The sequence below is a fragment of the Choloepus didactylus genome, chromosome 9, assembly GCF_015220235.1.
Source record: "Choloepus didactylus isolate mChoDid1 chromosome 9, mChoDid1.pri, whole genome shotgun sequence".
NCBI classification, from domain to species: Eukaryota; Metazoa; Chordata; class Mammalia; order Pilosa; family Megalonychidae; genus Choloepus; species Choloepus didactylus.
In genome coordinates this window covers 99,761,461-99,884,263 of record NC_051315.1, presented here as the reverse complement: position 1 = coordinate 99,884,263, position 122,803 = coordinate 99,761,461, and the positions used below count along the sequence as shown (strand labels likewise).

Below are 122,803 nucleotides of genomic sequence, written 5' to 3'. Positions count from 1 at the left end.
ATGATTAAGGAGAACATGATTCTTTCACTATGGGAGACTGACGTTTCTCCATCTTTGAATAAGTGCCGAATTCTACAATCACTCCAAAAGTAGAAATTCAGCTCACAGCGCATTTTGGGGAAGCTTGAACACCACTAACCATTTAAGGTCAAGCAAACAATTAGTCAACGCTAACAACGTGTGTTGTGCAGAGTTTTCATCTCAGAGATAACAGGTTCTTTATCTCCCTATCTCCACATCCCAGCTCTACAGCACAATCCTGTTCCTGGGCTCACTAATCATAGCTCTGCACAGACACCATCGCCCGCCTTTGAAGGACAAGTGGCGATACCACCTGGTGAGCCTCACGTCAAAGCCCGTAGGCGCGCCCCAGCCTGGGACCTGCGTCTACCCGGGGTCCCTCTATTCTCGTTAACACACTCAAGCTAAATGCTGCCTTTCAATCAACTCGAGTCTGCCAGGCCGCCTCTTCTCCCGTTCGGGGTCAGAGGGCAAAAAGGGGTGGGCGGCAGCGGCGACGCGCACGTGGCGACTCGCGGATCCGGGCGGGCACAGCACGCAGCGCGCGGCGGGGCGGCGCACCACGCTATCTCCGCGCAGCTCCCCTTTGTTCTAGTCCATTGTGTGACAGTTCCTCCTTCCTTCTCTGCACCCTGGCAGCCTGAGGGGAACTTGTAAAGGGGCTTTTTTGGTGCCTTTTTTCCCTTTTATTTTTGAGTAAGCGATGACCTCCTTTGCTTTGCCTTTCTCTCGCGGTTCTTCGCCTCCGTGCCTAGGAGGGAGGCGGAGCGCAGCGTCATCTCCCCTCCCCCGCCCCCCGACGGCTTCTGCGCGACTCTCTCCACCCCGCTCCTCCTGCAGGAGGCAGCCTAAACCCAGTTCTCGGGACTTTCACCTGCCGGCTGCCCGCGTCAATGCCAGAAGGGCGACACGCGGCCGCCTCAGTTGCGGGGCGCAGGCCGGGCCCCCGGGGGCTCCTCAGGCGACCAGGGTGAGGAGGGTTCGGAGGCCGGTCCGTGGCCCGGAGGCCGCGGACGCCGCCTCAGCGTCCCGGGAGCCGGCGTTACTGTCGCCGCTACCCACCCTGTCCCTAGCACTCGCGCTCCCAGGCCGCGGAGCGACAGCCTCAGCGCCTTTATATAGTCCTCTAAAAATAGCTTGCCTTGCACCGCCTTGTAAGGCAGCAGGGAGATGCGCAGCACACCAATCCGCGCTCGCTGCCACGGCTAAGCCCCGCCCCGGGTCCCGCTTCGCGCTCCCTATTGGTCCTCAGTGACTTCATGAGCCCTCTGTTTACCTTACATGGTCACACGCGGCCTAATGGACGCCCTCCTCCGAGATCCCACGGCTGCGCCGAGAGCCGGGCGGAGGGAGGGCGTTTGGGGAGGGGGAAGAGCAGGAGGAGGAGAAAAGGGGAGGGGGGGACGACTACAAACTAGCAAGGATGGGGTAGGGGGTGGGGAGGGAAGGGAAGGGGGGTTGGGGGGAGAAGCGATCGCGAGAGAAAAAAAATGCAACCTCCCAAAATAAAGAGCAAAGATTGCCTTAGGAGCGAACAGCGCTGCAGAAATAGATGGCAGCTCCGTGTCAGTGAGTTTGCATCCCCCTTCCTGATCCACGCGGTGGAGTGATTAGAGCCCTGGAAGGGAATTGTTACTCCCGTGGAGAAGTCCCCTTTTCCTGGCAGTCTTCTGCACTGTACACGCTGGATGCCTCTCTCCATCCACTCCGCTCACTCTCTCCTCTCACCTCCTCTCTCCCTCTCTCCTGCATTGATTTTTTTTTTTTTTTTTTTCCTTTTTAGTTGACTGAAACAAAACAAAACAAAAGGGCCACTGGATGTCTGCCTTCTTGGGGGGTGAGCCAGACAGACTGACAAACAGACAGACCCAACTGAGTTCGGGGGAGGGTTTCTCCTCCGGTTTTGCCCGGCAGCAGCAGCATGGACGTGTTGGCTAGTTATAGTATATTCCAGGAGCTACAACTTGTCCACGACACCGGCTACTTCTCAGCTTTGCCATCCCTGGAGGAGACCTGGCAGCAGGTGAATTATTTAAATTACTTGTGTAAATCGTGTGGTGGTGGCGGAGAAGCAGGGGCTGCGTTGGTGTGGGCTTTGGGTTTTTTTTTTTTCCTTCCTAGTTTTAATTTTTTTTTTTTTTTTTTTTTTGGCTGTTTGTTGTTTAAAATGTTTTCTGAAACAGTCGTATGCGCTTACCTCTCCACCCACCCCCTAACCCCTTAGTGTGCCGAGCTGAGCAGCCGGTCTGAGCTGCCTGCGTTCAGTCACCAACACACATCCTTGCGCACACATTGTCGGGCGCACTGTCCCCCCACCAGAGACCTGTCTAACTTCTGGGGTTCGGAGGAGCCGGGTGGGAAGGTGGTTTAGGGGTTTCCGAGCGATCGCTGACAGAGGACCACGTCCCTCCATCCAGGTGCTCTACCTACTTGGTACCTTAAATCAGGTTCATCCCTTTTAACTAGTGCTGACTGCCACCGTCAGATGAGGGTGAGGCAGGAGCAAAGCGGAGTGTTTTCCCAGTAATTAGCTTGTCAATAAAGAATAGGATCTTGATTTTGAGATCGGAAGGTGGGCAGAAGGGAGAGGAGCCCAGTGACAAAAGATACCCAAAGAAATCTACAAGGGGGACCTGAAGATGTATCTAGCTTAGGCTGACAATGCATTTCAGATTTCCCTAGTCAAATGCACCCAGAAAGAAAACACTCTTTGTGTGTGCCCTTATTTCTTTTTGTTTGGGGTCCGTATTCAGTGAGACAGCACAATCTCTGGCAGAGGGTGATGTGTGTTTCAGTGCCCCCGACTTTGTGTTAAAGCACTAGTTAAGAAACTCCTAGGATGCTGAAGGGCATCTATGCCAAGTTGGCTCGGCATCCCTGCAAGGGTGAAGCAGGGCTGGTGACAAGTTCACTGTGCTTTGTGAAGTGGAATAAAGAAAGTGCTGGGTCTACTGTGGAAACAGTGGTTTTCTCAGCAGCGATTAGGAGCTGCCGAGGGGGCATTCTGCAGGAAAGAGGGTGGGGGTGGAGGGACATGGGCGCTCTTTAAAAATTCTACAGTGTGCACCATGGAAAGCCCAAGAACAGTCTGGCTTTGCACATCGGAAGTGTGAACTTGTGCATTTCGTCCTGGAGAAACCCGCTTGCCCGTGGGGAGGGCTGAGAGCGTCTCGGTGTGTGGCTGCTCCTGTAACTTTGCTTCACTCCCTGACAGCAGCTTGTTAAGGCTAATGAACGGCTGGATTTCCTCTGCCAGGATCCAAAGCAGGATTTGCCAGCTTGAGGCTGGGATGTGACAGTTGCTGCTTTAGTGAGGAGGTTTGGGTTTTGGTACAGGGAGCTGAGTGGCAAAGCAGATCCTCTGACTGTACCATTGTTACCAGTTGTTGTTCTCTTCTGATTAGAGTTGTGAGTTTCTTCAAGGACTTGGCCTCTGAAGTCTGTGTGTTCCATACGTGCGTTCCTGTCAGTGAATGCTAGCAGATGCTCTCTGTAAATGCACACACAGTGCATACATTGTTAGCATAAAGCATTTCTTCAATGCATCTTTCCCTTCATCCTTAATAAGACTATCTCATTAGATGTTCTTCCTCCTTTTTTCCCACATGGTAATTAAACCAAAATGTTGCCACAATTTCATTTTCTAACCTTCTTCGCACACTATCAGCCTTTTGGTGTGGAATCAGTTGCATATTAAAAACCGTCTAGACAGGTTAGGGAAGGGAATCTGTTGATTTAGTCAGCCTGCCCAAGGCAGCCCCTGTTTGTGACTAACTGTTAGAGCAGTATTGGAGGGAAGAAAGTTGGCTTTATTTGTGACAACGTTCTCTCCTGATGAATCACGCAACTTTGTTTTGGTTCAAGTTTTCACAGTAGTAAAGCCTGCTTGGGGGAAGGCCTCTCCAGAGGAAACCTGCTTTTCTAGATCTGGCCAGCACATCCAGGAGAAACTCTAGATCTGCAAAAAAACATCGCTGGTTTGACAATTAGAGGATGTGTTAAATCTATTGTTTCCTTAAGGTCCTCCTCTGCTTTTTTTCCTCCCCCTACCTACCCCATCTAATCCCCTTCAAGGAACCTTTAGCTTAGTTTCTATCTGCAAGCAATGGACTTTCTCCCCCCACCCCACTCCTTTCCTCTTACCTTAACTCTCCCCAGCTGCCAGCCCCCTCACCTTACACCCCTTTGCCAAGTTATTTGAGAGGCGTGCTCATACTCCATAGAGAAACATAACTTGTGGGAAAATGCTTATAAATAAGATATCATTCCACAGAGCTTTGTGCTCTGGCCTCAGGTCACAACTGCTCTGTATAAAGGAGACTACAACCCTAGGTCATGCTGATGACAAAGCCTCCAGCCTCTTTTGCTTTCTTTTTTCCTACTGCCTCTCCTGCCTTGTTGCTGCTTCTGAGTGTAACAAGGGTAAGGGGGATAGGGGGATGGGATGGTGTGGTGGTTCTATGCAATTGCTGGTTCCGAGTAAACCATCATATGGTGAAATGTTGAGACTAGTTTGCTCAAAACAGCTCAAGAACATTGCTACAATGAACCCCAGGCAGGAGGAACTTTCCTTATGGTCTGCGGTAATCAGATATTAGAGGTCAAATGGGGAGGAGTATTAGGTGTTCTTCTTGAAGTGAACAAGGTACATGGCCTTAAAGAGATGAGTGAAATAAGGAGATTCCAAGAATCTGATTTGGTGTCTAGAGAAAGAGGGACTTGGATGATAAACGCAAAGAACATATATGCATTTGAAAATTGAGGATGGACTCTAATATATGGGGATTTTATTTGAAACTTGTGGCATGGGATAATTGAGCCTGTGATGGCATGGGGATCATCATTCTGACATTGGGTTTTCAGGCAGTGATATCTTAGCCACATGCAGCTCCGACTCTGAAAATCATTGCCTGTGTAATTTAAAATCCAGATGGACATCCCACATGAACAGCTCTCCATTCCTGGGCTCTGACTGCATACTTAAGCACTTGGCCCAAGTAACATCATCTCTGCCTGTCATATAGCTGTAAATTACATTGTGCTTATGCGGTCTATTATTTTACGGAATTCAGCTGACGCACAACTCTTAAGGCTATCAGCCTTAACTCTTTGGAAACTTGCAGGAAAATCTCCAAGAGCTGTCTTAGTCAAAGGAAGAAAAAGTCAAGGGAAGGGCAGAAGCTGGAATAGCTTATGGGGTACCACTTGATGGTGGATAAAGGGAGACCCATTCATGACCTTAGTTGCCAGTAGAAATCACAACTTTTCTGAATCCACCACTTACTTAGAAAATAAAAATTATTTGATACAGTCTGCTTAGATATCTTTCCAAAAGATAACTTCTGAAAGATGCTACAAAGATTTTTAGAATTTTGGTACTTGCTGTATACTTGGTCTGTTTCACAAATGCAGGACAGGTAATGATGTCCTAAGTCATGTGTGGATTTAGCTTTGCTTCATGCCATTGAGGGGCACGGTATGTTTACTTGAAAGTTCTTATGAAATTAAGTTTGTTGTTAATGCTGATTCATAATTGGCAGACGGGGTCGGTTTCAGGCCTCCTTTTTGCTTGGAGAAAATTTTCCACTGCTACTGGAAACAAATAAATAAATCATAGAGCATTCCGCCCTCCTCCCCCATTCCCCCATTGTTTTAAACTAATGGCATACTTGGCTACTGTAATGACTACAGCGTCCCCATAACACTGCAATTCCATCTTGATTTTAGGCACCCTGAACCACTTTTAACAAGGGGCTCTGTTACAAAGCAACTCTAGGGGACAGCCTACAGAAATGGTTGCCTTCCAAAAACAGCCTCATGGTACAAGGGATGCCATTTGGCCTGCAAGCCACATGCTTCTTTCTCTGCATGGTGAGCTTGCCTCTGCACTGCCTTCTCCAGTCTGAGCAGCCAGGTGCTGTCTCAGTCAGAAAAAGACAAAGCAAACTGTAGGGTCGGTCCATCCGCAGGTTCGCCTCTGTCCCCAATTTGCAGAAAACCTAGTCGTGAATTAGAATTTCTTGGCAGCAGCACCACCCAGGGAAATCTGTAGACACAAAGGAGCCTTGCTAACCACACTGAAAGAATAAAATAGCTGGCTTTTTTTTTTTTTTTTTTTTTTTTTTGGTATGTGATTTTGTGTGCTCTTCAGTTACTATAAATCTGTTTCTTGATAGATAATTAAAAAATTAGAACTACCCCTGTTTAGCTTTTTCTTTATAAAGATACAATCACTAAATAAATATATCTTTAAAAATGAAAGCACATGGGAGCACAGTCACACACTTAGCCTTTCTTTAACAGATTCATTTCCACCTTCTTTTAATAGACACATCTTTGTGTAGATTTTGGAGCTCTCAAACATTATCATTCAGTGTACCTGTTTGCAGTTTGGTATTTTAAAGTGAGCGAGTGTTACAGTGCAGATACTCTGACTACATTTGTCCTTAGTGTGGGGGGGGGGAAGGAAGTCACCATTCTTTGTTCTCCCTCTTCTGAGGAGAATGTGATGTTGGGGTCCAGTCCATTTAAAGGGCAGAGCAGAAGATGCAGTGTGACAGCCCTACCCTGAAATGATTTATGTATGGGGATGTCTGGGACCCTAAGCATTCAGGTGTGGGCTCTTACTTTCTCACAGCCTGTTCTAAATATAAATGCCAATGGGGACGCTTTGCCTCTCTATTTGTGTAGGTCTAGTTTAAAGAGGGTCTTGCTGGGGCTTTTAGAAGCACCATTCTCTTACGAAGCTTTCCATCCCTCTCTGTTGAGATAATTCTGTATTTTAACTTTTCGAGTATAAGAAGGCATTGCAGTCTTCCTTTAGTCACTCTTTGTTCCTATTGGGGAAAGAAGAATATAGTTTGCTCTGGCTAGTGTCAGCTGGCTCATGCTGATACGATAGCTGCTTTGCTATTAGATTGGTTGGTAGATGTGCCCTATGTCTGCAGTTTGTTGTGGCATGCAGGCGCTTTTATCACCTTTCCCAGTGGGGAATGTAGAGAAAGCCTCTAGTAATTCTGGTTCACTCGGTATGTCAGTTAGCGTGTATGTTGGAATTGGGATTTGCTGAAAGTTTAGGACAGCTCCCCAAGTTAGTGAGTGGTGCCAGAGGGGAGAGGGGGAGAGATTTAGTCTCTACAAATTCCTTTGTTCTCCCAAATCAGCTGAGCACTTGCTTAGCATAAACAGGTGGAAATATTTTAATCCCAAATGCCAGTTTTACCAAGTACAGTGATTAGAAAGCTCTGCAACTACTAATGGTGTTAAAATTGATAGAACAAGTTCCAGTATGTAATCATTAATGTTACATGTAACATTAACAAGTTAAAAAACACTCTCCCCTCCTCCTGAATTACATTCTTAGAACACCCACATGAGAAACCGTCCTTATTCAGTTTGGTTTCTGTGCTCCTGAAATAAACAAAGTACTGCCATTGCTAGGACAGGCTTTTACCCAAGACTGGGTATGATCTTGCTCTTCCCTCCACCTCATCTGTATTTTCTGCTGCTAATTTGCAGAATTATTTCTACTTCCTAGAGGCCTGTTTATTTTCCTCACTTGGTGTTTTGGCGTGACCCTAAAAACTTGGTCCTGCTAATGCCTACTCCACTGTCTGTTAGAGCAACTCCCAGCTCCATTTACCACTGCTTGAGTGACAGCAGCAGTCTTGGGATGTGGGTCTAGTGTTGGCTTGCTTGAGGTCTGAGTGACTTTTCATTTCCTGGGGACACCTTTCCTGATTGAGTTGATAGATGGATCCATTCACACCATGTGGGCTTTTCTTTTTTCATTTTAAAACATAGAAGATACGTTGCAGTCAATACTTGACTCGTGATGTGCAAAATACTGTGTTTTAGGTCATGCAGATTTGAATTGGATATAGATTCAGCCTTCTCAGATCTTGTTCTCTTGTAGAGGAGAGAAGGAATTGTCAAAGTTAAGTAATATGGGGCAGAACACATTTGCCAAAAAAGAGGTCGTAATGTTCTCTGAGTATTTGCTTTTGAGCACTGACCTGTGCCTTTCTGTGTTTACCTACTTTGTCACAACCTTGCTTATAAAATATGCTCTAGGTTTACTAAACTTTATTATGGACATGCTTTTAGTTAATGGCTTGGATGCTGGGGGCTGGATCTTTGAAGGCAGATGAACATACAGGGTGAATCCTCATGTCCATAATGGCCAGGAAACAGCATCCATGTCTCTGTCGTTTGGAAATGATTAGAGGTAATTAAAATAATTAATGTAGAGCTGTACGTGACACCTATTTCTAAATATGGGTTATGGACATTTCCTGAGGGTCATATTGAATGTCAGGCCCAGGACCTTGAAACAAAGCTAAAGGTGTAAAATCTTAGAATTTTAAATCTTGAATGGGCCTTAGCTTGCTCATCTAAGACTCTAGGTTTGGACCAGGTGATTGTTGAAACCAGACAAAGTGTTGAACCCTCCAAGAAGCTTATTGATAGCGCTGATGGTTCTGGGCCCAGGACTCTTCTGGATGCCCAAACCAGGTAGCTTACTTTCCATCACACTGTGTGAATATGCTTTGAGTCAGTTTTCATTTGCCTCTTTTTTTTTTTTTTCCTTGAAGGGAGGCAAGAAAATCCCCTTTTGACTTTGAAGAGCACAAAAATATGGAATTCTGGAATTGTCTGGGCCCTAATCCAAGATGTTGAATACTGTAGAGAAGGCTTATTTGTGTAATTTAAACCCTTTTCCACTTTTAATTATGTGGTAACCTGGAAAATGTATGCTGTACTGAAAAAAACAAAACCAAACAAAAGCCCCAAATTGCAATTTATAATTACAACTTACCATTAAAGTACTGCCACTTAAATAATAACAAGCATGATGCATTGAAGTATAGATAGTAGGAGATTGGGTGGAAGATAGAACTGGTGTTTTATGGAGAAGGCGTCAAGCGTGAAATGGCTTTGTCTCTGACATCTTGCCAACAAAGGGACTGCATGAAACTTCAACAACTATCCACGTGAATTCAGAAGCCATTCATGAAAATCTTTTTTGAAGTGCTTAAAAATTCTTGGGAGGATTGAAAAGGGCAGTGAAGTTGTAATGTTTTATAAGTTTAAACAGAAAAAATATTGCATAATATGATAAGCAGTTGGGAAGAAACTCAAGCTCTGTGAGGTTTAAATAAAAAATCTTTTGGGGCTGGAGGATGAGGCAAGCCTAATTTTCACAGTTGTCCCTGATGAGGAAAGAAGAGGGTAGAGCTCTATTCACTCCTTTGCCCTTCTCTGCCTCTCCCTTCCCCAACCTCTGATAGTTGTAATGGTGAAACATCTCTTTTGGAGCTCATCTCCCAGATCCGTTTCACCTCTAGGATCTTGGAAACTGAAAGTTCCTTCCCAAATGGAGACGTCTCTGTTCCTCAAAGCTATAATTTACATGGCCAACTCCAGATATATTGCTGAGTTTCAGACTCACATTTTCGAGTTGGAAGTATGGGACAGTAAAAGCCATTTGGGCTACCCCATCATCACCTCAGCTAAATTTATGGCTCAAACCCTAAACTCATCTTCTTGCATCAACAACTCCTCCTCTTACTGGCTTCTGTGTTTCTTTTATTAACATGACCATCCCTCCAATGATCTAGGTTTGAAACTGCAGCTATCTTTGGCTTCTCTCTTTCCCTTGAATATAATAAGTTGAAAAATCCCATTGATTTGGCTCCTGCAGTGCTTTGGAATCAGTCTTTAATTTTCTGCTCCCTCTACCTTTGCCCTAGTTCAGCCCCATTACCTCCCTGGACATGTCTTTCTACCTCCCTCACCGGGTGTGGCTCTTGCTTACAGATTGTCTGTGGCTCCCTATTACATGTAGGTAAGACTCAGGGTGTCCCAAGACTGGGTCTGGTTAATAGTCTTAAGTTTCTCCCCCTTTCAAGTGTAAATGCTATCCAAATTGGGTGACTCACTCTACAGATGTTTTTCCTGCTTTTGTCTATTTATGCTGTTTCCTTCAGCCTTTTCCCTCTTCCTCCCCTCCCTCTTCAGTTCTCTTTGTCCAAATTGTACTCATCCTTTAAATTCTGGATAGTTGCCACAACTTCAGGAAATTTCCCTCCCTTTCCCTCTGCCAGCAGTAATTGCTACAAGTTCTACATTTTTGTGGTCCTTTTTACTTCCTCATGACACTTTTCAGTTTTGTCTTGTATTACAGCTTTTTTTTTTTTTTTTTTTAATTTTTATCCCAGTTGTCTTTTTCTACCAGAGGTATGAGATTTAGAGCAGGGCCCATGCCTTGGTTATAATTTTGGTAATGCATTTTTAATGTGTAACCCCTCAGCTTCTAAGAAAGCCTTGCACATAGCAGGCATTTAATAGCTATTTGGAGACTGGATTAAGATTTGCTTGTGTCTGTAGCAGTGGTTCCCAACCTTGGCTATGCCCCAGACCCATTAAATCAGTATACCTATGGCTAAGTTTTCAAGTTTTAAAGCACAGGTGCTTCCAATGTGCAACCAAAGCTGAGCCATCAGTCTATATAAGGGTTAGTGGTATGTCACAGTTGCCAGTGCGTACTCCTTATATTGAAATAGTTCATTTCTTGTATAACTTGAAGTTTCAGTATAACAGAGGTTTATAATAAAACAGAATACTGCCGGTAGATGTACTTCATCCAGCTCACTGATGAAGGGCAGCTGTGCAAGTGTTATTTCATTCTTTGGGTTTTGCTTTCCCTCACCCTGAAGTGTGTAGGACATTTCCTGTGACCTATCAGAGGTTTGTTTAACCTGGTCAGTTTCTGTTGCTGGTACCTGTGGTGTTGGGCATTAAACTCCAGCCATGCTGTGTTTCAAATAATTCATTCTCTAAAAGCCTTCAGACACAATTTTCCATTTCCCTCAGTCTGCCCTGTGGTTTTAAAGGGATGGGTGCATGCATGTACATCTGTTGGAGGATGCCATGTAGGCATTAGGTGTAGCAGATTTCCATATTTCTTCCTGACCTCATTATTTGGAAGTAGACTGTGTTTATAAAGAATTTCAAAAGGAACCGTCTTTCTAGTAAGAGGAACAAAAATAAATTGTGGAAAAATTGCCTCTGGGGGCATTCAGGCGAGGAGACAGTCTCCACGTCGATAGGAGGCTTAACGCCTGTGGTAATGACTGTGAGCGTGTGGCGATCTTTGCAAAGAAGCCTTAGAAATGCCTCTTTCTCAAACTGTGATGTCTGCAAAACTGTATGTTCCATAGCTACATCCTTTCATGTATAAACTGTCTCTGATGGGGGTATGGTTGGCAAGAGAGAACATCATGAGAGAAGTGCAGAGCTCCGGGTTGAAGGATGCCTTTTGGAAAGCTCAACCCAACTGTGAAAATGGCAGTTAGCATGGAGCAGTTGCCTTGCAAGAGGGCACCCATGTGCTCCTGACCTGGCTCCAGTGTGCAGGGATCTCACACTCACATCCACAGCTGAGTTAGTAGGAATTTGATGGAGTTATCATGGTATAGGCACTTATTTTTGGAGAGGTGGCAAATTTACTCAGCATACAGAGGAGTAGGATTGAATTGCCTCCCACCCTTAACTCCTACCTTTTGAGCTTTTAGTGTTTGTTCATATGATCACTAAAAGCCCTGTGAATAGAGCCTAATTCCTGCCTATGGTGTTGAAGGATGTCTTCTATGAGGAAGTCCCTATGCAGAACTGATTCTCTTGTGAGCTGCTTGAGATGCTTCTCAGGATCAAACCTGAGTTGCTGACATCACTTCTGCCTTCTAAGGTTGCTCAGCCCCAACTTGTGCATTTTCCTCTTTGTATCAAGGTTCTTGTTTTCCTTAATATGGACCAAAAGATGCTTTCTTTGTGTTGGGGGTTTTCATGTTGGTTTATGAGAGTCTGACGAACATCCTTATTGAGCTTTTGTTCTTGAAGGGCTCAAGGTGTTTTGCTCATGATCTCTGGTTATTGGCACATATTCTTTCTATGATAGAGAGCGGGAAGATATTACAGAATTTCTCACTCCAAGGTGAGAAGATTGGAGCAGAGGAAGAATAAGAAGTTGTCTTTCGAAGGCTGCAAAGGAAATGAGGTGCAAAATCTGTGGTGAAACACACTTTCCTCTTCTATCTTCCCTCTTTCCACTTGGCCATTCTTCCTATCATCATAACAAGCTTCATAGTAATATCTGATGTATCTTAATTACCTCCTAGGGTTATCTCATTTGAGCATCTTTATGCATCATTTCATTTAATCCTTGCAACACCTCTGTGGGATACATATTCTGCTTATCCCTATTTTACAGATGGAGAAATTGAGGTTAGAGGTATTGAGTGGCTTGCCCAAAGTCCCATGACTTGGAAGTGGTTGAGCCAGGATGCAAACCCAACACCCTTAAGCTTTACCTTTATATTATCTCTTGTTTAGGTGGGAGGGACCTGGGCAGAGGTCAGAGGGCATGTCTTGGCAATCAGTGGACCTGTGTAGATTTGAACAGCTTTGTAGTTTGCTTTTCTTCTTTCTGGGCATACTTAATGCTCCTTAAAGCTACAGTGTATTATTGTAGACGGATTACATGGAGGCCTTGAAATCAGGCAGAGCTGGATTTGAGCTCCTATTCTTACTAGCTGGGTGACCTTGAAAATGACACATACCACCTCTGAGTCTCATTCCATCTTCTGTCAACCCTCAGAGGGTTGTCGTGAAAATTAAATAAAGTCAGACATATTGGCACTCTGACCCAGTGTCTGGCACATAGCATCCATGCAACAAATATCCTTTCCTTCCCTATTTTCAAGCTTTCTCCCTCCCCTCAATAGGAGTGCAAAGTAGCACCACAGTTTTTTTCTAAATAGTCTCACTGGTCTTGCTAAGATCCCAGTGAGTCTGGAGTGTCTAAGAGAAGGTGAATGATGGAGAGCAAGGGAGGGGTGAGTGCTGGGGGTTGGAGATGGTATTCCTTTTTCCATCCCACAGAAGGTCTCATTATATGACGCATACTTAGAACTGAGGAAAGGCTAGCAATACTAGCCTTTGGAACCTGGGCTGGTTTGCCATTCTTGGAATTTGCTTAGCTTGCTTGTGCAAATGCCCAACCTGTTCCCCTTTCTTTCTCTCCATTCTTACTTATGACTTACTTCTCCTAAGTTTTTCCAGCATGAAAGTAATGCTTTTTGTTTCTCTGTCTTTTTTAGGAGCCAGAATTAAGCATATATAATATAATACAGTGCTGGCTACTACACCTGCCATGTCTGCCTTACCTGATGACTGAGCTTACAGCAGCTTATGAGAGTGAATCAGGTTTTATGAGATCTATAAATATCTCAGATAGGATTTTTATTTCATTTTCCCCTTTCAAATAAGACATAATGGAAGCACTCACATACACAAGGAAAATTCTTTCTGTGATAAAGTAGGGCATTTTTGAATTGGCCTCTGAAAAGCAGTAATTTGATGTGGTGGTTCGTGTTGGGAGTTTTATGGGGGAGGGAGGGAAGGATCATGCACATATGCTATAAAACTTGAGATTATTTCCTTGTATTTAAGGTTTAGCCCAGCACGTATGGAGAGATTTATTTCAGAGATGCCAGCTCTGTGAGAAACTGCATTCCCTCCTCCAGTGGGTTGTGTATTGGTGTTTTCTTGGATACACAGAAACCAGGCAAGGAAAGTCCTGTTGGCTGGCAGGAGATGGGTTCCCTGAAAGGACCTGCTCAGTTCTTTGTTTTACCGTCAGCTGTCCAAGGAGAAGTTGTTTTCATCATTCTCCACGCTTCATGGAGTTACCTGGGAAGATTTCCTACCACTTCATACATCTCAATGAGATTTTTTTTTCCCCTGGAATTTCACTTTTCCTTAAAAGGATACTTAAGCTTAACCATTTCTTAATGTACATTAACCGATACCAGGAATGGAGAGTAGTTTTCTTCCCTTGCTTTTAGAGGGGTACCTAGAAGGAACCTTGAAAACAGAACTTTAAAAGAAAAACTCGTACATTTTTGAAAACAAACTGCGAGGATTCTAAATGCCTTGTTTTTGCCACACATAAAGTGGAAGTCATGGGTTCTGTTTGCTATATCTTATTCAGGACCATTGTGAGCAATTTAACTGCAGATTTAACAGCTGTTTTTGAAAAACTGAATATCTGATTCTCCTGACTATTTAGGTTTTGTGTTTTTTTTAAGCACAGCATCCCCCCATGTTCTTCCCAAGTCGTCGGTAGGTTTGTGTTTCGCTAGATGATCATTTGATTTGTTCTCTAAAAGAACAAACTGTGAACTAGTACAACTGAACCCAAGGTGTGCAGAGGACTTTGCCTTCACGTCATTTAATTTTTTTTCTGTTTAACATCATCTCAGTGTATAACATAAACCTTGGCTCTGCTACATACACCCACTATCTTGTGTTTATCATCAAATGAGGTAACTTCAGTTTCCTCAGTGTGCACTGTGGGGTTAGAGTTAGGAACAGTTAGAACATCAGAGATACAAATGGGACGTTCCTAGGCTGAACTGGCTTGAAGATGAGTTTTATTTGGCCAGTACACGTATTTCAATTTTTTTTTTTTTAATTTGGATGCTTTTAGATCATGCACTCTTCAATTAACCTTGTCCCCTGTTTCCTCTTGGCTTCATCTCTCACTCTTCAGGGATGGGTGAGCATTTGGGTTTGTAACCCCCAGACCAGCAGCTCCCTAAGGCACCTTCTCCTCCAAAATGCTCTGACTTTGTTTTGACACCAGCCTCACGGTGGCTTGCCTCCTGCTGTTACCCAGCATCCATTGCTTTTTAGATTGCTCTGCCTTGTTAAATACCTTTGTTTGGGATTCTATTTTATAAAGCAGCTTCCAAATTGCATCTCACTTTTTCCTAGTCATCCAGGTTCTGTTCTAGATCATCGAAATCTGGGATGGTAAAGACCATCTGGTTCACCCCTCCCCTGCCTGGGCTGAGCAGTTGCTTTGGAGCATGTTCATTCTTTATTGGTATTTGCAACATTTTCCAATTTGGAAACTGACTCCGAGCATGCTTTACTTGGTCTAAGTGGGAGTAAAATGGGACAATAACAAACAGTTTTTTCCATCAGATATTCCTCATTAATAAAAAAGGCTGCTATTGCCACGGCTTCTATCGCCAGTCACAGAGACCCCACTGAACAGTGGTGGGGAAAAGCTAACTCCTTTCTGCAGAAGAAAAACATGAAATCGGTTCTGAGTTTTCTTAGTCTGATATACTTTACAAGCATGTTGTACAGAATTTCATTAACTGCTTTCCTACCTGGGCATATGCTTATTTTTTGAGCAAGTATATTTTATGTGACCCATTCCACTGAGGAAGTGATGCTTTTTGTGTGAAGAACTCCAGTGCATTACAATAAAGTAGTTTCCTGAGAATCAAGTAATTTGCTTTTCTTCCTACCCTTGGCATTCAAATACTGCCAGCATTGCACTTGGTCTTCATTTTCTAATGCTTTCAGGATGCTATTCTACATTAAAGCTATTTGAAAAAATATATTATTTTACATTGGCTCTCTTGTATTAGTAAGAATGTCATTTAGGTTGACCATATGGCGATTTTCAGGGTCATTCTTTTCCTGCTATAAAAGTCATTCCTTTGAATTCCCTTGGTGCTTGGATATTCCTCCTTCTTTTTCCACTCACCAACTTCTCTTTACTTTTTTCTTTTTAAAAATTTCTGAGTACTATGTAAAGCTCTAGAGTCATTTTCTTAGTGTGTGTATGTATATATATATTATGTATGTATATATATATACACACAATTATATTTATAATATCATTATATAGATATTTTAAAAAACCAATAGCTGTTTATCTTACCTTGTGAATTAGCTACTAGTAAAATATTTCTAAAATATATTTCAAGAAAGTAAGAGGTAAGAAAGAAAGAAAAGAGAAAGAAGGAAAAAGAAAGAACATTATGTGGACATAAGATGTCCTTGCACAAATAGTTTTCTCTCTGAAAGGGAAGCAGAATGCAAACCATTTGTCCTCCTACCCAAGATATGTCTGCCTACTTTTTCCTCCAGTGTTTGCGTCCATACTCTCTTTTTTCCCTTTGGTCCCCATCCATAGATACTGGGATTTTACAAATACCAGAAGGTGAGGAACACTAGACCTCTTATTCCAGGCTCTTCCCCCTCATTTTGCAGATAACTTGCCTAAGCTTTAGAGATCATTATTTAAGTCCTAGTTAGATTAGAACCTTCAAGAATTTTGAGCCCCTTTCCAGAGTTTTAAATGCAGAGGCAGGTTAACACAGTGCTTGATGTGTGTGGAGTTTTGCAATGCTATTCAAATACACTCCAAGAGGGCTTCATGAGCACTGCATTAAATATACCAGAATCACCTTGGGAGACAATTTTATTTTTCCTTTTCAGTTTTCTTTCAGTTCTTCTGATGAACTCAAGGAGAAAGTCTCAGCTTTGTGGTGGTTTGTTTTTAACACCTCTTTAAGGCTTATTAATCTCTCCTTTTTTTTTTTTTTTTTAAACAAGGAAAGACAGGTCTCAGACCTAGGGCTTTTTTTTTTTTTTTGATTATTTTCATCAAATTTATTCATTTGGGGGCAGCACTGACATTTCCATGCTTTTTTTAAAATTCATTTTTATTGAGATATAGTCACATACCATGTAGTCATACAGTGTACATTCAGTTGTTCACAGTACCATTGTATAGTTGTACATTCATCACCAAAATTAATTTTTGAACATTTTCATTACCATACACACAAAAATAATAAGAATAAAAATTAAAGTGAAAAAGAACAATTAAAGTAAAAAAGAATACTGGGTGCCCCCCCCCCCCATTTTTCTGCTCATCCATCCATACACTGGACAAAGGGGACTATGGTCCATATGGCTTTCCCAATCACATTGTCACCCCTCATAAGCTACATTTTTATGCAATTGTCTTCGAGATTCAAGGCTTCTGGGTTGTAGTTTGATAGTTTCAGGTATTTACTGCTAGCTATTCCAATTCATTTCCTTTCCCATCTCCCTTTTGGTCAAGAAGATGTTCCCCATCCCATGATGCCAGGTCTAGATTCCTCCCTGGGAGTCATACTCCACATTGCCAGGGGGATTCACTCCCTGGGATATCAGATCCCACATAGGGGGGAGAGCAGTGATTTCAGCTTCCAAGTTGGCTTAGCTAGAGAGAGAGGGCCGCATCTGAGCAACAAAGAGGCATTCAGGTGGAGACTCTTAGGTACAATTATAGGCAGGCCTAGCCTCTCCTTTGCAGCAATAGTCTTGACAAGGGCAAGTCCCTTGGTAGAGGGCTCAGCCCATCAAACCACCAGTCCCCTATGACAGACTTAGAGCTTTTGACGGCCAAGGCATCCAGCTGAAAGTTAATAATGTCATTTTGGTTTCCTTGTTTTTAATTTTATGATTATCTTCTGATGGCCATTTATGGGAAAAATATTTTAAAATATGTGGAGCCTTAATACATACTGCCTTAGTGAGACAATTTAAAAATGAAAATAGTAAGGAAGTAATATGCAGGCAGAATGCTGTTTTGGTAAAAGTGCATGAAGGATGGAATGAAAATGAAGTTTGAAAAATACTGGTTGTGGTGAAAAATATAAGGAATTTGGAGTCAGAAATCTTGGAATTTAGTCCTGACTTTGTAAGTATGAATCAGGACAAACTATAAGCTGCATTGTCCCATCTGCAATGTGGAGATTATGATAATAAGATTGTTAAATCAAGTGATATATGGATGTGAAAGTGCTTTGTAAACTGTCACAAGCTATGCAGTGTTAGTTGTTTCTCTTTTGTGGTAGGGGAGGCTTTTGTTTTGGGCCTTACAGAATTACTTCTTGTTGGCTTTCTTTCACCTTATGATGTCCACTCAGGTTTGCTGAGCAGGAACTTAGAAGCTTCTTCTTTGTTCAAATGTGGCTGTTTTGTGCCTTAAATAAGGCACTTTGAAATATTTCCTACTGCTGTCTGCAAATGGAGACTTAGAACTTTCTAGTTTCCTTTTTTTTGTGTGTTAGGTTTTAAACTAAATTTTGAGAAAGTAAGCAACCTTCATGTGTATGGTATGTCAGATGAAAACTTCTGGATAAGAAAAATACACAAGAAGTTTTTATAGTTTACCACCCTCACAAAATATTTGTGTGCATTTGTGTGTGTGTGTGTTGTAGTACCCTGGGGTAGGAGGAAGTTTGGGTTTTGTGTGGAAATGGGAACCCTAGGGACAGTGTGCTTCTGAAAGTGGAAATCTGTGTGGCTAATATGACTCATTAACAGTGCAGTATGACATGTTGGTTGATGATTAGAAGATGGAACTTATCTGGATAGTCTTGGACTTACTTGGATCTCTAATCCTGACTTCCAGGGGAACCCTCCTGCTATGCCACACAGGGGCTGGGGTGACAGAGCAGCATGTGTGCTCTCTGGGACACGCACTCTTATCCCCATCCAGGATAATCTGAGTAGGAGGTAACTGCAGATAAGAAGGGAGGTTGAACTCAGAAATGAGGACCATATTGACTGTGTGGGTCAAGTCCTCTAAAACATGCCCCCTCCCCCACACTTTTTTTTCAAATTTATTTTTAAATTCTTTCAAACTTACAGGAGAGTTGCAAAAATAACACAAAATCCATGCAGAACTTCAACGTATCCCCCACCCTCATGTTCAGATCACCAGTGTTTAACATTTTGCCACATTTGCCATATCCTTCTTCCTATCATCTATCTATCTATCTATCTATCCATTTTCTAAACATTTGAGAATAGGTTGTACACTTCCATGTACATTTCTGAAGTACAAGATAGTCACATATGCAATAACCTTAAATGCAGTTATCATGTTCAAGACTTTTAACATTGATATAAAGCTTACAGTCTGTATTCCAATTTTTTCATATGTCCCAGTAGTATCCTTTTGAGCCTTTTTTCTATTAGATCCAGTCCAGGATCATTGTATTTAATTGCATTGTCTCCTTAGTCACTCTTTTAAAATTGTGGGAACATGTATACAACATAAACTTTCCCATCTCAACCACTCCCAAGCATTCAGTGTTGTGCTACCCTTGCCACCATCCATTACTAGGACTTCCTCATCACCCCCCAAAACCCTGCACCCATTATGCCTCCATGAACTCTGTAACTGAGGATGCTCAGATTCACGTGCAACTTAAGACAGGAACCCTACTGACAAGGATTTAGGAGCACTGGGTGTCAGGTACAAAGGTCCACTCACATACTGCCTCCCCCAGAGCAGTGGTTGAAGTTAGGGCACATCTGGATCTCTGTGTGTGAGAGGCCCTTGGGATCTCTTTCTGCCACCAGTAACTGTGGCATGAGGACTCTATCCCCCGTGGACAGCAGCACCCCTGAGCTGCAGGTGAGCACAGTGTCAGCCGGGACAAACTGGCAACTACTTGGGCCACTGTCAGTGTTTCTGGTAGAGCAGATGTGGGCAAGCCTGGGGTACAGACCCAGGAGGCCCCTTCCCCTGTGTTAGTCTGGCACCCCTGCTGAACCTTAGCTGTGATAAGGGCTGGAAAAATATACAGCTGGCCTGGAAGACAGAAGCAGAGCCTGCTGGAGAGAAGCAACAGTTCTGAGTGGGGGTGTTGCATTTAACATATTTTTCATTATTTTTCTTCCCTGAAAATTATTGAAGACCCATCCCAGAAAGGAAAACACACCAATTTCTTGCTCTTGACTAAGAAATCAGCATAACTGGATGGCAGTGGGGAAAAGACATTGCTTTATCAGTTTCTGAGCACTGGATGGAAACCACGTTTTAGGTAAAACGAATTGGGGGTTAAGGAAACATTTCTTTTTTTCTTATGGTCTTGAACAAAAGGAAGGACATTGGAGGGCACGGGTAATGACTAGGTATTTTTGTATGGTGCGTTAAGGGCACCAAGAATTTAGAGAATGGGGAACGAGGTGTGTGTGTGTGTGTGTGGCGGGGGGAGGGGGGCGGATAGGAGATCCCTGTATCCCCAAAGCAGTCACTGAAAAAAGGAAAATTCTGAGAGCAGGAGTGACAAAGGGCCCACTGGGAAACAGGCTGATAGTGACACTGAATGAGGCAGGCAGGGCATAAGACAATCGAGAGTGGTGGGACTGTGACAAGGTAGAAGGTATAGATCCTGTCTAAAGGTGGAGCTGCCATTTAGCTCAAGCCAGATGTTGCTGTATAAGGATGCAGAACCTGTTGCCAGATACTGTTTTGTTTTGTTTTTTTTCAAGAGAATCAACAAATCTGAATTTTTACTTCATGTTCCCTGAATTTTTAAAAAACCCGACAAAATAAAAATATAGCACATTTTGAAAACCCCTATAGCCTGGATCTGACCACCGAGCCCTGGAGTATGGGCCCACCTCCATCCTTTTGAGTCATGGGAAGTCTGCATCCCGGATGGGCCTGAGAGACAGTGCTGCACAGCTCTTTGACGGGGGCCTTCCTTGCTCTGTCTGCCTGGGTCAGATCTCTCCCCTCACTCTAGCTAGAGTTTGGCCTGGCTCTAGCTTTCCCATGGGAAGCGGAGGTGGAGTGGGACAGGAATGTCAGCCTCTTGACTCATATCTGTAAGGATTTGTTGGGACACACCTTTGGCTCAATCTCTCGCATGAGAAATTTGATTCTGGGGTCAGGAATGTGACAGACCCTTGAGTATACAGTTGTGTTTTTGCCATCGACGCGATTTGCTGGCAAGTAGGTCCATAATACGCTTGAGGTCATGAATTGTACGGACTCCCCATCTGAAGGGCTATACCTTTTTCTGCAAGCTTAAATATTTATATACTTTTAAGGTTTAGTTCTAATTTTTTAAAAAGAGGATAGAAACTCACTGTTTCAAAAAACACACACAGAATGCTTTGGATCGAGTAATACTCCGAGTTCCCAACAAATAGCTTTATTGGAAAACATTGTTTTGTTCTTTAAGGAAAATCGAACATATCCCCAAACATTTCAAGAACTGGCTGATGTTACAGCCCTGGCCAGTGGGAGCCTGTGGAAGCAAAAGGGGCCAGGGGCTGAGGTTAGTGCCCTGTACATTGTATCTTACTTTTCTTATTTTTGGGTTCCTCCATGTTGGCTTTCCCATCAAGCACAGACTTATTGAATTAACAAAAAAAAACCGAAAAACTTTTAATTTTGAAATAATTATAGACACACAGTAAGTAGCAGAAATCATACAAAGAGTCCCATGTACCCTTTACCCATTTTAGTCCAGTGTTGCTTTCTAATATAGCTGTGGAATGACTTACTTCACTTTAAGGCACTTGCTATAAGGAAGCTGGTTGGGTTAGGAAGGAAGGAATGGCAAGAAAGGTGGGGTGAAGCCTTTATGGGACAAGGGGAGCTGGGGTGCATAACTGTGGGCAGGCGGGAAAGGGATGGGAGGGAAGAAGGCATTTAACCCCCTCTCACACCCCCTCCCCAGCACCACTCCAGCCTCCCTGCACCTGGAGCTTTCAGCTGTTAAAATGAAAAGCCAATTATCATCTATGTAAATGCAAAAAAAGAAGGAATAAAAATGTCTAATATATGCTGGGATGCATAAAATTTAAAATAAAAGGATATATAAAAACCTGTTGACATTTTGGGGGAGAAGGGAGAGAGAATGCGGGGGGTAAGAAAGGGGAGGATTTTACTTTTTATACATTTGAATGTTTTTGACCTTTATATATGTTCATTATTTTAATTTTTTGAGAGCAGTCTGGGCAATGGGATTATGAACTGCTTATATTTTCTTCATTTTATGTTATATATATATTTTAAACTTTATATGTTAAATTTAAAATATCAAACTTATTGAGAGGACAAATAATTCAGGTTGTTAACCATTGTCTATAATTACAGTACAATTGCTATTTTTCAAGTGGAGTCAATAAATTCACTCCACTTCTCCCCTCCCTAACCTATTTTATATACAGGAATCGGATAAATAGCAGTCAAATACCAGTTTTATTATTGATGCATCTGGTTGTAGACCTGGTTGGGAAGTGCAGCCTCAGTCTGGCTCCCCAATATTTATTCAGTCCCCACCCTGCTGCTAGCTCATGGGCTGACCCACCCCAGGGAAAGTGTGTGTCCCTTAGACCAGCAAGCAGCTGGAATCCCCGCCTCCCACCTGGCCTCAGTGGGGCCGGCTGTTTCCTGGCCCCACATTGCTTCCCCCAGAAAAGGGGGCAGATTGGGGCCTCCCAGGGAGAGGTCAGGGGCACAGGAGCTGGACTGAGTGCTGCAATCTGCTTTTCCTTCCAGTGTCACCAAGCGGGCATGACGTTCTTCCTCTCTCGGGCAGGAGTGCGTGAAGGGGCTAAAAGGAAGCGTGGACGCTCCTTCAATGGTGTTTACTTCTGGGAGGGGAGGTTCTTGAGGCCAGGACAAGGGAGCAGCCTTTCCTGACTAGAAGGAAGACTGAGAGGGGAGAAACGCTGCAGATGCTGGATATCCAAGGAGGTGGAGGGAAGCAAGAGAAGGGGGCTGGAGTGCTAGAAAGAAGATGGGAAGCCAAAGGGACAGTTTTGCATTGGTCTGACTCAGAGCAAGGGGTCCAGGCTATGTTGTCCCAGGTCCTGGTACTGAAGGAACACTGGCCAGAATGTGCCTGGGTGTGGTCAAGGAAGGAGAGTGATCCAGGGATTGTTTTGTTCCATTGTGTCTTGAATTCTTCCAACTTCACCTGCAAGTATAAATGAAGAAGTTTGAGGAATGTAGAGTGTAGTCTTAATGGAAGGGTGGTATGCAAGTGGAGGAATCAGAGCAGAAGAATCCCAGAAAACACTTTGGCCGTGAAGACTCTTTGTCCTATACTTGCCCACTTGTCACTTGCCTGCCCTGGGTCACTTTGCATCCAAACAATAACTCACTCCTCACTCTGAAGTCGACTGACCCTTGCTAAATCAGAGCACATCGTCCATCAGCGAGGGTCGGAGACACTAGAATGATCATACTCGTTCATAATCAACCATTGGGATTATTGTAAAGGGAGTAGGAATGCTTAATTTGTGGCTGTACTTTATCTTCTATGGTTTTTTGTTTTCTTTAGGTCATGCATATGATTCCTTTCTCCTTCTTCCCTTCTTCCATGCCTCCCTCCCTACCTGCCTTGCTCCCTCCTTTTTTTTTCTGGAGGACTTTTCAGTGTATCACAGTCTGTGCATGGTGCTGAGGATGCAATGGTGAAGCAAACAGACATTGTCCCTGCTCTCATGTTACTTAGAGTCTAGAGATGGACCCAGAAGATAAACAAATAAATATGGAAGTATAGCTTGGGATTGGGATATAAGGAAAAGAACAGGGCACCAGGAAGAAACACTCTTCATTGACTTCCCCAACCACATCTGAAATAGTTAAGGAATTTTTCTATTCATCTCGTGGCTCTTTAAATACTTCCTTAAAATATTCTTCTCAGAATTTTTCTTGGAAGTTTACAGTTATCACTCAAACGGAATCTAAAATGGAACAGATATTTAAGGACACTTAAAACCCTTAGACACAAGCCAACTTGAAAGGTGAAATCACTGCCCTCCCCCCTACGTGGGATCAGACACCCAGGGAAGTGAATCTCCCTGGCAACGTGGAATATGACTCCCGGGGAGGAATGTAGACCCGGCATCGTGGGATGGAGAACATCTTCTTGACCAAAAGGGGGATGTGAAAGGAAATGAAATAAGCTTCAGTGGCAGAGAGATTCCAAAACGAGCCGAGAGATCACTCTGGTGGGCACTCTTACGCACACTTTAGACAACCTTTTGTAGGTTCTAAAGAATTGGGGTAGCTGGTGGTGGATACCTGAAACTATTAAACTACAACCCAGAACCCATGAATCTCGAAGACAGTTGTATAAAAATGTAGCTTATGAGGGGTGACAGTGGGATTGGGAATGCCATAAGGACCAAACTCCACTTTGTCTAGTTTATGGATCGATGTGTAGAAAAGTAGGGGAAGCAAACAAACAGACAAAGGTACCTAGTGTTCTTTTTTACTTCAATTGCTCTTTTTTCACTCTAATTATTATTCTTGTTATTTTTGTGTGTGTGCTAATGAAGGTGTCAGGGATTGATTTAGGTGATGAATGTACAACTATGTAATGGTACTGTAAACAATCGAAAGTACAATTTGTTTTGTATGACTGCGTGGTATGTGAATATATCTCAATAAAATGATGATAAAAAAAAAAAAAAAAAAAAAAAAAAAAAAAAAACCTTAGACACTAAGGGTGTCATTTACTGCTGGTGTTTTCTCGTATTTTATAATCTCTCTTCTGTTTATCTAGCTAGAGTTTTAATCTTGCTAAGCAAAGAACTTGTCACATTACATATTCTGTGTATATAATAGGACCTTGTTTTGTGTGACCAGTATGTTCCAAGACCCTTTGTGTAAGTCGAAAATCATGCGTAATAGCAAATCCTGTTATTTAATAAGTATTTCTTATATGAACATACCTGTCACATTTTTTATAAATAAGGCAAATAAACACTCTAGTACCAATAAGTAAATAAAATTAATCATAAATAATTTTTTAAAATTGTAATTCTCTCTTTCTGCCTTTAGTTTTTTTGATTGCCTATCATGTAATACCTGAATTTGCATGTGTTGAGGTCATGTAAAATGAGATCTTACTCTTTTGTTAGTATTGAGTAAATGTGTTATTGTTCAAAGGCTTTAAAAAAATTACCAGAAATACTTTTCTTTTTTTTTTTTTTGTAGATTTATGTTAATTTTTCTACTGGAAAAGAATGTGGGAACTAAGGAAAATAAAAAGTTAATGGATCTTTCCAGGTTTCGTATCAAATCATGTCAGGCAAGAGATTTTGATGGCGTATATCAGTTAAGGCTTTAATGATATGTGATTGCACAGTTCTTTCTAACAAAGTTGGCATATGTAAAAGCAGTAGGTAGTTTATGGGCATCGGTGGTGATATATTTTTTTTTAAATATAGGTATGATGAGAGTTCCATTTCTTAAGCACTGCCCCTGGACTGATTGTCAATTTGCCATTGTTCCTTATTGACAGTTTTGAATAATACCATCAACAGTGTATTGGGTCATATTTGTTTGATTTTGGCTTGGAACAGCAAATGGATTGAATTGATGTAAGTCTGATTTGTAACAGGGGTTGCTTAACCTTCCATCTAGAATCAAATGCCAGAATGAGAGAAGCTGAAGACAACCAAGAATTTACAAAGATTAGATATTGCTTGATCTGCATGACTGAATGAAAGATTTGGGGATTAATATGTAGCGGAAAACTCTGTTTAGTTTTAATGTCAAGATGTTTGTAGCCTTGCAATGATGGTTAGTGGCACTGCTGGGGGCATAGTGGCAGGACAGTGGACATGAAGTGAAAGATTAAATGAACCCCTGTTAATTGGGCATACATGAGGTTTGTTGGTGATAATGACGTGGTGATCGGGGCAGTTGGGTTGGGTCGTATGACTCCTGAGAAGGAAGCAGTGACCCAGCTTCCATCCAGAGCACACCCAATGCACTGGCTCCTGTGCTGGCTGGGAGTCCTAGGGAAATCAGAGGCAACAGAATAGGGTTGGCGGCTTCATTTCCCTGTAGGTTTAACAGTAGGTTTGTATTTTCTTCTGGTGAAAAAAGTTGAAAGTGATCCTTTTGGTGTTTAAAGGTGACACAAGGAAACAGAGTGAGAAAATAGTGACAGTGGGATGCTTTGAAATACATGATTGCAAATTAAGGAGTGCCACTGTGTGTGACGTATTAAAAGTATTTGCCTTAACGGTGGTCCCCCAGAGGACTTTCTACTCACTGGCATTTTGGAAGTGTGTGCCAAACAACTCTTTGCCATCCTGACCTTGCTTGCCCTAGCTGTACTGTTTTCCATGACGACAACTCCCAGACCAGGGGCAAGATTTATATGGGAGGCTACCAAAATGGAGTTCATCTGCTGAGCTCCCATAGCAGTTGTCTCTACAGAGTTAAGTCTTTAATGAAACATCATTTCCCTTGGAGCCAGCCTGCCCCTCCCCCATCTTCTTTCCCTCCACCAAGGCAGAGAGTGAAGCCCTCTCTTATGATATTGCAGAGTTAATAATGCTGCTGTATTGATTTTGTGAACCTCTCTGTCACAGGGGAACGGGTGGGGGATGGGCCCAACTCTTGCAGTGTGCATCCTCCATCTCCCTTTCCAGCCCTGGAGCTTTTGTTTTGAATCTGGAAGCTTCAGAGCTGGGCTGGATTTCCAAAGGTCAAATGTGCCTGCACATTTTGTCCTTAATGAGTTAGCTCTGCCCTAAAGCCCTTACCGAACTTGCCAACTTCCAACCTGAGCAGCAGCAGCGCTTCTTAACCAGATCCAATTGCTTGACACCCTGCCCTTGAGAAGTGCCTCAAGGAGCCGCTGAGGGTTATTGGCCAGGAGAATGTGGTCGTAAATGCATGGCTACAGGAATGGGTGAGGTTTCCTCTTTGCTTAGAAAGCCAGAAAAACATCAACAGAGAGGCTACGAAGGAGAAAAACATACTCAGGCACTGAAGCCTTGGGTCCCCTCACCAACTAAACGTTTGATGGATTTTAATGAGGGAATTTATCCTTTTTTGGTGGGGAGGGATTTTTTCATCATTTAATTTCCTCCTTTTGTTCTTCTCCTTCTTTTCCATTTGTTTCTTGTCTTCCTTTTCCTTTTGCTTTAGATCTGGTGTGCAAAGGTCAGTTGACCTCTGAGAAACCAACATTTCTTTTATTTGATTGTGAAAATTTCTTAACTCCTTGTTGATCTTTTTACTTCTGCTACCAGGCAACTCATGGCTGAATTCTTTGCTCAGTTCAGTAGCTTTTTTTTTTTAATAGCTGAGATTTTCTGCAGTCTTCATCTCTCTAGATATTTTGTTCACATTTTAAGGTTTGTTATGTGTGTGTTCTTTACATTAGGCGTATAAATCTAAAAAATAAAACCTTCAGATGATTTTTTTTAAACATTTAGGCTTAGGAATATTACTTTGGCAACATTATTATAACCATTGAGCCTCACTGGGATCTTATAAGCCCTTAATCTTTCCCTGAATTCTCACTGACGGTCTGAGAAACTGCCACTGCTATTTAGTAAGCACACCAGTAAAGCTAAGCTTAGAAAAAGACAGCAATGTAATCATCAGCCAAAAGTATTTGGCATTTTCTAGGTCCCAGGGATGCATTTCTTGTTGTTCTTAAACATGTACACCATCATCAGAACCCCTAGACTGCTCATCCTTCTGCAAATGCACAATGGGCTTTCGTGCCTTGCACCATTGCTTGTGTTGTGTGCTCTTTCTAGAGTGCCATTATTTGCTTCCTATACTTGGCAAAAGCTCTGGGTCTAGCTCAAATGTGCCTTTCTCACATGGCCTTCTTGGACCTCTCCAGAAGAGTGAGTCAGTTCCTTCTCCACGTTACCCTAGCACTCTCTTCACCCTAGTTATTACTCGCACACCTGCCCTGTTGTCTTTGTGTGTATTTCTATCCCTCTGCCCCTACTAGACCATGAGCACCTTTAGACAGGTATTTAATCCTAGTATCTCCCAAAGTCTCTAGCACAGTGTCTGATATAAAATGGATACTCAGTTAAAAAAAAAAAAAAAAAAAAAAGGTTGAATTAATTTAAAAGAAGTACAAGATCCAGTCCTTGCTGCTAGAAAGCTAACAGAATTCAAAAGGGCCTAACTCTCTTATTCTAGCAGAGAGTTTTTTCTCCCCAATCATTATCCTTTTGGACAGATCTACTAATTGGGATCTGAGTCATCCCAGAGAAGAACATACAAAGAGAGTAGTGGCCCAGAATCACAACTTAAAAAAAAATTCATTAAAGAAGTATTGATTGAGCAGCTGATAAGCCAAACACTGTGCTTAGCCCAAGAGAAGTCTAAAGCCTGGCCCTAGACCTCAAGGTTCTCCAATTTATCCTAGTTCTTCAGTCTTCCTGATTGACATTTCACAGTGCCGTCTCTGCAGACCCCTCATGATTGTGTGGAGATTCTTTTTGAGAGCAGGGATTCAAACTGGGTGGTGCTAGGGCAAGTGTAACTGAGCTGAGGGCTAATGGTTGTGCTGCTTATTCAGTAAGTTTCCTCCAAGTGGGTCTCTCCTCAAATGAAGCATTTCATGGGAAAGCTTTGTGGGCAGTGGGGCTTAAGCTCCCCCCACTGGTAGCTAACCTAAGAGAGAAAGTTTGATAGAGATCTTACACTGTGATTTGAGTCCACGGCAAGGAAAGAACTGCGCAAATCTGCCTCTGTTCTTTCACTTTCCCTCTCCCTTCATTTGGAACACAGTTCTCAAACTGGTAGCCATGAGCAACTTGCTTGGCTCACACACTGTTGCTAAATTTTAATATTAGCTATCAACATCTAAAAAATGTAGGCAGGGTCACATAAACCCTATTGATTTTTGGTTTCTCTTTAAAAATTTGCTGACACTGGACCTCCATTTTTTCCTACATGCTATCAGTGAGCTGGAGCTATGTAGCATCTCCCCCTTTAGACAGGTTGTACTATCCAGTTTACCACAGTCTCTACCACTCCTTACTACATTATTCCTTGACCGTTTTACTAATGGATATTAACTTCTTGGCCCCTGTAGGTATTTGAGTTGGTGAATCCTAATCTAGATTTATCAGGAGGGGCATTGCTAACTTTTAGAGGAGTGTATCCTTCGAAACGAACCTGTTTACTCCAGCATCCTAAGGACAGTGATGTGGCTTTATATCATGGGACTTTGTCTAGGACACTGGGCAGAAAATGCAGTCTGGAATTTGAAACTGAGAGACTGGAGACTGGAGACTATGTGATACTTCTATAAGCAGAGAGATCAGAGTAGTAAAATCCATCTTCCTTATGTTACTTCCCTTAGACAATTAAGATTTGGTCATAAGAAGTCAGAGGACTTTCATATTTTTGAGGGTATAGTGTGTATGTATGTATGTATGTATGTAAATATGTATGTTTTACTAACACCTTTAGTTTTCTGGTAAAGAAATCAAGGCCCAAAGAGGAGGTGACTTGAAGAAGGCCACAGAGCTAATTCTGTAGGCTGAGCCGGTAAAAGTTCTCCTGATTTTGTTCTGTGCTCTCTCCATGAAGTCACACTGCCTTTGATTTTACATACCTATCAAAATGTCCCAAAGTTGAAGGGTTCTGATATCCAGGTTTTATTAGGCGCCGCTTTCCAATTAGATGCTAAATTACCTGATTTTTAACAAAGATGGTCTTCCACCACCACGCATTTGAAATCATGATGTTTGTCTTCACCCATTGGCCATCATTTTCTTAGTTTGTTACTGACAGACCATTATAAACAAAACCATTGTAAAATTAATTTTCAGGTTCCATATAGGGAACATAGCCAGTTGTAAATTTTGTCCTTGAGCTGACTTGCTGCCCAAAGTTCGATGGATCCCCTTGGTTAGAGATGTGTTACCTAATAAGAAACAGCCATTGGCTTTCAAGATCTTTACACAGGAAAGAGAGGCTTGCTGTTGGTCTATTTTCCATTTTTTCCTTTTCTTCTTACTGCTTCTACTTTTTGCATATCCTTTTTCTAGATGCAGTTTCTATCTGAATCTTTTAACAAAAGGAATGGGTGATTGATAATACTTCAGAACTACTATTCTGAGGGGCACTTGGGGGGGGGGAAGAGTTGAATCTGGTTTAGATGAATTTGCATTTTAATGTTTATTAAAATTAAGAAATGTTTAAGCAAATGTTGGATAGCAGGTCCAAAGTCACCCTTTAAAAAACTGTATCAAGTTAAGTTTCCGTGTATTTGACATTTGTCAAATAAACAAATAAAATAAGGTCTTCAGTAAGTTGTGTTTGTAAGCTTTCTTAGTTCAGATTTTAGAAAGTGTTACTAGTTCCGTTTCCTTCCCTCTCAACCATTCCACTCGATGCTGACAGGTTGAAATAGCCAAGATCCCATTCCTTTTAACAATCCAGCCAAGATAGAGAACGTCCAGGAAAAGCTCAGAAATTTCGTAATAAGGTTGTTGACAAAACTGAAACCAGTCACCTCAGTAACACCAGAAGTGGCAAAGGCAGAGAAATTACACGGAGCAAATGTAGTTTAAAAGCTTGGGTAATGAAGTTTGGGATCTAATAGTGTGTTTCCAACTTGGATATGTGTTTGTGAAATCCCCAACTTAGTCAGGAATCCTTATTCCACCAAGGTTGCTAAGGGTTGATGGTCTGTTGAATTTTTAGAATGTTTTGAAATCCTTTGCAGAAGATTGAGCATTGGGACTAATTGTTAGTAACCAAAAAAACGTTTTGTTCTGTTCCTGGTCTTATTTGGTTGTATGGTTACAGGATTGTGGAAAACCAAATTTCCTCTGCGAGGTTCAGTTCCCATAACATAGGATGGGGATTTTAATTCTTGCTGCCTATTTTGCCCCATTGGATGACTCCAAGGTTAGATGATGAGTGTTAATAACCACTTTCAGATGATTTTCACAAAAGATTTCTTTGTAAAAACAGGCATCTGTCATTTTGCCTGATGGATTGAAAAAGTCCCAGTTTCACCTGGGTGCTACACTTAGGACTTGTTCCTGTTTCTGACGCCAGAGAAAATGGACAGTTTCTACCAGCTCTCTGATTCAGTGAATTGAGGCACAGGGCAGATAGAGCATCCTCTCCCTCAGCGGAAGAGATCCTTTCAATCGCATAGTCTTTAACAATCCCTGAGAGTTTGGATATCATTTTTCTTTTGCCAAAAAGCACACACAAAGAACTCAAGTTACTGGAGATCAAGCCACACACGACCAAATTTCATGGCGATCACATAGACATAGACATCAGAATCTCTCTTTAATTAAGGCAGTGACTCTGCTGGGCCCCACATTCCAGGATTCTCGTTAGAAGAAAACATGTTTTCTTTATAGAGGAGTTTTATTAGCAGCAATGTTCCGGTATGTGGTTCAGGTTAATTAATGATGCAGTCACGCTGGTGTCTTGCCATGAGTTTTATTCCAGTAAGTAGGGCTCTGGGAAATCACACTGGCATAGGCTGTCATGCCAAAAAGGAATCCTTAATTTGAACCATTAAAATACATCTCCATGAAGTCTGTCAACAAAGTAGTTTAAAAATGCTTTGTACAGAAACTGCCTTGGACTGAGAATTCATTCACCATAAGCCGTAAGTAGAAAATGCAGGGGCTTCAATGAATAGTTGCTGTTCTAAAATATTTCATTGGCTGGGATGATTGAGACCTCAAAGACCCAGACCACACACAAGCTGTGGTAGAGTTGACCTTCGCCGTGTGAGGAGATTTGTACCCAGAACCACCCTTTCCCCGTGAGAGTTTTTATTAATTTTAAATCACAGTGCTGTTTTAAAACTTAATTTACATTGTGTGTATGTGGCAACCTTCCTTGGAGGTTGAAACAACAAAGCAACTGGATTGGAAATGAGATTTCCCCCCTTATGCTGCTAATGTAGTTGCTGCTCCATTGGGATTTCCCCTTTGCATGGGCTGATGATTTCTTTGAAACTGTATGGAAATTGGTTCAGACAGGAACAAAGGGGAGAAGGGATGGCAGTGATGATTCAAATTAGTGTCTCTTCTTCAGTGAGCCTGGTGTGCCCGAAAGTGTATGTCATCCAATATCAGCTGAGCCACCTAAGGTTAAGTGAGGTGCCAGAGCTACTGGAATCCAAACTTCAGGGCCTCAGTGCTTGATTCTTCTCTGTCAGGTTGAGTTGAATTGTCAGTTTGAAATCTGCAGCATTGTAACATGGTTCAGGAATGCACCAAGCACAATTTTCGTCTTCTTTACATGATAGAAAACCATCTCTTCCTTTCCCAGTCAGCCTGTGAAAGACTCCTGTTGCCTAACATAATGAGCAAGGAAGGGGATGGCTTTGTGATTTTTGGGAACAATGACAGGTTTAGAGAAAGGCATCTGAAATGCTTTAAAAAGAATCTACATTTCATTGTCAGTGGTTAGACACACATACACAGATACATACACTCATACACTCTTGAAAACCCTGTACAGCTTATATTCAATATTTTCACCCTTAGCTCTTGCCAAGTTCAAACGCCATACCCTCTTAATTGGATTTTGGCTCACTTCCAGGTTCAGTGTTTGAGGGCTCTGTATCTGTGAAATAATGATCTTGAAATAAATAGCACCTCTCAGTAGAGATAGCCTTTTATGTAAAATTCTTAAAGGGAATGGAGAGGAATGAAATGCTTCTGTGTTTAGGAATTTAAGGAAAAGTCTCTAGTATGGGTCAAAAGAGGAATTTTGAAGGACCATGCCAGTGTAAGTGGAGAGGGAGGCTTTTTTAGGATGACTCCGAAAACAAGAGTCCTTGGTAATTGCCAGATTTGAATGGACCCTTTCATTTGAGGATTACATGGGGATGCTGACATAGGGAACCAAATTGCTGTGACTCTCAAGTGCTTTGCAGACCAATGGCCAGAGTGGTCTTTTCAGGGAGATCCTTTAGGCGACAGAAATGGGAATAAATAATAGAAAGTGGGTTGAACCTCTATCTTTAATCTGTTCCCTCAGGACACCAGCTAATAAACACCTGGCATGGAGGCCGGGAAAGGGGTGGGTTTTGTTCATCTGAGTGACTCTCGGAGCACATGATGCAATACAGACAGCTGAGAAGAAATGCCCTCTTTGCATCTGTTTGAACTGGGGAGAGGTGAGGACCCAAGACTAAACTCTTTGTCTGGAGAAGAGGCTCCATCTTACTCCTTCCTAATGAGTGTGAATCAACCAGTGCCTCCTTAGTGTTAATACTTGAAATGAAAAGAAAAGATGTTGAAACTTTTTGACCTAATAAGGTAGGCAGTTTAGGATAGATTTTCCTGGCAGGAGAGACCAGCTCAAGTCTTCCCTGGAATTTCAGGATTTGATTAATGGCTTCATTGATTCATGTATTATTCATCCAATTAATGTGTTTCTGGATGTTTTTTCCATGCACAGTGCTGGGCACTGGTAATTCATTTGTGCATAAGATGAAGTCCCTGCTGTCCTGGAACTTAAGTTCTAGTAGGGAAGGTAGACTATAGACATGCAAACAAATGAATTATTTAGAGCTCTCCAGGGCTTGGTAAGGACTGAAAAGCATCTAAAAGAAGTAGTGTAATGGAGAATGAATGGGGTGTTTGGGCTAGTTTATCTAGGCAGGTATGTGGTGACCTGGGGGACCTGCCCTGTGGGATGTGGGAATGGCAGATACTGGGGCACTGAGAATGGCATGAGCTTGGTGTGTCTGGGGACAGCAAGAAGGCTCCTGTGAGGAGTGTAGTGGCCAAAGAAGAGAGGGGTAGGAGTTGAGGAAAGCAAGGCCAGATCATGTAGGATCTGGTTTGCATGGTAAGGAGTAGGAGTGAAGGCAAGCCATTGAAGGATTTGAGCAGGATAGTTTTTGAGTACAGTTCACTCATTTTGCAGGTTCAGTCATTTAGTGAGGAGGGGAGGGGAGGTGGCTGGGAGAGGTGTAGTGAACCTGATCCCAGACCAGGGTTCTTTTCACCAGTAAAAAATGTCATTTGAAAATAGCATCTTTTCCATTTGTCTTTATTCCTTCTTTTCTTGGTGGTTTTGGAGGCTGAAGGAGATAAGAGGAAGTGGCAGAAGGGAGAGAGACATTCTCTGAGGCCAGGAAATGACTGTGACTTCCAACACAGGTGCAGATTCTCAGGGCTGCCCTGTGACCTTTTAAAAAAATAAAATAAATAAAATAAACCTTTTATTTTAGAATAGTTTTAGATTTACAGAAAGAATGTAAAGATAGTGCAAGAGAGTTCCCATATAACCCCAATTTCCCCTGTTGAGATCATACATTGATTTGATACATATGTCTGCCCTGTGGCCTTTTATGAACCTAAATTGGCCTGTCAGTTTGGAATACTTGATCTGTCCCAGACAGTAAGCATTTTTCTCCACATGAAAAACACTGAAGAGAGAAATAAATATAACCTATAGTTAAATCTTAAAATAGGGGTGTATCCTTCCAGAAATGTTGTAATAAGCATACACACACAGTTTCTAACTGCACTTTTGAAGAAGAAGGAAGACTTTTTGGCTTTCATTATACATGTGGACCCCTGCTTGCTCAGGGTTGTGATAGCTGTTGCCTTTTCAGTTAGATTTTTTTGGGGGGAATTGCTTCATTCATTCATTCACTCATTTATTCATTTGACAAATACTTGAGGCAGGCCACATGTCATGCCCAGGTCCAGGTGTGTGTGAGGCACCTACATGGTAGAGAAGCTTACAGCTTAGATCCAATGAGGCTGATATCTGTGGTGAACCAGAAATTAAAGTTTAATAGCCTCCTGTCAACTCAGATTATTGAGTATCTAAGGCCTCATAATAAAGACGTGCAGCCCAAGTGGAGATGAAGGTTCAAAGACCATCTTCTAGGCTCTCCAAACTCCCCTCCTTTTACCAACCAAGTGGACAGCAGAGCAAAGTGTCAGTTCCTGTGAACCTGTCCGGAATGAACATGTATGGCTCTTCTGTCTTGATCCTTCTACTGCTACCACTTCATGGCATCACAGAATTTCAGACTAGTAGGTCCCTTAGAAATCCAGCCCCTTCACCTGGCAGATAAGAAATTGAGCCCAGAGAGGTGGAAGTCGCTTGGCAACTTGGTTGGGGCCGATCTTCATGGCCTGGGGTACCCTGCTTCCTTAACCTTATATACCCAGCAGGTTGACTTTCCCTTGATATTTGTTTGGTATATTTGGTTTTCTATTTCCATGCCTGTGATACATTTGTTTATATTTGCTGTCTGTTTGGAAGTATAAAGACAATAACTCCAGTTATGTAATAGCTACCACTTACATAACGTGTGCCCAGCCCTGTTCTAAGCACTTGATAGGTGTCAAGTGATGGAACCCTCACACACTCCTTTGTGGTAAGTACCACTGCCATATTGTTTTACAGATGGGGAGACTGAGGACAGGGAGAGTAAGTAACTTGCTCAAGTGTCATGCAACCTAGTAAGTAGTGCAACCTGATTTTGGACCCAGGCAGTCTTGATCCATGCCAGTGCTCTTAAAACCCTTCCCCCTGCACTGTTCTGTTTCTTAATAAACACTGCTAGTCTAGCTCCTTAACTGGGGGGCACCACACATGGCACACCCACGCAGCCACCTTAAATATTTTGGCAAAATGATTCCAAGTGCCTCAAAAGAAGTAAAAGCACAACCAGCCACATCAGGAAAAGCACCTTCAAGTTTGGTTTGTTATGTTTTTGGTTGCATCTTAAACATGGTCTGAGGAGTAGAACACGCATTCCTTCCGCACCCCCACATTGTCTTTAACATTCCACATGGAAGTTCCTGAAAGCTCTTGGTTTTGCAAGTATCCTCTGTGATCACCAGCTACTAAGTTGCATCTGCCACTGAGGACCCCAATGGGATTTGGACCTGTTGTTCTTGGGAAATTCAAGCTGTAAGTGTGTGTGTGTGTGTGTGTGTGTGTGTGTGTGTGTGTACACGTGTATACATATGCAGCTGTACTTTGAAGGAAAAGAAGTATATGTGCATGTATTTTTAATAGGTGTGTAGGGATGGGATATATTTTATTAACCCAACTGAGAAGGATTAAGAATATTCTAGGAGGGTGTCAATCAAATGAGCTTGCCTTAAAAAAAAAAAAAAAAAAAAAAAAAATCCCAATTGCCTGAGTCAGCCTATGCAAGGGATTTGGGAGAGGAAGGGGAGGTGATGTAATGGGTTCGGCATGTTCCCAGTCTAGGCCACTAAGTGCAGAGGGGCCCGGGGAGTTTGGGGAGGGTGTGTGAGTGCCTGCGTAAGTTTAGAGGAGTGGGTGGGATGGGAGTAAAAGCCGGTTGTAAAACGGAATTAATAACCCCTTGTCAGACTTTTCTCTGTTACTGTGTTTTTCAGTCATTTGGATTTGAATGAAGGCTCTCTGGCCTATTAATGTTTATTTATTTCCTTTGGCAACCCTCCTTGGGGAAAGGGATGAGATTGGTGAGTTTAAATTTATTGTTTTGTTTTCCTGTTTTGGTGGAAGAGGCGAGTAATGTGAGTTTGGGTTTCCAGTGAATGCGCCCAACCCCCCCTTCCCGCCCCTTTAAGAGGCAGGAGGCAAGCCATGGCCAGCTGGTGCCTTGAACTGACACAGGTGCAGAGGCTGTGGGGGGTGGGGAGCCAAGAATAATTACAGGTTTCTGAAGCATCAGACCCTGCCTGACACAAGTGCCCATCGAGAAAATGGCTCTTTATGGAAAATTAATGGTGACGCTGAAAAAAAACATCAGGGCCATTGTCCTGGGCAAAACCATCACTTCTCAGGAGAGAGACTTGCCCTGAAGTCCTGGGGCTCCTTCCCAAGAAGGGACCAGGCTGCGTTGTCATGGGTCACATGGGTTTTTCCTTTAGGAGTTTCTCTTCTGCACTTCTTCCTTTTTAAACTTTGTTCCCAGCCAAGATTTAGGCCTTTGGTCTCACTTGTGATATGTGTAGGATTATAATATTACCATATAAGACTACTGAGGTATGAGAAACATAGGGGATCTAAGCTTCTTAAACAATCCAACTGTGCATGAGCATTGGTATCTCTTGACCACTCAGAATTTGGAATTTGGTTACAGTCCAGTGGCCAAGTGATAGCGAGTGACTCTTCTTAAGGATGAATGGAGCAGCTTCAGGAATCAAGGTAGAGGGTAGACCAGTGGACTTCAGATTGGTACATCCTGAAAAGTTGTATCTGGAAAAGCAACACTGAACAATTTAGGAAGGCTTCTCAGTGCACAGGCCATCTTGTCCCTTGGGATCACTGTTAAGTTTGAAGTTCGCAGACATTATGAACGAGGAAAATTCATTTCCAAGTTGTCGAATGTGTGGGGGACCCTGGGCACTTCTTTCCAAGGGGCGTAAAACCTGGGCCACAGCTCACAGCTCTGCCCAGTTTAAGTGACTTGAAAACTTGCTTTAACGTTGAATTCAGATTTAAGTTATTTTGGGGATTTCTTTTATAAGTTGCAACTAAGGAATCCTTGGGAGATGAAAGGGGTATTTGCAGCTGCTTTGCATCATGTGCTGGGTGAAAGTACTTTCAAAGACATCACCTTCTCCCCGGGCCTTTAATCTTGTCGCCTTCCTCCCTCACCTCCTAAAGCAAAAATATTCAAACAGATATTTTCTTTGTATGTTGAAAATAATTTGGGGAGGAGAACCGCTGAACAGATTTCAATAGAAATTTCCCAACTTTGATGTTTGGTTAGAATTAGATTAATTTCTGCAGCATTGTCTCTTAGAATTTACAAATTACTAGAGGGAAATATTTAATTTGGTTTCAGCTCCAGCAACCAGGTGATGTGAAAAACAGTTCAAAAGAATGTGATCTTACATTGTTTGCAGTACCATGGTAATTTTGTGGACTTCAGCAGTTCTGACAGTATGTGTAATACTAGTGTACCTCTGGGGTATGCTACTGATGGGGGATTTTATTTTTAAACCTAATAGCTAAAAATATGCAGAAAGAGATTTTCACTTGTATTCTATACTGAACATTTTCTATACAATGTTCTTTCCTAACCTTCCACCCTAGTATTTTGTGGGAATGAAAGTCAAGAGAAAGTGAACATTTGTTTAAAATCTCCTTAGGAATCCCTGCCTAGGTCTTACGAGGTTGATTCTGGTCACTGATTCATAAATGCCGCCTGCCATGAGATAGGTTTAGTGTTACAGTCCTCTTCCTCAACCCTGCGTTAAAATGTTGAAACCCAGGAAGGCAGGCAAAAAAAGTTCAAGTGTTTGGTGTCTAAAGTTTTCCCATTGGGCTCACTGAGCTTGTTAATCACAGTGTCTTTTCTCGTCCTCCACTCCCTGGGAAGAAAATGGTACCAGAACTCTCTGGCCATACTATTCACTTCCTTTCTTATCTTCCCACTCTGACCTAATTTTAAAAGGCTAGAAATGTGTTAGAGCTATGACATCACATCATCCTTTGAAGGGCAAAAAAATCACCAAGTTCTCATAAATATCAGTCTTTGCAATTCTACAAATTTTTTTTTCAAATTAGTTTCAGGAATGTGAGAAATAATGATTTTGCTTAGAAGGGCAAAGTGTAAATATATGTGATAATAAGTCAGAAAAGAATGAGCATTTTAGAAGATCTCTTTAATAAGGGAGCTCCAAATTACCATACTTTCAGTAGCTTGTTTTGTGTCACTTTGAACTTTCCATTCTGGGATGTGTGTGAAGATTTCAGAGTGCAAAAAAAGTAATTAAGCAGTGGGACACTCTCAGGAGAAAGGTAAGGGATTCGTTTCCCTGTTTCTGTATTTCAGATTCTTTGGGGACTGTGGCACCATGGTTAATAGCACGTGACAAAACCACACATAGTAAATGCCAGGAAGGGACTCCCATGGGCAGCCAGTACAGTTCACCTGTGCATGCAGTTACCTGGATGAACATTCTTTCTGGGAACCAGAGTTCACACCTTCCTCACCAGAAGCAGCATCCTCATCATTGGGGCAAGGTCTGATCTCAGAAGTCTGACTTTGCGAGTTTCCATGAAATGGAGAGCTGCATTTCTCATATTTTTGCATCTACCTTCTTTCCCCAGTTTGTTTCATCTCTTTGTAGTTTTAACTCTTGGCTCTCTTAGGTGAAATGGATGGAACTGTTGGGATGAAGGAAAGCTGGCTAAAGGGACCACAAATGACTGATAATTGATTATAAAAGATTGGGTAGCTTTTTATTCCATGGACACTGCATTATTCTAGAAAAATTCACTAGCAAAGTACAATTCTTTGGATTTTTTTCTTTGATTCACCAACTTACTTGGGCATACATGGGTCAGAAGACTTCAGTTAATTACCCATATGGCACAGTTATTAGTGGTGGCAAAAATATTGAACAAATGGCTTTTTCTTCTGTCCAAATTACAAGACAGAAAAAAAAATGAGAAATTTCTGTGTTCTAAGTACTCGTTTGTAAAGAGGTGGCATCAAGGAGCCTGCATTAGTGTCTGCCCCAGCTGAACATGGTTGTGGTTAAGAGTGGTGGTAATGGGTGGGGCCTCTGAGGTGAATCCAGCTCATTTTATCAGAAAGTCCTAATCTTACACCTCTACACCACTTCAGACATGTAGACATCTCTTCAGATAACAAAGGTAGAGATTTAGCTTCAAATGATTAGTTTTACTGCCTAAGAACCTGTATGGTACAAAGAAAAGGATCATCACTTTTAAGGAAATCATAATCCTAATAAACCAGACAACCCATTGATATATGGAATCTTAGGTACATTTTTGAGATACTGTCTGATTGTCCAAGGTTGTGTGTGGGGGGGTGGGGTGGGGTGTGGGGGTGTCTATAAACCCTTGGGAGTTAGCATGTATTCTCTTTACTCCATTTTTTCTAGATCAGGTTTCCTAAAGAAGATCGACTTTATGTTGAACTTTTAGTGAAAGATAATTTCAAGCATATAGGCATATGCTTGAAAGGAAAGTGGAGAGAGTAAAAGAGATAAAGGAAACCCTTTAGTAGATTGTCAAGGTTGTAGGCGAAGTGACAATAGTGATAGGAGATATTTTGTAATCCTGACTGGCAAGTTTCATGTAATTTTTGGAAAGATAAGGACAGGTTGAAGGAAGGCCGTTTTGGTAACCTGGGCTCCACCATACCTATACATGACTGAGTTTCTTACTTTTTTCTTGATTCCACGGAAGTAACTACCTCTTGCCGGCAGCAGGGAGATTTTGGTAAACTTAGTTTGTGCTGCAAGATTGAGGTTATCCTGTTCTCTTTCAAATTCTACATGGCATGGCAGTAATAGGTTTGGATATTTTTAAATTTTTAACTAGGCCTTGGATTAGCACTTTTAATAAGCAGGTTTCAACAAATAATACAGCCATGAAAACAATGGAGAGAGTATTAAAAAAGATTACAGGGTGATCATTTCAAAACCAATATTGGGTGGTAATTATTAAGAAACAAGGTGAAGTAGCAAAGTTGGGATATCAGAAAGTATTCACAAAGCTCATCTGTGGCTCATAAATATATCAGGAAATCACTTTGGACTTGGTAACATTTCCTTTCTGTTGTTAACTGCAGTAGATTTTTGATGGGGTGGGAGTTGCTCCAATGGCTTAAGCCTTGAATTATATTGTCAAGTCAGGCCAAGGAAAGCCTCATATCTTCAAGGTGAGATAACAGACAGGCATAATTTATGTAATTAAATTGATATCTGCTGACTCAGATTTGGCATTTACTGGCTAGAGTGTCATTGGGATAGAGTACATCTCTGATTCTGGTGGAGGAGACAAACATTTGAATTCTGTATCCAAATTTGAAATCTATAGACACCTATGATTTCTTTCTTTTTGAAAAAATAGTTTTAGATTTATGGAAGGGTTGCAAAAATAGTCTATAGAGTTCCATATACACTTTGGCCGGCTTCCCTTAACGTTACATCACCATGGTACAATTATTAGAACCTGGAAATTATCATTGTTAACAATGCCATTAACTAATTTATAGATTGCATTTGAATTACATTATTCACCATGTCCAGGATCCAGGCTAGGGCCCATTGTGTTTACTTGTCACATTTCCTAGTCTCCTCCAATCTGTGACATCTTCTTTTGTTTTTCAAGACCTTGACACTTTTAAAGCGCATTGGCATTATTTTGTAGAACGCTTCTCAATTTGGATTTGTCTGATGTTTGCTCATGAGTGGAATGAGGTTATGGCAGGAATACCACCAAATAATGTTGTACCCTTTTCAGTGTATCATATCAGGAGGATGTAAATATGTGTTTTTATTGGTGATGTTAACTTTGATCACCTGGTAAAAGTGATGACTGCCAGTTTTCTCCACTATAAAATTATTATTTTGATCTTCGTAATTAACAATTATCTTGAGGGGAATATTTTGGGGCTATGCACATATCTTGTTTCTCATCATGCTTTTATCTACTAATCTTAGTATCTAATGGTGACTCTTGCCTGCAGTCTGTATTACTTTGTTACCTAATGTTGATTTTCTATTTTCATCGTTCCTTCTATGTCTATTAACTATGTGCACTATAAAGAAGAGCTGACACTAATCCTCCATTTGTTTTATTTATTCACTTATTTATTCATGTCTGTTTTGATTCATAGATATTTATTTTATTCTACAGGTTATAATCCGTTACTACCATTACTCCTTTTTGTTGTTCAGATTGTCCAGACAGGGCCATTGAGAGCTCCTTGAAGTTAGCTCCTGAGTCTTTTCAGCATACCCCTGTCACTTTATGAGCACTTCCTTACCTCTTGCACCACAAGATATTCCAGGATCGTTTTTTATTTTCTCTTCCTTAAACCTTGAATCAAATGTTTCTCCAAGGATGTCAAGTTCCTTTTGTTGGAGAATGGTATTACAAACCAAGATGTGTGTGTCAGTTGTGTTCCTTGATACTGGGGTCTCTGCTTGTAGGCCCTCTCAGTGCACAGAACTAGGAGATGTATGCATACTGTCATGTACACACACACGTTTATTTCTGTACATACCTCTGTGTGTGTGTGTGTGTGTGTGTGTATGTGTGTGTGTATTTAAAATCCGTGGTTAAATACTGCTACCTCAAATTCCACTTTAAGTATTAGGTATTTCTTAAGGGAGTTCTCTTAATCATTTTTTTAAACATTAGAGTTAAACTTTCTCTTTGGGTTGGAAATAAGCTAATATCAAGGTCCTCCCCGATGAGCAAATCCTTACACCTCTCACCCAGTTTCCAGTTGACAACGTCTTCTCTACTCTCCCAGGCTTCATCTTCAGTAGATATTACAAAAGTGGATTTTTCAGGTCAAAAATAATTCCATAATAATGTCACAGAACTATCCAGCACATCCTAGTGGGTACGTATGCTTCTCTAATGCTCAGACAGAATAAGAAAGTCCTGTATCAGAATCACAAGTGTTAGCCTCCCCAACATGGTCCAGATTTTCAACTTTTTAGGGATGGGATGCCTCTCCTTTCTTAGATCATATGTGTGCCCCATGTGCTTCTGGAATTTGAACCAGGGCCTAATGGATAGGTTATTTTTTTAGTCTTCCGAGAAGAGAGTGTAAATGTGTTTAGAACATCTCAGCTCATTAGAATTCTGAATATGAAGAGATCTGACAATTATCATCAAATTCTTAGTGACTTTCAAATCTTTGGGCTAGAAAGTATATAAGAGGTCCTAGTATACCAAAGCTCTCTCCACAGACAGTGGTGACAGCGTATGTGAAAGAGTTCTTGTGTGTGAGGAGGGAACTACATCAAGGCATCTTTTAACCCATGATTCAGGTTATCATTAACGGAGATATATCTGCTTTTTGAAGATCTGGTTCTGGTCTTTAGGCAGAGCTTGAGAAGCATGACACTTATATTCTTGAAGACATATATTGGTGGCTATTTCTAAGGTTACTAGCCTCAGCACTGTCCAGAATAGGATGTCAGCTGATGGCTTTTGAAGAATGAAGGAGGTGGGGTGATCAAAATCCTAGTATAGAGTTGATTTTGCCTTTGTCTGGCAGATATTATATACCTTTTGGATGCCAGGCACTGTGCTTGGTAGGTGATGGTTTAAAAAGGGAAGGGAGGTTTCGGGAGTAAAATCTTATAATCCAGAGGTGAATTGACTGGAGCAAATACGAAGGTTTCAACACTGGAGAGAAGTAAATGATAATTTCTAGCAATGAGATGGAAAAAGAAGCTAAAATATTTGAGATGTGGAATTCAGAAAAGGGGTGAGATAATGCATATTTCTAGAAACTTAAAAGGCTGTAGAATTGGTTTCTAATATAAAGTGGTGGGAAGCTATTGAGCCAGAACTATTATTTAATCCATAAGTAAATCAGAATCAAAATTTAGTTTTTCTAATCAACTTTTCTTGGTTAATATTGCATGTTATAGAAGGGTAGGATTAATTGCTTGCTTATCCCCTAAGAACTTCTCAGCACCCTTTATATTATGCTACTTATTTGCTATCAGGTTGTTTTATAAATTCATGTCATTTTTAGCTTGTGACTTCACATGGATCATTTACTCTGTCTTCTCCTTCTAATGTATACAAAGTCTTGCACCTTTCTGGGAACATGGTAGTTGAATGAATATTGAATGAAGATTGGAACATTCATTAGTTCATGCAGTTGAAAATCACAGTGAAGTCCAAAGCTGATTCACAGTTGAAATCTGGTTTTCTTATTCAGTAATGCAGAGCTTTACCAGTAGTTTGATTGAAAACCAATCTTTCAAAATGTCACCAAAATAAAATCCTTGACAGAAACAACATGACTAGGTATATCATTAAAATATATTCTGAACAGAGTCAGAACATTGGTTGAAAACATAGAAGCATTACAGATGCAGCAAATTAGGAGCTGGTCAAATTTTAAATTTGCCATCATTGTTTCTTTGTTGAAGCCCAGAAGATGGAGCGAATTGAGCTGATGGTACAAATTTGGCATCACAGTTTTATACAAGAGTCTGAATAGTAGGATTTTTAAGTGAGACGACCTTTTAGAGTATAAGCTTCTTAAATGTTTACTTGTGCCATAAAAGTACTTCCACTATCTTACAAGTACTTTAGAGCATCATGGAGGAAGATTTGTTCAAACTCGGAACTTTGGGGTTCTTCCCTATTTTTTTTTACCAGGTGAAAACTTTAGATCGAGAAATATTGGGTCCTATCTTTAAGGGTCCAATAACCATGTATGAACTTATTTGTGTCACATTCTCAGAGACCCTAAACCATTGAAATAAGATTCATGCCCTTTGCCACAAAATATGTAACTGTATTTTTAATGGCTTGCTGTAGACTATAGGGGTTGTGTCTTTGCAGAAAGGTTTTGTAAAAGGCTTTCTTTGGAACAATATCCATTCCTGCTGGTAGGGCTTGCTGCTGGATTATGGCTGAGATCACCTTGTAGTTAGTTTGGGTAGACACAGCTTGTCCTTCAGAGCAAGTTGGAAAACTGACTTATTTCTGTGACTTGCTCAAGTTGATTTTGAAAGATAAAGTTGGACTATAGGATGTCTTGTCTTGTCATGAAAACTTTGTTTCTATTTGCTTCTTGCTTTGTGGGAACTCCTGGGGATGCTTGGAGCATCTTACCTGTTAAATTGGATTGTGGGGCTAGAGAACATCTTTTCATTGTTTAATATTTGCTAGGATGGTGATGGTGTGAGATACTCCTTCTGTGCGTCTAGTTCCCCTTCCACTATTGTAGCTGAAATCTCACAGTGTGACTTTTATCAACCCTCCAGAAGAAATCAGAGAGTAAGTAACAAGGTCAGAGCTTTTCAACAAGAGACTTTTCAGGAACAGGAACCAGTCATGAAACCATTCTCCTCTTCCTGTCAACATTTGGCCTCATGGTGTTATTTGCCTCTGATGATTATTTCTCTCCCTCCCTCTAACCCCTCTGCAGACATGCCTTGAATTGGAACGCTACCTACAGACAGAGCCCAGGAGGATCTCGGAGACCTTTGGTGAGGACTTAGACTGTTTCCTCCATGCTTCTCCTCCCCCATGCATTGAGGAAAGCTTCCGACGCTTAGACCCCCTGCTGCTCCCTGTGGAAGCCACCATCTGCGAGAAGAGCTCAGCAGTGGACATTTTGCTCTCTCGGGACAAGTTGCTATCTGAGACCTGCCTCAGCCTCCAGCCAGCCAGCTCTTCTCTAGACAGCTACACAGCCGTCAACCAGGCCCAGCTCAACGCAGTGACCTCATTAACGCCCCCGTCGTCCCCTGAGCTCAGCCGCCATCTGGTCAAAACCTCACAGACTCTCTCAGCCGTGGATGGCACAGTGACGTTGAAACTGGTGGCCAAGAAGGCTGCGCTCAGCTCAGTAAAGGTGGGAGGGGTGGCGGCAGCAGCAGCAGCTGTGGCGGCAGCTGGGGCAGTTAAGAGCGGACAGAGTGACAGCGAACAAGGAGGGGTGGGGGCCGAGGCATGCCCCGAAAACAAGAAGAGGGTTCACCGCTGTCAGTTCAACGGATGCCGGAAAGTTTATACAAAAAGCTCCCACTTAAAGGCCCACCAGAGGACTCACACAGGTAGTGGTACAAGTTGGCCGCACGTGGTTTTTTCTTTTCCCTACTTTTAGCCTCGTGGTGGGAAGGGCCTCTGATTGTTCCAAGAAGTGGCACCCATGCTGCTTAGGAGGTGATAGAGAGGCAGGAGGGTCGGGGCAGGCAAGCAGAATGATGTGCTTGTTACCTTAAGAGATCAAGGTGTCCTGAGCACAGGACAAGGGTTTGCCACTTGCTGGCTGTGAGATACCTTTAGAGGCAATGTCGCCCACAGGGTAGAATCAGATGATTCTGTGGAAGACGGAAGGGCAGCTTTGGTAGCATGAGTCACGGCTGCACGTGATACATGTCACTTTACTGGGCATTTCATTGTTTCACGAGTGTAGCTCTGCTGTTTTGATCAACACTGGAATCTAAGGAGGCACATTTGAAGGAATTCACAGTTTTAACAAGGTAGTTGGGGTGTCCCTCTTCACTCTTTTCCCAGCATTCCTGATTTTTCATCAAAGTCACCAACGACAGGAGGGTTTCAGAGTTCATTAGATGTGATCATTCTATAATTAATTGGCATCTCCTCTTTTGCATTGTTCTCTGGCGCGAGCTTTATGGAGACATGGCAGAATTGCTTTTTAATGAGCTTGTTACTGAGAAGTTGCTAAAGTGATTACATTGCTATGTGTGTGGTGAGGGCGGATGGGGAGGGATAGGGACTGTGTATTTAACTCAAGACTTCCGTGGTGACTCCAAAGAATCCTATTGGTGTTTTGAGCAATGGAATAATTTAGAAAAGTAGGCTTTACACAAGAAAGAGTGAGACTGGCATTTTCCTTGAAACTAGTTCTCTGCTTTGAGGTTGAAACTCAGGGGTGGTATCTCCTTTTGGTGTTATTATCCTAGTAGCAGTTGCTGTTATTGGTGGTTTTTAAATGAGCCACCAGCAGTGCATCATCTGTGTGTTTTTTATGAACTGCTTGCATACTGCAAGCCAGACAGGGAAAGCCCAGAAGATGTAAATGGCAGAATAAGAGCATTCTCACATGGAAGTAGGTGATTGCCTATGAGCTTGGAGAAGTATCTGGTTAGAGTTCTTTCCTGGGCTCACTGCTCATCTTGCCCTGGTGTTCTGTGGTGATTTATGGTTGTGCTACCCAGGAAATGTGGAGTTGGAAGATCACTGGCTGGAAAATTAGGAAAACCTGGGCTTGTGTTCTAACTTGGCCAGTAACTAGCTCGGTGATCCTGAACATGGCTCTTTACCTCACTGGGCCTCATTTTCCACATCTGTCAAACAATCTGGCTCTTAAGACCCCTTTCAACTCTTCAATTCTGGGGAAGGGGGGTCCATGAAATGTCTTTCCTATGTTAGGAATGCATAATTCTTGCCTTGAAGAAACCACTCTCTGGAACTCCAAAGTTATTCCCATGGGAGGGTGAGAACTGGGGTTGCTTCCCTGCCAGCACAGGACTTAGGCATGTACTCCTCTAGTTCTGAAGTTAATTTCCCATGTGACTCTTGTTTGGTCCATGGGACAATCTCCTAACCATCCTGAACCCCCTGGCTCGGGTAGATTTCTGCTCATTGTTTCCCATTAGATTTTGGCTTGAGCTGTCCATTCCACATACACCAAGGCTAATGCTTCTTGCTGTTTCCAGCCTTTTCCTCTATTATATTGCCCTGGAGGTAGTTTTTATTTATGTTCCTTTCTTTCTAAAGTCAACAAGTAAAGTAACTTCAAGAGACTGTAATACTCTCAGGCTTCAGTATCTGGTTTATCTCCTGTTCCCTTGGAGAAACCAGGGAAAGCAGGGTGAGGCAAGAATATTGGGCTTTGTTGGGGGTGTGGAATTCGTGAATATGGACACATTTCTGGATGATTGACACTAAGAGACTTTTCTGCTGCCCAGTGTGGAGGCTGGACAGCTCTAGGGAAGCAGAGATTCTTTCTTGGGAGTCCAGAGCATTTTCTTCTTTTTCCCATCCCCTCTTTCCTTCAGAGCTGTCAGAAGGATAGCTGTTGTGATTGATGTACTATTTGGTGCTTTGTTTTTTGGGCGTTGTCTACTGAGCGTGATTACCAAGGCGGAGCTCATTATATTATCCAGCACCTGCAACCACTTGTCTTATGGCGGATGGAAGTGGAAAGACACCTCCCCATAGGGAATTTACTGGAGGAGACACTGTGCATTATTAGAAAAGCAGTATTGCAGAGAAGTTAAGAGCAGGACTTTGGAGTCAGAAGGACTTGGGTTTGAGTCCTGGATCTACCACTTTCTAGATTTATGACCTGGATAAGTTATTTGTCTTCCCTGAATCTCAGCCTCCTCGTTTGTAAATTAGAGGTAATTGTTTCTACCTCTTAAATTGTTTTAAAGATTTAATGACCAAGAACATGTAAAGTGCTTGGTAGATAATAAGAACTCATTAAAAGTAGCAGGGGTAGTTGTAGTTATTGCTATTGTTGTTGATAGTGATTAGTGATGATTGGGTGAAAAAAAGTTTTATGCAAGCCAGAAGTAAGCCAATTAACCAAAGTTAAACACCACCAAAAAAGCAAGAAGCTTTTGTTTCCTCGATCTTCATGGCTCATCAGTGGGGCTGTGTGAAAGATGATGCTTGTGGGCACTGGTTGTGGTGGGTGAGACTGCGCATGTGAGCAGTGGTCCATTGAAGCTGAGAGTTACGTAAAGTACAGCTATCCTGAGAAAATACTGGAAAACAATGGAGCCTTCCATGAGCATTTTGTGTGTAAAACCTCCCTCGGAAACAAGAATGGAAAGAAAAGTGGTGCCATGAGAAAGAGAAACAGACAGGAGGGAGTTGGGGATGGAGGGTGGGGAGAGGGCATATGAATTAATTTTGATTAAATGGATGAGAATCAGAAGTATTCATTTGGAATTGGTGTGAATGGGGCACATGGGGAACTGAAAACAAAGGTGATAATTTATGTGCTGTGGATGAACTAAGAATAATGAAAAAAGCATGAAGGATGGAATCAAATTAAGTGCAAACATATCAAGGATATGGATTGGTAAAAGCTTGAGGGCAAAGGTACAGACGATGGGAATTCTGGCTGGAAGAGCTTGGTCATCTAAGTGAGTGGAATGGGGAGAGCAGCTGACCAAATGTTGAGTTGAAGTTTTTAAATAAGTAGGATAAACAAGCAAGCTGTTTTAACACAGGGCTCACTCTAATTCAATGAAGATATTTCCTCTCTTTCAGTTGGGGAAGCATTTGGGGACAGAAAAAAAGAAAAAGAAAGAAAAAAAGAACCACCCAGAGAAAGAGGGGAGATGTTGACATTTTATTCTCATGGTTTTATGTACATAAATATTCTACATAGTAATATGTTGAAAAGGTGACACCATTGCAAAAATAAAATAAAATGTGTGGGTCTTCTATGCATAAAGAAAGGCAATACATTGCGGGTTAGCATGGATTTGCTTGCATTGAGGAATTTTAAAAGTGGTGTTATTCATTTAATCTTTATATAGGTAGAATTTACTGAGCTGTAAATAATATGCATTTCTTTTTCCCTTCTGTGGCTGTTTTTGAGGCTGCTGAATCCTTCAGACTCTTGGCCCTGGAGGATGTTAGGCAATGAGGTGTTATTTATTTATTTGTTTGTTTTAAGGTAACAGATGTTCACGTTAGTAGCTAAAGCACAAATATGGTTGCCCAAGGAGGTGAAGGTAGGTTAGGGATGGGGGAATCAGGCTGGGGGTGGAAGAAGATGAGGTGAGAAGTAGAACAAAGGGAAAATTGTTAAGTAGCAGGATCTTAGTGAAAGGAAGCATAGAAAATGGACATATGGTTTTTTCTTTGGGAAGAGTACTTGGTGCTGATATGAGCATAAAAATTTCCTTTAGCAGCCAAGCCACTGCAGACCCTTCTATGTTTTCTGATCGTTGTGGAATATATTTTTCTTTCTCAATAATTCAGCCATTAAGATTGTAGTTTTATTCATCTTCTTGGAGTCAGCTGAATTATCCTTATGTTTTATGCTTACTTTCAGCAAAAATCAACTGGTTAAAATGTTAGTAATTTTTATACAAAAAGAGAAAATAATTATTTTCCATATTTCTTCTTGATCACTTCTGAGAGGAAAGAAAAACCTGTGATTCAAATGTTGCATTGTTATTAAATGAGCAGACTTTTCTAGTTTGAATATTCATATAAAATTTTGTCCACATTTACACTATGAAGAGTGAGTCATGCTGGAAAAGTCAGAACAGAAGTCAGCAGTTAAGTCTTTGGTTGTCATTACAGTGGAGGGAGATGTGATGTGAATTAGCCATGTTCTCTTAAGTGCTGCTTGGAAGGCTAGAGTTGCGTTGGCCTAATACATGGGTGGTGATAAGGACATTCTAGATTGCATACTGAAGTACATAAAGGGATGCTTTTCAGGTGGAAAGGTAAAACAAGTATGCAATTTACCTTAGTGTTTTACTGCTTTGGGGAGTCTTATTAAATCAAGAGGTGGCACAATCTCTAAATTTAATCAAGATTTAGGAAAATAGCCTGTTTCAAATGAAAAGGTGGCTCAGAGTATTACAACAAAAAGGCAAGTGTGATCAAGGCAAACAAAAGTGTTTATTTCATTCACAAAGTGAAAATTCCTTCAAGTTTGAATTATAATTTGTTTATTTTACTTATTCAACAGACATTTAAAAAACACTTGCTATGTGCCAGGCATTGTTCTAAGTCTTTTACAAATGTAAACCCTTTTATTTCTCATAATAACCCAATATAGGCACTCTTATCCCATTTTACAGATGAGGAAAATGGGGCCCAGAGAGTTAAAGTAACTTGCCCAGCATCACAAAGCTTGGAGGTGGTTGTTCAGGATTTGAACCAAGGCAAGCTCCTTCCATGCTCTGAAATTCTAAGCTAATGCAGGGAAAGAAAAAAAAAAGCCAAGTGAATATTTTTCTTAATAACCCATTATTTGGAGGAAATGAGAACCTTACAGTTTAAATACAAATTGACTTAATGAAAATAAGTAACTTCTAAATAGGTAAGAATTGGGAGGGTCCTTAAACATATTGCCTCATCAAGTGACTATGAACCAGTAGAAGGAAATTACAAAGGCAAGGCCTTCATTTCCAGGCCTGTTACGGTTACTGCTTTAGTGACTGTTATTATGGTCATTAATGTTAAACCGTTTTGTTTTTTTTTTACCTTCAGGAGTAAAAAGAGACTTTCTTGTAACAGTCCCATTGCCACTCATTAAAGAGACAAAAATTAACAGTCTATTCCTATGAAATTAGATAGGCAAGCATTGTCATACTGCAAGGGAAACTGGGGATCAGAATGTAAAAATGGCTTAGCCATGGTCATGCGACCAGCCATTGGCAGGATTAAAACTGGACCCAGGTCTCCTGCCCCTCAGGCTTGCATCCTATTTACTAGATCATCTTGCTGCTTATTTACTTTATCTGTTTATTCAGTCGTTCCACAAACAGGTCTAAAGTGCCCACTAATGTCTGGCTCTGTGCCCTGCAGTAACCAGAAAAGAGGAAAAGAAAGGGCCGTTCAGAGGAGGAGCGTCCGAGAGGAAGGGGGAAGATTTGGAGATAAAAAGTCGCTTTTCTCTTTCTGGACAGGGTGCTTACTGATGCTGTTCATCCTTTTAAATGATGGCTGTGTGATAATGCACTAATTTATATAAATAGAAGCCTTAATTCAAGGTCAGGCGTATCAGCAGGATAAAATTAAATACCTCATGTGGAACTGTAGGGGGCCAATCGACCACTTTCAACCTCTTCAGTGCCACAGATAAGAATTCTTTGAATTTATACAATAGCAACTGAAATGGGGCAATTTTAAGACATTAAAGGACCTTTAATATGCGGAGACACATGACTGCTAATGAAGTTTATCCATGTGCTGAGGCGGAAACTCATTAAACCCCGATTATGGGATGGAAACTAGAATAAGGGCTAAATGTTCGGTTCACAAGGTGGAGAGAGTTTAATAGGAGAGTTTGGTAGTTTGGATTTAGCATATTCAAGGGCTTAAGAGAAGGAGTTTAAAAAGAAGGAGTGTGAAATGAGGTGCTGGAAAACAATTGATGGGAGAGTTTTATGGTTCAGGAAAAGCTTAGAGCTTTACCACATGATGATTTAGCAATTTGCTAGCTCTTAACCTTTATGATGATAAACAAATATATGTTGGGTAGAATGGCTTAAACTCAGATGAGGGAAGCACATTTATTTTATCATTATAATACTGTAATAAATGTAAGCTTTGCGGTGTGCCTATTCCAGATGTCCTTTTAATGGCTAATTGGTAGTTACAAAGTAAATACATATGTTAAAATAAGAATCAGGGACAAAAAAGAAAACATGAAATTAATGGGTATTTCATCATAAACAATTAATATTTATTGAACGCCTACTGTACCAGACACTATTCTCCACCTCTAAGGACCTCCTTTTTAATGTTAAAGTCAGAAATATGGTTTCATAAAGTCATTATATTTGGAAACTGATCTCAAAAGGGAATATAGCAGGGAGGGGGTGGGTGGGAAGGAGAAGAGAAAAGAGGAATCTCATTCCAGAAAAGGTAGCTGAAGTAACAGAATTTTATAAATTCTGAGATTTAAAGGTTGAGCCAGCTCTGTTTGATACAGAAGAGAGAGAAGGAGGGTCATGAGTAGTCTGTGCAAATAAAGCAATGGCATTGGGAAGGCCGAATATGAACAATAAAAGAAGTTTTTTTTAATAAGTAAATAAACAATTTACGGAAGCTGTTTCTATTACAATAACAGCGTTAATGCCTGTGATGATCATGGTTATCCTGAACACGTCATGTTCGGAGGTTTGAAGTCTTCAAGAAGATTTAACTTTCTTTGCAAAGAACAAAGGATATGATGACGTTACAAGAATTAATTGGTTATAGGTAATATTTTTCTTAGTCTCCTGAAGTTGAAACAATAATGGAGGGATTCTGTTTGCATCAGGAAAAAAAAAATGGAGTTTAAGAAAGTCATGCATGATAAAAGAAAAAATTTTTTAAAACTTTGGAATAACCTCTTTTAAAAAAATCAGTTAAAACATGAGGACAGATGAAAAGATATTTGTAAAGTGCTATGTCTTTCTTTGAAAATTATCCAGTTTATCTAGTAGAAATTACAGTTGAAGACTTTGATAAATGGATCATCAGGACAAAAACTTTTCATATAAGGAAGTTAGTCCTGACAAGCAAATGGAATTTTCTTCTCATCCAGCATGCGTAGGTGGTATGTGTCAGGTGACTCAGAGCCTTGCCGGCTAGACTGCTTCCTGACCAGGCACTTTCTATTTGTCCCCACCCTAAGGGAGTGAACTGGATGGCCCTGGGCAAACTGTTTCCTAAACTCTCAGTTCCTTCCCTCTGTGTTCCCCATCTAAGTGCATAATCCCTGGTACCTTCTTGTTCTCTGCCATTCTCTGCCTTCCCACCATCCCCTCCCTTCTCATCAGACAGGTTCTGGAAGCAATACACTATTAATTAGTGGATTACACATTGATCAACCAGCATATAATGCCTCAATCTTTTATTATTTTTTAAATCTTCCATTATCAGTGACTGGTAATAGAATTTCAGGATCTGCAAGCAAGTAGGGAAAAATGACGGTGGGGGGGGGGTTGGGAGTGCTAGAAGCTAAGGCAGCATTTTCTCCCCCATCCTCATCCTGCTGTTTCCCCAGTACATTTTTTAAGAGTAAATTCTAGAGTGGATTTCTAAGAGTAGATTCTGTTATCAACTGTCATTTAAAGTAATATGTTGACAAGACAGTTATCGAGTTAAATGGTAATAAAAGCAAGACCATTCTGAGTAATCAAAAGTTGGTGACTTTTTAATGTGCTGGTGATGCGGCCAACCACTGATGAAGTCAGTCCCCATTCTTGCCATGTCTCCAAGTTCAGTTGCCATTGGTAGGACCTCACTAGTTTATACAACAGAGATCAAACTGCTTTAATTGTTTACGGTGTCTGCAGTGAGAGTAAACTTCCCATGGTCTGCCCCATTTTTCTGTTCACCTTCTCCTTTACCATCTCTGCTTATTGGGCGAGGCAAGCTGGGGACTGAACCAGCATTGAACCCCATAAACTTTTCAGGATGGAAGGCCAGGGTGCCCCATTACCAGTTCCTTATGAAGCCTAGGTCCAGCTTTGTCCTAAACCAGGCCTACTTTTTTGGACCTTCCCTGCATCTTTTCCTTTCTTCCCTTCAAACATTATTTGTGTTTAGATTACATCTCTTTAAGTTTGTTCATAAAATAAAATGCATTCATAAGTTTTATATTGCAAACCACTCATCTGGTATCATAAAACATATACTTATGCTCTTATGTTGTGTCTGCCTTCAAATGCATCCTCTTTCCATTACCATAATTAACATTTAATCTTTGGAATTGAGTAAGTGGTGCATGCATTTTCAGGCAAATTTTTTTAAAATCTCAAGAATGTTGAGAGAGAATAGTTTCAGCCATTTCAGTGGTGAGGTAAATGTGATGAAAGCTATCTGTCCTTTTGTTGCAGACAGGAGGTCAGAAGGCTGTCCTCCGTTAAGAAATTCCTTTTCCTTCAGGGTAGTGCATTGCCCCGTTAGATGTGTTACGGTGTCCAACATCTTCCTCTGGAGCCCTTGCTGTTTGCATAGCCAGGGATATTTTGCAAAAAGACTAATAGATTGCTCCCGCATAGAAACTAACGTTATATGAGAGGGGTTCTAGGAGGCTAATGGATGCCCTTAATATGTACAATTACATAATCTGCATCCTAATGAATATGACCCAGGGAAAAGGTTGATTTTGCTACATTTTCTAGTATATAAGATTAGTAAGATGCAATAGGAAGCATTTTAGAATAATTGTGCAGTAGTCATGTTTCCAAGTTTCTGTCTTCATATGTCTCCTGTCACCTCAATGGAATTAATTACAATGGTTGTGAACTTATAATGTGGTGTTTCAAATCCCCTTACTCTGGGATACACAGCACTCTTCACCAGTATTCAACTTCTGTTGCAGAAAGGAAATAACGATTCCGCATATTGAATTCTCAGTTGGTCATGAGCCTGTTGAAACTAGTATTGGTATTTTAAAAAGAGCAACAAAAGATACATCTCCTTTCTCTGATATAGGTAATAGGACATTTTATGTTCCTAGTGTTCCGGACAGAGTGTCAGAAAATCAATACGAATAAATTCAAGTACACAGAGGAATCAACCTATTCGAAAATGTACAGTGTGGCAGAATGACAGTATGTATTATTAAATATCTTTTGCTTCGCCCACTTGTAAATATTAGCATGTACAAAAAGTACCATAGGCTACTTATAAATTTAGGCAGAGGGTGATTTGCTGGCTTTTTTGTTTTTTTTTTTCAGTTTTTGTTGTTGTTGTTTAGTGTCTCAAGGCTTACAGTTAAACTGAATTTGAAACTAAATACTGTCATTATGAAGATTTTTTTTTTCTGAGTTCTTCCAATTTCTCTGGGGACAAAATAATGGCTGCTGGAAGCAGTGGAGAAACAGTAATTAGGGCAGATAGTAATACTGTGCATGATTGAGGAAAATGTGAGGAAGGGAGGGAGAAAATGCAACAGACAGACTTGTACAGCTTGTTACTAGGAAACCACATCAGCATTAAATACAGTGTGCTAATTGGCTATCCTGTTTCTGCCTGGGTACCAGCCTGGGCCTGCTACACAGCTGTTTCTGCTCTTTCTGGTTGCTAGGTAACTGCATCATTTTTCCCCCCTCTTTGTGTTCTGGAGGCTAATTGGCTACTTCTGCTCCTGGTGTTGCTGCTGGGTACCAGTCTGGGCCTGCTGCTTTGCTGTTTTCCGGAGGGATTTAATGGGGGGAGGGGAGGAAGAGGGAAAGGAAGATATGTTGGCAATTAATGGAGCGTAAGTGCAAATTCTACACAGTGTCTGGCACCTGCGTCCCCTCATCCTGCTTTCTCAACTAAATCTTTTGGTTATGAGAACACATTAGAATCTTGAAGTCTTCCCTTTCTCTGCATACCTTATGTGTATAGTTTAAGAGAAATAAGACATTTGAAGGCTTATTACTTAAATTATGGATTTGGTCTTCTTAAGAAGAAAATTTTGTCTTCTGGCAAATCGTTACACACCTATATTTGATATGGGCACTAACAGAATTTGTGCAAGCATTAAAATTACTAACTTAATGCAGCAACATCTTTATGTTTTGAAGGTAGTATCACTTTATCTCTTTATTTGAACAAAATTCTTTTGTAGCCACTCCTCTTGATATTATCCAGAATTTAAAGTAAGAAATAAAATGGACTAAAGGCTATTATGGGATTTTCCTGACTGTTTTATTCATTATAGGGGATTAAATGGAAGCTTCTAGATCCTTATGACTTTCCATTGTGGGCTTTCTTCCTCTGATGTGCACAGCACGTGTCCCCCAAGCCCTTTGTTGGTGATAAGTTGTGTTTTTACTGAAATACTTTGTGTTTTGCATACCTTAGTGTCTTTCTTTATGGCAGGTGACCGAATGTGGTACAAAATAAATATGAAATCAGTTTCGTGATTCAAAAATCTTGTTGAGTAATTAGCTTCCATATAATTGTCGTAGCCTATTTAAGAAGTTCCATTTCGTCGTTACTGAAATTTTCACTTGAAAGTGTGGGGAGGAAGATTCTTCAGAAGTGAAGTGGTGCTCCGAGGAGGTTTCACTTTAAATGGTTGAGAAAGTGTTATGTAAATTGGGGTCCCTTGAAGAGGCAACTTCATCCCCCTGGGAAGGAGATGTTTTATTGAGAAAACTCAGAGCATGTTGCGTGACTGCGCAGAAATAGTTAGCAAAGGCAACTCTTATTTAACATTAATGGCTGTTACTGGCTTCCCATATTAATGAAATCTCGCATCCCTTATCCAAAGTGTAGTGGAAAAAGCCCTCTTCTGAGCAACAAGCCTTTCCACTGCAAGGTAAGATCAAGCTCTCTGGAATCGGTTCTTTAAAAGTATCTTTAACATAGCCTTAGACTAATCTAGAATGGGGAAGAAAATATCGCAGTGTTCCAAAGATCTTAAGCAAACCAGTTAGCCATCAGTGGTGTTCAAACTGTAAAAGAAAACCTTATTATCAGAGGATAACTACAGAGTAAGTTTAATATTATTTCTGTTGTCGCTACTAAAAGAATCAGTCTTTGATCACTCATCACTCAAAGGATCTGTCCATTAAAGAATCTAGCCATTTGATTATGAGAAGTCACCCGAAGTAAGAATATTTCTTCATCATTTGACAAGTTTTACAGTCTGGGTTTGGGAGATGGGGGTGGGGGGTGGTTTTGATGTTTTTTTTAGTCTTTGTTGATGGCAGATTGTCAGAATAACAACTTTTCATGTGTATTAAGGACCATCCCTGTTAGACTTAAGCAGGATGTGGATTGAAAAGTCCAAAGAAGTCCTGGGTGTTTGTCTTGTCCAGTCAGTTGGGTGGAGTTACATAACCATATAAGGACTCTGGTAAGACTTGGGAAGCCCAGGACAGGAGTGTTTGAAGTCTGAAGTAGTCATGGTTAGCCCCAGAGATGAATGAACACACTACATGCTTTGAGCTTCCTCTCTTCATACTCTTCTGGGAGGGCAGATTTGTTTTTTCTCTTGAAATCTCCATGTGTGAAGCAATAGTGAGAACATGGGCATACAAGCAAGTCTGCTTTGGGGAATGAAGAAAGGAGACATTCCATGTAGCTGCTTAAGCCTAAAAACCTGCTTCTCTAATTCTCATGACCATGCAGGCGACTCCCTGTTAAGTGAAGTAAAGCAGTTGACATAACCCGGAAAAGAGGAATCTGATGACTGCTAACTCCCCAGCAGGGCTACCGCTAACCCATACGATGCCTTTGTGTGAATCAGAAAAAGGCGCCTCTTCCATGGGCAGTCGCAGAACCCTTCAGCCCTTTCCCCGAATGCCCTAGTGGTCACAACCTGACGTGGCTACCCACTCACTGCGGGAGCTGGTCTACTCAGGCGCTGTTGAAGCTAGTGAGCGTTATAGCAGGAAATGGGAGTCACACGGCCGTTTAAGGGAGTATTGAGACCTCCTTTCAAAAGCCGAAGATGCCATTATGTGTCAGAGCAAACCTTTTAGCCCAGCCATTCTCCTCAAATGTGAGATCATTAGTTGCTTAATGCAGTGGTTCTCAACCGCGGTTATTTTGCCCCCAGGGGACATTTGGCAATGTCCAAAGACATTTTTGTTGTCACATCTTGGGGCTTGCTACTGGCATCTGGTGAGTAGAGGCAAGAAATGCTGCTAAGCATCTTCTAATGCACAGGACACAAAAATTATACGGCTCAAAATGTCAGCAGTGTGGAGGCTAAGAAACCCTGGCCTGATGCAACCTCACCTGTCCTTCCCTTCCTCTCTTTGGGTTGGTCTGAACCACTTGGAAAATATTTCCTCATACTTTAAGACTACTGACCAGGTCGTGCCTATCCCTCTTATGATCCTTAAAATGTTGACAGCTTTGTGTAATTTATTAATTCTGTTGTGATGTAAAAGGTGTGAATTCTAATGCTGCCCCCCCCCCCTTATCATATGAGGGAAATTTCTCTACTTTTGCTAGATGCTTCACTTTCTAGATGTACCATTCGTGATTGTGACTTTTGGCAAGTGACACCCTCTACCCTCTTGCTGAAGGCTACTGACCTGTAATAATGTGAGCTTTTGCTGAGCAGGGATTTGAATCGCATCTGCTGTGATGCTGGAGCGTGGAGGGAGGCCCTTAGCCAGAAATGAGCCTTGCTGCTGGGCACTGAGGATCCGCCTCGTGACACGCGGCCTCACTCTCTGTCTGTCCTCCGGTGGACAGCAGCCTCGCCGAGGTGTAAAGCTGTTTCCCTTGTGATAAATGGTTGTTGCACTGAAGATGAACTGTTAGTGCAGGGGTAAGAGTGAAGCATTTTCAGTCAGAAAATGGAACTTTTAGTGGGAAAACTGAGTTAAGGGCTGGTACTTGATGATTCAAGCATCAGCTTCGATGCTATTCACTCTTCCGGTTCTCGCCAGCACCATGAGGAAAGTACTGCGAAGCATTTTGCGTTCTTAGGGAGAAGGGTGCTATTTCAGGTAAAAGATTTAAATGGCATTACCTAATGGACACATACTTTTTGCCTGCAGTTTGTCAGGAGATGTGAATTATGCATTGGCCCTATCAGCTACGTTCACATGCATGGAAAATAACATTGTCAGATGTGTCATCCCCAGATACAATGGACAATATGCTATTATAATTGTACGGCATTGTCCTTGGTGTTTGGCGATAATGCTGCCGACATTATTCCTCTCATACATGTGAATGTGGCTGCACAGATTACGTGACATCTGTGTCTTTTGCACAGATTAGCTTATCCTGTGCCACTTGGAGAGATTGCAGTTGTGAGCCGGCCATGTGGGGTCACGGTAAATGCCGTGTTTTGGATCATAGTTGTTATTGGTCCTGAGTGGGAGACTCACTAGGGAATTAGGAATATTTATCTTGATGACCTGAAGAAGCTGTGGTTATTTAGTCCTGCTGCCCGGAACAGGTGTGTAAGGAAAACATAGGCCAAGTTGCTCCGACTGTGATTGGCTTTGGGAATCAGAAGATAGTTGGGTACCAGGCCTGGAAGTGGCTGCCTCCACGTTATTGCTCTACCCAAGGAAGCAAAAATGATATTGCCCTTATCGATCGTTAACAGCTTACCAAGTGCTTTCACACACCTCCTTTCATTTACCCTTCACCTATCCTCTTGGGTAAGTGTTCACATTACTCCTATTTGACAGATGAGGCAACTAAGGCTCAGAGAATGATTTTTCAAAGTTTTCACTGCCAAACTGTAGCAGAGCCTACCCCACTCTGCTTTTCCTTTAAAGATCAGTTATTTCTATTTTTTATAGGCCTAAATTAAAAGAGGATATAAATGAATTTAGTTGTGTTTATAGTTCAGGGGAAAAATGGCTTAATATTTGCTGTTCTGCTTAACCCACACATGCTGACTCACAGTTAATCATTATCTTACTTGTCCAATTTGGTTACAAATTAAATTCGCTAACAAAATGGAATGATAGTCTCATATATTTCTATATTCTCTCTATTTTGGTTTAACTTAAGAATCCTTGCTTCTATTAGTTCCCGCCCCCAGTTTAAGAAAGAAAGATATATTGAAGATATGAACAAATACAAGGTATTGTTACTTGAAATGATGTCTCTTTACTGGTACAGTTGCATATTTTAGAAAATTTATAGAGAAAATAATAGTAAATAGAAGCTTCTCCTTAAAGTCTTAAAAGAATGTTCCTTAGCAGTTCTTTTATTGCTAACCTGGAAAAGCCAAATGGAGATGCCTTAGAGAAGAAGTTGGGGGAAACAATGGATGAGATGTAAATTGCACCTTCTTGTCTTAGTTCTCCCTGAGCTTTGCTAGGTGAATTTGAACAAATAGTTTTTCTGCCTCTATTTTTTTCTTATGGGATAAATACGGAGTTAATGATATTCTGTTTTATGATTTTTTTTTGCCCCACTTTTTTGAGGATATTTAGGTATGAGTTCAATGCCTTCTGGATAAAAACACTTAGTAAATAAAGGAATTATAAGTCCATTAATGAACAAAGATCTAAAACCAAGTTATGATTCTGTTGATATGTGCAGTGATGTCTGTATCCACAAATGCACACAGTGAAGAATAGCTGCTTTCTAATGTTCTGCCAAAAAGATCTACAGGAACCCCCAAGTGATGGTGACTTGCAGTCTTCCAGCAACCTGGAGAAAGAAAAGGTTTTAACATCTAAAGAGAAATACCTGGAAGGTGGAAGTAATGGTGCACATGATCCTGAGGACTCCACTCTTTTAAGCATTGTTTGCCTCTAGATTTTTCTTTGTGTGATCCTGTGCTCCTGTGTATCTTTGTAGTTTCAAACTTACTACCCCCCCCTTTTTTTATTTTGCTTCTAAAGGAAATACCCTTAATAAATCATGGTAATTGGCAGCATCCCCCACCCCCATATTAAATTAGCCCTTTGCTTGCTAAGAATTTGCTGCTGAGTATTTAGAATGCTGTCGAATCCACCTGTATATTCAGTTTTTCTCATTCCCATGGTCAGATCCTGAAGTTTTCCTGTGGTTTTCTTTGGTGCCCATCTTCAACAAAAAGAATGCTTAATAAGCAAAGCCAAGGATTGAGAATAATTTTTTTTGGAGAAGGGAAACCTTCCCACTGCTGTCATTGCATGAGCTAGGAGGACCGTGGGCACAAAGCTTATGCGATCAATTACCACGAGCTTGCTGTTAAACATTTTTTAAAATCTGTTGTGAGAAGAATAAAGCAATAATTAAAATTAACTGAAGAGCTTTTGCTCTATTGAGGCATTAAATCTCTGTGTAAACGCAATCACATTGTGCAAACACAGGTCTTTTCATCTGAGTGATTTAGACAGTGAAACCGCTTGAAGTTTTGAGGTCTCTGGGTCAAGGACCCATTTTGACACGGTTTGGAAGGTCATCAGCTCATTTGTGTCTCTGTTACACTGCACGGAGGCCTGGGAGCAGGCACGATTCCTTGCCCGCCGCAGCACAAAGAGGAGCTGGCTGGCATTTGGCAGATAGCGGTCTGTGATGGAGGGGGTAGGAAACTGCACACAAAGCAAGACTCTGCTGCATGCAGGAGCTGGTGGGGAGTGCTTGGGAGCCTCTGGGGCTCAGGCAATGAGACGGCTTGAATGTGGAGAAAACAGCAGCTATAAAATATAAATGTGTTTATTATTACATTGGGCCCATGCTATATAATTTTACACACACTCATATTTGTGATTTATGGCCTCAGTGCCATAGGCAGGAGAAGCTTGCTAATTTACCCAAATTGATAGGGAGGCCTCTGTAGATTTTCAAATTGGAAGCAACAGTAACTATGAGAAAATGATCTCCTAAAATAACCGGGGCGGTGGGTAGGGGAGAAAGTGGCTGCTATGTCAGAGGCATTCTTTGTTCATTTATTCTGATAAGCAGAGCTTAGCTTTAATTATTCATGCTAATGCTTGCCCTGTAAGGAGTATGCCTCCAGTGACACGGCAGCCACTGGTTGGTGTTGGTTCTCTGCGGGAGTGGGGGGCATTAAGACTGCAACATCCTGGCTGGTTTCCTTGAGATTTGTCATGCTTTCACCTGTGAGAGGTGAGGCACGCCAAGGGTGAGAGTTCATACCTGCTGCCTCTGTTTGGTGTGCGGGTATTTGCTAGGCTGGGGTGGAGGAGAGAGGGGGTGTGATAGACAGTGCTTTTTGCATGCTCTCTGTGTACCAAGCAGTGTGCAGGGTGCTTTACATATATTGTTTCACTGAGTCCTTACAAGGCAGGTGATGATTTTCCCCTTTTATGGATGAGATCATGGAAGTCGAGAAGAGCCCAGCAATACGCGGCTAATATATGGCAGGGCTGGCTTTAAGACTGGGTCTAGTACCCGTTCTCCTGCAATATCGTGCTGGCATTTCCTAGGGAAGAAGTCAGGAAAGAGGCACTGAGCAAAGACGCCACCCTCCTTCCACCTCAGCCCATCCCATTTGCTATGCTTTCAGCCCATTTCCTTGTCTTAGAATCAATTACCATCATCGTTTCTGACAGCTTTCCAAAGTGTTTCTTGTCTGTGTAGAATCTTGAATTTGTGTTCTGAGAGCTCTTCAGAAGGGAACCACTTTGGAGCAGTGGGCACTGGGTCCAAAGTACACAGAGCTGCCAGGATCCGCGCCCTTTGCAGGTCAGCTTCATGGAGACAGGCTACTGTGGCCCCAGGGTCACTTGATGCACCATTTTTCCATAGCTGCGTTTCTTCGAGAGGATGTGTGCTGCATGGTCACCCACTCTGTTTTTAGCAGAACCCTGAGTGGCATCCCTGATGCACACCCCATGCACTTCCCCCTATTCAATCGATTCCCAGACCTTGTTGGTAATACTTTCTAAATATGTCTTCATCCACTCCTCTCTGTCTCCCCTACGATGAGTGTGCCATCCTTGTCCCAGCCACCACCTTCTCTGTGTTATAGAACCTCCGAGAGGGTCTCCCCACATCTACTCATAGCCCTCTGGCCCATTCTTCATTTTATAATCAGAGTGATGCTTTTAAAACTCAAATCTGATCATGTTATGCCTCTGCTTAAAAGCTCACAATGGCTACCATTGTTCTGAGGATAAGGTCCAAACTCTTAAACATGGGTCACGAGAGTGCTGTCCAATAGAAATACAATGCAAGCCACGTGTGTAATTTTAAATCCTCCAGCAGGCATATTCAAAAAGCAATTACTTGTATGAGCTAATTAATTTTAATATTATATTTTACTTAACTCAATACATTCAAAATATCATCATTTTAACATTAATCAATGTAAACAGTTACTAATAAGCTTATTTTACATGCTTTTTTTCATACCATGTCTTCAAAATCTGATGTGTATTCGACACTTGCAAATGCATCTCAATTCAAGTGGATTCATATTTCAGGTGCTCAGTAGGTGCATGTGGTCTGTGGAGACCAGACTGGAAGGGCAGTTTGATTAAGCGTTTGCACAGTCTGGCCCATGCCTGCCTCTGCAGCCCCATCGCACCTCTGCCTCCCTGCAGTGCACACCCACCAGATGTCTTTGCTCAGCCTCTGGGATAGGCGTGGGAGGGGACAGATGTGGCAGAGGGGTGGGAGACCCACACCCCTGCTTAGGACTTTGAAGAAACAGCCCAATGCCGAGCCACCTTCATTCTACCCCTTCTGCTCTGCAGTGCTTTCAGGCCATCCGAGGGACGGGTTAAACATGAAGCCCTTGCTTTGCTCCTGGCCTTGTGGGTTTCCATTTTTGGTTTATCTAGGTCTGTGTCAAGCAGAACAGTTGACTTTTTTTTTTAATTGTTGTTCTTTTTTTTAAAATTCAATTTTATTGAGATGTATTCACATACCATGCAATCATCCAAAGTGTACAATCAGTTGTTCACAGTACCATCATATAGTTGTGCATTCATCACCACAATCTATTTTTTGAACATTTTCCTTGTACCAGAAAAAGTGAAAATAAGAATAAAAAGTAAAAGTAAAGAAGAACACCCCAAATACCCCTCCACCCTATTTTTCATTTAGTTTTTTGTCCCCGTTTTTCTACTCATCCATCCATACACCAGATAAAGAGAGTGTGATCCATAAGGCTTTCACAATCACACTATCACCTCTTGTAAGCTACATTGCTATGCAGTTGTCTTCAAGAGTCAAGACTAGGTGCAGCTGACTTGTGAGGAGGTGAAGGGAATGAAATGGAAGAATGCTGGTAAAGTTGCTATGCTGTATTATTCTCTTCTGAGAGAAGTGAAGTGCCTGCCCCACACTGAGTCCTGTGGCGAGTCGTATGGTTCTGTGAGCTGCAGATGAGACCACGGGAGGCTGAGAAAGTCTAGTTCACACTCCCGCCTTGTAGGCCCGGTAGGCTACAGTCCTTCATTTAATCATTTATGAAAAGCTAGAACAGCTATTATTTGGGTGCATCTACATAGTTCCAACATTCTTTCCAGTTGAAACATTTGTTTTATCAGAAAATATTTCCCAGGGGTGTGTAAGCATTTATTCTATTTTAATTGCTGGCACTTAAATGAGGGACAGGGTGGGACCATGCTTAAGCATGTAGACTCTGAAGGTGAGACTGTTGGGTTCAAATCCTCCTTCATATCACTTATAAGTTGGGTGTACTTGGCAAGCAGCTTAATTTCTCTGACCCTCAGTTTTTTCATCTAAAAAACAGGGGAGGATAGTAGCATGTGCCTCATAGGGCTATCAGGGGACCAAGGGAGAGAATATACAAACAGCCCTTGGGGTCCTGTGGTGCCCAACACATAGTGAGCGCTCGATAACATTAGCTAATAGCCACTTTCCCCAGGATTTTTTAAAGTCTTATCCACTGGCCATGGGTGGAATGGAGCCACAAGTCTTGGCTCAGTAGGATCATTCAAGGTGTTTTCTCTGCAGAGATACATTTATTGCCTAGTTTGTTTATAGCATTTTGTATCTTTCTCCTACTCTTAGTTTTCTACTGTATGTGTATCTGTGTGAATGAGGAAAATTTAGACACCTCATCAAAGTTTGTTTCAGCCATCCATGTATCCACATGTACAACAGAAAAAGCCAAATATGTATGCACTTAGTGGTACATGAGTATGGGCTGTTTTTCCATGTGCAGTGTTGAGTCTGTGGCGTTTGGTTGAAATTATTTAGTTTTCTAATCAATAATGCACAGCAAGTTGAGGTATTGGGGCTAGGGGTGCCATCTCTGATCAATAAATGAGACACCAGCCCCAGAAGGAGGTCTGTATAACACTGGTCTCTAACCATCTTAGTTAGAAAAGGGTGATTGCAGGCCCCTTACTCACCATGAAGGTACATCATGGTACTTAGTGGGTGTCAATAGGAACTGTGTTGCATGAAGAAGCATTTTTTTTCCTGTGGAATATTTTAATAATGACCTTTCCTGTATAGTGCATTACAGTGTACAAAGTAGTTGCATTGTTTTCGTCTCTCTTCACACTTCATAATGATTCTCTAAGCTTGACATCAAAGAAGGGATTAGCTCCATTTTACAGAGGAGGAAAGTAAGACTCAAAAAGTATATAACATTCCTAAAGTCACATGATAGTAGTAAGAGCTAAGAATAAAACCCAGGTCTCCTGAATGTGATTCATGTATGTGTGTGTATTCTTCACTAACCTGTACTTCCATGCGTGAGTCACCATTTCCAGAAGCTTTGGCAACCTTTCTGAAGGAAGAAGTGGTAAGATGTCAAATAATGTTTAGGCTGCAAAGTTTGGCCATTTGGGTATGTATGGTTTTTATTTATTGGTTTCTGTTACCCTTTGAATTAATTACAATTACTTCAATGAATTTCGTAAGTGAAGCTGGTTGTGACAGAACCAAGCTATCAATGGCTTATATAAGATGGAGGATTATTTTTCTTTCTTATATAAAAGTCCAGGCTCTTTGGCAACTGTGCTCTGAGAAGTTGTCAGAAGCCCAGACGCCTCCCATTCCGTTGGTATCCATCCTTAATATTTCTGTCCTTGCGATATTGCCCAGGTCCTGAAATCCAAGATGGTGACCACCACGTCTGCATTCTAGGAACCTGGTTTTCATGCAATTTTGAAAGTGGGCAGACGAACCTTTAAAACTACTGCCTAAAACAACAACAACAACAAAAAACTACCATTTGAAAATTGTACTTGTCACTTCCACTCACATCTTATCAGCTAGAAATTGGTCATATACCCACCTGCAAAGGAGCTAGGAAATATAGTCTTCATTCTGGATGATCCCAACTGAAAATTGGGTATCTCTTACTATAGAAAAAATAAGAATGAATATAGGGGCATAATTGGCAGTTGCTGCTTTACTTTTACTCTTAATAGTTTCTTTTAAGCCTATAATGTAGAAATTTTAACATAAAAGACTTGAATTCTGAAATTCTGAAAGGGTAAGACAGTGGGGAAAAAACCCTGGTACATTCTAGTTTGTAGCACATTATTGCAAAATCAAAATAACTGCATGGGAACTAGGTTCCTGTGGAGTGCCAGAAGTATTGAATGGATACTTAATTTAGATTTTGCATTTATTGAGAATATTGCAGTATTGGTATAGTATGAAGTGACTGGGAACTTGACAACTTGAGGCAGCAAGCGTATAGGGTCAAATTAATCACATCTTAATATTTCTTGTGCCTTTTTTCCCCTCCATAGTGTAAACTGACATTGCATTGACATTTTCTTCCCAGAATGCCTTCAGTCTTCAGTGGAGGAATGAAAAGAAAGTGTTTGGTGGCTGTGGGTTTAGCACAGACAAATTATGGCTGTTTGAGGTTAGAGGTATATAGGCTGACAGATGGTGTGGGGTTGTATCTATATATGTGGGTGTCAATACATTTGTGCTGAATTGCTTACAGATTTGGGGGAAAGAGGGTGTGTGTGTGTGTGTGCGTGTGTGTATTAACATGGATTCCACAAATGGCTTCAGTCATTGTATTTTCTTCCATAATTATTCTTTTTATGGAGCAGTGGAAAGGGGGTGTAGGAGGACCTAGATTACAGTGCTTAAAGGGAGGTTTGAAAAAGGATTATTAATATATGTATATGTGCATTCAGCCATGTGAATCACAGGTCCTTCTGTATGTCTCCAGCATACTTTGTCTTGGGGAAACTACAGTGAATAATGATGGCCTTTGCTTTGTAGGGATCATTTGATTTTGTGGACTACAGCATGTAACCAGATTACTCAAGCAAAACTTAAGTCTCTTTTAGAGGAAGTTATAGGAGCAGAGAAGAAGGAGCATCCAACTTTACCAGGGGCAGTCCAGAATCCCTCCCCAGAGGATATGCTTCTTGAAGTCCTAGTGCATGTGTTGAGCTAGCCTATAAAGATACAAATGTGCAAAGATGTGGTCCCTGATCTCAGGGCATTCAGTCCTTTTGAGGGGTAGTTTGACCTCAAGGACCCTCAGGGTCCAGCTCTCACCAACACCTCTTCAGCCTGTTCTTGAGTCTCGGGGCTCTGCCTCCTGTATTCATCCCTCACCCCAGGTAGGGCAAACCATTGTCCCTCATATCTGGGACTTTGCATGGGCTGTGGCCTTCTCCCTGAAATGCCCACTGCCCGTGCTCCTGGCATCATTCACGTTTCAGCGAGGCTTATCCCATCTGGGACTCCTACCCTCTAGTAAGAGCCTACAGAGTTTTAGGGATTCCCTCCTCCACAAGTGTAAGCACGAGCATTTATCAAAACACACTGGCCTTGTGTGGTTTTTGTGTGCACATGGCAGCTTTCCTGTCTGTGAACTTCTATAGTGCAACGGCCCTTTCCTTTTAGCCTTAATCTCTAGCAGTGTCTTGCTCAGTACATATTAGAACCCCACTTAGTGCTGGCTGAATCCACCTTGTCACACTGTGGGAACTGTATTTTTACCGGCAGTGAATGAGACCAGAAATCTAACTATTTGAGGTGTTTTGGAGATAACGCATGTTAAGGTTTATGAATCTGGAAGGCAAAGTGGTAACACATGGTAACACAGCTTTTCGTACTATTGAATTTCAATTGGCCCCTGATGTGTCTGTTAGCAGACATCATATCGAGTGCATACGGTATGTCTGAGCCTGTGCTTGACTGGTTGGGTGACTAAAAAGATGTAAGTGAGAAAGCTTCAGATGCTGGACACATTGGAAACTTAATCGTATCTATTGAATTGGAGGCATAAGGTGTCCCTGTTTTAAAAGCACTTTCTATCTAATGTAGGTGAAGGAAAGTAGGGCAAGGGATCAAGGCATGAAAAGATAAATATTCATAGGATATAGTAAATAAATGGCCAAAGAATAAAAACTCAGACCAGGCTGTAGTTTTCTGAGGGGGAGAAGTACTTTGGGCTGGGGTGACATGTGGAAGACAGAACACATTCTGAGTAGAGGCCATCCCAGTGAGCGGGAAAGGCTGGAGAGGGCTGCTGAGGGATGGTGGAGAAAGGAGAAGAGTTTGTGCAAGGAGTGGTGGGTGAGGAGGGTGGGGAAATAGGTGAGATGATAACGTGGACATCTGTTCCTAGGTCTCTAGGCAGGAGAATGTGAATAGCATCTGTCTTAAGTTATCATTTGTCAAAATAAGAAACTTTTGCTTTGGGTTACCCATTTCTTAGACTTCATACTTGGGTAAGCTGCATATTTGGCTTGCTTTAGTTAATGGGGAAATTCAATCTCTGGAAAAAAAAAAGTTCAAATTGTCTTGGAAGAGAATTATGTAGACATATTTACAGTTTAAATCTTGACTGACTTAATAGTTGTCTCTAAAAATCTTCAGGGAACTGGAACCAAGTTTATTTCATTTGAAAGGCAGCTGATCCAGGGAGGGCTGATCTTTCCATCATTTGTATGTAAATTATCCCATTTGCGTTTCTTGAGGATTGATGAAGTTGCTTTTTTTTTTTTTTTTTTTAATTTTAGCAAATTGACATGAAATATCGATGTGCTTAGGCCACTTCTTCACCATCTACATTTGTATAGTTAAGGAATAACAATTAATGTTAGCATTAACTTAATCAGAACAAAGTCAGGACATTAAAGCCTGTCCTTTGAAAGATTCCAAAAGCAGATAGGAATGGTTTTGGATTTTGCATTCCTATGAGTTCTTTATACCATTCATTGGACCATCTCTTTTCATATATACCATATATCATTTATCAGAAAGTTGACTTTTCCTTCCTAATAATAAATGATTAAGGTTTATATTTTCCAATTTTTAGTTAGCCAAGAAGAAAAATTCAGTGTATCCAAGACAGTAAATTAGGCATTATCATCTAAGGTGATGTGTGTCAATTGGTGACCACCGTAGGTCCCTGATCTGGTGAGGGTTGTTTGAGCTTCTCCTCCCCACCCCCACTTTAATGCACCTCTGTGCTTCTCCCTTTTCCATGATTGCTAGGTATCCAGTCCTCTCATATGGCCCTCAGGCTACCCAAAGACCTCCCTAGTAGGGTTTTCTGAGAGCCTACCTTCCTTTAAAGTGATGTACTCCACAATTATTCTTTTTCTTACTTCCACCCTCCATGCAAGAAAAATAAATTCCGTGATAAACTCACTTGGAGTTGTCCACCTGAGTTGCCAGCCTCTGAAATCGACTGGATCTTTGGGGTATGGATTATTGTTCTACACTGGTTTACTTATGAATGGTGCACTTCTGCATTGAGGTATGGTCGCTTTCACAGTGGGTTGGGGATGCATTTGATATTAACCATGCTTGTACCATGTTGTTTGGAAATAAGTAAAATTTGTTTTCTTCTTTCTTAAAATGAAATTTTTAAAAGTGATCCAAAAATTAATGGTTTGGCCACTGCTGTATTGAATAGTCTGTGCCTGTATGAGTCCTCTGCAGTATGGAATTGTGAATTACCATGTTTCTATCTTTACCTTTTGAATGCAAAAACCTAAGATGGACTGTGAGTTTAAAATTCATATTTCTTAATAATCAGATTCTTATCTGAAGCCATCAAACTGAATTGTGGGTACTTGGCTTATGGAGTAATACTTTTTACTACTAACCAGAAGAAATGGCTTACAAATTAGTTTCAAATAAATTCACCTGGTGTAGTTGTCATCTTGATAGGCAAAAGATGACTGTTTTGACAACTTTTTCCTTCAAATTTAGCAGATATCTAGCCTTTAACATTATTGTGGCTTTGGTATTCACCAAAATATATTTATATTTCCAAATTGCATTACACTTTCTTTGAATTTATCTCTTAAAAAGCTGGTAAGAGTAATTTAAAAAGTGAACCTTGGTGCCAGAAAAACATTTAGTTTCCCAAATGGTCATGCCTACCTATTTTACAACTTGAGAATATACAGCTTCAGCTATGAGTGTTGAGGTCTAGATTCTTAAATGAGTTTACAATCTTTTGAGAATTATAAAAATACCCATCTTAAGAGTTAGGAGATTTTTCTTTTGTTTTGATGAGGAGAGGGGTTGAAAATATTGAAAGAAGTATTAAAATAGTACATTTTTAATTGAACGATAAAAGAATTTGGTCTTGAGAATTTTATGACACCCTTGGCTTATGGGAAACAGTCTCAGGGTGTCTAAGAACCCATTTATTGGAATCATAGGTTGCACAAATTGCTAAAGCTCTTAATTGCCTGTGGCTCAACTTCTTCCAGCAGAGGCTGGAAGGGTGGGTGCTAATTTTTCTGGGTGGGTGCTAATTTTCATAACCAACCCAGTCTTCCTCAAATGTTTCAAATAGTTTCACCAAGAGTCTAACACTTTGCCTCCAAAGGAACTTTTGAAAAAAGTTTAAAAAGTCATTGATGGAACGTGGCCTCAAAGGATTTGTTTCATCTTCTGTATATCCCTGGCATACCTTGCTGGGGCAGGCTGGGCCTGAGAAGCTCTTCAGTGTGAGGCTCGGACTCCAGTTTATATCTCATGGAAATACGTCCTTGGGGCCTTCTTGCTCAGAGAGGCGACAGATGTCTGCTTCCATAGCCGTCTCTAACCTCCCGCATGTCTACCAATGCCCATTCATTTAGTCCTTTGCAAGTGACCGATCACTTTCATGGGCCATGTCCCATCTATTCATCCTAACAACAAACTACAAGGGATGCAGGACAGATTGCTATTATTATTTGTTTAATCCCTGTCCCCACGGAGTTAAGAACAATTAGTCTGAAAGAAGTTAACTGACTCTCCAAGGCCACATTGCTATTATGTGGCAGAGTCAGAACTAGAATAATCTGTTTTTCAATGACTAATCCATTTTGTTGTTGTTGTTCCTACTAGAGCAGTGGTTCTCAAAGTGTGGTCTCTGGACCAGCAGCACCAGTATGGTTTGGGAACTTGTTAGAAATGCAGATTCGTGGGCTCTACCCTAGTGAATCAGAAACTCTGAGGGTGGGGCCCAGCAATCGGGTTTAACAAATCCTCCAGAGGATTCTGATGCAAGTTAAAGCCTGAGAACCACTGCACTGGAGTGCCACTTATGGCAAGAGAGATGGCCAGAGGGAATGAGAACAATTCAAAGATAGGAATTACTTTGGGTTTTCTATGGTGCTTTTATGGGTGATCTATATAAATACGAGTACTATCTGAGCTCCTACCGTGTCTGTAGTCCTGTGCGGAACTCTGTGAATAAAATGGAGAATAAGACAAGTGTGGCTCCTGCCCTCCTGAAGTTTACATCCTAGCCGGGGCCAGAGACCCCGAATATACCATTGCATTTCGGGGAGAGGAGGTGGGGAGCAGGGAGAAGAGATCAGAGAAAGCTCCTTTGAGTCTTTTAGTATAATAGTCCTGTTTCTTAAAAGCTCCAGGCTTCTTCTGCTCTTGGGGACTTTGCACATGCAGCTCTAAGCCTGTGAAGCTTTCTTCCCTTTGCACCTAATTTCTTCTCCTTCAGATCTTGATTTAACACACTTCCCCAGCTTCTTAATCCCAGGCACAGAGATTCTGAAAATGGCTTCTGATATAGAAGGTCTGGGATGGAAAACAGAAATCTGAATTTTCACTAAGTACTTCAGGTGATCTTGATAAAAAAACAAAGAAGGGAACCCTCCGAACAGGGAATGACTGTGGATTCCTTTGGAGAGAGAGAGCCCAGGTAAGTTTGAAAGTGATGAGAATAGAAAGGAAGAACAGGGCAGAGATGAGTGATTCCACAAAGGAGGAAGCAACTGGTGTTTGTTACTAAGTGTTCCCTCCCCTTAGCCTTGTCACAGTTAAGAATAACTCCAAAATTTTAAACCTGTCAGAGTGTTTCTACCACGGGTAGGACATTGAGATGGTTCCCCAGGGCTGGGGAAAGAGGTGTGAAGAATGAGCCCTTACACTTGAGCTGGTGGTGGGGTTTCCACAAATAAAACATATTGTAACCAGTATTGTTCAAAATAGAAATATGTGCAAGTCACATGTCATTTTTAATTTTCTAATAGCCACATTTTAAAAAGTAAAAAGAAACAGATAATATTCATTTTAATAATATATTTTACTTAACTCACTATATCCAAAATATGACCATTTCAACATGGAATCAATATACAATATTATCAATGACATATAGTTTATATTCTGTTTTGTATTAAGCCTTCGAAATCCAGGATGTGTTGTACACTTTTTGGACATCTCAATCCAGATGCTACATTTTTGAGCTAAAGGCAGTCCTACCCAAACAAACAGACAAACAAAACATGTAATATATTTTTTCCCACTGCTTTGGTTTTTAAATTTAAATTAAAATTAATTAAAATGAAATAAAATTAGAAGTTCAGCTCCTTGGTCACCTTAGCCACATTTCTAGTGCTCAACGGCCACCTGTGACTAGTGGCCACTGCATTGGACAGTGTAATTATAAACCCCTGGGGAATAAAGTCACAACCCTTTCTCGCCTCTCTCCATAGTCAGAAGTAGTTGAACCTCATTGAGGATGTGATTTAAATTTTGGATTATAGATTTTTAAACAACCATTTTAAAGTGGCAGACTAGGCTATGAGGTATTATTCTAACCTGGGCCAGTTATTCTTTATCAGCTGTTTTAAGAATTTTTTAGAAAGTGGGGTAAATGTTTGCATCTCTGTGGGGTGCCTGGTGCTTTGTGTCAGTTCAGTAACTCACTTCCGAGAATCCAGTAGGTCTTTGAGCGAGCAAGTAATGAGTGAGTGAACAAAACCAACATGTAGCATAAATGAGTAAATGTTTTATGTAGCAGTTATTATAAATGCTTTTGAAATCCTGGAAAATAAAGCCCTTTTCTCATTTCCCATCAATCTTCTATCTAATGGAAAACCCTTGAAAAAATATGATAATTAAGCTCCAACTGAAATCTAAGAGGACTCTGAGACAGTTTTCCAAAGCAGAGTCAATAACTCGGGGTTATTTTAATTGTAGCACCTATACCCTGAGAAGAGATTGCTAAGTTATGGAGTAATGTTTACTGGTTACTCTTTTCCCAGTGTTAAGAAAGCTTAGTGACATTTTCTCTCCCTGATGTCTTTATTCCCCGGGTGACTTAAATTCTCTAGTGGTGCTGAGTGTGATGTGAAAGCAACTGGTGCGTCTTCGGTGATTTCCTCTATATATGCTTAGCGACAATATAAACCCATTACAGACTATTCTGCCTCCTTTCCATTATGCTTTTCCATTATTACTAATCTCATGATGTTGTAACTACTTGAAATTTAGAAGCCACTTGTTCAGGTCAGGAATATGGGCTTTTTAAGGTCCTTGTCTCCTTAGGACTTGGATTCGAAACTTGAAATTTGGCACATCAGGAAATGGATGCAGAAAATTTGATGTTTATTTTCAAGGGACTTTTAAAACTGGAGTGCAAGATTCTGTCAAATGTTCATAGGTGGTGCTTCAATCTGTATCTTAAAGGCAAATTTATAGCACCGTATATTTGATCCTTCACTTACGCTTTCCCAAATACATCTTCAGAGAGAATCTTTACAAATAAGTTCCATAAAATGACGCACTTGGTTCCCCAGAGGGCATGTTGCCCAGGAGCCTGCGGTCTCAGGTGTGAGGTGAAGGCTGTGGGAGGATTTTCAGGATACTTCTTTTTTAGGCTTGTGGAGATAGGGAAGAAGTGGAGGTGACCTTCAGTGGTGAAGGAACACTTAATTCGTTGTTGAGTACCACAGTAGAATCCCCATCAAAGAGGAGTGGCCAGGTTTAAACAAGCAAGCAAATATTTTCTCCTCTTAAGCCAGTTCAATACACAGGAAGGGGGGAATTGGAAATCCCATAGGCTGCCCCTGGCCCTCTGTGTGTACTTGGATCTTTGTTGGAAATCAGGATGCTTTATTCATTCAATAGATTCAACAGGACTAAGCAGCTACCCTGCGCCAGGCACTGCTTTAGTGCTGGTGGTATTGCATTGAACAAAATGATGCCCTCCCGAAGCTGGTGTTCTAGTGGGGAGATGCAGACTGTAGTCAGATACACACGACCAATACTCAGTTTAATTTCAGAGTGCAGTGAAGAAAGGCAAAGCAAGATAAAAGCCATGGAGAAGGTGATGGAATCTACTATCTTAAAGGGTCTAGTCAAGGTAGGTCCTTGCAGAGGAGACTTTTGGGCAGAAACCTGAGTGAAGGGAAGGCGCAGGGGTGTTCCAGGCAGAGGAAGTAGCAAGAGCAAAGGCCCTGAGGTAGGAGCAGGCCAGGGAGGTCACCGCCCGGCGTTGGGGAGCTAGTGGAAGGAGAAGTAGAAGGTGAGATCAGAGGGGTAGCCAGAGCCCCGTTGGTGTAAGACCCTATACTGTGGAGCCTTGTAGAGAGCTATAGGAAGCCATTGGGGCATTTACATTTTAATTTGTACTTAACCTTTTTTGGGTCACGGACTTCTTTGGCAGTCTGGTGAAGCCTGTTGAACCTTTTGCAGAATACTGTTTAAATGCATAAAACACTGGTTGTCAAAGAAATCAATTATATGAAAATGTGTAGATTAAGTTCCCCTGTAAGGGGATGCTCTGATTTACATTTTCAAGGAGTCAATCTGATTGCTGTAGGGAGAATAGACTGTAGAAGCCAAGAATGGAAATACTGAGACTGTGCAGTCTCTGAGCCTGAGATGAGGGGCTTGGAGTAAGGCTGTTCTTATTTATCCTATAGGGCAGTGATCTCTAAAGTAGCATCTATTAGAGTGCAAGAAGAAAAATTTAATATTTTTATATACATTTAATTCACCCTCATTGTTTTTAATTTCTACACTGAATGTACGTTATGTGGGTTATATAGTAAGACATTAGTACATTTATATACTTCATTAATAAATCTACATATATTGGAGGTACGAGCTCAAAAAGTATTTATAAGAGGATGTTTTTGATCAATCAAATTTAATGATCAGATGTAGGGAGAGGTACCCTGTAAGAAACTCTAAAGTGCTGCGTTGTTTTAGACCACATTCTATTTCAGAGTCCATTGTGTGGGAGAGTATGAATTCTTGGCATGGCTCAACTTTGCTAAAGTGTCAGTCATGTTTCTCAAACATCCTTAACTTTCTTTAAGAGCCTCCATATGACTATAAATCTATTTAGCCTGATTAGACCTCCCATCACCTCTGAGGTGAACACTCCCTCAGGGAAACAAGTTTCCTGGGGTTACTGCCAGACAGAAAAAGTAGTTCTTTATATGCACCCTAAAATTTAGAAGGTTCTGAAGAATGTCCCTTACTTCTAGCATTTTGATCTGTGCCAATGTGACCAGGTTCCCTCATCTGCCATCTCTGTGATTTGGTTTTCCTTCATGCACCTTCTGGATGTAAGTCTTAACATTTTAAGCCTCTCCCATCTGCCTGTCTCAAATAGACTTCTCCTGAACATTTTTGTCCACTCTTGAGGTGCAGCGAGCTGAACAGTGTGCCTTATAACCAGTGCGAATGCAGTCTAGTATTGTGCAAGGGTACGGCAGCTATATGTTTTTTCTGCCCCTCTGATTTCTGAACTCTGCCTGTTTTGGGTGCTGCTCCTTCATTTGGCTGCATTCTTTCTTGGTTATTTTTAACCGCTTGCTGGTAATTATTTGCAGAAATAGCAACATGTAGATAAACTAATCAGACACTGGAAAAATGTCTTGATGAATTACTAAAATATGACTTTGCTAAGATATCACCCCTGCACAAAGGGGCCTGTCCTCGGTGTTATTCTGTATAGCACCTAGCTGCAAGCGGGAAACAGTGGTAGGTGACAAGATTCAGAGTCAAGTCAAGACGCCTGCAAGTTCTGTCTACACAGCAGCCAAGGGGTCCGGTTGTATTTGGCCACACAGCTGCTAGAAGGATGTAGAAGTAGCTACTGGATAGGATCATTGGTTGTGCCAGGAATTAACTGTCTACATCATTTGCTGGGAAATAACTGACTCCTTTTGATTATTCGTCAAAATAAAAGAAAACAAAGCTAGTTTTAAAAAAAATCAGCAAGGGTAGAAACAAACAGTTTGAAATGAAAAAAAATGCCCAAAGACATTGACTTTCGTCTCCTGTATTTTCTCTCTGTCCTTCCTGTGTCCTTCAGAATGTGGTTGCCTGTGATGGGTGGGTCAGTTCGATTGCAGGATTGATTTTGGGGACTGGATGTCTCTGCTCATTGCTGTAGAATTTCATGGGATTTCCTAGGTACCTTGTTGCATTTGGGGTATGTTTGTTCCCCGAGGTCCCTTACTTGCATTTAAGGCTTTTTGGGGTGGAGGGCATTTTGAATTTCTAAAGTCCAAGTGTCTCTCATGCCTCATTGTCTTGTTTCTTGGGGTCTGGTGCCAGCTTTCCACTTGAAGTAACAGAGCCTCGTGGGTGATCAGTAGCGCTGAGTAAATGGTACCAGCTCCCAACATGCCTCTCTGAGAAGGTCCCGCTTTCTCCAACCTGGGGCATCTAAATTCCCCCACTAATTTAGAGCAGACCTAGAGAACACTCCATTTTTCTGGTCCATTCCCCAACAATATACAGAGCAAGTATTTAAAACTCAAAAAGACCCTCTCCTTTCCAGTGTTTAGATTGTGCACAGTGACTCCAGACTTGATTGTCTGGGGCACTGAGCTCTGAAAGATTTTTATTTTGACAGCTAGTTAGAACCATCTCATGAGCAGCCCCTGCAAGCACAAGTGGGAGGAGGAGAAGAGGAAGCTCAGATTAACTGAACACTTATTCTGCACCAGGCTCAGGAAATCCATAACTTATTTCAACCTCACAATATATATGGGAAGTGCACCCCTGTTTAACAGGTGAGGATACGGAGGTCTCGAGTCTGTAATTAACCCAGGGGAACCCAGGTTTGCTGACTCCTAAGTGTATATGGCACCTCCACTCTGCTAGCTTCTCTCTAGCAGGGGCATCTTTTCTAAAATTTCAGCTTTAAGGATCCAGAAGGTGACATTTTAACACTGCTCAGTGGTTCATTCCTTTTTTGGCTTCACAAACTGAATGTGTTTCCTCCTGTGCTTCCACTCCTCCTTTATGTCCTCTTGGTTCTCTTCAAAAAACTACCTGTGTTCTCGTTTCTCCTTTCCATGGATCTTACAGAGCAGTAGCACACTAGGGCACCAATTTAATGAAATCAGATTTTCAGTCATGTTTGGTTTGAGTCTAGGTGGTATAAATAAAAAATTGTAAATGCTTTGTAGTCCGATTTAAAGGGGAGGGAAAAGGTAGAAGGAAGAAAGTAGGTCAAGTATAGAATCTCTGGGCAATGTCTCCTAAAGTGCTGCCGAGTGAAAGTTTAGTGACTGAAAGTGGAGAAACAATGGGGCAGCAGATTTTACCTTAAGAGAAACAAAAATCTGGCACCTCGGTGTCCTGAAATTCTGGGATTGTCCGTTTGGTAGACCCTGGCTATGAAAATATTTATATAGTATTTACCAGTTATGTGGATTTTATATGTGGCCAATACCATTCTAATTAATATATAATATTATTTATGTATACATGTGTATATTAAATATATGTATTAATTTATCCTCTCCAAATGCATTTGAGGTATACACTAATATTATCTCCATTTTATAGGTAAGAAAACAGAGGCACAGATAGGTTTATTAACTTGCCCATACTTAGATGTTTGAGGATAGAATGAGAAGCCGAGCCCAGGAGTTTTGGTTTGGCTTTGGGGCTCTTGACCACCATGCAAATCTGCCTCGCAGTTATGGGGCTCAGTAACTCTCAGGATTTCACGGGGTTTAAAAGGTTATTTCTCTTCTTAATTAGAGCCAGCCCACTATACAGTTGGACGGGTAAATATTTGTCACGTCTGGTGACAGACGTGATGGGTTACAAATAGGCCTAAGGAAAAGTCATGCACTTTCTCTTACACACCCCCCCAGCTGTATTTATTGTATGAAAAGGTCACTTGAGCACGGGTGCTCCAATTTCCTGCTTCTGAGCAGCCTCCTCATGGCTAAAACCTTGCTCTACAAATTGACTTTAACAATATTTTGTAATAATGTGTATCTCTCTCTAATATGAATTCTCTAGAGACCTTCAGTTTTGGGGCTTCCTGAGTAGGACTTTTTTGACAATATTTTACTTAAATGCCAAGAATCTTCAGATGATTTTGTTTTACTCTCCTTCCCCGCCTCCTCAAACTGTCTGTCCACTCACATTTACTGGAAGGAAGAGTGGTTCTGGGACACTGAGTTGTTTGCCCTGTCAGTCAGCTACCTGGTTTGTGGTAGGAGGGAAGGGGACAGAGTAGACTAAAAAGCCTGAACTGGTAAATTACTGTAGGTTCTGGAGAAAAATAGAATCAAAAGCATTTGTGGTTCCGATGAAAATAGCACATCTCCTTTCTGTTTGGACTGCGGGGGTCAGAGTCCTCTGGGGATTCGAAAATAAAAATTGATCCCTCAGCAGTAGAAGGAAATGCTCTGACTCTGTGAGAACCAAAATGACAGCTCCAGATGTGAGGATCTTGCAAAACCACTTTTGAAGGTAGAAAACACAAGAGGCTACAGAGTGACTTGCTTGAGTCAGGAAATTTAGGCTTCTGAGAATGATTTACACAGCCCTTTGCCAAGACTGGTCACCAGGCAGCAGAACCTGCTCAGGTGTGCGGCCGTTCCCTGCCCGTTGCTGACCGCAGTCATTCCGTCTCTCTTTGCAGGTGAGAAGCCTTACAAGTGCTCATGGGAAGGTTGTGAGTGGCGTTTTGCACGAAGCGATGAGCTCACAAGGCACTACAGGAAACACACAGGTGCAAAGCCCTTTAAATGCAACCACTGCGACAGGTAAAGGGACTTGGAAGCTCCTGGGGTGGGGCGGGGAGATGGGGGAGCAGGTTGGAGGGTGGGCTGTATGTGTGTCGTTGGATTTGTCACGAGCATCTCCCACAGATACTCAGTCTTGTGAATGCCTTTTACTTCTCTATCAAGAGCATGAGGTTGCCAGTAAGATCGGGGGCTCTTTTGCACATCATCAAGAGCTGACTTCTCAGTTCAGTTGCAGGAGTATTTTCTGAGCACCAGCTTGGGCCAGGAACCGTGTTAGATACTGGGATACAAATATCAGTAAGCTGTAGTTCCTGCCCTCAAGTTGGTGACTGTAACAGGTACTTTTAGTATGATATGAAAAGTAATAGGATAGAGAAGCATCACCTATAGCTGCCTCTTCTGATCTTTCTATTTACATCAAAACCACTTTCCCTCATTCTTAATAATACGAAAGAATAGAAATCTTGCTTAAGTGAAGGAAGGTCTAGTTGCATGGCCCTTCTCTGCACAGTATTAGAGGTGAATTTACTAAAGAGAGTTCCCATTCTTTGGGGGCCTAGACTATTCTTTCCCCCCTTCAAAACAGGTGCAAAGGTCCAAAAGATGGCGAGGCTTCGAGAACATATCCGGTAATTCAATTTCAAACCTTCAGCATTTGATAGTGACTGAAAGAGCACGTAGCAACAGATACTACCCAAGTAATAGTATCTGACAGCCTTGGCATTATCAACCAATAAACCCCAAAATGGAGACTCTGCAGGCCAAGGTGAAGGCAGGATTAGGTTTAGACATAATCAAATAATGGGCTTGCATCTGAGCGTGTTATCCTTCTAATCCTATTTCTGTGTTTAAAAGGAAGCTTAAGAAAATTAACCATCTTTTTAATGCAATACTAAAGGTCTCGGTTATGATGAGAAAAATGCTTCTAATACGATAAAAGCCCCTGAAAGCCTCAGGGTTCCCCGGCTTGGCCAGCACTCTCAGGATGGCCGGAGGGGGTGTGCAGGATGTCAGCAGAGGCCTGGCTCTCCAGGGAGGAAATGTGATCGCTTTCCCATCCTGCCTCCCCAGCCCTGGTGTCCCTGCACATCCAGCTGGCCAGGCTTCCTCTCCTGTCCTCCTGGAGCAGCGTTTGTTTGTTTGGAGAGCAGGAAGGAGTGGCCAAGTCTGGTGTGTGGTGGAGTTGGCCTGGTGCTCCGTTGAGATGCTTATAAAGGAGCATTTATGTTTTCCATCGTTTTTTTTTCCTTCTTCCTGAAAAGGCTATTTTCCTCTTATCTTCATTCTTTAAGAACTAAATAAAGACCCATGCCTCCTGGAGCCCAGAGATAACTTCCCAGCCCAGAGCTGAGGAAGTGCACTTCACTAGGCTATTGTCTCTCCTTCTCTTGAAGCTCTGTTCCACTCCCCAGGAACACAACTACACAACTCCTTTTTCTCTTCCTTCCCATTACCTAGAAGTCCCCTGAATCATGAATCAATGACCAGTCTACACATTATACCTCAGTAATGTTTCTCGTTATTTGATGTTTTCCCCCAACTCCCATCTCAAGTTCTACTCATCCACACATGTGTAGTCCTGGCTGCTAATAAAGAATCCACACCCAGGGTGACTCTCGGCCTACAGTTCTTTGAGCATTCCCTGATGTCACCTGGGACGAAGATGAATCCTCTATGAGTTATTAAAGTGTGATAGCAGTAGGTACACACCAAAGTTGCCCACTGCTGAAGGCTGCTGTCTTAGTTTGCAGAGCTGCTATGACAAATACCACACATTGGTTGCCTCAAACAATAGGAATTTATTGTCTCACAGTTTGGGAGGCTAAAAGTCCAAAATCAAGGTCTGGACAGGCCATGCTTCCTCCCAGAGTCTACAGTGCTCTGGTGCTGGCTTGCCACAATTCTGGGGGTTTCTTGGCTTGCATCTCTGCCTCTATCACATGGTGATCTGCCTTATTCTCCGGAGTCTTCTGACTTCTGGCTTTCACTGACTTGGCTTCTACTTCCATGTCCAACTTCCTTTGCTTATGAGGACTTGAGCTACATTGGAATAAGGCCTACCCTCATTCAGTTTGACCACATCGTAACTAATAATAGCAAGTTCAAATTTTTACAAATGGGTCCACACCCACAGGCCCGAGGGTTAGGACCTGAACATGTCTTCTTTTGGGAATGTGATTCAATCCCCAGCAGCTGGTGAGAATATGACTTCAAGATTGTGAGCAGTGCATTCTAGGTTGCCATAGTCCTTGGAAGTGGACAAAGAGTTCTTAGGGAGAAATCGCCAGCGCTGGTATTTCTCTCTCAAATCACTGACTTACCGAGGAATATACAACCTTCCAGCAGTTGATATATTAGGGTAAAATCTAGCCATTTATCTGGCTTACATAGAGAAATATTTCAAACCAACTGGTTATTTTGGTGAAGGGGATGGCAGAGATGGATAATTTAGTTAATCTTTTGCTTTCTTTTCTTCATCAAAATATACCATGATTTTTGCTGAGCAGATGGTACCAATTCTGTGATGTGGTATTTGGGGATATTGTGAGTAGATGACATTCCTGTGGCATAGGCCAAGAGTACCAGTGCATTTTCAACAGCATTGGAAGTGAGGCCTTGTACTCTCAATAATGTCTCATGACAGGCAGTGCCTTGGGCTTCAGTTGCAGCAATTGTGCTTAAAAAACAGCAGGTCTGGGAGGTGACATGGGGAAAGGAAAACCTGGAGAGACCAGGATGTTGGCATTTCTTAGAAGACCTTTCTTTACCTTGAGAAACAGAGAGTATCTTTAGCCCTGGGCAGGGCACGGCCTCTTTTGGTAACACGATATGTATGTGCGCAAGAAACCTGCCTTTCCTCTTGCCTCTTTAAATTTAAACATTCAGAGTACCCTATTTAGAGGTTAAGCTAAGATTTGAGCTCCCTTTACTTAAAGCATGTATCGCGTCTAACTTACCCTTTTATTTTGCCTATGAGGTAGTTACAAAAATGAGTTTTTTGGACCAACATTTAAAATTATTAGATGTCACATAAAGTCTGTATTTCTGGATCTATCTGGAATAATCAGAAGATCTGGCAATAGGTTCTCACATTACTACATGGCCATAATTTTGCTGGAGTTCAATAGCAATCACTACCTGTTTTGATGGCCATGTGATTGCTGGTTTCCCATTGTCCCCACCACTCCCTCTTGCCTTCCTAACATGGTGGCAAACCGTCACTGGCCATGGATCATCATGCCTGCTCCGTTGTTTCCTCTTAAAGAAGGGCAATGTTTCTTTGCACCCAGGCCTTATAGAAAGTAAAAACAGATAGTCCAAGAGTGCTATGTGTTTCTTACTCTTGGCCCACTGCACTGCTTTACTTCACCTGCCTGGTCCCAGCCAGAGGTTGGGTTTTGTGACCTGTGGCTTCAGGCCTGGGTTGGGCAAGAAAGCCAAGAAGACGCTGTGCCATTTCCGAACCATCAGACGGAACAGTGCAGTCCCCTGAGTGTCCAGGAATAAGATCTTGTTTCTCGGCCCTTGGAGCATGAGGCTGCTGATGTTGGCAAACAGGGCTTTGTTGCTGGCAAACAGGGCTTTGTTGCTGCTCGTGGTGATGCACAGGCCATCGTTCCACCAACTCAGCAGCTTAGAGGAAGAAGGGGCATTTTGATCTGTAAGTCAGCCTCCTGGATGGAGTAAGAAATGCCAGCCAGTGTCTCGCCTTTTGGGCCCCTGAAGGAGTGCTGTTGGCTTTGGCAGCAATGTGCCTTTTTTATAAGCAAGGCAAGTGACTGTGGGGGTGCGCCTGGTTCTCTGTAATCCTCTGATTTAAGTCATGAAGGACCTTCTTATTTAAGGTCGTCTGGCTGCTGTATAGTTATAAGTACCCTCTGGGGGTGTATTGCCCTTAGAATTATTTGGATCTGCATTTCTGGATGCTGAGTTTATCTATTACCTTTTAGTGTTCCTATGTGGCGCTCAGTAAGTATAAATTAATAAATATAAATTAATCATGACTGAGTATCTTGCTGCTATATTGAATTTAAATAAAATCCTCAATGGTGAGGGATCTCGTCTAATTCTAAGCTTCATATACTTCGTAGAGTTGGAACAAATAATGATGCTAGTTTGATTCAGCAGGGGTGCAATTACATTTCATACTATGTTAAAGATTTTATTTGTTTTCTTGCTTTTCTTTTTCTGAAAGAATTTGAAGGGTAAAGGCAGATGCTAGAATATATATTGCCAGGTACCTTGTACAGAGTATGCCATCAGTAAAGGCAGAATAAAAATCTGGAATATATACATTGCCGACTGTACAAAATGAAGTTCTGTATGAAGAATGCTATTTTCCTATAAATTCCCACTTTACAGGAAAGGGAAGGGAAGAGAAGGGGAGAGGAGGGGAGCGGGGGAGAGGGGAGGGGAGGGGACAGAAAGGGCTTTTGTCCACTTCTAGAGCCTCTGCTTCACTTCTCACCATCTCAAACACCCGCTTTCTGGTTTCAGGAAAGGCAGGATTCTTGGTGTCTGTTTTCTCACAGATCCTTATTGCTCACTCCTGACCAGGGTAGATGCTGTATTTGTTTTCTATTTGTTGCCATGACAAAGCACCACAAATTTAGTGGCTTAAAACAACAGAAATTTATTATGTTACAGTACTGCAGGGGATTCTAGGGGAGACTGTTCCCTTGCCTTTCCCAGCATCTACAGGCTGCCTGAGTTCCTTGGCTTGTGGCTCCTTCCTCTGTCTTCAGAGCAAGCAGCTTCAGGCTGAGTGTTCCCCAAGCCGCCACTCTCTCAGGGTTGCTCTTTCAATTCCTCTTCCATTCTTAAGGACCTTGGTGATTATCCTGGGCCCACATGGATAATCCATGCTAATCTCCCTATTTGAAGGTCAGCTGATTAGCAACCTTAATTCTATATGCAACCTTAATTCCTCTTTGCCATGTAACCTACTGTTCTGGTTTGCTAATGCTGCTATTATGCAAAATACCAGAAATGGATTGGCTTTTATAAAGGGGGTTTATTTGGTTGAAAAATTATAGTCCTAAGGCCATGGAAGTGTCGAAACAAAGGCATCAGCAATAGGGTACCTTCACTGAAGAACACTGATGGTGTCTGGGAAACCTCTGCCATCTGGGAAGGCACAGGCACGTAGCTGGCATCTGCTCCATGGTTTGAAAATGGCTTTCTCCCAGGACGTTCCTCTCTAGGGGGGTGTTCTCTTAGTTTCTCCCAGTCAAACTCTGGACTAGCAAAAGTCTGTTTTCAATGGCCATCTCCAGAATGTCTCTCTTGGTTGCAGCAGTGTTTGGGCCTGTGTGGCACTTTTTAAAGTATTCCAGTAAACTAATCAAGACCCAGGCTGAATGGGTGGGGCCACACCTCCATGGAAATAATCTAATCAAAGGTATTACCCACAGTTGAGTGGGTCACATCTCCATGGAAACAACCTAATCCAAAGATTCCGACCTAATCAATGCTAATACATCTGCCCCACAAGATTGCATTAAAGAACATGACGTTTGGGGAGACATAATACATCCAAACCGGCACACCTACCTAACATAGTCGCAGGTTCCAGGGATTAGGATGGGGACATTTTGGGAGGGCATCATTCTGCCTACTCCAACCTTCTTAAATTGACAATTCAGCTCTCCCTTTTCAGCCTAAAAAGCATGTACTAAGCCCATAGACTCCTGAGTCAGGCTATCTGAATTCAAATCTTGGCTTTGCGTCTTTCTGATGATTATCTCATCTGGTAGCAGGGATAAGAATGGAGTCTTCTTTATGGGGTTCTTGTAAGGATGTTAACTTTATAAAAGAAACAACTACAAAAAAAGACCTTCCCAACTTAGATCTTTCTCTAGGCTGTTGGGCTGCAGGAAGGAGGGAGAGCAAGAGGGAGGGAGGGAGATAGGAAGGTAGGGAAGTAGGGACAGAGGGAAAGAGAACAGGCAGTGGGCAGAACAGAGTTAGGTAAGTTATATGTTAAATTCCCCACAGGCTGTATTGCTTTTTCTTTGTTCCAGTGACATGAAGTACTTGCTTTTAAAGAAATTTTATTACTGTTTTATAGCAAATCAAAACCTCTTTAGAGGAATGCTAAGGGAATATCTAAATATTGTGGTCAGACCAAATGAAGGCCCGAAATGAGTGGGTGTAATTGGAATTGCTATCATTCCACTTGTTACTGGATTAGATTGTATTCTGCCATACTTTTCCCGTTCGTATGTGCTTTTCATTTTGCCTGTGTTCGGTTTTGCTTCATTTCCTAGAGGTTCTGCCCTGCACGTCTACCTCTTTAAGAAATGGACACAAACAAGGGTGTGGAGAATGTTGGGGTCTAGGGAAAGGGTGGGTTTTTTTGTTTGTTTGTTTTAAGAGTGAACAAACACAGGGAAATCCTGTCCTGAACCGGAAACCTTGCTAACCTGAACAGGGCAGCTTGCTAACATCCCAACAGGAGTTTTGGACTGTGGGGGTGTCTCAGGCCTCAGGGGAACCTGGGAACCTTCTCACAGGTAGGAGAATTGCCAGTTTCAAGAAAGGGATGCAGAAGGAGAGCATCTGCTGAGAACCACTGAGAACGACTGCTGCCTTACCTGCCAACTTAACTGGAATTTTTGCTAGAACCTTAGATTGCAGGCTTCAGGGACATAGAAATGCCCACTCAATTAGTTTTAAGATACAGAAGCTGGCTCAGACTGGTCTTAGCTTCAGAGGGGTTTTGTTAGCTCAGGTAACTAAGCTTGGCTGCAGCCAGGTTCTCAGGTGTTATCATCAGGACTCTTTCTCTTTCTATCCTCTCGCTCTGCTTTTTCTCTGTTGACTTCATTCTCAAACGAGCTCTTTCCTAATTGGCGATATGGACACCAGCAGCTCCAGGTTATGTCTTGGCAGTGTAGCAGCTCCCGTGGAAAGAGAACTTCTCTCTCCCAAGTTTCACCCCAGGACTGGCTCTCTTCAGCCTTTTTGGGCCATGTGACCGTCCCTTTGCAGATCACTGTGTCCATAATTTCAGCCTTAGGGGGAGGGTCAGCCCCAGACCACCGAGATCCAGGAGGGTTGCTACCTAAGAGAAGACCAAGCTGCGGTGCCAGAGGAAAGAGGAAGGAATGGAGACAACCACTGCATCTATCTGAGGCTGCGGGAGGCACTCAGTGAGGATCCTTAGGTGGCAGGAAACGGTTCAGCAGAATGGGCTCAGCACATCTGCCTGGTTGCTGATCCCAAGTCTGCCACTTTCTGACCTTAGCCTTGATTTCCCTACCACAAAAAAAGGGGGAGGGGTGTGTTTGAGTACTTGGCTACTTCCCATGGAGAGGTGCTGAGGATATTTTTCTCGGGTAATACTGGGGAAGACCCTAGCATAGTGCCTGCATGTTGTAACATAATAAATGTGAGCTCCCTTATCCATTTTTTTCTTGATTTGAATATAGAATGTCATGTAAGCCCATAGGTATAGCTCAGGACTGGAGCATGGAAATTGCAACTTCGGGGTTCCACTATTCAATGATACAGGCTAATTATTCTTCACCGTATTTACAGTATCCAGGCATGACACGTGCTGTTTCCAAAGCACTTTCATATTCATCTCTTTTTGAATATTGACAACTATGGTAATAATAGTTAACATTGATTAAGATCTTACCATATGTCAGGCAATATTCTAAACTCTCTACATAGATCATCTAATTTAATCCTCATAGCTAACCTATAACATAAGTGCTGTAATTGTCTCCATTTTACTGGGGAGGAATTAAGGCACAGAGAAGTGAAAGTGCTCTGAGTCACACAGCTATTGGAAGAGCTGGGATTTGAACTCAGGCAGCCTGACTCTGAGCTGACTCTCAGTACATATATACTGACTTGTCTTCAAGGTAGGGTTAGTCATTTTCTAAGGCGTGATGGAAATTGAGTTCTTTTCCCTGAACCTCTCTAATATCCTTCTTGTTGTCTGTATTTCCTAGGTGTTTTTCCAGGTCTGACCACCTTGCCCTCCACATGAAGAGACATATCTAAAAATCCTAAAGGCCAGAATCGCCTTGGCATCGGCTGTAGTCTGAAGGAAATGCTGTGAGGCAGGGGGCCGAACTTCAGGCGAGATCCCACTGCATCGCAGAAGAAAGTTCTCACTTATAAACCTCTGTGTACACACACACACTCTCACACAGACACGCACACATACATGCTGTCACGCACTCAACTCTATTTAAATATATACGTCTCTTTATGCCTTGCCCTAGCCAGATGGCAGAAGACAGAGAAGAAGGAAACCAGGTGAACTCAGCAAGGCAGACTGGCTGCTTACTTCAGCACTATTGGAATTATTTCCCACTGTTGCCAATGGAAACCGAAGAAAATGGATGTGACGTCTCTGCAGGTGGACGGCAGTAAGAGAGGCTTATTTAACTTGCTTCTCAGTGCAACTTGATAGGAGAATACAACGTCTTAAAGTTGCATACGTGTAGCACTAACGTTTCTGTTTAAATAGTTGGGGGAAAATGACCTAGAAAACCAAATTGCAGTTTGGTAGCCAAAATTAACTCTTGGTTTATTTGTCCTTTGTGTGTGAAAAGTCCTGCTATTCCGGGCATCAGATTTCCTCACAGAACTCTTGATCAGTTTTGGTTCTTCTTAGCACTATTGAGAGCTTTCGAGTCAACACCAACGGCCTTAGCGGCGGCAGACTCTGAAATGACATCTTCCCCCTTTCTGGCCTGCATTTCTCTAGACTTCACTCTCAAGGGAGGAGTTTTCTTTTCTTAACTTTTTGACTCTTGCACACCATATGCACTAGGGATTCTGGAAACTTCTAGCATGACTGCAAAGTGGCCAAGAGAATAAAGTCCTTGATGATAAATCACAGTATATCCCTTGAGCCTCACCTTATTGCCAGTGCTAGATTTTTTCTTTTTAATCTCTCTGTTTTTGCTAATGAAAACTTGAAAAGCTTATTTGGAAGCTTAAATGTTTTATCTTTTCTCCATGGACTAAACCTCTCCGGACTATCTTGGCATCTGGATGTCCAGCTCCCGAAGCAGCCAATCAGATGGGACATCACAGTTCTCTCATCCTCCTTGAGGCCTGATGACCTCAGCTCGTAGTGATCAACCACTGTGTTGTGTGTCGTTGCTACCCTCTAACCAGTTACAGCATAGATGTCGCTAGTCGCAAAGGGCAGCTGCGCATGTAACCTAACTTTGGGTTATGACCTGACAAAAAGCCAAAAATATCACTCTTTCCAGGAGTGGGGAAAGCTGAGGATGCCTCCCGAGTCTGGTGGCTTCACAAAATATCATCCTCTCTCATACCCACTGAGCTCACATTACCCCACGTGTTAAAATACACATTTCAGAATGCCATTGTGGGAATGGAGGGTTAACGTTTAAGGAAAGGGTGGAGGTGTCTCTCTTGTGGTCCATCTAAAGGAGAGACGTATTTCCTTTTTTTTTTTCTTTTGGCTAGGCCCACCACAACTTGTGACTTAGAACACCCAGGCTCAACAGAGGCCTCGCAGGTACTCCGCAAGCTGACTTCAAGGGGGTTGACAGTCCTCACTTCCATCCCACACACGCACTCAAAATCGGTATCTATCTACCCCCATTCTTAGCTAGCTGGCACTGGCCTCAACTCCAAAGACTGCCTTTAGGACCATTCAATGGCCTATGCAAGCAAGCGGGGTGGTTATTAGGACAGATTGTATATTTTGTATATTCTGGGACCATCCCTTCGAGACACGTCTAAAAAACAAAATGGCATTTGGTCCACACATGGTTGCTGCTCCTTCATTCCAGCTGGCTCCCCTCCTGCCCTCCTTTGACTGTTTGACTCATTGACTGTTAAAATGCCACCCCAGACCTATTTGGGATGCAAAACTGGAGTCTTTAAAAGGAAATAATAATATAAGAAACACAAACACATATATGACAGCAACCTTCAAGATCCTTGGCATTTGGTTTTTCAGCTTTCTGCAACCTCTGATTTCACTGAATTGTTGAAACTACTCGTCTGAGGGTAAAGGAGCCTCTTTATCACAAATGCTGTAGCTGCCAGTTGGACACTTGGGGCATTTTGAGGTCTGGCCCTTAGAATTTTCTTTCTCTTTTTTTACTTGTTTTCCATTTAGACCAAAAAAGAAAAAACAAGAAAAGAAAAAAACCAACAACAACAAAAAATCTAAAACACATACACACAAAATCTGCCCATTTGCTGGAGGTAATTATGTACATGTTAGTTGGAGGGTATTGAAAAAAATCAGTTTTATTCCAAAGATTTAAAACTAGACATGACTTAGATACAATTTCTGGAGCACTGCTAGCTGACAATCTTGTAGTTCTCTACTGCATTTGAGTGCATTTTATGGCCAGTCCACCAGGCATACCATGGGATTATATTTGAATGTGTGGTGCATCCTTTCTGGATGAAGGATGTGTGAGGGACCTTGAACCTCAGTTGTATGAAACTGTAGCGCCTCCAGTCAGTGCACTAGATGAAACTTTAGACACCCTAGATTTTGTTGGTTCCTGTATTTTCTTTTCTATAGCAGCTTCCAGCACCAATGCCCGCACACCCCAGTGATGGCGTTAGCTGTGGCTGTCAAGATTTATAACTGTTCTCTCTGCAGCTGGAGCTGCTCTCAAAATGCTATTATTAAGGGTTTATTATACTTAATTTAATTTTTGAACTGCCCAATGCAAGGCTCAATTAAAAAGAAAGTTAAAAAAAAAAAAAAGGAATGCAAAAGAGTAATCATTGCTTGTTTGCTCCCTGTTGTCATTTGTGGTCTTGACAAGATCTCATTTGAATGTGGCAGAACAAAGGCCCTTTGGTCCGTTATCGGTGTCCGAAATGTTTGATAATTTCTCTCTTTTGTATCAGTAAGATCCTTTATAATCTGCCCCTGACCTTTCTCAGAGCAGGATGCCCTGAAACGCAACGGTGGTGCTTGCTTGTTCCAGAGTCATTTGTTGACTGTGGAAATTGGCCTGAGAATTGGGTGGGTGCTAAGTGTATGGCTTGGAAACAGTTTTTCCCTAGCCCGGATTGACCCCTGTGACTGATGACCAGCCCTAACCATGGGAGGACAGGGGTAGCCCTGATCATTTGGGAAAAGGATTTATGATAAAATGTCAGTCAGCTCTGAGATGGCAAAGATGGTTGGTGAGAGCCTGCCAGAGTGAACAGGGCTTTCAAAGAAATAACCCGAGGATACTTGGCTCTGCCATGGACTAGTTGTTTAAAACAGTGCTTTCGTGGACATTTGAAACACATTAAGCCCCTTTCTCATTGAACTTGTTACCTCCTAACATTCCAAATTTGAAAGGAAAAACCTGGCATGGTGTTTCTTGTAGGTGTCCTTTCAGGCACGTTTTACTCCAGGGTTTAGGGTTTGATGTGTAGAAAAGAGTGTTTCTAATCCATTGACAATTTATTTCAAGTTATACTCCTTTCTTCTACCACATGGCTGTAAGTCAAAGACGTGGAAACCTGAAATTATAACACTGCTCCTAACGACTGGCCTGCCCCATAAATGGCTAATTGGCCCCGTGTAATGCCTGGTGGTGATGAGTATTATGTCCATAAAATTAGATGCTCAGATTCCATGACAAAGCTGCGTTTTATAAAATATTCGAGACCCCAATACGAACTTTCATGCTGACCATTTCCTTCTCCTCGCAAAGCCCTTCAAACGCCTCTTCTCTTGATGCCATCGTCTCCCCTTTTCCACCTCCGGTGCCCTTTTTACATCTTTGATTGCCTGATTATAACAGGGTAAAAAAGACAGCCAACCTCATGCATGATTAGCAGAACTGATTCCTATTTTTTAAAAATCTTCTTTGAATCTGGAAGGCAGAGAAGATTTTTAAAGGACTTTAGTTTTGGATAAACTAGCTTTAGTTTTGGATTATCCGTGTCTATTTGCATCAAAGGGGAAGTAAATGGGACTTTCATGGCAGCCCATCCAATTCAGCCAGAACCTTCTGCCTACAGCCCCTGTGCCCATATTCTTTGGCAAGGCCAAAAGAAGTGAATTCAAATGGCAAGAATGGCAAAACCCAGTGATTAGTTTTAATGGTTCAAAATTATTTCCTTTAGGGAAGTCACTTCATAAAATGTAAAATACAGTGGAAGTGCATTTGTCCTCTCTTTTGTATGAGTTGGTTTTAGGAGAAAGTAGGGAAAGTCAGACAGATGCAACAGATTTTAACTCTAAAAACCAGGTTCGTTGTTTCTTTCTTTCTTTCTCCCTTGCTCCCTCCCTCTCTTCCATCCTTCTTTGCTTCCCTCTTTCCTTCCTCCCTCCTTACCTCCCTCCCTTCCTCCCCGAGGACCAGTTTTTCTGGCCACAGTTTTGCACCCAGGTCTTTGCCAAAGTGAAAAGTCAGTAAGTAGAACCTGATTGGAATGTACTGGTGGAAGCTTTCCCTTGCATTTACCAGAAGTGGCCGCTACCAAGTGCTGGGAGCTGATCGGGAGAATACGCATTCTGGGTGCCTGGATTTAATTTTGGTAAACATGGTAATATCTCAGTTTGAAAACTGGAGGGGCTGGCATGAGTATATATCAATGCCTCTTTGATGGCCTACTTTCCTCAGTGAGGATCTTTGGGAATACTTGAGCTGGAACAACAAAAATGTGTCAAAGGAAGCAAAAGTTGCTTGTACATAATGTGACATCCCATGACTAACTGCCTGAGGTTCCAGGGTCTTCTCTTGTTAAATCTCTGTTAAATCTCCTCTGTTGGTTCCTGATAGATCCCGGAAAAGGGGGGTGGGGGTGGGGGGAGCTGCAATTAACTTTCTTATGTGCATCCTTCCAATATAGTACTGTATTCTTCAGGTGTTTCGCATTTACTTATAGTCCTCGGGAAACAGGTATCAAAAATAGAGAAATCCTAGGCTGTCACTTCACAAATATCGCAAACAAGATACTCTTTTTCAAACAGGGCTCCCTCTCAGCGGCAATGAGGGATGGTTGATACGTTCTTTGTTGGGGACTGTTTATACAATTTTTTTCAACTGTGAGCTTTGGAATCGTAAATTGCTTTGACTCCAGCTTCTGTCTACTGCCATAAAATGGACCCCACGTCAGAATAATGAGGGTGGTATGTATACACTAGACGTGTGCATATGTACCTATTGTACCTTCGCGGAAGGAAATCAGTTAGGCTACTGACGTTTTTAAGGAGTAGCCACCAGTGCCTAATCTCTTTTGGGGGGGAATGGATGCTTATAGTTGCCAGTATATTGAAACCACACTGGGAGTTCCACATAAAGGGGAGGGGCTAAGGGTGGGGAAAAGGGACATTTTAATCCTATGCCTTTGACCTGGAGGCAGAATGATTTCTGCATATCTAGGTCCTGAAAGGCTTTGGGGCTCAATGGCTGGTTCTCAGACTTGTTTTTTCTCCCTTTCCAGCATGCATTTTCTGTTAAACCCAGAGTTATTTTCACTTCCTTATCTGTCACTTCTGCTTCATTCCAGGGAGGTAAAAATACACCTGTTATGGCCAAGATCTCCTTTCTAACATAGAGGCAAAAATAAATGTTTAAGGTTTTGGAAGCCTCCCCATTCTTTCCACAAACCCCTCTTTCCACAAAACCCCCGAACTCCTCTTCCCTTGTCAACCCTCCCCACCCCAACACCTACCCTCATCCTAGCCACCATAACTTTTCTTTCAAGTTCCTAATACCCTCTTAATAGTTGCTTGAAGAAATTTATTTTTGCACTATACATTTTCTTTTTTTGCCAGATGTGTCTAACAAGTGTGTCTGGAGAGACCTGCTCCCGGCCCCCTCCTCTCACCCCCTCCCCCAGTCACATTCTCTCAGGCCTTCTCTGGTATTTATAATATATCACAGAAGTACCCAATCTTATAGCCCTTGGTTATGCCTTTTTTTGACATTTTATTTTTTTTAAGCTTTTTATATATATATATATATATATATAAATATATTACTTTGTCAAGTTTTTTTGCTGTACAAAAGTCTTAAGATTTAAAACTATTATTTGTATTATATGATGGTGGTATGTTAATGTTACAAAATTATTAATGAAGAAAAATTTATTTTTGTTACTGGTCTGTTTCATAATTCTTTTTTAAATTGGTATATTGTAAGATATCTATGCAAAAAATGTTATGTGACGCATTTTTATTTAAGAATGTAATATGTGTAATAAACAGTAGAATGTGTTTGGCCTTGGAATGCCTTACTGTATCTCTCCCTAGGTTCTTTCATTGGAGGAAAAAATCCTGAAAGAGACACAAATGGGTGTTTATATACCTCACCAGAGTTTTCTTTCTCAGAGAAAGAAAGTGAAAGCAAAAGGATGTATAGAGTAATTTTTCTTTGTTTGGGAGGTTGTGTTGTTGTGTGTGTGTGTGTGTGTGTGTGTGTGTGTGTGTGTGTGTGTGTGTGTGTGTGTGCATGTTATGGTTTAAGGAGGCAGTTCAGTGCCCAAATAAGAAGGCATGCTGAAAGCAGTTTATATCTTTGGAAGGCAAGGGGAAGGAAGCAAATGGGTGGAGGTTATGAAAAGCAATATTTTACGACGAGGTGGATTATGGAATGTTATTTGTTCAAGGGTAGGGAGAGGTTTATTGAAAGCAGTTTATTTGGTGAGAGAAGGAGGCAGTTTTCTCTGGGATGGTGTTAAATGGGAGCATATTTGGAAAGGATAACTTGAGGTAGTGTGTGGCAGAGAGTAGAAGGGGAAAGATAAGAGGGAATAATTTAGGTGGTGGGTGGGGATGGTTGATTTTTACAAAGCAGAGCTAGCTAGCCAGACAGAAAGATTTGGGTGGCTGTACATTCTACAAAAAGGGAGATGTAAAGAGAAGTAGCCTCCGTCACTGAGAAAAGAGAGATGAAGGGCCCTGGGAAAATTCTCAGAACTGGAAAGAACGCTTCTTAAATCTTCTCTTCCACACAGGACTTCCAGGAAAGAATATCCAAGGAAGGAGAAAGGTAGCGAATTCAACTGCTATTACTATCCCAGCATCCCTTGCCAATGAGTCCCCAAGAAAAGTGGTGACTTTATCTGGAAGCAGCAATAAACACATCTGTCACTTATGTGGGACACAGTGCTACTGAAGCTTTATTTTCACACTTTGAACTTATGAAAGTGGATACAGTGGTGAATAACTTCTATCCTTAAATGAATCTGACAAGAGATTTTCAATTACTTTTCATGTTAAAAACCATGAGTACAGGGGCTGAATTTGCCGCATTGGCACGGAAATTTCTCAGTGTCTTTGACTGGAATACAAGTATGGGAAGGATTGCACTGGGTTTGGAAAGGCATCTAAGTGAGCGTGTCCTAGTCCTAAATAAAACTTAAGGTAAAGAGAACAGTGGATACAACAGTTGCTAGGGAAAAGCTTTTGAAAATTGTAAATATCAGCTGCCACATCTGAGCAGGAAGTGAGATGGACATACGGCAGCTAATGGCTGACTGACCAGAAGCTACATGATCCAGTGGAAAACACTGGCTTCAGGAGTCCACAAACCTGCCACATAATCCCTGGTCATTAAATAGCTTGACAACCAGATGAGTAATGTAATTCTGAGAACTAAAATAATTTTACCTAGAAATTTCTTTGAATGAGGAAGGATATAAGGATACTACAGCTTTGCAATATTACTTAGGACAAGGCTAATTATCCTGCTTGCCTGAATTGTAAAAGGATATCAAACTGGAAATTTTAGGACAACATGAAATGGGCTGAAATTTTAAGAGGAGAGTGTGGTAGGTCTAATCTATTTGGCATAAGAAAATGAAAAAGTTTACATAAGTGAAAATTTTGGAAGACTGGAACTTCCATATTTAGATATCTAATTAAGATTTTTTTTTAACTTTTTTTTAGAGAAGTTGTAAGTTTACAGAAAAATTATGCATAAAATACAGAGTTCCCATATGCCATCCCATTATTAATTCCTGTCGTCGGTGTGGTATATTTGTTACAATTGATGAAAGAACATTATTATAAATTGTACTATTAAATGTAGTCCATGGTTTACATTAGGCTCACTGTGTTGTACAGTCCTATGGGTTTTTTTATTTTAATTTTTATTCTAGTAGCATATACAGCCTAAAATTTCCCCCTTTTAGCTACTTTCAAATATGTAACTCAGTGCTGTTAATTATGTTCACCATGTTGTGCTACCATTACCACCATCTATTACCAAAACTTTTGCATCAACCCAAATGGAAACTGTACAATTTAAGCGTTAACTCCTGATTCCCTACCCCACCTCAGTCCCTGGTAACCTATATTCTAGTTTCTGACTCTTGCTTAAAATACATCTGAAAATATGTTACCCACTTGACAACCTTTTTGATCATCCATTTTTGCAATATAATAAAAATTCAGGGATGACTGTGGACTGCAGGGTAGATTTTCCCTCTACTAAATGATCGCACACTTCATACTGAGTGATTCTACCTTCTCTGCTGTGTCCTTCTTATTTAGAAATTGCCGGTTCTCTGTGTGTCACCTTCCAGCACTATTTATCTCCTTGCCAACCAACAGATTAAATAAGCAAGCTTGGTAACTTAAAAAGTGTAAAAATACCTTTAATTTGAATTCAGCCGGCAGTAGTTTAAAAGTGTAGCCCAGATATCCTGGGGGAGTAAAGTGCATAAACCTTGTGACAGCTATAACCGGCAGTTGTGTATCCAATTGGGAATGCTGGGCTGATGGAAAGGGATCTTGTAAAAAGCAGAGTTCCGTGGAATTAATAAATAATTTAGTATTCCTAGATCATCTTCCCCTTGTGATCACAGGTTTATACAAGAGAATGGTAAAAACTTTTAACTGTAACGAGATTTTGAGGTTACTGGTGGATGATGGTTTTATGGGTTATCCATGATGAGCCAATTCACAATACCTTCTCCAACATTAAACATTTTATCAGAGCTATTAAGAATGATCAGTAAAGACTAGCTTGAACTTAACCTAATTTTTCTAATTCTGCCTGATCTTAATATAGTTATACATACAACCACACTATACTTATAAATAAAGACATCAGGACAAAGAAAGTAACTAGAGGGTAGGAGAACAAGGCTCATGCTTGTGTAGCATTTTTCAATTCACAAACACTGTATTTGAGCTGTCCAACAATACTGTGTAGTAGCTGAATAGAGATTATTCACCACCATGACCCTTTGCCTTCATAAATAGAGAAAGTGGGGTTCAAAGAATGTACAAGGCTTTGTCAAGACCCAGGGCACATAGTACGTGACAAAACTGACTTCTCTAGCTCCCAATCCACTGGACTTACAAAGCCTCACTGCTCCGCTGTAACAGGAGCTAAGTTGACGCTTGTGTATGTCTCCAGTCATGACATCACAAATGGTAACACTGATATAATCTCCCCATTTTGTCCCCATTAGTCACAGAAGATGACCTACAATATAGATGGAACCAGCCTATGTTAGAATTTGAAAGGATCTTTTGAGATCCCTTGAGTAAACCAAGGCTCAGAGAAGTTGCAGCTTGCTGAGGGTCATATAGACATCCTTCGCAAAACAGCAGTCAACCAGAGTTCTTATCATGAATGATGGTCCACTGGTCTTACCAATGTTTCTTAAACTTCAGTCATTTGAGTAGGACCTTCAAAATTTTTATAATATCCCTGCACTGTTACTTAAGTATTTTTCTTTAAGATGATCCACTTTTTAAAACCCTAAATACCTGTTTTAGCTCTGTCCTAAGAAAAATATTCTTGAAATCACTAGCTTGATAAACTAGTAATTTTTCTTTAAATAAATATTAAAATAAATGTATAACTCAAAATGAAAATGCTCATCTTCGTGTTACATTAAGACACTCATTACCACTGATGGTACTTGAGAGATAGTGTTCTAGGCCATTCTCGAAAATCTGTGCTGTACCATTTCTCTTTAGCTAATTATTTAGTCCCTATGATGCTCCTCAGAGCACATTTCAAATTGAATCTAAAACTAAGTGCATGTGAAAATTTAATAAAGACTGATTTGATGACTGGGAAGTTACTTAAGGACTCAGAGGTCTCTTAGGGGGAAGAAGATAATGTGGCCTGTGAGTGAAGTGAATGTGCATTTTCTGCCTCCCTTTCTCATCCTCAGAACACCCATCTTCCTCAGGGAAAGGCATGCTCAGTGGGTGGGCTCACGGCCAGGTCATGCCATTATTCCGGGAATGGAGCCTCAGCCTCAGGCACTTGACTGCACCAAGGAAGTCTCATCATTTCCAATCACCAGTGAATGCATGCTGTGTGGCTCAGCTTTGAAATGTGCTCACCTTCGTGGTATGGTTTCTGGGATACCCAGACCACACCCACACCCACACCCACACCCACCCACCCACACCCACACCCACACACACACACACACACACACACACACATCTTATCCCCCCCAACCCAGTTTTCCAACCAGCTTCCAAACACCTGATATTCTACTATTAACTATTTATTTCTTGCCTGAAGTCTTCTTTATTTTTAAACTACAACTAGCCAGGAAGAGGTCACTGTTTATACCTTATCCATCACATGCACCTTAATGTAAAGGAGTGTACTCCATTCTTTCGCATGAAAAGGACAAGAAGGATGATGTAGAAGAAGGTGGCCCACTCTGTGTTCAGGGGATGGGGAGGGGTAAGCAGTGAAGACAGGTCGTTTTTTGTCCGTCACTGCAGAAACACAGGACAGCCAAGTGACTTTATACAGAAGTTGAAGCAATATTTTGTTGCCACTTAAGTGATCTAAGTGAGAGTCTACAGGAACCTGGGTCTGCAGAGCTTATAACAGAAAAGCCAAAGGGTGGTGGTGTCATTAGATGGTAATGACAACAACAGATCGATAGTTGCTGGGCCTGATTCTGTTCCTTGAAGCAACAGCTTCCAGGATCTTGGTCTTGTTTGTGAGCAGAAAGTCAACAATCTCTTTTTAAAGTTGGGGATGTACTTGAGTTACTGGGAATGAATTTAATGGACCATCATTTGAGGACTGTAAATAACGTCAGAGCCAAAGTAATGGTGTTTTCTGAAACTCAACTGTGTTCTTGCGGTTAAGTTTGCAGACTGTTCTGAGAAGTACATGAGCTGGGATTTTAGGATTGCTAGTCATAGAACCCGGGATATAAGAAATGAAAACCCTGATCTTACTTGCATGTTCTGGTAAACTCATGGAAACAAAGACCAAGAGATTTTTCTCTCAAAACCTTAAGTGGGTTGATTCAGTGTCATATTTGTTGCAAAAGCATTTCCATCCTGACTTATAAATATCTAATTACACTCTAATGTGCATAGATTTTATGATAATCTTAATGAATAGCCAAAATGTGAGTCTTGTCTTGGGTTCTGGGAATTTTTAATACCTTTCTGTTCCCGAACTTGTTATTTTTCTTCCCATTTTTTTTTTTTAATCGTTGTTTTCTCCTTCTTCTCTGCCTCCTGACTTTTGCCAAAGTCACTGTGGGGAACTAGCTCCACCCCCCATACATGGCTTCCCTCTCTAGTGTAGCCCCTATGTCCCAGTCTCATCTTTCTCAGGTGCTCCTACTTCTTCCTCCTCTTCTCTGTGCCTTTGTAGTGTCACTATCTCCCAGCCACAGAGTCCATTTTTCAGCCTGAGAACGATGCTACTGAGAGAATGATCTGGTGGTTCTCCTGGTTTCCTTAGGCACAGTTGGAAACAGAAGACTGTGGGATGGCATGGAGGATTCCAACACATCTTCACTTGGTAAATGCTGTGACACGCCAGGCACTGTGTCAGTCCCTGGGGCTGGACGCTGTGTGAGATACATCAGCCACATGCATGCCTGCTGGAATGCTTCATAACAAGACACTGACTAAAAATAAAATAAAAATAATAAGATGTTCTTTGGTGAATCCGAGAGAGCCAGGATTTAAAATATCAAATATAAACTTTCTCCCTTAACTCGGAATCTGTCCATTACAACATAGGTGAGCTTTGATTTACACAGCGTAGTTCTTCCCCAAATAGAAAATGACTTCCTTTTTAAATGTATGTAGAAGCCGACTGAACATAGTGTTTCTCAAGGTAGGGACCAATGGCCACCTGCATCAGAATCACCAGGGGTGCTTTTTAAAAATGCAGATTTCTAGATCAGAGTCTGAAAAGCACTCATATCTAGGGATCTTTAAGTAAAGCAAAAACAACACTTTTATAAAGCAAATAAGCATTCTCTAGTTTTCATTCTGTACAAATACGGATTTTCAAACATACATACTTCTGATTTGCTTGAGGTGTGTTGTGTCTTTCCAGCAGATGGCATTTGGTTGGGGCTTGCCACAATGAGAATTTCCCTACCACCAGTCACTACTGGGCAACTTCCGAGGAATCAGGTAAAATCCCGGAAACCCACTTCCCAGTGTGTGCTGAAATAGACATTTGTTGTGTCTTCTCTTGGAAACTTCTATGGTGCCAACTCTGGCAGTAGTAGGTTTTTATTTTGTTTGGTTTTGATTCAGTCCTCTTGGACTTGGCAGCTCATGTCCTAGGCTGAGACGGTTTCTGGAAGGGCCCCTAACCTGGGCATAGGAGCAACTCCTGTTACCAAGACCAAAGGACTCACCCAGCTTTGGGGCATAAAAACGCAGTCTGGGTCCTGCCCATGGCTGCTGAGACACCAATGGCACCTTCTATGTGTCAAAACCTATTTGTCCTTTAAACCTTTATCTCCTTCTTCACTGCCACCCTTATGTCATCGAAGCTCACCTTTTAAGTAGAAGTTACCTGGGACTGAGTGCTTGGAGGATCCATTCTGAGCTTGCTGTCTGGCAACAAAGCACTTTGAGCTAAGTGCAGTTTTAGTCCAGGTTTTACTCAACTAAAGGAAGGAATACATGTTACAGTTGGAAGATATGGACTTTTCTATATTCTGAGAAAGTTATTCTAAAAATAGGCCTGTGGAATATCTAGAGGTGAAAAATATGAGCAGAAGAGAAATTTTCAAAATGATTTTGAAAGCTTTTCCAGAAAATGTTTGAATTGAGTCCTGCTTATCTCCTTCCCCTGACCTGAAGCACCCCAGAGATGATATGGTTGGCTCAGGGAACAGGAAGGGAATTGCCATAAATCTGAGCTAATTTGGGAAGGGAAGGATGAAGCAGATACTCAGCAATCAATAGGGCGATGTCTTGTTTTGTAGTAAATGTTTACTGGCTCTTTGCTGGAATGTAATCCTGCTGCATCTGAACACGGGCCATTAGAGGTGAAATGAGTTCACATAATGTCCTCGTGTAATTGGCATGCATTACTCCTCAGTGTACAGGAGTCCAAAGTCCCTTGCTTCCAACTAGACAAAAGGTTTCATACGACTCTCAACATCCTCTTTACCTTTTAGTACTTCGTGATTCCCAAGGAAGAAAGAAAATGACCAATTTCTCTTTCCTTAGTCCATGTTTGTAGGACGGAATGTACAAATGCCACTTAACATTTCCTTCACCTCCTGAAGTCCTGTTGGTGGAGCAAGCAAGGAAACGAAACCACAATGAGAACAGAGACTAAGTTGTTCCTTCACTGACTAAGCTAAAGGAATGATGCATTGCTCAGCTGCCGAGGGGGAGAAGAAGCAAAGCATGTGTTTCCTTTTCATGGAAAGGAGAGGGTATAAAAAATGCTTTGACTGAAAAGTGAGTGCACTAATTGATTGTTAATGACTGCACAGACCTAAATGTCTGGAATTTGATTTAGATTCAGTGTAATTTGACATTTGCCAACCATTATTAAATCCCTTTGATGCTCTCTGCGTGCAGCGGGATGAGCAGCTGATTGGCTCTTGGGGATGGAAAATGAGGCTGGCTGGGCACAGAGTCAGTGGGATGGCTGGAAGGCAGCCACTGTCACCCAGCTCTCCTCAGCTTCCCTCTTCTCTCTTGCTGTGGCTGCCGGACGCCTCTGTCTTCTCTGGGTCCCTTGGCTGTATCTGCGGGCAATCCTCGCTTCTGTTTTTCCTTATTCTCAAAGCCTTATTCCCTTCCCAGCTCCAGTTCATCTGCCCCTTCAAAAGCCAAAACATCTTCTCTGCCCTGTTGGTTTCTCTAACTCAGAAGTCAGTAAATCTTTGCAAAGAAGTTTACTACGATTTTGTCAAGATAAAAGGGAGAGTCATAAAAAAGAGGCAGGTGCATCTCATGGAAACCCAACTGTGAGAAAAATCATCCTTGTGGGAATCTGCGTTTCTAGGCTCTTTCTGTCCTTCATTTCTGTTTTTCTTTGCATATTTCCTCTGTCTTTCCTTCCACAAACAAGCTTCTTTGCTTCCTCATCCATTGCATACGGTCCAGCACAGCTTCCAGCTTAGCTGCCCCCAAATAACTACCTTAGTTCCAGCCTCCACAGGACCTGCCATCTGGCTCCTCATGGGGACTGATGCAGTCTTGAGACCCCAATTCCAATTTCCCATGAGAAAGAACTTAATTGGCTAGACTTGGGTCTAGCGCTCACCACTGGTTGAATCAGGTGTTGCCAGGGGAAGAGGCACTGTACATGGTGCTCCTGCTTCCAGAGCTAAGGGAGGGCCAGGTTCTCAAGGTGGAGAAAAAGATGGGCAACTCCAGTGCACTTCCTCAGGGCAACGTACAGGAAACTACTTTTCTTCTTGGGGTCAAGTAGGACACCTTTCAACATAGATCCACGAGACCCAAGAGGAAAGCTGCAACAATGGGGAAAAAGACCACATGATTCCATTACAGTGCGGAGAAACATGAGTGTCCTTATGAGTTCATCTGTGGGACAGCACAATGACCCGGCAGAAGGAGTAGTGGTAAGGAGTCAGGAAACATTCTTCTAGCTCTAACTATGTGTCCAGTGAGCTGTGTGACCTGAGGAAAATCACTCAGCCTTTCTGGGTCTCATTTTTTTCTCTCCTGAAGAATAAAGAGAACAGATTAGATGACTCTCAAATCCCTTTCCATTCTTCAATTCTGTAATAATATTATTTCAAGAAATATTTGATAAAAAAATTATAGAACAGCGAAAGAATATGAGTAGTCCCATAAAATTGTTCATCTTTCCATTCATTCTTTTCGTTCATTCAGCAAATACTTACTGAGAATGTTTTACATGTCGGCTAGTCTTCCATGCGAATGACAACAAAATGGCTATGATCCTGTCCTCACAGAATGCACAATTTAGCACATGAAGGAGAATCTTTATCATCTAAATTACAGTATTTCTCTTTAATACCATTTTCTCCTATAGAACTCTGCATACACTAATGATCCTTGGCTTCTTTCTCTTTGCCCTAAGTGTGATTGCAGCCTTTACTCTCCTGGTAAAACACTTTAAAACCCAACATTTCTGTAAATGCTACAGAAAAACATGGGCATGGCTGGAGAGAGAGAAGGGTCCACTTTCCCATCTTCTTTTGTGTGAGGTCTTTCTAACAAGACTTCCTATTTTCGTTTGGAAAAAGTTCCCAAAACATGAGAAGCCATATATTCAAAGGTAAATCTAAAAACTTTGTGAAACACAGCCACACTTTAAACATGAATTCTCTGCTATGTATACTGTAGGTGACTCTGCTAGCTCCCTCAAGGTCATTTTAAGGATTACAGCAGTTAGTTCATGGAATATGACGGGAACTGGTCCGGCCCATGTTTCATGCTCAATACACGAGGCTACCATTATCGTTACTAATAGAAATTCTAAACATTCCAGGGAAGGGTGTCCTAGATCTGAATTAGTTACAGTCCTCAGGAAAATGGACATGCTTCTCACACTCACCCCAAGTCTCGGACTGGTACCCTTTGCTTGGGGTTCGGGGCAGGAAAGAGGTAATTGAGGGAAGTTCCCTTCCTGCCACAGAGCCTGGCTCCTTCCCTCCCCTCCTGCTGCTGCCCCACAGGTACTGTGCCCGCCCCTCCTCACCCAGTGAAGACTCTCCTTAATTGTGGACTCACCAGAGGGGCCGGGTGTGCGGTTTCCAGGTTCAGTCCTGCCCTTCCTCCAGAGATTTCATCCCCAGAAAGAAAATCGATGTGTTCGAGCATTTCCACCGGGGCTCTGGATAGATGTGTTCTCAGAAAACAGAACCCCGGTGGAAATGCTGACCATTTTCTTTGCTAAGTGTTATTTTTTTCCATATTAGAGGTTTGATTTCCTGCAATTCTTGGAGAGTACCGAGAGGAAGAAGGGTCAGGAAACGGCACGGAGGGGGGCGGCGGTTAAGCTCACGCTCGTTTCCGACATTTTCCTCCACCGCTGCAGGCTTTTAGGTGATCCTGCATCAGTTGCCTTCGTGCAGAAAGAATGGTTCTGTGAGTGTCTTCTGGATGGGACGAGCAGAAGACTCAGCACTTTCTCTTCAGATCTGTCACTCTTTCCAGGAGCACCTTCTCACTGTTTCTTCAGCCCTTGGGAAGAGGCAATCCCTGATTGTTAGATGATTTGGATTGCCTTCAAGATAAGATGTCAGACAAGTCTAATCACTATTATTATTATAAAAGGCCTTTGTCTTGGGAAGTAGCATTCTGTGAGAGGTGAAGAAAGTGGAGAAAGGCCTAGAAGAGGGAAGGGCACATACTTCTCACTGAAAATTCTCAGCCATTCTTTCTCCTCTCCCCTTCCTTCACTCTCTTCCCGTCTCCCTCCCCTTCCCCCTTTTCCTTGTACCCCCTCCTCCCAATCCATTGGTTTTCATCAACCACAGTTGTGGAATTTGATTGAGTTTATTTAGGTTCTAGTGATAGCACTCCATAGGTACAAAATGAAGAGAAAACTACTACCCGAGTATTCGTTGGTAATACAACAGAATACTAGTGAAAGTTATAGGCCCTCTCAATTATTGTTTTAACAGCTTACCAAGATCTTTAATATATTATCTCATTTAATATTCACAATAAATCTGTGAAGTCAGGAGAAGAGATATTATGCAAGTTCTAACTCAGTGTGCACAACCCACCCACCCCCACCCCCAGTTTGTTTTACGAATGAGGAAACTGGAACCCAGAAAGGTTTGTTAACTTGCCAAAGTCACAGAAGTCCTAAGTGGAGGAGCTGAGGCGAAAATGTCATTCTTATCAATTCCCTTTCCTGCCCACCATGGGCTGGCCAGCACTTCATTAGAAAATTTTGCCTTACCATGACTGATGTCCAAAGATTTGCTTCACTTAATAAATGTTTATAATTATTATAATATGCTGAAAGACTTCATGAATTAATGGTAAGTTTGTGTGAGAAGTGAGTTGTACTATATTTTTATTAAAATAGTCCATTTTTCAAAAGCTAAAAACACACAGCTACATTATTGTACATTATTGTATTTGGTCATTTACAAGATCAGGAGTTATCATTTAGTAATGTGAAAACTATATGACAGGAATCAGGGTAAGGGTTAATTAATTCACTAATTTATCTAATAAGTACAGTAAGTTAAAAAATGTTAAATATCAGGGATTCAAAGACACATAAGGCAATTTTTATTAATTAGAACTGCATATTGCTGTTTACTCTTACAAAGGGGTCTGTGCACAAAGGGGAATTCATTATAAGCATTCTAGGGAATAATTTTCATTATAAGGATACTAGAGTATCTTTATGGAAACCTTAAAAGTGGAACATGGATTCTGGGACCCCTAGGACAAGGGATTCAAGAGGTCAGGACTCTCCATCTCTGCTCAATTCCTCTCAGATCACTTCTTTCTTTCTTTCTCTGTAAAGGTTGGTCTTCACTGATTTTGCCCTCATGTCAGAAGCATGGCTGCCAATAGCTCTGAGGTTTATTGCTTCAAAACCAGGAGAGACTAAATTCCTTTTCTCACTTCCAGTTCCAAAATTCCCACAGAAGGCAACTAATGGGCCCTGTTTGGACCAGGAGCTCGCCATCGACCAAATAGCTCTGCCTGTGGGGTGGAATCCTCTGCTTCAGTCAGGGCCCTCCCCAGCCAATCAACAGGGGCACGGAGTTGGATCCCATTGGCCTGGTGCAGTGGATCTATGATAACCACGAGGGTGTAGGTGGAGAGGAGCTGCTCCTGGAAGAGAGATGTGGGGACAATCCCATGAAGGCTACAGCCCCTTGCCTTTACTCTGCCTAGAAGATCAGGTTCAAATTGAGTTTTGTAATATGGCAAGAAAATCATCAGTGGGGAAAGGGCATTTCCAGCAGAGGGAACAGCATGTCCAAGGCTCAGAAGCTTGGAACCATGGCGTGGAGGAGTAAAGAGGAGCTGAGGCTGGGAAAGTGAATAGCATCCTATATCCCCTTGTACCTATGACCCATCCACTTCCCCATTCTCTAAGGAGCACTTTTGGCTTTTCAGAACACTTTTGCTTAAACTATTTCATTAGATTAAACAATTTTGCCATGGTATAGGTAGGACACACATGATTTTTTTTTCCATCTTGATGAGGAATTAACTTTTTAAAAAATTGTGACTTGGCTAAGGTTAGCTGGTTTAAGGCTGGCACTGGGACTAGAACCGAGGTTTCTAATTCCCAACTCTGTGTTCATTCTACCTTTCCTCGGGGTTTCCTCTAACGCCAACTTAAGGAATCACATCTGTATGCCACTAGCAGTTTATTGAGACAAAACCACTTAGATGGCCCAAAATAAGCTTACATATATATATATGTGCATATGTATATATATATATATGATGTGTGTATATATATGTGCACATATATATATTACCTATATATGCATGTATATATGTAAAATTTTGGTCAGTTATTAGAAAACTTCGTGAAACTTCTATCCCAGAAATTTATCTGAAAGATCAGAGTCATGTCACCTGGAATGGGAGAGGAAGGGGACAAAGAAATGATCTCTCAAGTAGTTGGTGCTTCTTTTGTTATAACCAGTACATGCAGACTTAAGCAAATCACATAAATATATAAAATAAACTGGTGATCACTTTTCGTTTTACAAAAGAACTGCCCGTTAGATCTTAAGTTGCATGAAGATAGGGATTATATCATGTCTTTGAAGATCCAGAATTTGCCAAGCATGGCCCAATGTGCCTGGTACTTTGTAAATGCTCAAAAATGTTTGATGAATGAATGAATGAATGAACACAGAAATTTTTAAAAATAAGGACACAACATAGATCAGTGATTAAGAGATGGTGTTGGTGTCAAATGTATCTGGGATCAACTTTTGACTGTTCCACCTGCTAAATGTGAAACAGTTGACAAGTTATTCTCTAAGCTTCAGTTTCCTTAGCTATAAAATGGAATTAATAATAGTACTTATTCCCAAGGTTGTTTGTTTATTGAGCACCAACTATGTGCCAGGCACTGTTCAAGGTTCAGGTTATATCTCAGAGAACAAGTTGACAGGATCCCTGGACAATAAACCAGGAAACAAATAAGTAAACAAGTTAATTAAAATTATGATTCAGTGCTATGAAGGAAATAAACAAGGTATGGTGGTTTGGAGATGTATGTACCCCAGAAAAACATGTTCTTAAACTTAATCCATTCCTGTGGATGTGAATGCATTGTAAGTAGGACCTTTTGATGGGTTACTTCAGTTAAGGTATTGCCCAGCCCAATCAGTACTGGTTTTAATCCTTTTACTGGAGTCATTTAAACACAGAATGAAATTCAGACAGAGACAGAGAGAGAAAGCCACAGATGAAGCAGCCAGAAGCTGAACATCAATGAACCCGGAAGAGAAGTGAGAGACCAGGAGATGCCTCCATGTGCCTTGCCATGTGACAAGCCAAGGACCAAGGACCACCGGCAGCCAGCCTTAGAATGCCACCCTCTTCGAGGAGAAAGCACTGCCTTGATGATGCCTTGACTTGGACTTTTTCCTAATTTCAAAACTATGAGCCATTAAATTCCCTTTGTTCAAGCCAGCCTATTGTATGGTATTTGCTTGAGCAGACAAGGAAACTAAAACACAAGGTAATGTAGATGGAAAATGACTTGGGGTGGGCATGGGGATGGCTTTAAATAGCATGGTTAGAAAAGGCTTCTATAAAAGGAGATGACATTTGGACTAAGACCTGTAGAGAAGAGAAGACCATCCATAGGTAGAGCTAGGCAAGAGGTTTCTGGACAGAGGAAGCAAGAGTAAAGTCCAATGAGGCACAGGATTGTAGAGCTGGAGGAGCAGCAAGAAGGCCCCTGGGGCTGGAGCACAGGAGCAAAAAGGTACGTGGTAGGAGATGAGGCCGGAGAGTGGCCAGATCATGGAGGATCGTGTAGCTCTAGATGAGGGAGTGCTCTAAGAGCCATGGGGAGCCATGGAGGGATTTAAGCAAGACAGTACCATTATCTGATACAAATTTTTAAACAAGCACTCTGCTTCAGGTTCCATCTGGTTGCTTATGTAAAAAACCTGAGTCCTTCTGGGTTCCTTAGTTTTCTTCTCCCTCCCTATCAACTACTCTAGTGAGCTCTCCCTCTAAAATGTACCCCCACTAGAACCACTGTCATGTAAACCACCATCTCTTGCTTAGGCTACCGCAATACCATCTACCTAGTTTCCCTACTTTCAACCAAAATGGAGGAGCTCATGGGAGTGAAGTGATGGTGGGGAGTGGTTGGTGGACAGGACAGGAATGGGTTGTTAGGGGAATCAAGAGTACTGTTTTGGAAACTGTAAGTTTGAGAACTCATTAGACATTCAAGGGAGAGGTCAAATAGGCAGTGGAACATTTAAGTGTAAAACTCAGGCTGGAGCTTACATGAGATAACGTGTAGAACACTTGGCATGGCACGAGTCTCCTAGAAGGTTCTTAATACACATGGTCTTGAAAAAAAAAAACAATATCCTCTTCTTGTACATTTACAACATGATGAAAAGATCAAGAGATTTGGAGCAGGAGACTTGGGTTTCTGTCCTAGTTTAAAAGAAGTGTGACTTTAGACAAGTCCTAATTTCTCTGAACCGCTGTTTCCTCTTCTGTGACATGAAGATGTGAACACCTGTCTTTCCTGTCATACAGGGCTGTTATGAACTTCAAATATGGTGATGGATGAGAAAGTGCTTTGTAAGCTGAAAAGCATCTTTTCATGAACAATCGACTACATGAAATTGTATTTAATGCAGTTTCCCTTTGCACCTGACCTCTCAGGTTCTTATACTATAAAACAACATTGCAAAATTAATTTTATTATACGGCACTAGCATCTTTAACTTGCAGAAGATGGAATCCCACATTCTTGAACCTCGGCCTGTGTGCTTCAAAACAGTGCTGATAGAACTTCTTGCTATAATGGAAATGTTTTATACCTGCACTGTCCCCTAGCCATACATGACTTTTGAGCACTTGAAATGTTGCTAGTGTGAACTCAGGAACACTGAATTTTAACTTTTAAAAATTTTAATTAATTTAAATTTAAATAGCCACATGTGCCAGGTGGCTTCTCTATAGACAGTACAAGTCCAAAACCTACTTTCTCAGACCCTTCATACATAAAATGAAGACCCACTAAGGTCTTTCTTAGTTATATCTTTGTTTCTACATACACAATTTTGAAATAGACAAATAAATTTGAATAAAATGAGGGCTGAATCCTGAGTCACTGTTCTTACTCTTGAATCCAATATAATCCCAGGCATTTTCTTTGAAGTTCACAGCTGGTTTAGTTATCAATAAGATGAAAGACTTCCAAACAATGACAATATCATCTCAAGTAACAGGCAATTTGGGGAGATGAACTACCTAAGAAACATGTTCTCCTAGGAGTTAAATTTTGATATCAAGTTGAGAACTTGTTCCAAAGTTAACATTCTCCATTTCTTATTAAGAAAAATTGCTTGGGGAAAACATATGTGAAATTGAATAAATGAAGTGATGGTTGCACTGAGGACTGTTTGTATGATGCTGACAGTTTATGAGGTCACAAGAAATTTCCATGATGAAGCTGGCACTAATTTTGTCTCTTTGTATAAGGATTGTTTTCCTGTTACTGGATATTTAGAACATAAGGTGAAATGTATAGAAAAATAAAAAAGGAAGGTAACATGATTGAATTGTTTGGGGAAAAAAGGAGATCTCAGCAGAAAGGAAAGCCAAGACAACTGAGAGGACTAGAGATGAGATGAGAAATTGCAAGAAGGAATTTAGGTAAGGAAAGCTTTTGAGGGGGAGAAATGAATATGGAACTGAAATCAAGAAGACAGAGAGGGAACAGATTTGGGTAGGCGAGGTGAAGAAAAATCCAGATCCATTTGTGAAAGACATCAGGAGCTGAGCCTGCCTGTGGGGGGAAAAAATAAGGAACAAAAATGAAGACCAGAAAAAAATAATTACTTTGGGAAGAAAGATAGTGACAAGGTAGTGAGGACAAGGAGGGACAGCTGTCATCTCATTTAATTAAGAAATTATTAATGGAATAGACGGGAGAGCCGCAGTGAGTCTTTACCGATGTGATGCTACTAAAATTCAAGATAATAGCAGTGGAAGACTGAAAAGTTATTGAGCGCAAAAGTGGTGAGAATGCTAATTCAATTGATAATAACATTATACTTAGCATAATGCTTAAGAATTTAAAAATCACACATTAAATAAATTTAAATTACTCTGATTATCTTCAAATTATGGTTATTTAAATAAAGTAACATAATTAAATGCTAAAAAAGCCCTAGTACATTCAAGCAACTGCTCTCGTGTTCTGAATTCTCCTTCTAGGCAGTTCGTGTGCAATCCTGCAGTCTTGGTGGATGTCATATTTCCCTGACGGCCATGCCTTTAACAAACGTCTGTGGTTGTTGGATTGGGAATAGATAAATAGCAAACTCAGCTTCTAAATGCCTTAGATATTTTTTTCTCCATTTCTTATTCTTCCGTTATCAGGATAGCTAGCTGTTCTCTTAAACAATCACCTTGTCTTTCCTTTCTCCCCTACCAAGCAGGGTTTCCTGACAAAACCCATCCTTGCCTTCATCACTGGAAATCAATACCTTTAGGCCAAACTTAAAGTAGATCATGTAGGAGTTCTTTCATGCAAGTTCACTTCATAAAAAGCTCTCTAATCTATGGAACTGAGAGCAAAGAGCCATAGACTTACAGTAATGGCCATCTTGTTGACTGGTTTGAGAAGAGAAAGGTAACATTTTGCTTTACTGATTCTTTATAGTCAGTAAGTCCTGAAATTTTTCTCACATTGAATAATGGACCCGTGGAGGGAGAAAAAAAAGCAATGGATTTATTTGAAAATAATCTTTATTTTTTCCTAACAATACATGAGTGCTGCAAATGATTCCAAAAAAAAAAAAAAAAAAAAAAAAAATGCAGTTAAAGCTCTTTATCACCCTACCCAGAGATAATCACTATTAAGAATTTGATGCATCTGTTTCCAGAAATAAACATATGCATTAACATGAATTGAATCTTAACTATATTTTATTCTGCAGGATCCTTTTTCTTTACAAGATGTGGTGGCCATATTTCCATGTCAGTATGCCATACTTCATTGAACCATTGATTATAAGATTTTTATATACCCATAAGAAGGAAAAAATGCTGCAGATTATAAATGGCAGACTCCAGAAACTGTAAGACACATCTTAATTTCAGAGACATTAAAACATTTTTTAAAAAACACTTAGAAATGATGATATACAGTATTAAAAACTACCTTAATCTTTTTGAAAGCTGCATTGTATGGCCATATCATAAAATTGAATAAGTCCCCCATCAGTGGACATTTGTGGTGTTTCCAGTATTTTCATATTTTTATGAACTTCTTTAATATACATCTTTGCACATTTGTCATATTATTTCCTCCGACTGAATTCCTAAAAGTAGCATCGATAGATTAAATAAGTATGTTAATCCTGTTTACACCTGGTTTTACCAGTTTATATTCTCACCACCTATGTTTTAGAGTGCTCATCAGGCTCTTGGCAATTGATATATCATCTGCTCAAGCCTAGCCTGAACCTCAAATAAGCAGAAATTCAAAGCCATATACCTCATTCACCTTCTGCTGTCGTTCTTTTTCTTCTTGATGTTTCTGATATTCAAGAAACTTCAGGAACCTGAGATGGCGATGTCCACGTGTGATTCCCCAGTAAACGACAAAGCCCAGGTCTGTTTATTCTCAGCGAGCTATTCTTAACAACAGGGGTGATTTGATGACTTTATGGCTTTTCATCTTTCTGCCAATTAGGAAAAGAGCCTAAGGATCACACTTTGGATGTGACTTAATATTAATAGCAACAGTAACTAGTAATTCAATTTGGGCTACTTTCCTGGACTCCTTTCCATTTGTTACGCAGTTGGTGAACCCATACTCTGCACTAGGCTGTGGAGACTCAAAGATGTACAACTTACAGTTCCTGCCCAAGGAATCCATGGTCTGGTGTAGGAAATTAGATGCATGCACATAAAAAGTTACATAACAGGAGAAGACAAGGTAATCGATTCCATAGACAGGATATGACAGTGTCAAATGCGCAGACATTAAGTCCAGAATTTGAATGAAATGTGGAGATGCAATGCCTGCCCCTCTGAGAGGCACCAGGACAAACACTAATGTGCTGCAGCCCTCTAGAAGTGCAAAGATGACACACGGATCCTGACTCTCAGAGGCAGCCTCTGTGTCCTGTGCCCGCCCCCAGCAGTCTAAGGCACATCAATAAACGCTCAATCTTTTCCTGGAGCATCAGAGGCACAGATGTACCCACATCCTTTGTGTCCTGGAGGGGAAGAGCAGGACCACTTTACTTCGCCCGGGGCTCTTCAGGAGGAGTGCCCTGAGGGCTAGAGGCAGAGATCTTAGACCCTGAGAGCAGGTGACTCGGGGGCTGCTGCACCAAGGAAGTGGGAACTCACCAGGTACATTTCCATAGCCAGAGGCCCCTTCATAAAGCAACCTTCCCAGGTAACCTGCAATTCAAGTTTTGAGGACAGATGCATCCCAAACCAAATTTCATGAGACAGAGAGAGACAGAGACAGAGACAGAGACAGATTGTTTTCTCTTACTGTTTCAGAAGCTAGATGTACACGGCTGTTAGGTGGCACCACATCCTGTCCTGTTTTAGGGCTCTGATTTAGTAACAATGGTAAGAAACAACTGTCTCACTTGCTAATATTGAAAGAGTGCAAAATGCACCTGTCCCAGGCACTCCAAGTTAGGGCATGTGTTCAGAAATGACTTGCAGGCTGGAAGAGCCCTGGATGGGGGTTTTGGATAGACAACTGGACCACATCAGAGGATCTTATTCAGAACCATAGTCCAGAACCCCAGAAAGCTTTTCAGAAAAGACATTTGTCCTGGATTTTTCTGCAGACCTCCTGCATATGAATCTTGGGGTAGGCGGGAACATTGTTTTTCAAGAAATTCCACCAGTGACTCAGGTGGGCACTTTCAGTTAAGAATCACTGAACTAGATAATTTCTAGCTAGGAATTTTCACAGTTCAATAGAGGGCCAGGCCAGCCTCATTCCTGGCATCTTGGGGCTTTATATAATTTTTTAAAAATGAAGAAAAGTCTAAATGGGGTTAAGAAATCTTTTAAAGCAGTAAGCACGTTTTGATTCACATAACCTGTGTTTATATTCAATCTAATAAGACTTAATATAAGATTGCAAAGCAATTGAATTTCATGAGATAATGAAAGGATTTATGAAAAGTATTAATTGATGGGGAACCACAGGCCGTGTGATCCAAAATGAAACTCAACTTTAAGGCTGTGTGCTGAATGGCTTCTTTCTGCCCTGTTGGGGTATCTCTGTGACTGAAGATACCACTGCATCTGGTGAAAGGATTAAAGTATGAATTTGAGCTCTTCATTAACACAAGCCCAGGTCGTCCTGCTGCTCCTTTTCCACCTCCAAGCATCCGTGCAGTGACAGTCAGCTACTCCTTTGGTCTAATGCTGATCATAATGTTTCTGGACTGACTACCCCCCCAGGGGAAAGTTATTAATAATAATAATATTAATATAAGCTAGTATTTGCTGAGCTCTTAGCAAATAGGATACACTCTTAAGACTTGGCACCAAGAAGCACATTGAACTGATAAGGTAAGACTCTAGATAAGCGAAAAGGAGCCTCTGAATGAAACGAGAGCAAGCGATTCAGGGGAGAGCTTGCAACATGCAGGCTGAAGAGTGAATGTGGTCTTCATGGGGCCACATCTCTACCACCTGCCACTACGGCTGGCACTTATCCTCCCTTCCCACATTCTCTCCCCCTCTTGAAGTCCCAGCATAGTTACGTTCTCCTTCCCTGATGTCTCATACAAAAAGAGTCCCTCTATTTACAGAGATGGATCCTGGAAACTTGTGTTCTTCATGCCATTCCCTCCCAAATTCTGCTCCAGGGATTTTCACATTCTTTGTCCCTTCTCTGTCTTACAACTTCAGGAGGGCCCTCCTCTCCACTTACATATGAACGGCCTTCTCTCTTTTTTTCTGCAGCTCTGTCTAATCACCGACATGGCTTTCAACTTTTCTTCGCAATATTTTTGAGAATTTTTTAAAGGGTTCTACAGTTACTGCCTCCACATACTTGTCATACCACAAGTGTGCAATCTCATCTCTGTTCCCACTGTGCTCCTGAAATAGCCCTCTGGTTACCACCACTGACCCGAGCATTGCCAAAACCATTGACCTGCCCCCGTCCCCTTCCTCCTGGGCCTCTCCACAGGATTTGGAACTCTGTCCCATTATCTCTCTGTTTTTTGGTGCCTGCTATTTTGGTTGTTTCAGACCACTCCTCTGCCTTTGTCTAGTTTATTCTTCCCAGTTCTTAAAATGTAGTGATTTCAAAAGATTCTGCCATTCCCATTTGTTCTCTCTATTCCCTCCCTATTTTCAAACTTATCTACTCCCATAACTTTACCCCATATCTAAACATCACATTCCCAAACTGGCCTTAAATTCCAGGCTGGCTTTCCAACTTCCTTTGAGATGACTCCAACTAAATACTTTTCTGAAACTTCATACTCAGCTTTCTAAAGCCAGATACCCCAAACCCAACCCATCTTTTTCTCCTAACTTCCCTATTTCCATTAATTTCTTGGTCTATAAACATTTCTTGATCTATTAACAGCTCAAGGTAGTTCCAGATAGGCTGGGGCAGGGAGGGGTGGGCTCTGCTCTGTTTTCCAGAGACCAGGCTAATCGAGGGTCTGCCATCTTCAACACGCGGCTTTCAGGAGGTCTTAGGCATTGACATACAGATGGCAAGAGGAAAGACGACATTGAGAATCTGGCAGGGGAGATTTTCACAGGCCATGTCCAGAAGTGGCACATGTTATTTTACTCACATTCCATTGGTCACATGAGACTGCGTAATATTACCTGTCTGTGTCCCTAGGTGGAGACAGGGTTTGATGAGTTGCTAGCCATCTCCTATTTCCCCTGTATTCTGTGTTCAAAGCTTTGATGGAGGTATTCCTTAATTCTTCCTCTTCCTATTTCCAGCTAGTCACCAGGTCTTGTTGATAACTTCTTCCACAACACCTCTCAGCATATCCAGCCTCTCTTTTGAGCCCCAGGGACACCATCTTGACTCAGGTCCCAATAAGCTCTAACTGGGTGACTCTAAAGGTCTTCTAACTCAAGTCTTCCCCCTTTCTAATCTCTTTTTTATTCAACAAATATCTATTAAGAGCTATATGGCAGGCACCTCAGTAGCAACTAGGGGAAAATAAAAGAAATAGATAGACCTCACCCCTGTCCTCATAACACTTATAATCTCATGGGTAATATAGATGAATAAATGGCTTTTAATGCATAATATTTTTATTACCTACAATGAGGAAGCACAGGGTGCAAGAGAAACATGTGGGAAGGACCCCAAACTCCTTTGACTACTGCACTTAAGCAGGACACGACCCCGCACTCCTCACCAAACACTCACTGCCCTCATTGTTCTCAGTTGCGCCATGCTGTTTTGTTTGCATCACAGGCTTAAACACCATGTGAAATTTCCATGCATATTTGTGTGTTTATTTACTGTGTCTATGTCTTGTCCCACCAGGAGCAGGAACCATGACTAGCTTGTCAGCACAGTGTTCACAGGGTCCAGAACCTAGTAGGAAGGGACGTAACTCTAAAGGAGTCAGAAATGATCTTTAGGTTGAGCCTGTAGGATGCATAGGAGTTAACAAGGTTTTGTGGTTGCAGGAAGGGACATGGGGGTGGGAAGAGTAATTTTTCCAGACAGAGAGAGCTACATGTTCAAAGCTGGGAGGAGAGAGAGTATGGCTGTGGTTCAGTAGTGGGGAATGGCAGATATGGGGGGAGGAGGGGAACACTGCAAACTCTATGTGTGAATTTAGATTTTCTTCTAAAACCAGTGAAGAACCATGGGGAGTTTTAAATAGTGGAGCCACATGATCTGATTAGATCTTCCTGTTCTTTGTAGATTAGATGGGAGGAGGTGAAGGCTGAGAGCAGGATGACATGCATGAGCCCATGGGAGAGATCCTGGTAGCATGAGCCAGAAGACTGCCAGTGCATTCCAGATTAACTTTTCAATAGTATTCGCTCAGACAATATTGTTCCCTCAAAGAAAAGTCCCCAAATGGTGAACCTTGAAAAAAGTTGTAGATTGTTCTGTTTTTCCACTTATATTTACTCTTCTCTTCTAGCTCAAATCCTACCTATAGCCTCCTCAAATCATAAAAGAGGAAAAAAAGGGTTCTTTGGGGAAGGAGAAATACTTAGCCTAGTCTTTCTGCAATCCTATCTCCTTAGGATGTTCCAGCTGTTCCAAAGTGCAAACATTGCCCATCACTTTACCACAAAGCTACAAGTCAATCTTAAGTGGGATTCCTGACACAAGTGGGGAGAGATTTTTTTTAGGTGAAGGAAATGTCAGCATCTACCACCAGCCTCAGTGACCCAGAAGCCAGATCGTGAGCACCTTCCGAGACATCAGTAGGGCCTTCTTGTCTTCTGAAAGCACAGATGCTGATAATCGGACACCCCAACTGGTCCAAGGGGCTCGAGGCAGCGTGTGGTCCTTTGTCTGGGTCTTTTGTTGACAGGCTCACGCAGCAAGGAATGCTGTATGTTTTAATGTCAGGTGATGTTGTGGAGCCAGCTGATTCTGAAAAATGAGATTTCCCCTTAAAGGCAGGTTTTCTCTTCCCATTTTCATCCTTCATCCTCTGGAGCACCAAGGCCAGACTTGCAATTCAGAGAAAGAAGAGCACTGGGAGGATCTATGGGGTTTTTTATTTCTTAAGTACTTGGGCTGCAAGGGGTGGGAGTCAAAAGGGATAAGGGAGAGCATTTGGAGGAAGTATAGTAATTGTCACCTGATAAACCAGTTATTCACAAATTCTAGGAAGTAAAAATGAAAAAAGCCCTTCGATATCAACCCATGTCTCCCTTTGTCAGGGCAGTGTATGCCAGTGATAATTGCCGCAGAGACGAGCCTCTCCATGTTAAGACATCATTTATTCTCCTTTCCTTTGTCTTTCAGACCATACTCTTTCTCCAGTTTTCCCATCTGCTATTTTTCTCTTTCATTTTTAAATATTAAGTAAAATAACAGACACTTTTCTCTTATAAGACCTATCTTTAGATTTGTTTTTGTTTTTTCATTTTACGCCATCCTCATATTTACATTAAAATGCCTTTTTTAAAAAACAGCTGCATTTCCAATAGCTTTTAAGATTGCAGTGTTAAATCATTGTGGCATTTCCTGGCTTTGGGTGTAAAAAGATGCTGTGTGCATGTGGCTGCTCAGACTCCAACACGCATGGACCATTCTCCGGTTTGTGCAAGAAGATAAACAAAGGAATAGCTGCTTTTCCCCACGTTTCCCCCTTCATGCAAAGTCAAATTGAAAATGTACTGTCTGATAGTACTGGAATGTACTTGGAAAGGTCACCTATATCTGTTGATCTTTTGATACTCAAAAACAATTTTTCATGCACTAAAAATAAAAGGCAGCTAAACCAGAGATATCTGTGTCTGTTACAAGCAAGCAAATATAGTTGATTAATCTGATAGTATTCTTACTTCTCTCCCTTTACCTTCTTTGGAAGAGGTGCTGAAGCACAGAGGTAAGTCAGTCCCAAAGGCAGGTAGCTAGAGGAAGAAAACAAAAATGAAAGGATTTCTTTCAACCACAAACTGGGTAAGCTGCCCCTAGATAATAGAAAGTTGACAGTTTTTATTTCTGGACACACCTTTGGGCTGATGGATCAAAGTTGTTTTGTACACTCAAAGCAAGCTGTGGGCTTGCAGGTTCTTACTTCTGCCTATTTCCCTGAGGCCAATGTGGCATGTTAATGCATCGCACGACTGTTTTGGACTTCATACTTGGTAGATTGTCATTTCTTGTGCTCAAAACCAGAGCCAGTGAGGAACACGAACTTGATCCATGCCATAAATCAAGTTCTAATACAGGGGGAGAGCCTTAACCCCTCTCTTCCAAGCTCTCCCTCCCGTGGAGCAAATCCACATGCTTCCAATGCTATTGAAATGATTCAGAGAGCTGAAACAGGGCTGTTATTTTTATCACTGAGTCCCAAAGGTAAAATGTTTGGCTAATTTGGTTCCCATTCCCGACTCCCCCATATTTAGACATGGAAGGAGAAAGGCTAAGAAAGGAATGCTTAGTCAAATCAGTCCACAAACAAAGCTTAGGAAAAAATGGAAAGAGAAAGAAAAAAGAAAGCCAGCAGAAAGGATGTAGCATGTGTCTAGACAATCCCCCTTTGTTTGCAGAAACCTCCCCTCCTCCTCTTAAGGCTGTTCCTTCTTTCTCCTTATTAATTTCTCTCTGAAGCTTATGTTTTAGCCCTTAAGTAAAGAAAGGTCAGAGACTGAGCACCTGCTTGGGAGGCGGGCGGTTCTCTCTGCAGCCCGAGCCTGCAGGGAGCTCACAGAGCAGCAGAGACCAGCAGGAGTCTGCAGGAGCCCAGACGGCCCTCCCTCAGTGAGGACGGTCTTCTCATCCCTCACAAGCACCCCGAGGGAGATTAATAGTCTTCTCAGCTTTGGGCCTTTGTTCTTTCCCTTCTGTCCTTGACACAAAGTGTCCATTTTAATGCCTCTAAGCAGAGGGAATAACCCTGAAAGGTTAACAAAGAGAACGAGCAGTGTTTTTCAAAGACACATTGCTTGGAGCCGCTGTGTCTTCACTATGTGATGTTGGTCATTGTCAAAATTCCCAGAGCCAACATGGTCCACGTGGTTAAAAGCCAGGGGCTTGAAATGAACATGCTTTCAAATCTCGGTTTTATGACTTATATGTGTGAGCATGTGATAGAGTTACTTAAACTGCCGAAGCCTCAGTCTCCTCATCTATAAAATGGGAATGATAATAACAGTATCTCAGCAGGATTTTTGAGAGAATCAGATGATGTAATAATGCAAGGAACATGCCTGACACAGTAGTGGAGGCACAGGAAGGTTACTACGCACTATGGCGTTAATATATAACTGAGCTGTTAGGATGGTTTTGATTTTATTATTAATTTTAATTATTGACAAGATGATCTGAAATCTGAAAAAGGTTTATTCTGTAAAGCCATTGAATAAACACTTTATCTCTATTTGAATAACGGTTTAAGGATCCCAGAAAGAGGCAGAATGAGCTGCGATAGTGAGGGTCAAGTCAGGAAAACAGAAACCTGTATTTTAAAAAGAGGGAAATTAATACAAGGAATTGATTATGCAGGTGATGGAGGCATAATCAGTGCTAGAAGAGCTGAAAGGCCAAACAGGAAATGGTGAAGGAACCCAAAGATTAACAACAGGAAGAAGCTTCTCCTCCTGCACTCGCTCACCCTCTTTGAACTAAGAAACATGGGGAACAGGTGATGTTACAGAGCCCAGAAGCCAGGGACTGCCTGGTGGGAGCAGGGACCTCAGGGAGAGGGGCTGTTGGAAGGGGAGCTAGAACCACAGAGCAGATACAACAGTACTGTAAACTGTCACCCAAAGCTGAAAGAGAGAGAAATACCCTGGCTTCTCCTTTCCTGCTTCCCTTTGCTGCCTCCCATTGACTGAACCAAGCCAGAAGCCTGTTGGCAAGGAAGTCTGGGAAACACCGTTCGCAGAGTCCTCAATGGCTATGCACGCTACAGAGATTAATTTCAGCCTTGGAGGAGAATGAACTCTTCATACAGATGAGGATGAATAAAGAACTGCTTGACAGATTAAAAAGAAGCCATTTAGACTCGGAGTTTCAGCTTTTAGATAGAAAGCTTAAAGATCCAGAAGTTGGAAAACAGGTAATTATTTTGTTATAAACATATTTGAAGTGTAAGATGTTAAGAAACACAAAAAAGAGAGAGCGCTGATAATCCCACATCTCTTTTCCTCTACAGAGCTCTTATCCACAATTACTATAATAATAGTCACCAAAATTTCCATTATTATATATCGGTGCTGGTTGAGTGTGTTACTGATCAAACCACTAATGACAATGGCGAGCAAGTGACCTTGCCATCATGGAAGGCCAACAATGATTCTGTGGCACGGTAATGGGTGCAAAAAGGAAAGAAAAATTGTTAGTGTCTACTTTCTGCAGAATTGCTTTCAAGCTGAAGGATGTCCTTTTGAAAATATATCAATCTTAAGTATGAGAGAGGGCACTAGATAAAGACTCAATCTGATACATGCTGTAAATGTTCAACTAGCACCTTGGCTTCAACTCTCTGTCCTAGACCAAAACACTTGTTTCTTATAAAGTGCCAGTCTCTGGCTCTCTTCCCAGCACAGAATGGGCTCCCTAGCCATCTCATTACCAGAAATTACAATGATCATCTGCCTAACTGGGAATAGCATTATCTGAAACACAATTAGAAGTAAACTGGTGGCCCAATGATGACTATTCAGAAATATTCCTGCTTGGCACAGAATACCAGACCATATCTCAGGATCACCAAAGGTGGTTTCATTTTCAAAAGCCCCTCAGTTACCTATGACATGGCTGGAAGGAATGAAGCGGTTATTAACGACTTCAATTTAGGTATCAAGGAATAGAGGTACAAAAAGTTCTGGGATCACAAGACCAAAAGCCCTGTTCAAAATATTTTCTCAACATCCATGTACGTAACAGGACAAACAGATTTGGTTTGGTCTGATTTCAAGTTTGGAATTCTTATGCATTGGGGGTGGGAAGAAAATAGCCCTGAACAATGGAACTGCTAAAGGCTAGAATAGTGTACACTAATTTAATGAGGTAGAGGGGCACATGCTCCAGGAAAAGCAAGCACTGGAATTTTCTCAGAAGACAGAAAGTGCTGGAGTATGCCCCTGTCTGCATCTCGAAATAAATGTAGGAAAAATCATCTCCATACGAGGAACAGAGACCAAGTTTCCACGTTCACCAACTCTACTTTTCTCCTCTCTAAGTCAGAACAAACCCAAAAAGGAACTCACATTTGATTGCCACGATGGAAAAGAATGCTCCAAAGTGTGTTGCATGTGTAGCATTAATAATGCAACCAAATGACAATAGGATGATTTCTTGTTTTGTGGTTAAGTCTGAACTTTTGGCCAAATCTTGCGTCAGGTCAACCCAAAAGGCTAAGGACCAAGTGATCAGACAAGAAAGTCAGCTGTCATACCTAATGTAGTCCACAAGAGAAGGATCTAGACTCTCGACCATCAGTGGCTTAAGTCGCTCTAGAGTCTCTGTTTCTAAACTGTAGGGCTCATCAGAAGAGGTGGAAATAGCATTGTGTAGCAGCTGCTGACAGCAGCATTCAATGAGAACATTTCTGGAAAACTGCTGAAAGCAGCCATGGTAGATGGTAAGTCAAGCTATCCCTGTGACCTGAAAAGGGGAAAGACTAATAAAATGAAGATTTGGTTTGCACCTGCACTCTCCACGCATTAAATATAAGAGAAGTGTTCCCAAATGAATTGTAGTCTTTTAGACAATGATGCTCTAGGAAAAAGAGCAAATATTGACACTTCAATAATGTTTGCCCAGCATTCAGTGAGCTGTATACAGCACTCAGGGTATCTATGTTACTGGAATCAATTAGGAAAACGGAGAACGATATCCTCCAATGAGAAATATGTGGTAACCGCCGACATTACAGATAACGTCGGCTCTGCAAATCATTTCTGAAATCATAGGTCCACCTGACACTGTCATTGATGCTTGGGGATTCTGTCTGGAAACACTTCAGTTCTGCCTACGGCTCTTAGCAGACAGTCTCTTTTGAAATTCAGCTTCCATCCCCTACAACTGACTCTTCCTGTTAATTCATTCATTCATTCATTCAACAATTTTGATAAGAATCTACATTGAGCTAGCAATATTGTAGAATGGACAGAGTACGTGATTCCAGTGGGTACATACAAATAATGAAAAAGTACAAAATGAGTTATTTTCATTTAATAATGAAAATGAGCCAGTTGTGAAGATTTGGGTAAAAACCAAAAACTATTCCATTCAGGAGAACAACACATGCAAAGTCCTTGTGGTATATATGAACTATCTTTTCATTAACCTCCTGGTATGTTTAGTTGTTCAGTTTCTGGTTGGTTCTCAGGCTGGTTGGCAACTTTTTGTCTTTCCTTCCTCCCTCCCTCCTTTCTTCCCTCCTTTATTTATTTTATTATTTTAAAAAATATATTGTCAGAAGTCTTTAACAAAGTCTATGGCCATGAAGACTGTATGCCATAAAGACTTATCTTCCCAGATAGATTTCCCAAATAGTTCCCTGAAGATAAGCACCTTAGATTTTTATGGATTTCCCAAAGTGTCCAAAGTAATGACAGGCAGATAAGAAATGTCTCAAACTGCAGTGTGTAAAGCCAAAGAGGGTTGTTGAGATAAATTTGCCCACCAAAGATATTTTTGACTATATATTCGTGATCTTTCTCCTTCTGTTTTGTTATATACATTCAATTTATCTCCAGGGAACTAAAAATTTTAAAAATCCTCTAGAGAAGAAACCCTTAGATTTTGCTGATAGTTTTTGTTTAAACGTTTTTGGGGTATCGATTCCCCTCCGTGATATAACTGATAATGTCTTTATTGATAAAGGCAGACCAGTAACACTATTTTTTATGCAGGGGATATACGTGTGCAGTGTAATTTGGTTGGATGGAATTAAAAGATAAAGTTCATTAGCTTCCCTTGGTAGGAGGTGATTCCAAAGAGCCAACCAATGATTGACACAGCATTTGGGGAAAGCCCCAATCCTCAGCTTTTGGGCCCAGATCCTCTTTTGAGGGCAGAACGATGTCATGCCCCTGGATGAGAGGGAGACTCTCAGTGTGTGGGTTTCAGGATCACAGCTTTGGCAGCCCGAGCAACAGGAATATAGATGAAAAGGGTTTTTATAGCAGTGGGCTGGTACCATAGTGATAGGATGGTTGCTAAGGATGTCATTATCACGCTGATTGCAGGAATTGGTGAGTTAATTGGCATGACCTCATTCTGGTCCTCAGGGCCTACCTGTTCACAAATTATAAAGGAGACAAAAAGTTGATCTTTTTATAGTGTCAGGAGGCAGCACCTGTTAACATTTAACATAGCATTTGAAACAAGCTGTAATACACATTATTTATCTACCTGTTATCTTTTTCTCACACCATGTCCTCCTCCTTTCTCTTTATTACACAGAATTAAAACATGCCTTTTTAAAATTTCTTTTTGTTGCTGTATTTTCCCCCTTTCCTCTAGAGGAAGGGGGGAATTTTTTTTTTTTTTTTTTTTTTTTTGTCTGAAAATCAGTCATTAAACTGAAGAGGGCTCAAGGAAATGAACTGAAATGTTTCATAGGAAGAAAAATAGAACTATGAAGATGAAAAAAAAAGCCCAGGATAATGGAGATTGATCGCTCGATCTATCTATGGCCTCAAATAAAACTGATTGAATTTAACATGTTAGGTTACAGTTAAAAAGCTTAGTTGCTTCAGTCAGGGTAATATAGTTTCAGATTTTCATAGGGAGCCATTTATTTATTTTTGCATTTGTGAGTCATTTAGTCATTCCCTTGTGAGTGAGAATACAGTTATTTTCCTACTCCCTGCTGTTAGGCATTCTATTAATACCACACTAGTTGAAATAAATGGAGCAGTAGAAACTGTTTGGTAGCGAATTTGTTTTTCAGATTATTTTTTTGATACTGCTATTTTGGTAAGTCGGCTTTCCAACCCCTCCAGTGGTTTAAATAGAGTCTTAACTTCTCACCCTTTCCCTTCTCTAGCTTCACATTTTATTCTTGCTTTTACTTCACTATTGACAACTTCCAGACACCCTGAAGCCTTATAACTCAAGAAATTAAAGAGCATATTAAAAAACAGGTATATAGTAAAACATTCCCAAGCAAACAAGATTATCAAAAATTATGGATGAAGTGGCAGTTTTCTTTAATGCAAATATTCTCTCCACTCCTTGTTCCCCCACCCAAAAGGAAAATCCAGCCTAGAACAGAGGGGAATTGGCTTCTACAGGTTAAAAGGAAGTGGCAAGAGTCCCAATTCCCAGAGTTCTAAAAGGGGATTTTCCAATGTACTTTATGGTGTGTAAGTAAAATAAGGTTTGTTCATGAGCCTTTGGATTAAAGATGAGCAAAAGATAGCATCCTTGTGCTTCTGGCAGCTAATTGTGTCAGAAAATGTTGCTTTTAATGAACACAATGCAGGATAAAGGCAGGCTGGAGGGGGCAGGGGTTGGGGGAGGGGTCTGTTTGACTTTGAACTATC

At 41.5% G+C, this 122,803-nt stretch overlaps 1 protein-coding gene across 1 annotated transcript; it reads left to right on the top strand.

Moving 5' to 3' along the window:
- The first annotated feature begins 1,492 nt into the window (after window positions 1-1,492).
- Window positions 1,493-86,592, top strand: KLF7 (Kruppel like factor 7). The gene is made up of 5 exons (XM_037849032.1): window positions 1,493-1,590; window positions 1,805-2,044; window positions 44,391-45,021; window positions 78,135-78,258; window positions 86,205-86,592. Exons 2-5 carry the CDS (start codon window positions 1,943-1,945, stop codon window positions 86,254-86,256), a joined length of 909 nt encoding a protein of 302 aa, XP_037704960.1. The 5' UTR covers window positions 1,493-1,590; window positions 1,805-1,942; the 3' UTR covers window positions 86,257-86,592.
- The last annotated feature ends 36,211 nt before the right edge of the window (window positions 86,593-122,803 follow it).

Coding starts and splice junctions, on each gene's coding strand:
- KLF7 (XM_037849032.1), top strand. CDS start 1,943: ATGGACGTGTTGGCTAGTTATAGTATATTCCAGGAGCTACAACTTGTC. Junction 2,045..44,390: donor TGGAGGAGACCTGGCAGCAG/GTGAATTATTTA, acceptor ACCCCTCTGCAG/ACATGCCTTGAATTGGAACG. Junction 45,022..78,134: donor CCACCAGAGGACTCACACAG/GTAGTGGTACAA, acceptor CTCTCTTTGCAG/GTGAGAAGCCTTACAAGTGC.